At 47.2% G+C, this 144179-nt stretch overlaps 1 protein-coding gene and 1 non-coding gene across 2 annotated transcripts; one reads left to right on the forward strand and one right to left on the reverse strand.

The window, feature by feature from the left end:
- Positions 1 to 11221: 11221 nt before the first annotated feature.
- LOC119978912 lies at positions 11222 to 11418 on the reverse strand. Its single transcript, XR_005463598.1, has one exon. It is a non-coding gene; the product is annotated as a U2 spliceosomal RNA (small nuclear RNA).
- Positions 11419 to 29398: 17980 nt separating this feature from the next.
- On the forward strand, positions 29399 to 90192 carry pdik1l (PDLIM1 interacting kinase 1 like). The gene is made up of 3 exons (XM_038798751.1): positions 29399 to 29703; positions 33171 to 33907; positions 89892 to 90192. The coding sequence occupies exons 1-3, from the start codon at positions 29419 to 29421 to the stop codon at positions 89893 to 89895; spliced, it is 1026 nt and encodes a 341-aa protein (XP_038654679.1). The 5' UTR covers positions 29399 to 29418; the 3' UTR covers positions 89896 to 90192.
- The last annotated feature ends 53987 nt before the right edge of the window (positions 90193 to 144179 follow it).

Raw genomic sequence — 144179 nt, forward strand, 5'->3', positions numbered from 1 at the left:
CTCTTCCAAAATAGCTCCGTACACCACTGACACTACCCCCTTCTCCAGTCCCCTTGTCGTCAGCACCTCCTCCAGCAATGTGGAGGCCGGTTCCTCCGGAAAGCTCTGTATCTCCATCCTGGCAAAATCTCGAACCTGCATGTATCTAAACATTTCTCCCTGCTCCAGCCCATACTTCACTTCCAGCTCCCTCAATCCTGCAAACCGACCCCTAAGAAACAAATCTTTTAGTGTCTTAATCCCCTTCTCTTCCCATTTCCAGAAACTTCCATCCCACTTCCCTGGCTCAAATCTGTTATTTCCCCCGAATCGGCATTTCCCTTGACCTGCCCCCAACCCGAAGTGTTGGCAAAACTGCCTCCAGATTTACCGGACTCCCTGAGCATTTTCCTGGAGCTATCTGGACAGGCTCTGTTGCTAGTGCTTTCAGTCCCAAACCCCTGCACAAACTCTCCTCCATTCTGACCCACTCGGAATCAACCCCTTTGACCCAGCTCCGCACGTTCTCCACATTCGCTGCCCAGTAGTAGTACATCAGGTTCGGGAGACCCAAACCCCCTGCCTGCCTTCCCCTCTGTAGCAGCACCTTTCTCACTCTGGCCACCTTCCCTCCCCTTATGAACGAGGTAATCCTTCCCTCAATCTCCCTGAAAAAAGCCTTTGGGAGGAAAATCGGTAGGCATTGAAAAATAAACAGAAATCGCAGCAACACATTCATTTTAACCGCCTGCACCTGACCCGCCAGTGACAGAGGGAGACCATCCCACCCTGCCAGATCGGCTTTCACTCTTCCCACCAAACTAGTGATGTTGTACCTACGAGGCCTCCACCACTCCTGGGCAACCTGCACCCCAGATACCTAAAGTGAGTCCCTGCCCTACGGAATGGCAGCCCACCCCCGGCCGAGACACCACAAAATACTCACTCTTGTCCAAGTTCAGCTTGTACCCTGAGAGAGACCCAAATACTCGCAGTACCTCCAATATTCCTCCTATCGACGCACTCCGTTCCGACACATAACAGCAGCAAGTCGTCAGCATATAAGGACGTCCTGTGCTCTATTCCCCCACCCCCCTGCACTATTCCTTTCCATGCTTCTGAACTTCTTAATGCGATGGCCAATGGCTCAATCGTAAGTGCAAACAGCAGGGGGGACATGGGACATCCCTGCCTCTTTCCACGGTGGAAAGAAAAGTATTTCGAGCTGATGTTGTTTGGGCGGACACTCGCCTTCGCCTCCTTATATAATAGCTTTACCCAGTTTACAAATCTTGATCCAATCCCAAACCGCTCCAGAACTGCCATTGGGTACCCCATTCTACCCGGTCAAACGCCTTCTCGGCGTCCAATGCCACAACCACCTCTGTTTCCTTCCCTTCCGCCGGTGCTGTGACAACGTTCAAAACCCTCCTAATGTTCGAAAACAGCTGCCTCCCTTTCACGAACCCTGCCTGATCCTCACCTATCAACTTTGGGAGGCACTCCTCCAGCCTACCAGTCAGTACCTTCGCCAATACTTTTGCGTTCACATTCAGAACTGATATGGGCCTATACAACCCACACTCTGTCGGATCCTGATCTTTTTTTAGCAACAGTGAAATGGATGCCTGCCCCAAGGTTTGTGGCAGCTCCCCTTTCCCTATTGCGTCTTCAAACAACCCCACCATCAGGGGTGCCACCTTATCCTTGAATTTTTTATAATATTCCACCGGAAACCTATCTGGTCCTGCCACCTTTCCCGACTGCATCCTCCCAATCGCATCCTTTACCTCCTGCGCCACTATTGCTCCTTTTAATGTAGCCCTGTCCCCTCCTCGAGCCTCAGGTACTCCAACCCATCCAGAAATTCCTGCATCTCACTGTCTTCCCCGGGTGGCTCGTACAACCTCTCCTAAAACTCAAAAACCTTGTTAATCAGCTCCGGCGCCGCCACCACCAACTTCTCTGCCCTATCCCTTACCTGAAGAGTTTCCCTTGCCGCTGCCTCCCTCCGGAGCTGACCTGCTAACATATCTCCATGTTCATAAACTGCACCCCTTGATCGTCTCAGTTGGCGCACTGCCTTCCTGGTGGTCAGTCGGTCGAAGCACACCTGTAGTTCCTTCCGCTTTTCCAGCTTCGCTGGGTCCCCATCTTCTGCATAACTCCTATCTACCTCCAACATCTCATCTATGCTCCAACTTCTTTGTCCACCCTGGCCTTAAACAAAATTATCTCACCCTCCCCACCGCCTTTAGAGCCTCCCAGACAACTGCCTTCGACACCTCACCCGTACAGTTGAAACCTATATATTCTTCAATTACCTTTTCAATTTTGTCACGGAACCCTTGATTCCCCCAAAAGTCCCACATCTAATTTCCACCCCGGCCTCTGCGCTACCCCCTTCTCCAGTACCATATCCACCCAATGTGGAAATTGATCTGACGTTGAAATTGCTGAGTATTCCGACCCCTTGACTCCAGCCAGCAAAGCCTTTCCCACCACAAGAAAGTCTATCTGTGATTATACCTTATGGACTGCTGAGAAAAACGAGTTCTCCCGTTCCCTTGGGTGCAGGAACCTCAAAGGGTCCACCCCTCCCATTTCCACCATTAGCCCAGCCAGCGCCTTCGCACCTCCCCCTGATCTGCCACCACTTTCTCCATCTGGAAGCGTATCCTTTTGCTGACCAACACCGCTACCCCTCGAGCCCTTCCATCAAATACAGAATGAAACACTTGGCTAACCAGTCCTTTTTAAGTCTCACCTGGTCCTTCACCCTCAAGTGAGTCTCCTGCAGCATTGCCACATCAGCTTTCAAACTTTTAAGATGCGCAACCACTCTTGACTGGACCTCCTAGCCCTCTCACATCCCACGTGACTATCCTGACTGGGTTCTCTCACCACCCCCTCACCTTTCTTATCCACCATCATCATACCACTGGGCCCTGCCCCATAAGCCTGACCCACCCCTGTCCATTGTTAACATCGAACCCCTTCTCTTCCTTCCCCCCCCCCCCCCCCCCCTCCCAAGAACTCCCCGCTCGCCTCGTAGGCCCATTGAAGCCTGCTATCCAGGCTCCAACGTCCGCAGCCCTCCTCTCGCCTCACCTCAGTTCACTAGCTGACTTTAGTTAGTTATCGTGGGTGGCTCCCCCCGCCAAGATACTGTATATCGTCCCCTTCCAGCCAGTCCCAGAGAAAGAAAAAATAACCAAAACCATCAGCCCAACCCATACAATTCACTAACATAACGTTTAACCGTCGCAACACAGAAGACCAATCAACTCACCATTAACTTGAACTCTGTAACAATGCAAAGAAAAGTTAATTACAATACATCAGTAAAAAGGAAGTTGCAGCATTTATACATTTTCCAACTTCTCAAACACAGTCCACAGTCTCTCTTCCAGTTCCACTCCCACGTCTGTCCCAAGCCTTCTGCCCTCACTAACTCCTCAGCCGCCTCCGCTGTCTCAAAATAAAAGTCTTTGGCGTTATATGTTGCCCTCAACTTTGCAGGGTACACCATACCAAATTGCACCCCTTGTACAATGTCGCCTTCACTCGCCCCAAACGCCGCTCATCTTTTTGCCAACTCCACCGTCAAGTCCTAGTAGATCTGAACTGCAGTACCATCCCACAGCACCTCGCCCTTCTGCTTCGCCCAGCTTAATACCTTCTCCTTCATGCAGAACTTATGGAAACAATTAATTACTGCTCTTGGCTCGTTCACTTTGGGCTTCGACTTTAATGACCAATGAGCTCGGTCTAGTTCGTACCGGGAGGGGTTCTCGCCCTCCCCCATCAGCTCCGCCAACTTCTTAGTGAAGTATTGTGTTGGCCTTGGGCCCTCTGTCCCTTCTGACAAGCCCACAATTCTCAAATTGTGCCGCTTTGAGCGGATCTCCAAGTCTTCGAGCTTTGCTTGGAGTCCTCTATTGACCTTCACCACCCTCTGCACCTCGTCCCCCATCAAGGTGACCTGATCGCTGTGTTGTGACACGGCCTCCTCCACTTCCTTCATCCTCTCGTCTTGCTCTCTCTCCTTGGCCGATGCCTTTGCCACCGCCACCCTCACCGGGGCGATTGCCTCCTCCACCAATTACTTCAATGCGACCACTGTCTCCTTCCTCAGGGCGTCAATGTGCCTCGCGAACTGCTTTTCCAGCTCCACCGCCATCACCTCTGTCATCTTCTCCACTGTAAGTCGTGCGGCACCCCCTTGTGGTTTGGCTTCCGCCATCCTGTCAGCACTTTTGCTCGTCCACTCATTCAGCGGCGAACCCGCGTTTCCTCCTTTCTTTGGTGCTCTTCGCATCCTTTAGGGGCTTGTTTTTTCTTTCTTTTCTCTTCTCTCCCCTTCCACCCTCCCGTCCTTCATCAATCTGAATTATTCTTTCTTTTTGAAAAAAACAATTTTCCTTCCTTCACACAAAAAAAAGGGGAGGAAAAATAACTTTCACCAAACTTTTTCAAACCTCCTTTCTTTCTCCTCTACATTTCCCCCAGAGCTCCCCTGGGACCGGACTTCAGCCTTCTTTCTTCATTCTAAGTGGGAGCCATCCGATGTGGGACACCCCACTTACATCGTGCCCTGCTGCCTCGGCCTCCTTTTTAGCTCCGCCCCCGCTGCTCCGACCTCCGCCACACTGGGCCCAGTGCCTCGGCTGCCGTTGCCCAACACCCGCGCGGAGTTCTTCGCCGGTTTTTAAACTGGCCCCGCTAGCTGCCCGTGACTGCCCCAAAGGCCGATGATAGTCGGGGGGGGGGGTGGAGTGATGACTCAGGGAAAATCCCCGAAATCGCCGCAAACTGTGGCCACCGGCGGGAGCTCTTCTTACTGCGGCCGCCCTGCTCGCCCATGCCACCGGAAGTCGTCCTCCAAACACGTGTTGCCGCCACTGTTGCCACACCCTCAGGGCTGCCACTACTACCGGGCTTGTGAAGTACTGAGCTGGTGAGAACAGCAGAAGTGCTGTTAACGTAGCCCTCAAACTCGTGCCCTTGCAGGATGCCGTCTCCACTCACTCTCACACCGACCCCTCACCCCACTACCCACTTCCTGACCATCGATATATTCGCTGCCCAGAAATAGTTAATCAGGTTTGGAAGAGCCAGCCCCCACGCCCCGCTCCAGCAGCACCTTGCTCACCCGTGGGGTTTTACCGGCCCAAATAAATCCCGAAATTACCGGATTAATCTTCAAAAAAACATTTTGGGGATAATGATTGGGAGACGATGAAAAACAAACAGCAACTTCAGGAGGACTGTCATTTTCAGTCTGTACCCTCCCTGCCAGAGATAGTGAGAGCACGTCCCACCTCTGGAAGTCTCCCTTCATCTGTTCGCATACCCAGATTCAATTTGTGGAGCTGATCCCATTCCCATGCGACCTGGATACCCAAGTACCTAAAGCTCCCTCCCACCACCTTGAATGGCATCTCCTCCAATCTCCTCTCCTGCCCCTTGCCTGGATCGCAAAAAACTCACTTTTGCCCATGTTCAATTTGTACCTCAAGAACCGGCCAAATTCCTCTAGTATCCCCATAATCCCTCCTATTTCTCGTCTGGTATATATTATATATTATCGTCTGCATAGGGCGAGACCCTATGCTCCACCCCCCATCGTATTATCCCCTGCCAGACCTTTGAAGCTCGCAGCACCATTGCCAAAGGCTCTATGGCCAGGGTAAATCAGCAGTTGGGAGATTGGACTCATCCCCGGGTAATGCCTAAAATCCTTCAAACTCGCCCGATTTGGGTGCACGTTTGCCACCGTTGCCTGATAAAGCAACCAGACCCATTCCACAAATCCCTGTCCAAACCCGAACCATCCCAGGACCTCCCATAAGTACCCCCACTCCACCGATCAAAGACCTTCTCTGCAGCCATAGCCACCACCTCATCCTCGCACTCCTCTGTAGGCATTATAACGTTCAAGAGCCTCCTAATATTAGTCGCCAGGTGCCGCCCCTTAAGCCCCGTCTGATCTTCCCCTATTACCCGTGAGAGACAATCCTCGATCCGTGTGGCCAGGATCTTTGCCAGCAGTTGGCATCCACATTCAATAAGGAGATTGGTCTATATGATCCCACAATTTACCATGTCCTTGTCCTGCTTCAAAATGAGAGCTTGACGCCTGTAACGTCTGGGGAGCACTCCCAGCTCCTTTGCTTCGTTAAAGGCCCTTGCCAACAGCAGCCCCAGCACCCCGAAAAACTTCTTACAAAATTCCACCGGGTATCCGTCTGGTCCTGGGGCCTTATCCAATTCCATTGCCTTCAGTCTCTCTATTACCTGCCTCAAGCCCAATTGGGGCCCCCAGGTCCTCTACCAGCTCCCCATCCACCTTCGGAAACTCCAGCCCTCTCAAACATTGCCTCATCCCCATTTCTCCGGCTGGGGGTTCCGACCGATTTGTACAGATTGCTGTAAAAATCTCAACACTCCATTCACCCCCGTCGGATCCAAGCCATCCCTCCTCCAACTCCAACATGTTGCTCGCTTTTGCTCCGTACTTGTGCACCGCCCCTCTCACCCTCTTCAGCTGTCCCACCACCTTGCCCGTGAATAGGAGACCAAATTCCAATTGTAGCCTCTGGCGTTCCTTCAAAAGCCCTTTCTCTGGGGTCTCTGCGTATCTCCTGTCCACCTGTAGGATTTCTCCCACCAGCCCCTCTATCTCCACCCGCTCCGCCGCCTTGTGTGCCCGACTAGAAATAAATTTCTCCCTGATAACTGCCTTCAGTGCCTCCCAGACCGTACTTGCCGACACCTCCCCTGTATCATTGAGCTTTATATACCCCCGGATGGCTTCCCTCACCCACTCACGCACCTCCTCTTCCACTAACAGGGGGCTGGGCCCTGCCTTTGCTCACTCGCATAGTGAACAATGCGGGGTGTGGTCCAACACCATTATTGCTGAACATTTCAGCATATATCACCTCTGCCAGCAGCGTTTTATCCAGCACAAAGAAATCTATTCGGGAGTACACCTTGTGCACATGGGAGTAGAATGAAAATTCCCCTCCCCCGCCCCCGATCCACCTCTATATTCCCCATCTTGAATGGCATCTGCCTATTGACCCAAATTCTCTCTCCCCCCCCCCCCCCCCCCCCCCCCCCCTCATATTAAAGTCCAACCTGGAGTGGAATACTTGCCCAACCCATCCCTTCCTCAACCTGATCTGGTCGCCCACCTTCAGGTGTGTCTCTTGCACCATGGCCACATCCGCCTTCAGTCGCCTCAAATGTTCAAAAACACACGCCCTCTCGACTGGCCCATTCAAACCTTGAACATTCCATGTGACCAGCCTGGTCAAGGGGCACCCTGCCCCCCCCCCCCCCCCCCCCCCCCCCCCCTTGCCGATCAGCTGTAGCCTCTCTTGGGCCAGCCTCCGGTCTGTGTTCCGCACCTCTCTTGGCCTGCCCTTGGGCGCCCACCATCATCAACCCTCCTCCTCTATTTTAAAGACCCCACCCCTGTCAGCAATACTACCCTCCCCCGTCCCTTTGCTAACCTTCAGCTCGCCCCCCACTGTGCTTCCGTGAACTAGCCCGCCCAGATAGCTAACACCTAGCATCTTAACCCTGCACCGATTTTCCTCCCTCCCTACTCAAACATTAGTGAAAACAGTCAATAGGGAAGGAAAAAAGAAACCAACCCCTCCCATCCCCTAACAAACAACAAAAAAGAAAAAACAACTGAAGCCAAAAAGAATTGGCCCCAAATGAAAGTTTTTACAGCAGCATCACAACTCCTCCACCAGAGTTCAAGGCCCACCTTCTCCTGCCAGTCCATTATCTCTCATAAACCCCGCTGCCTCCTAAGATCCAAAATACAGCTCCTGGCCCCCATAAATCACCCACAGGCGCAGCAGGTACAATAGTCCAAGCTTCACCCCCTTGTAGAGGGCTACCGTGACCTTATTAAACCTCTCCCTCTTCTTGGCTAGCTCTGCACGCAGGTCCTGGTACACCCAAATCTCACTGCCATCCCAGGCACAGCGCTTCGTCTGCCTGGCCCACCTCATGATTTGCTTCTTACCAAGGAACCAGTGCAGTCGCACCACCATCGCATTTGGCAGCTCATTCCCCTGGGGCCTCCTCTGTTATACGTTTAGCTGCTGTTGTATAAAGAGTCAAAGGTTCTGCTCCTTTTCCACAAAACACCTTTAATTTACTTCAACAGACACTACACAAAACTCTAACATCATACCACCTCACCCCTGAAGCCCCCTTTACATATCAGTGTCAATTATTGGATACTTAACATAAATGAGACAACTAATTGGAATGTCTCTTAACCCATTACTTATCCTCATCAACGTTCTGTGCGCTCGGTCCACCTCCAACGGCCGGTCAACCACACCTTCAAGCAGCTTCTAGAGCATATTCGCCATCTTCGTGCCAGCATTGGCTCACTCGCACCCCAAGGGCAGACCCACGATCCGAATATTCTGCCTGCGTGACCGGGTTTCCAAGTCCTCCTACCTTCTCCTCCAACCGTTTCTGGTGGTCCCACATTAGCCCTATCTCCGCTGCCATCAAGGCAAACAGTTCATAGTGTTTTTCCCCATTAGCTCTTCTCAACTTCTGGATTGCCTGACCCTGAGCTGCCAGCCTCGTCTCCACGCGGTCAACCACCGCCTTGATCAAGTCCATCACCATGGCCAGGTCCTCCAGACTTTCCTTTCGTTGCTGGGTGAACTTCTCATTTAAGAAGCTCCCCAACTGTTCTGTTGACCATTGAGCTGACAGGGCTGTTCCCTGCCCCTCTGCGATCTCCACGTTGTGCCTGCTTTCATTCACTGACTTATTTCTCCTTTTTCGGGCATTTCTGGTCCTCGGTTCCATAAACTCCTACACTCTTTTCCATCTCACCTCTACTTGAAAATAGGGGAAAAGCCCAAAAAAGACTGCCACGAGTGGGAGCTACCAAATGTGCGACCATTCGCTCCATGGCTGCCGCCGGAAGTTGTTAAGTCTGTTGTTGACATGAAAAATAACTTTCATATTTGACTATTGAAATATGAAGGTTTAGAAGAGGATTGATGGTTGCTCTGTGCAGATCACTATGATCACGTATTGTGTGCGATAGTTTGCTGCAGTAGTATTTAGAATCCCTACAGTGTGGAAAGAGACTATTCGGCCCATTGAGTCTGCACTGACTTTTTTTTGTAAGAGCACTCCACCCAAGTCTACCTCCCCCCTTATCCCAATAACCCCATAATCTAATCTACACATCCCTGGACACTTAAGGGGCAATTTATCATGGCCACTCCACCTAACCTGCACATCTTTGGACATGGGGAGAACATGCAAACTCCAAATTGAACCCGGGTCCCTGAGAAGCAGCAGTGCTGGCCACTGTGCTGCCACTTTGGCAGCATTGACTTCAGCTGCCTTTAACTAAGCTCTGGAATTTCTTCCCTAAATCTCTTTGCCTTTCTTCCCCTCTCTCCTCCCTTAAGACGCTCCTTGAAACCAACTTCCGCCAAGCTTATGGTCACCAGTTCCAATTTCTCCTTTGTGGCTCCGTGTCAGATCTGTCTGATTGCTTCTTTTTAAACATTTGGTATGGTTTGCTACATTACAGGTGTTGGGTTAGGCAAGTTTGTTGTTTCATGATGCTTCATGCCAAGTGGTTTCATGTGTGCCACTTGCAGCAGAGGTGAAACTGCTTTTGTTTTTTTAAATTTAGAGTACCCAATTATTATTTTTTCCCCAATTAAGAGGCAATTTAGCGTGGCCAATCCACCTAACCAGCACATTTTTGGGTTGTGAGGGTGAAACCCACGCAGACATGGGGAGAATGTGCAAACTCCACACAGGCAGTGACCCAGATTTGAGAAACTGCTTTTGTTAATCAGTGAAGACCGCAACATGTTTGGCCGCGCACGACTTGCATATATATAGTACCTTAGTAAAAAGCCCCATGATTCTTCACAGAAGCGTCATTGAAACAAGCCTGACAAAAGTAAATAAAGCTTAGTCAAGGTTTTAAAGCTCTTAATGAGAGGTATCCAAAGATGTGCAGGTCAAGTGAGGTTTAGGGATGGGACTCTGGTATGGTGCTCCATCAGAAGATCGGGGCAGGCTCGATGGGCCAAATGACCTTTGCACTGTAGGAGGTCTATGATTTGAGGTAGAAGGAGATACAGCCAGCAATAGTGGGGAAAAGGAGGGTCATATCTATCTGAAATGAGCAAGCGATATTCATCTACCCAACTGGAGAACTATGTGTGTGGAGGAAAATTGTACTCTGCACCTCCTAGTGCCCTGACTAAGCATTGCTAATATTGTAGAGACAGGCTTTAATAATCTTTATTGTCACAAGTAACACTGCAATGAAGTTACTGTGAAAAGCCCCTAGTCGCCACATTCCCGCGCCTGTTCGGGTACAGAGGGAACTTGACTCAATTTAAACCTGTAATTGCTAATGGATATGTAGTATTTAGCATGAAAATGTTTATAGATAAACTGGTTGGGCAAATAGTTTTCCACATGCTACATTTGTTTGGGATAGTGATTTGTTAAAAGCATTTCAGTAAATATTCACACGTTGTGTTGAAATTACTGCATCCACGTGAAGTCACCATGGTGGGCTGTAGCTGTTTTGATCAGTAGCTTAACTGGCCAATTTTCTCATGTGAGCAGGTAAGGAAATTAGGCTTGATGAGTCTAGCTGTATCCTTTGTGCTTGGACGTGGGGAAAATAGCCAATCTGTTATTGGGGGTTAGTGGGCTGTACTTCATTTTCACTCTATCTCACAAGGATAAGACAATTTGAAATTATTTATCATGTGGAGTTGCCGGTGCTGGACTAGGGTGGGCACAGTAAGAAGTCTCTCAACAGCAGGTTAAAGTCCAACAGGTTTATTTTAAATCACAAGCTTTCGGAGTACTTTTCCTTCACCTGATGAAGGAGCTTGTGATTTCAAAGCCTGTTGGATTTTGTGTTGTGAGACTTACTGAAATTATTTACACAGTACCCCATTCACATCATGGCTGATCTCAACGTGGCCTTAACTCCACTGTCCTGTCCATGTCCATGTTTACAATTAAGGGGCAATTTAATGTGGCCAATCCACCTACCCTGCGCATCTTTGGTTTGTGGGTGCAAAACCCACGCAAACACTGAGAATGTGCAAACTCCACATGGACAGTGATCCAGAGCCAGATCGAACCTGGGAGTGCTAACGACTGCACCACCATGCTTTGACCCAGTATTTTTTTTACTTTTTCTGAGTTACAAAGCCAGGGCTCAAGTGTGGTCAGGGGCGAACCCCTAATCCAGCTCCTTGCCTGCTCCAAAAACCAATTCAATTCAAATTGAATCCAATTCATGGTCCCCACAAGAGAGACATACCAGATCTGAGCCAAAAGGTTGAGCAGATACTACACTTGATCTTAGCCAAAAGGCTGAGAAGCGATTGACCCAGTATTATAATCTCACTGGAGTTCACCGGTCCACCTTTTGAAAAATAAATTAAGGTTTAATTCTGGCACATAAGAACATAAGAACATAAGAACTAGGAGCAGGAGTAGGCCATCTGGCCCCTCGAGCCTGCTCCGCCATTCAATTAGATCATGGCTGATCTTTTGTGGACTCAGCTCCGCTTTCCGGCCCGAACACCATAACCCTTAATCCCTTTATTCTTCAAAAAACTATCTATCTTTACCTTAAAAACATGTAATGAAGGAGCCTCAACTGCTTCACTGGGCAAGGAATTCCATAGATTCACAACCCTTTGGGTGAAGAAGTTCCTCCTAAACTCAGTCCTAAATCTACTTCCCCTTATTTTGAGGCTATGCCCCCTAGTTCTGCTGTCACCCGCCAGTGGAAACAACCTGCCCGCATCTATCCTATCTATTCCCTTCATAATTTTAAATGTTTCTATAAGATCCCCCCTCATCCTTCTAAATTCCAACGAGTACAGTCCCAGTCTACTCAACCTCTCCTCATAATCCAACCCCTTCAGCTCTGGGATTAACCTAGTGAATCTCCTCTGCACACCCTCCAGTGCCAGTACGTCCTTTCTCAAGTAAGGAGACCAAAACTGAACACAATACTCCAGGTGTGGCCGCACTAACACCTTATACAATTGCAACATAACCTCCCTAGTCTTAAACTCCATCCCTCTAGCAATGAAGGACAAAATTCCATTTGCCTTCTTAATCACCTGTTGCACTTGTAAACCAACCTTCTGTGACTCATGCACTAGCACACCCAAGGCTCTCTGAACAGCGGCATGCTTTAATATTTTATCGTTTAAATAATAATCCCGTTTGCTGTTATTCCTACCAAAATGGATAACCTCACATTTGTCAACATTGTATTCCATAAAGGAATGTATTCCTTGTAAAGCATTGTATTCCATAAAGAACATGCAGGATTACAACATGTAGTTTCTGTGAGTTTTCATTATTATGGTCCTTGCATTATGCTATTGTGTGACTAGTCAATGAGCACAGTAAGAAGTCTTAAACACCAGGTTAAAGTCCTACAGGTTTGTTTCAAATCACATAGCTTTTGGAGCACAGCTCCTTCCTCATTCACCTGTGTTAAGGAGCTGTGCTCCAAAAGATAGTGATTCGAAACAAACCTGTTAGACTATGGGTGGCGCTGCGGTAGCACAGTTGCTTCACAGCTCCAGGGTCCCAGATTCGATTCCCGGCTTGGGTCACTGTCTGTGCAGAGTCTGCACATCCTCCCCATGTCTGCGTGAGTTTCCTCTAGGTGCTCTGATTTCCTCCCACAGCCCAAAGATGTGTAGGTTAGGTGGATTAGCCATGTTAAATTGTCCTTGGTCTCCCAAAAAAAAAAGTTAGGTGGGGTTACAGGAATAAGAGTAGAAGTGTGGGGTTCAAAAGGGTGCTCTTTCCAAGGGTCGGCACAGACTTGATAGGCCGAATGGCCTCCTGCACTGTAAATTCTATGGCAAATGGTGTTCCATCAAATAAATATATTCAGAGAATGCTCTGTTCACTCAGATTAAACATGTTTGGAAAATAGTAAACTGACCAGGTACTATTTAATAACCTGATGTTGTTAGACTTCTTGCTGTGCTCACCCCAGTCCAATGCCGGCATCTCTACATCATTGTTAATTAAAAGTATAGAAGATTTCGAGACTTCCGGTGTGCATCATGGAGTGCGTGATCACACAGAGGCAGCTCCTGCCTAAGGTTGCAGAAATGAGCTCTTTTTTGGGCAGCACGGGTTGGAATTTCGATGAAAAGGCGTGGGTGAATGTTCAAGGAGTATTTTCCCCCAGGAATAGGATGTTTCTTGGTTATCAGACCCTCGGAAACAGTGCAAGATTTGTCTGAACAGCAGCAAACAAAAGCCTCTGCAAGCATGCTAGCGGGGGAAGGGCCAGCTTATAGATCTCAAGCTGACCTGAGGGCCTTCATGAAAGCTGAATTCTAGCAGCAGAGGGAGAACTGTGAAAAGATCTTACCAAGGCTATTGAAGAAGCGGAGACTGACTTCTGGTAGCGGTGATGCGGAGCTAAGCCGCACGTTCAGTGGCTCCCACTATTTTCGGATTTTGGGGCTCTTTTAAGGGCTCGTAGTGGTGCTGTTTGGACTTTTCCCCGTGTGGGAACACTCCTTCTCAGATTCTCCACCGGTGGATGGCCTGGACTAGGAGTGGAGCGGTCAGAAAATCGGCTTTGCAGTTGCGGCTAGCTCTCGCTACTTAAGGACTTTTGGGCCGATTTGAGGGCCCCAAACGGTGCTGTCTCGACGAATCCCGGTGGGGGAAGGTGTCTAGAGGAGCATTCCCCATAATTTATGGTGCTCACCCGGAGTGGGGCAAAGGAAAAAGCTGCAGCAGCTTCCCAAGAAAAGCGGGGGAAGAAGGACAAAATGGCGGCCGGCGGAACACCCGAGGACTGATGGAAGTGGGCGCAGGAGCAGCAGGCCTCTCTTCTGCGCTGTTTTGCGGAGCTGAAGGCTGAGTTGCTGGACTCCCTGAATGTGACTACCAACAAGCTGCTTGGAGCTCAGGCGGCCCAGGAGGTGTCTATCCGGGAGTTGCAGCAGCAGGCCGCTGAGCGGGAGGAGGAGGCCGTGGTCCTCGTGGGGAAAGTGGAGTTGCACGAGGCACTTCGCAAAAAGTGGCAAGACCGCTTGGAGGAGCTGGACGTTCGCACGAGGCGAAATAATTTGAGGATCCTGGGCCTGGCGGAGGGGCTGGAAGGGTCGGATCTCCTGTCGTACGTGACCACGATGTTGAGCTCGTTGATGGGAGCGGGGTCCTTCCATTTGCCCCTGGAGCTTGAGGGAGCTCAGAGTGCTGGCCAGGAGGCTTAAGGCAAATGAACCCCCGCGGGCGGTGCTGGTGCGGTTCCACCAATTCAGTGACCGGGAGTGTGTGCTGCGCTGGGCCAAGAAAGAGAGGAGCAGCAAGTGGGAGAATTCGGTAGTGCGAATCTACCAGGACTGGAGTGCGGAGGTGGCAAAGCGGAGGGCCGGGTTCAACCGGACGAAGGCGGTGCTGCATGCCAAGCAGGTCCGATTTGGAATGCTGCAGCCTGCGCGTCTGTGGGTGACATATAAGGACCGGCACCACTACTTCGAGTCCCCGGAGGAGGCGTGGGCCTTTGTACAGGCGGAGAAGCTGGACTCGAACTAGGATCTGGGGACACACTATGGCCGTTGCTGTTTTCGCTGTTGCTGTTCTTCAATTTTGACACGTTTTTTTATGCTGCTTTTCTTTTTGCTCTGTTTCCGGGTGGGTTTGTCTGTTGGGTATGGATGTGGGGAACGTTGGGGGTCTGTTGGATGTGGGGAACGTTGGGGGTCTGTTGGGTGTGGGGTATGTGGGGAACGTTGGGGGTATGTGCATTATATGTTCTCTTCTGTACGGGGCCGGGGGTTGGGGTGAAACTGGATTTTGAGGAGCTGCGTCAGAAGGGTGGGATGTGACAGTGTGAAAGCGCGGGCTTTCCTCTGGTTGTCCGCGTTGCGGGGCAGGGGGGGCGGAGCTGGAGGTGGGGACGTGGCCTCTACTGGTTTTCTTTCCTGCGCTGAAGTGGTGCCAAGGAGGTGTGGCAGGGGGAAGACCCCATGCCGGGAGGAGATGGGTTTTGGCAGGAGCTGCCGGGTTAGCAGAAGTCAGCTGACTCACGGAAGTACCATGGAGGGTGCGTCACGGCTAGGAGGGGTCCTAGCCTGGGGGGGTGGGGGGGGATACCGGTTTGCTGCTGGAATGGCCAGGAAGGAGCTGGCGTGGGCCGGGGGGGTAGAGGAGAGGCGTTATCGCCATGGGGAACGGGTCAGGTGGGGCGAGCTGGCCTGGGGCGAGCATTCGATAAGCTATGGCTAACCGGCGGGGGAGAGGGGCAGGTTGCCCTCTGATTCGGCTGATTACCTGGAACGTGAGGGGGCTGAATGGGCCGGTTAAGAGAACTAGGGTATTTTCTCATCTGAAGGCGGACGTGGCTATGCTCCAGGAGACCCACTTGAAGGTGGCGGACCAGGTTCGTCTGAGGAAGGGGTGGGTGGGGCAGGTTTTTCACTCCGGATTGGACGCGAAGAACCGGGGGGTGGCGATCCTGGTGGGGAAGAGGGTGGCGTTCGAGGCGGCTGAGGTGGTGTCGGACAAGGAGGGCAGATATATTATGGTGAAGGGTAGGCTGCAGGGAGAGAAGGTGGTGCTGGTTAATGTATATGCCCCGAATTGGGATGATGCCGGCTTCATGAGGCGCTTGTTGGGCCGCATTCCGGACCTGGAGGCAGGGGGCCTGATCATGGGGGGGAGACTTTTTAACACAGTGCTGGATCCCCCACTGGACCGGTCCAGTTCAAGGACGGGTAGGAGACCGGCAGCGGCCAGAGTGCTGAGGGGGTTTATGGACCAGATGGGAGGGGTGGATCCCTGGAGGTTTGGGAGGCAGAAAGCGCGGGAGTATTCCTTTTTCTCCCATGTCCATAGGGTCTATTCCCGAATAGATTTTTTTCATCCGGAGCAGGGGATTGATCCCGAAGGTGCAGGATGCAGAGTATTCGGCCATAGCGATTTCAGACCATGCTCCGCACTGGGTTGATCTGGAGATGGGGGAGGCGTGGGACCAGCGCCCGCTCTGGCGCCTGGATGTGGGGCTGCTGGCTGATGAGGTGTGTAGGAGGGTCTGGGGAAGTATTGAGGGGTATCTTGATACCAACGATACGGGGGAGGTCCGGGTGGGGATGGTCTGGGAGGCTCTGAAAGCCGTGATCTGGGGGGAGCTGATCTCCATCCGGGCCCATAGGGAAAGGAGAGGGAGAGACTGGTGGGGGAGCTCCTGGATGTGGACAGGAGATACGTGGAGGCACCGGAGGAGGGGTTGCTGGGGGAACGGCGTAGTTTGCAGGCCAAATTTGACTTGTTGACCACCAGAAAGGCGGAGACACAGTGGAGGAGGTCGCAGGGCACGGTATATGAGTATGGGGAGAAGGCGAGCAGGATGTTGGCGCATCAGCTCCGCAGGCGAGATGCGGCTAGGGAAATTGGTGGAGTGACGGATAGGGGTGGGAATGTAGTGCAGAAGGGGACAGAAGTAAATGGGGTCTTTAGGGACTTCTACGAGGAACTGTACCGGTCAGAACCTCCGATGGGGAGAGGGGGGATGGAGAGCTTCATGAACAGGCTATGGTTCCCAAGGGTTCAAGAGGAGCTGGTAGAGGGGCTGGGGGCGCCGATAGAGTTGGAGGAGCTAGTCAGGGGGATTGGACAAATGCAGTCAGGTAAGGCGCCGGGGCTGGATGGGTTCCCGGTGGAATTTTATAAAAAGTATGTGGATCTGGTGGGCCCCCTGTTGGTGCGAGCTTTCAATGAGGCATTGGGGGGGGGGGGCTTTGCCCCCGACGATGTTGCGGGCACTGATCTCTCTGATCCTAAAGCGGGATAAGGACTCCTTGCAGTGTGGATCATACAGGCCTATCTCGCTCCTCAATGTTGACGCTAAGTTGCTGGCGAAGATCCTGGCCACCAGGATAGAGGACTGTGTGCCAGGGGTGATACACGAGGATCAGACAGGATTTGTCAAGGGAGGCAGCTCAACACGAATGTGCGGAGACTGCTAAATGTTATTATGATGCCGGCAGTGGAGGGGGAGGCGGAGATAGTGGTGGCGCTGGATGCGGAGAAAGCGCTTGATAGAGTTGAGTGGGGGTACCTGTGGGAGGTGCTGGAGCGGTTTGGATTCGGGGAGGGATTCATCAAATGGGTGAGGCTGCTCTACGCGGCTCCGATGGCAAGTGTAGTTACCAATGAAAGGGGATCGGAGTACTTTAGGCTCTACTGTGGGACCAGGCAGGGGTGCCCCCTGTCCCCCTTGCTCTTTGCACTGGCGATTGAACCTTTGGCTATGGCGTTGAGGGAGTCAGGGAGATGGAGGGGTCTGGTGCGGGGTGGGGAGGAACATCGTGTATCGCTGTATGCGGACGACCTGCTGTTGTATGTGGCGGATCCAGAAGGGGGAATGCCGGGGGTGATGGAGCTGCTAGCGGAATTTGGGGGCTTCTCGGGCTGTAAGTTAAATTTAGGCAAGAGTGAGGTATTTGTAGTACACCCGGGTGATCAGGAGGAGGGAATTGGGAGGCTCCCGTGAGGGCAGTGAAGAGTTTCAGATACCTGGGGGTGCAGGTGGCCAGGAGTTGGGGGACTCTCCATAAGCTTAATTTTACCAGGCTGGTGGAACAGATGGAGGAGGAATTTAAAAGGTGGGACATGGTGCCGCTATCGTTGGCGGGTAGAGTGCAGTCCGTCAAAATGACAGTTCTCCCAAGGTTCTTGTTCCTTTTTCAGTGTTTGCCCATCTTTATCCCTAGGGCCTTTTTTAGAAGGGTTACTAGAGCATCATGAGCTTTGTTTGGGCGCATGGGACCACGAGGGTGAAGAGGGTCTTCTTGGAGTGGGGTAGAGATGGGGGGGGGAGCTGGCGTTACCCAATCTCTCGGGGTATTATTGGGCGGCCAATGTGTCGATGGTGCGCAAGTGGGTAATGGAGGGGGAGGGGGCAGCATGGAAACGGATGGAGAGGGCGTCCTGTGGAGATACAAGCCTGGGGGCCCTGGTAACGGCGCCGTGGCCGCTCCCCCCTACGAGGTATACCACGAGTCCGGTGGTGGCGGCTACCCTCAAGATTTGGGGGCAGTGGAGGCGACATAGGGGAGAAGTGGGGGGCTCGATGGAGGCTCCTTTAAGGGGGAACCATAGGTTCGTCCCGGGGAACATTGTTCCTGAGTGAGCTAAACCAGGGGCTGGTTTAGCTCACTCGGCTAAATCGCTGGCTTTTACAGCAGACCAAGCAGGCCAGCAGCACGGTTCGATTCCCGTACCAGCCTCCCCGGACAGGCGCCGGAATGTGGCGACTAGGGGCTTTTCACAGTAACTTCATTGAAGCCTACTCGTGACAATAAGCGATTTTCATTTAATTTCATTTCACTTTCATTGATGGGGGATTTCAGGGTTGGTACAGAGCGGGCATCAGACAGCTGAGGGACCTGTTTATTGATGGGAGGTTTGCGAGCCTGGGGGTGTTGGAGGAGAAATTTGGGCTCCCCCGGGGAACATGTTCAGGTAGCTGCAGGTAAAGGCATTTGCTAGGCGGCAGGTGGAGGGATTCCCTTCGCTTCCCACGAGGGGGGTGAACGACAGGGTGCTTTCGGGGGTCTGGGTCGGAGAGGGGAAGATATCTGATATCTACAAGGTTATGCAGGAGGCGGAGGAGGCGTCAGTAGAGGAGCTGAAAGCTAAGTGGGAGGGGGAACTGGGGGAACAGATCGAAGACGGGACATGGGCTGATGCCCTGGAGAGGGTTAATTCTTCCTCCTCGTGTGCGCAGCTTAGCCCCATCCAATTCAAGGTGCTGCACCGGGCCCACATGACTGGGACGAGGATGAGTAGGTTCTTTGGGGGTGAAGACAGGTGTGTCAGGTGCTCGGGGAGTCCAGCGAACCATGCCCATATGTTCTGGGCATGCCCGGCGCTGGAGGAGTTCTGGAAGGGGGTGGCGAGGACGGTGTCGAGGGTGGTGGGATCCAGGGTCAAGCCAGGATGGGGACTCGCGATTTTTGGGGTTGGGGTGGAGCCGGGAGTGCAGGAGGCGAAAGAGGCCAGTGTGCTGGCCTTTGCGTCCCTAGTAGCCCGGCGAAGGATCTTGCTACAATGGAAGGATGCGAGGCCCCCAAGCGTGGAGACCTGGATCAATGACATGGTGGGTTTCATTAAGCTAGAGAAGGTCAAATTCGCCTTGAGGGTCGGTACAAGGGTTCTTTAGGCGGTGGCAACCTTTTCTCGACTTTCTGGCTCAACGATAGGGTACGGGGACAGTAGCAGCAGCAACCCGGGGGGGAAGGGAGGGAAAAGGTGGGGGAGGGGGGAGGGGCGGACGATGACTGTTTGTTTATTTAATTTAAATTTATTTTTAAGTTCTTTTGTTGTTCATTGGGGTTGGGGGGGCGGGGGATGGGATACATGCGTCAATACGGTCTGGGGGTGGTACAGTTATGGGTTATTTTGTTGCATTTCATTGTTTGTCGTTATGTTTTATATTTTCTGTAAAAAATTCCAATAAAAATTATATTTATTAAAAAAAAGTATAGAAGATTTCTGTTTGTAAGCACTATGCACATTGCCAGTGCAAGAAACAAATGATATTGGACCCAAGAGCATACGCAAAATTTATAATGAACGGCATGCCATCTTTCAGAATATTTTGCAGCACAGCTGCAGGCCATTTGATCCAATAGATCCATACCAGTGTTTGTGCTCCATAGTGATCACTATTCTAACCTATCTCAGCATAGCCTTCTATTTCTTTCGCTATCACACTTGCCTAGATTCCCCTTAAAAAAAAATGCATGACTGTTAAATGTGTCAACTACCCACTTGTGGTAGCAAGTTCCAAATTATAACTACACACTTTGGGTAAAGATAAAAACAAATTACTTTGGGTACTGGAATCTGAAACTAAAACAAAGTACTGGATAACCTCATCAGACCTGACAGCATTTGTGGAGAGAGAAAGGAACTATTGTTTCTTCTGAATTCCTTTTATTGGATTTATTGATGACTGCATTTATGGCCTCTAACTTCGGGTCTCACCTGCAAGTGGAAACATCTCTACCTCTCCTATCAGACCCTTTCTACCTTAAATACTACTGGGTCACCTCTCGTTATTTTTCACCTACCCTAGATTCTGAAAAAAAAATGAACCCCATTGTTTATTTGTAAATGGCCTTATTAACCTTGTGTGATGTCTTTATCTTATCTAAGCTAAAACAAGGAATTTAGGAAACACTTGAGACTGGGTGTTAAAGTTGTGACAAGGGTTTGCCTGTTCAGATGTGGATTCACCAGCTTGTGTTCCTGCTCATTTCATTGGAAACCTTTTTTTTGTTGCTGTTTGTTTTGGCACAGGAGTTGTTGTTTGACCAATTGGATGATCCGAATGCCATGTATGCTTAATCACTTGATTAATTTAAATCTAATCGTGTAATTCTATACCCTCATTTTGGCTATTTACCTGAAAGGATCCTGGCATCATCTTAGTCCTAGATGATAATGACAGACTAGTGCATCAGCCCCAAGAATTTCAGAACTTAATCATTCTCTTTTTGTTTTGTACTGTTTTTTTGATTGAACAGTCGATGAGCAGAAAGTTCAGGATTCAGTGATGTCAAAATATCTTCAATCATCTGTACATTATTCTGAAAGACCTTTTATCTCTGCAGCAAAAGTAGTTCTGACAATGATGAATTGTGCAAGATATAATTTACTTGAAGATTAGGAAAGGTATTGCAAGCCTAATTACCGAGGAGGGAATCTTATTGATGAGACATTTGAGCCATGTTGAATGTGAAGCAACCAAGATCTTTTAGCTTCGGTAATTCATACAGTCAGACATTTGAGACAGCAACAGAAAAAAAACGATTGCCAACTAAATATGGCTCTCTTTTATCTCCTCCCTTTTCTCTCAATCTCTTCTCCTCCCTCTTTTTCTCTATCTCCTCTCTATCTCTCCTCCCTCTTCTTCTTCCTCTCTCCTCTCTCTCTCAAAATCTCTTCTCCCTCTCTCCTCTCTCTCTAAATCTCTTCTCTCTCTCTCTCTCTCTCTCTCTCTCAAAATCTCTTCTCTCCTCTCTCTCTCTCTCTCTCTCTCAAAATCTCTTCTCCCCTCTCTCTCTCTCTCTCTCTCAAAATCTCTTCTCCCTCTCTCTCTCTCTCACTCAAAATCTCTTCTCCCCCCCCCTCCTGTCTCTGTCTTGCGTCTGCACTGGCCTTTGGCAAGAGTACCCTACCTAAGCCCAACCTAACTGTTTGGACACTAAGGGGCAATTTAACATAACCATTCCACCTAACATCCACATCTTTGGACTGTGGGAGGAAACCCATGCAGACACTGGGAGAGAAAGTGCAAGAGCTTGCACTTTCAAGGCCGGAATTGAACCCAGGACCCTGCTAACCACTGTGCCGCCGTGCTACTCATGCTGTTTGGCATGCCAAGTGGTCCTGCGTTGTAGCTTCACCAGCATAACACTTAATTTTAAGGTATGCCCAATGTTTATCCTGACGTACTCTCCTGCAGTTTTCACTGAACCAGGGTTGAGTCCCTGCTTTAGTGGTAGAGTGGGGATATGCCAGCCTGTGGGGTTGCCGATTGCAATGAGGCGATTGTTGGAGAAACTGCAAAGAACAGGGTTGGAGATTTTTAAACATTTAGAGTATCCAATTCTTTTTTTTTTCCAATTAAAGGACAATTTATCATGGGCAATTCACCTACCCTGCACATCTTTGGGTTGTGGGGATGGGGCCCAAGCAGAGACTGGGAGAATGTGTGCAACTACAGATGGACAGTGACCCAGGGCTGGGGTCAAACTCGGGTACTCAGTGACGTGAGCACCCGACAGCAACGAGCCAGTTAGAATCATAGAATCCCTACCCTACAGGAGGCTTTTCAGCCTATCAAGTCTGCACCGATCCTACTCCACCCAAGCTCGGTCCCCTGCCCTTAACCTTTTTTAAAAATGAATTTAGGGTACCCAATTCATTTTTCCAATTAAGGGGCAATGTAATGTGGCCGATTGACCTGCCCTGCACTTCTTTGGCTGTGGGGTCAAAACCCACGCAAACACGGGAGAATGTGCAAACTCCACACACTGACCCACAGCCGGGATCGAACCTGGGGCCTCGGTGCCGTGAGGCATGAATGCTAACCACTGTGCCACCGTGCTGCCCTTGACCCCTTAACCTAACATAGGCTTCTTTCTTTGGACACTAAGGGGTAAGTTAGCATACCAATCCATCTAACCACATCTTTTGGCTTGTGGGAGGAAACCCATGTAGACACGGGGAGAAAGTGCAAACGCCACACTCCGGTGACCCAAGGCTGAAATTGAACCCGGGCTCCTGGTGTTGTGAGGCAGCAGTGCTATATATTGAGCTACCTCAGCTTTTTCAGTCACACAGTATACCAGTTACCGTCAGTGTTTACTGAATACTGTAAGTAGTGTGCGTATGCTGTAGTTTACTTTCTAAATCTAAGGTACTTGATTATAAGACATTTTTGCAGTTCCTCATAACTTGCAAATGTTTGGCTTCAAGAAACTGCAGTAATCCAAAGTGCTCTTCAGAGTTCCCATCTGAACCTTGAACTCCCAACTTGAACAAATTTCAGTAAAATGACTGCTTGGGACTATCTAGCTACATTCGAGAACTTTAATCAAAAAATTTTTTAAATCCGCATTTATGTGCAGGATTTGACATTCCGCAAGTATAAAATTAACGTTTCAAGGTTTGGATGCCTAGAAATAATCATGAAATTAGTATGTTGTTCTAAACCCCCAGTTACAACTTGTTTGACATGACATCATTGTTTAAAAACCCTTGGAAAAAATTAGCTTGAGTGGAGGCTCTCATCAATACCATTCATTTCCGTGACTGCACTTTAGGTGGGTGAGGTCTCGACAATACACCATCTGGAGAAGCATAGAATCACTGACAGCTTCTGGCTTTCTGTGCATGTGCAGACTCAAATGTTTCAGTTAAATAATGGCTACCACTGAAACGTCCAGACCAATGTTTGGACTTGTATGATTATAAGTCATTAGAGGTTTTGGGTGAGTGGACAATTGGCATTACTGTGGATACTGGAATCTGAAACTAAAACAGAAATTACCAGACAATCTCAAGCAGGCCTGACAGATCTGTGGAGAGAAAAGGGAGCTCATGTTTCTAGTCTGGATGGCTCTTTGTCATCGAGACTCGAAACGTTAGCTCCCTTTTTTTCTCCATGAATGTGGTGAGCAGTTGGGATATAGTTTGTTAATAAAATGCTGATAGTTGCATATTTAATGGTGAAAACTAATTCAAGTTTTTCTAGATAACATGGCTAAATTTGAGCCAGGTTGCTGGTCATAATGATGTGATGTCATACTAGACTGAAATGCAGCTAGAGGCTGTACATAATTAGCAGCACCACTTTTGGTATTTTGATGTTTTGCTGCAGTACTGCAATAGCCTATACACCAAAAGCTGATGAAGTGTGATTGTAAGGACTTCAACGTCCATTTAAATATAATAACATTGATATATACGCTGCAGCAGTAAAACCTATTATACATTATTTTAAGTTTATCTTTTACTTGAGTGGGTGCTAAAAGGTAAGGTGTAGGCATGATATTGAATGTTTCTGTCATCTTTAGGATAATTTGCTTACTGTAAGAAGAATAAGGTAAAATGATTTCTACAATTATGCATCAAAAGTTGGGGATTAGGAGAAGCTGTGTTCAGCTTCTGTATACTCGACCGTGTAATGTTGGACAGGTTTTCAAATCCTATTTCTCACTTTTTGTGGTTAGCATGTGACATTACCATTTTTTGTGTCATAAGTTTAGAGTAACCAATTCTTTTTTCCAATTTGGGGGCAATTTAGCGTGGCCAATTCACCTATCCTGCACATCTTTGGGTTGTTGGGGTGAGACCCTCGCAGACACTGGGAGAATGTGCAAACTCCACACGGACAGTAACCCAGAGTGAGGATCGAACCTGAGACCTCGGCGCCATGAGGCAACAGGGCTAATCCACTGCGCCACCGGCTGCTGTACATTACCACTTTTTTAATTTCAAAAAAGTACTAATTGGGAGTCTCCAATCAAAAGTGGGAGTGTGCAAATAATTGAACAGCAATCATAAGGGACAGAATTGATAATTCGTCCTATCCCAAATGCCGTTTTTGATAACTACCTTCTATTTTCTGATGTCTTGTTATTTGTGGCTTTAAAACCCTGCATTTAAATGAAATGAAAATTGCTTATTGTCACGAGTAGGCTTCAAATGAAGTTACTGTGAAAAGCCCCTAGTCGCCACATTCCGGCGCCTGTTCGGGGAGGCTGTTACGGGAATTGAACCGTGCTGCTGGCTTGCCTTGGTCTGCTTTCAAAGCCAGCGATTAGCCCTGTGAGCTAAACAGCCCCAGGTCAGCACAGTGGTGCAGTGGTTAGCACTGTTGCCTATGGCACTGAGGACTGGGGTTCGATCCTAGCCCTGGGTCATTGTCTGTGTGCAGTATGCATATTCTCCCTGTTTCTGTGTGGGTTTCACCCTCAAAACCCAAAGGTGTGCAGGCTAAGTGGATTGGCCACACTAAATTGTCCCTTGGACAAAAATAATTGGGTACTAACCTGCATTTCCGTGAAAAAGATTGGAACTTGGCTATTTAAACAATTTGTCTTGGGCAGTTCTCCACCTTGGGAGATGATGGCTTGCAATTTTGCAGACAAATGTGCTCAACACCACCTGTGTGGTTTAGGAACACCACCTGTGTGGTTTAGGAACACCACCTGTGTGGTTTAGGAACACCACCTGTGTGGTTTAGGAGTCCCATTCTGGCAATGCAGTCTGATTTTCTACAGATTAAAACACTGGGCAATGGAGGTTTAGTTGGCCATTTCCTCTGGGTCCTCTTAGCTAGTTAAGTTTTCTGTTCCTTCTTGCCTTTTCCAGTGAGAGCCCCCCCCAAAAAAAAAGTCAGGCTCCAAAGGTTGTGACCATTAGCAACTGTCTCCCAGTTGTCTGTGTTGATATCCACCATCTTCATATGCAGCTGGCCTGTAGTGGCAATGTGTACGTCCAGCAGATTATGATCCAGTAGCCATATAAGAAAAGTTCTTTGGCTATATATGATCTGACACCCATCAGATGAATGTGGCTGAGCCAAAACAGATACCGTGATTGAAGTAGTATGCTGCTTCAGGACTGCTTGGTGACATAACTCTCTATTACAGAGTTGCCAGGTTGGAGACTGACCTTGCCCCCAAAAGGAGCCAAAAAGTATTTTTAATTAATAACTTCTATGAAGGCCAACATCAATTTATGTATACTGAATTTCTCAAATACAAAAGCCATATTTGCAAACATATACTTTTTGTTTCTCTGCGGCTTGTCTTCACTAACTCTATTGTCTTCCTAACTTTGCTCATCATTTGACTGGCTGGCATATCAAAATTCATGGGAGTCACATCCATGTGCTCTGTACTGGCCAATTGAGATCTATTCTTTTGTCAATGTTTGATTATAAACTGCTGAAAGGCGATTAGCAGGTCATGTTCTGCTTGTAGATACTGTGAAATTTGAGGGCCTATTCAGGCAATTTGAATTTGCAACTTCATTTTCCAAGTCACGTGCTAAGCTTCTCTGTTTGCATATTTATTTTTGGGCATTTGCCGAAACTGTAGTGTCCTTCAATTTTTAATGTCCTTCTCTGTTATCTTGAATTCTCCAGCTGCTGCACAATTATTTGTCTGCTCTGCAATCTCAACAACTTTAAATCATAACTGTTTATCTGCTGTTCCTTCTTGATACCATGTTGCCATATTAGAGATTGGGATTGGCAGGAATGCAGCACACACCAGTGAGGGGGTTAACGTAGGCATTGTGGCCTTGTTTTTGTGTGGGGGAATAGCCTATCAATCTATTGTGTATATATTACTTGTGTGGATCAGCACAATGGATTTTAAAAGTGGATAGATATGCATTACAGTGAACTTGTAAACATCTGAAACTGAATTCAACAGCATAGGGGCTCAAAAGGTTTTGCGATCATTTGATAAGATGATTTGTTGCAATATTTCCCACTTAGAATTTTAAAGCAAAGTATATTTCTTAATTTACGCTATTTTCATGAATTGCAGAAGTGTTCTTCTTTCTCAAGACATGGGGAGCAGATAGGGAGAAATTATTTCTGCTGGTTGCAGCTGACCAGGGCTAGTGAGTGTGGTCTTAAAAAAGAACCAGACCTTTCAGGGACAAAAATAGGAAACCATTCTCAACGCAAAGAAAGAAACTTGCAACCCGCTTCCGTCACCAGTAATTAGTGCTGGATACATTGTTGTTAGGATAGGGGCAAAGGCAGGAGTTAGTTCACAGATCAGCATCGATCGCATTGAATGGCAGAATAGACTTGAGGAGTGAAATGGCCTATTGTTCTACGTTCCTATCTGGATTCATTGATCGCCACACTGCACCAGAATGTACAGATTCTGCATAGCTCCTTATTTTAGCATCTTTCTTACAAATCCTGTAGCAGGATTATGGGGAAAGGGCCAGAGAATGGCACAGTTATAATGCTAGTTCAAGGAGCCAGTGCGCAGACAATGGGCCATAACAATTCTGGTATTTTAAAATCAGAAAACATGTGTGCCTGCTGGCTTAGTGGTATTTTCTTTTATAAATTTGGAGTACCCAATTCATTTTTTCTAATTTAAAGGACAATTTAGTGTGTCCGATCCACTTGGCCTGCATACCTTAGGGTTGTGGGGGCAAACCCCACGCAATCACATGGCGAATGTGCAAACTCCACGCACACTGACCCAGAACCAGGATCGAACCTGGGACCTCGGTGTCATGAAGCAGCAGAGCTAACCACTGCACCACCGTGCTGCCTGGCTTAGTGATATTTTAATATAAACATCTATTTGTGTACAGCAGCTACCTAATTTGAATCAAAAATCCTGTTGTTCATTGCACAAATATGAACTATACAAATGCAACCAATTGTACAGAATTTTGTATGCCATGTTCTGGTATAACCATTGCATGTAATACGTTTATTCTTTTCTGGTCTGTTTGCAAATTAACATTGGTTAGCAGAAGTCTGCAGATGGAAAATAGAAGCTTGGAATATTTTTCTGGTTGCAGCAAGAGGGAAGATGCATTAGTTCTGATTCACAAGGCAAGAGTATTTTTCCATGTGATGAACATGGTGGTAATTTGAGCAGCTATAATGCATAATGCAAGTATGTAAATTTTTAAAAGCTGTAAATCTGTCACTATAGTCCCAGAGGACCATAGGCTGAGAGAGAGCTGACTGGTGGTGATTTAACCTGAGGGTTACCTGGATTTATACCAAAGGAATTTGTATTCTCTCCCAACCCTCTGTACCAGATGTTTTCAAACTAAAGTAAAAGTAATTGTCTTGGTTCTGGAATCTTGGTGTTGCCTTTGGTCAGTATTGTGTAAGTGAGGTCTGATTCCTGCAGCTATTTTGGCTGCAAGAGACATCATAATGTGCCATATGTTTACAGACTATTGCACCTCTGTCAATCTAGTACAATGTTTTCAAACTTTTCCCTGGAACCCACTTTTGCAAACTGCTTGACCTCCGTGACCCATGCTGACTGACCTTTGCGACAAATGCCGCCATGTTCGCTTATCTTTAATGCGAATGGGGAGCCTGCTTGGTCCTCATGATGTCGCTCCGATCAGGTTCACAGGAGGGGAGGGCAATGTGCATATCAATGTGCCATCTTCATCTTTGTGAGAATGGAAAATTCAACCTCTCATGTAGGTCATCATGGAGGGCAACAACAACAAAATGGCTGTTTTACTCAGCACTGGATACTCTGGGGAGATGCTGCTCCAGAATACTGACAGCCTCATGCACTATTAGTGTGTATTTAATTTGCTATCACGGCTCAGGTATAGCATCATTCAGAGTCAGCTGTAAGTTAATTAGTGACTCTGGGGTCTCGGCCTCGTGAGGAATTTTTCACCAACCACTTCACTTTCAAAATCTGAAACTTCTCCTCTCATTTGCCAGTACTTTCCTGCATATGACACACATGGGCTTGTGCTTATTTGCATTGGCACAATTGACAAAACCATACCTCAAGAAATCATCTTTACTCTGCTTTCTGGTGTTCTGTGGAGAGCTAACTCTGGCATTGCTCTGTACTGCTGTACAGATTTAATATCTCATTGGATGCAATACATTAGGCTTTGGTGATTTAATTCATCCAAACTTTTGGAAATATTGCAGTATTCAACAATAATAATGCAGCATTAACTCTATGGATGGGAGAATTAGATTTTTGATATTTCTGATTCTTGTGAGCCATTGCATTTGAGTTTTTTTTTCTCAACCTCAGGAATGATTAAAGCTTTAGTCTTTTCATAAAATCTAATATTAAAAACTGCAAAGTCTGGACATCTGAAAGCAAAGTAGTACAAGTACACTAACCGGCATGTCATCAGCTTTAAAGTGACAGGTTATGGCATGTAGAGTTACATATCTGATATGTCATAACCTTTTTTTCTCTTTGCTAAAAGCAGGTTTATTACTGCTGAAGTACTTACAATTTTTTTAAGTAGGTGAATAAATTCCAGATTTTTACTCCAAGTTCTATTCTATTTAAATGTTTTGAAGTAGGGGTAGTACAGTGGTTAGAAGTGTGCAATTTGCACATTCTCCCCACAACAAAAAGATTGCCATGCTAAATTTAAATATTTTTAAGTAATGAACAATGGTGCAGTTTGCCCATCAAAACGTCAGCACAGACGTGATGGGCTCAAAGGCACTATGCTTTATGCACTTGGAAGCCTGGGGTGCTGGAGAGCGCGAACGTACAGACGTATTGTAACCTAAAAATGCAGGCTTTGGTTATGATAGTATACAAGTTGAAGCTGGTTCATAAACCTTTCTAACTGTACTGGATAGTGCACACTTTATTTGAAAATATGTTTTAATATTTGGGTGTTGGTAACTAATTGGCATCTTCTCACTACTGCTTTAGTTTAAAAACGCACTGATATGAAGTATGTAAACATCAGAGATGATGCCTCTTGTTACTTGAAATATTCCAAAACTAGATATATAACATTCATCAAATATGATTACTTTAGGTGTTTTTCTGTAGATTCATTCCCTGGAGATTCAATTTCTATTGACCAGCTGTATATAGTGCTCGGCCTTGGTTTATTTTATTACTGTACCTAACAAAATTAAGTTCAAAGTTATATTACTGATAGTGTATATTAGAATTTGACAACGATTAGAGTAATCACAAAGATGTAAAATTCATAGCATACTGATGGAATATTCTATGAAGCAGAATTTTATACTTTTTTTTTTCTTTTCCTGCAGTTTTTAAAAAGGTATTGTCCATGGCGAGTAGGGAGCCAAAGTACCACTTGGTGCGTGAATTGGGACGTGGCAGTTACGGTGTAGTATATGAAGCGGTGATAAGAAAGACTGGAGCACGGGTAGCAGTGAAAAAGATTCGGTGCCATGCACCTGAGAATGTGGAACTGGCTTTGCGAGAGTTCTGGGCATTAAGCAGTATCAAGAGCCTTCATCCTAATGTGATCCATCTTGAGGAGTGCATCCTGCAGAAAGATGGCATGCTGCAAAAGATGACCCATGGATCATCCTCTTCCCATTACTTAAAGGTAAACATTTAGCTTTTTGTTCCAACAGACTAGGTAGGTGCACTCTTTTTAACATGAGCGTGGAAATAAAAGTCAAAAAGGGAGTTTTTGTAAAAATGGCTGTCGACAGTGCTCAAAATCATAGTTTAGGCACAATCCCATAGTTTAGGCACAATCCCATAGTTTAGGCACAGTGTCATGGGTGTAAGTAATCTTTGACTCTGATCTATAACATTTTGCATTTAATATAATGAGAGACAGTCACCACAAAAGTTGAATTGCAGGCAGTCTCTAAATGTCCCAATGATGTTTTAAAACTATCTAGTCTAGTTAATATAGTTTAGTGATGGCTGTTTTGCCTGCTTTGAGGTAATCTGGATACCCCAGTTTATTTTTTATTTTGCACTTTAATAGTGGAAGATGTTCATGCTACAGAATAGAACATCATGTCAGCATAGAACTTCTAAGTCATGGGTAAGATGCAGATTATGTCCTTGCCAACATTGCATTTTTAGCTCAACTGGCATAGCTTTTTTTTTGGTGGGGGGTTTAATCTATCCTTTATTGTGACTCTGAAGTGAAGTTGCTGATTCAGTCAAGTGATGGCCAGTTTTGATGTGAATATATGCTCAAATGTTTGGCTTCATTGTAACCGTTTTATTGAAGCATTGAAACATTGATACTTGATATGCACTGATATTTTGTGACCCCTTAGTAATTTTATGAATGTGGTAGATTAATCTTAATTGGAAAACCTGGCTATAAAAAATACTTGGCTAATAGGGTTGGAGAGAATGCTTTCATGACTAACTGAATTTCTCCATAACATTATTTGGTGAATAAGCAGTGAGATGAGCAAGGACGTTTTGGGGTATAGGAACTTCGGAGAAGAAGTAGGCCATTCAACCCATCAAGCCTGCTCCACAATTCAATATGACCATGCTGATGGGGCATCCCCATGCCTTTTACCCACACTATCCCTGTAACCCTTTTATGTTATTATTATTTCAAAAAATAATTTCCAATCGGGGGTAATTTAGTGTGGCCAATCCACCTACGCTGTAAATCTTTGGAGTGGGGGGGAAGAGAGAGAGACCCTTGCAGGCACGGGGAGAATGTGCAAACTCACAGACCGTGATCTGCGGCCGGGATCAAACCCAAGACCTCAGTGCCATGAGGCTGCAGTGCTAACCACTGCACCACCGTTACCTCCTTTTGAGATAAGGGGATCAAAACTGTGCACACTACTCCAGGTGTGCCCTGACCAAGATTCTGTACAATTGAAGCAAGACTTCACTCACATCAAATTGTGGTAAATTACAGTTCATTAGCCTTCCTAATAGCATACTGCAGCTGCATGTTAGCCATCAGTGACTTATGGAGATAAATACCCAAGTCCATTTGTACATCTGCACTTTCTAATTTCTTGCCATTTCGTGAAAAACTCTGTACCAAAAGTGGATTACTTTATATTTTTCAACACTGCATTCCGTCTGCCATGTTTTAGTTGCTGGTTTGGGCGATATATATTCTGCCTCTACCTTTGTTTAGCTTTTGAGGTAGTCACTTGTAGATGTCCACTTCACGTACTGAATGAGACACAAAATATTGCTGTCAATGTTTTTTTTTTGTTTAAATCCCAATTTTTTTTTTCCAAAGGGCCACTTTATCGTGGCCAATTCACCTACCCTGCACGTTTCTTTGGGTTATGGGGGGTGAGACCCATGCAGACATGGGGACAATGTGCAAACTCCACACAGACAGTGATCTGAGGCTGGGATTGAACCCGGGCTCTCAGAGCTGTGCAACAGCAGTGCTAACGCCATTGCGCCACCGTGCTATATTGCTGTCAATTTTAAGTAAAAAGTTTGTATCCCTATAAAATGTAGCCTGGCCGATTTTTAAAAATCAATTTGGAATAATCAGCATGAAAATGCTGGATAAACTAGGTCTGACGGGCGCAATCTTCCCAAATGGGCAAGCGTGTTTTAACTGCATGTTTCTTGGTGCTGAGAAACACATGGCTATTCAATGCAACTTGCTTTGAATAAGGGGCCTAAACGGGCAACGGGTAGCCAAGGCTGCGCACAGCCCCATTTTTTTTTTACAATTGGGAGCTCCGCTCGCTGTAGCTCGCTACAACTCCCCTTGTAGCGAGAGGTCAGGACTCTATTTTTAAATGGCACCCTGAAAAACGTCCTCCCCTGCCAGAGAACGCAACATGGAAGGGTCAGGCAAGCCCAGCCCAATTGTGTGAAGAAAATGCCAGCTTGGCAGTGCCAAGCTGGTACCCTGGCAGTGCCAAGCTGGCACCCAAGTAGCAGTGCCAGGGCGCCACCTTGCCCAAAGGGCATGTAGCTGGGGACTTTGATCCCCTTGGAGATTCCCACCAGTACTGTTTTGTGTGGTCCCCATTTGTGGGGATCTGTACCAAATGGTGCTCGCCCGAGTTCCCCGAGGCGAAGGGATTGAATCCCCAAGCCTGCAGTAATGTGGGAATTTGCACATAGAGTAAGGTTTACTGCCTCGTTCTAATATGCAGATTTGCCAAAAACTGGGTGGGTTTCCACTTGCAGCATCGCGGGATTGTGTCGAATCTCGTGAGGTGTTGCGAGCCGGGTAGATCTCTGGAGTGGGGTTTCCTGGCTTTCACCGGCCGCGCTGCGCTGTGGCGAGCTACTTTTCCAGTGCAGCTTGATTGGACGATCGCGCCCAACATTTCTGAAGTTTATCCAGCATTTTCTATTTTTATTTCCTATTTCTGGCATCAACATGAGGGGTGGGGCTGGGGGTGGCGGTGGCAGCGTTCTTGGTTCTGGAGACCTAGCCACTTTCTTGAGATGAATTCGCATCACATCAGTCTGGGTTTTATTTGATGCTGCACTACATCCTGACTAGTCTGATCACTGCACTATATATAAAATATGACTTTTTGTGAATCTTGAAGGTTAACATTTTGGATGGGTTTTGGGTTTCAAATTTTGCTCCATAGAGCTAAGATAGTTGTTAACTTGGTGAAAATATATTAATTTTAAAACTTCTCTTTAGCTAGTGGATTACTGTTTGGACACGGCAAGCTTCAATGAATGTAATACATGCATGCGTAACTTTGACTAAATCCGATACTGCAGGGGCAGCACGGTGGCCTAGTGGTTAGCACAACCGCCTCACGGCGCTGAGGTCCCAGGTTCGATCCCGGCTCTGGGTCACTGTCCGTGTCGAGTTTGCACATTCTCCCCGTGTCTGCGTGGGTTTCGCCCCCACAACCCAAAAGATGTGCAGGCTAGGTGGATTGGCCACGCTAAATTGCCCCTTAATTGGAAAAAATAATTGGGTGATCTAAATTTATATTTAAAAAAAAAAAAATCCGATACTGCAGCATTCTAAGATAGTAATGTTTAAATCTGAAAAAAATGGTGGCTCTTCAACTAAAAAAAGTTGCGAATGTTTAACAGCACCAAAATGTTATTTGTATTTCTTTTTTATAGTTGGTGGAAACTTCACTGAAAGGGGAACTCAGCTTTGATTCTAGACGCTCATACTATCTCTGGCTTGTAATGGATTTCTGTGATGGTGGTGACATGAATGAATATCTGCTATCGAGAAAACCCAACCGTCGGACCAACACTAGTTTCATGCTGCAGCTGAGTAGTGCCTTGGCTTTTCTGCACAAAAACCAAATTGTGCACAGGGACCTGAAGCCAGATAATATATTAATTACCGAGACCGGATCGGAAGCTGGGGGAGCGGGTCCTGTTCTAAAGGTTGCAGACTTTGGTCTGAGTAAAGTCTGCTCTGGGCTGGGAGCAGACCAAAAGGAACCAGTTAATGTGAACAGATGCTGGCTTTCTACAGCTTGTGGGTCCGATTTTTACATGGCACCAGAAGTTTGGGAAGGCCATTATACAGCTAAAGCAGACATCTTTGCACTGGGAGTCATCATTTGGGCCATGTTGGAAAGGATTACTTTCATAGATTCGCAGACTAAGAAAGAACTTTTGGGAAGCTACGTGCGTCAGGGGACGGTGATTGTGCCTCTCGGTGAGGCACTGTTGGAAAACCCCAAGATGGAACTTAATATTCCTGTTAAGAAAAAGTCCATGAATGCAGGAATGAGACAGCTAATTAAGGAAATGCTCGCAGCAAATCCACAAGACAGGCCTGATGCTTTTGAACTAGAACTGAGGATATGTAAAATAACATGCAGAGAGTGCAGCCGGACTGCGTAAGTCTATGTGTGCGTGTGAAAGTACGAAATGTTATACAGGGCTGGCTCTGACCAATTTTGAGGCTTGCCAAAGACGAGCCATTTTTTTTTGTGCCACCCTTGTTTCCCAAGTGTAAATTTAAAAATCACTAGCTCAAAATTTAACCTGCAGTTCCAAGGTGCTGCTGTTTATTGGTGCCCACATCCTCACTTGGAAACCAACTCCACTACTGTTGCTTAACCAGATCCCAGTTGACAAATTTTGAGCCTTTTATCCTGTAGCTTGCATATCCCTTATTGAATGTGTGACTAGTTAAACATATAATTTGTATTGAAGGGTATAATCTGGTGTATGGTTCTGATGGCATGCCATTTCGTAGAGTTTGTTTAATCGTCAAGCATCCATTGATTACTTTTTTCACAAGTTCACATTTTCTTCCTCCCTCCTTGCCAACCCCTGTCCCAAAGGTACTCTTGACCTAATATGTTTTATTGATTTCTTCCTCACTCTTCCACACCCCAATCTTTTAGAAACAGCCACCTGAGTTACCACAACTTCTTCTTTTTGTTGGAATTGCCAGCCAATTAACTTTACCACAATTTATGGCCACTAATGCAACTTTATATGTTATCATGAGTAATGCTTTGGCAGGGAACAGAATGTTGGTACGTTCATAACTGACCCTGATTGAGAAGTCCACCAAATTTAATCTTGTATTGAGCTGTGTTCTGACTCTGTTTTAGTTAAGATATGTAACTTTGAAATTGGATGGTAACAGTAAAATATGTAAACAAATGTAGCTTAAAGATGGTGCCTGAACTTTGTGTGACCCTTGAGTGACTTGAGTATACACAGTATATAAAATTATTTAAAATATTTCTTCTTTCCCAACACCCCATATGTTCATTCTTAGAAATTAGTTTGAAGAGCTTTAAATGTTGCTTTTCCCTGTGGATGTGGTTATTGAAATTGACATTCTAATTCTGTAGAGTAGAGGCCAGTAGTGACACTTCGTCCTTTTGGACGTATAAATGAAACTCCTGCCCTCTTCTTTCAATTTATTGAGGAAATTATTAACGGGGAAATTAACCTGTGAAATTTTCACCTGCTTGAACATGGAGAAATTTTTAAACTTAATTCAATGAGATCAGGCAGTTTAGAAAGTTGATTTTTAGGTAGATTGGTTTTACTTCAGCTGTATTTTAAATTTGAGGCATTCTTTACTTTGACATGTTTGACTTTATTTGGATTAACATAACTTGGTGAGGATGGCGAAGAGTGTTATAGATGGGTAATTCTTGTTCCTTTTTGAAGATGAAATTTAGAATGGATTGTGAGGATAAAAGGTGTTTTGTAGGTCTACTACTCAGTTACTGCCTTTTTGACTACTGTTATTGCCATGTTCAAGAATATTGCACATCTAAATTCCTATGGTCAAATGGAAGCTATTTACAAAAAGAAAATGTGGAAGTGGTAGAAATGTAATGCAAAATCTGCAAAATGTAGGAAAACTTGTTTTTAAAACATTCAAGGCACTACCTTGTTAAGTGGGTTATCGTTCTACTGAAAACAAGAACATGTATTAAACTATATGTAAACTTTACTGTGAAATTGTAAAATTGTGTAATTTATTTTAAATGTAATATGTAAAATTAAAACTATATGAAAACCTATTTCTGTATTTATTAACTTGTATAATCTTTATTATTGTCACAAGTAGGCTTACATTAACACTGCAATGAAGTTATGCTAATATGTACAGCTTGTTGGTACAAGGTAATTTTGGGGGGCAGGCAGTTTGAATAGGAGGTTGGTTTCAAAATGTTGCTTATCAGCTGTTGTCAGCTTATTCATGGTATCTACAATTGCTAATGATTGGGGAAGGAACACCGGATATTGTGTTGTCCAATTTGCCAGAGTATGTCTATCAATTTCTAGTAATACATTAGTTATCAGCAATATATAAATTTTAAAATATTTTTAATATCAAGCACTTTACATCTTTTTGCCTAATTAAAACATATTGCTGTCATTTCAAGGGATTTGAATTCTCCAAGAGATGGTGAGAATTGTTAAATTAAAGGGAGCTCTACTCATATGGGGAGGCAGGTGATAAGCTACTGTTTGGCTGCTAAAGCGATTGCACACAAGTAGCTGTTTGGAGCTTTCTTGACCAGTCCACCTCAGTTGCAAAAATGAACTGGTGCAACATGCAAATTGGAATTAACTAAGTTTGATCCTGACCTGTTCAGAATTAGTTGATCCATTTGTAACAGTGTTGTGATTTGGGAAGGAGGTAGAGATGCCCCTCATGAAGAAGTGTTATTTCTTATGCTTAATCCATAGTTCAATTGGGTTCATGTGTCACACATGGGCCCATTTTTTGATTCTGTTGGATAGTATAATTATTTTTCTGTGAAGGGTTTTTAGTTGAATTCCATCTTTATTTGAGCATGGCTATTTGAGTATTTGCAGAATGTATCCCATAGTACGGTGCTGTGGTTGCACTTTTATCCTTTTTCTCTTTGGAGCTATTTTACCTTGGGCGGGCGTTGACAGCAAGAGCCTCTCATGGGATTTTTCACTGACCAGAAGCAACCCTAATTCTTCAGTTTTTGTAATCTGCATTTTGATCACTGGAACTTCATCCTGGTTTCTCAATTTAAATATTCCATGCCTTTTGAAGATGGCAGCACATCGATTGTTTAATACTCCTAAATTTGTTTTTGAGGCCAAGATAGTTTGTGCTAACACCCACCTGCATACTAGCAATTGAGTCTTGTGAAACTAGCCATGAGCAAAGTTTCTTAGGAGGCCATTGAATGTCAAAGGGAAAATGATTGGCTGCTCGCTTGTTTGAGATGGGTCATTGCCTGACACTGCATGACAGATGTTACTTGCCAGAATGTTGTCCCAAGTCTTGCTGCATACACTGTTTCAGTATGTAAAATTACAGCTGATTAGTACAATAACTATGAGAGTGCAAGAGAACGCATACATGTGCACAAGAGTTCCTGGGGCGGCAGTTGCCAGCATCATGAAAAATGTGCAGAACTGAGATTGGAATTGAGTTGTTAAGAATGATAAATGCTTTGAATTCATCCTGTGATAGTGGTTCACTGATTCTTGAAGTTCCTGAATTAGCTTTGTGCTGTTGGCTTGCTGGTAGTGATTTTGGCAACTGATATTGCCCACTCCAAACTGATGTTCTGACATTGAACACATTGCGTTATAATTGATCATTGAACACATTGTGTTATAATTGATCATCATGTGTGATTCAGGTAGTGTTCATGCTGATGTACTTTATGGAAAAAGACAATTTTGAAATCTGTATTGATACTCTATAATTTCATATATCCATAGATCTTGAACAAAGCACTATTTAGTCTCCAAAAGAGCACCGTGCTTGGAGGTTGACCTCTAGGACCTAGCTTGTGAACATATGGGCGGTGCGGTGGCAAGCACTGCTGCCTCAAGTGCCAGCGACCTGGGTTCATTTCCAGCCTTGGGTGACTGTCCGTGTGGAGTTTGTATATTCTCCACATGTCTACATGGGTTTTCTGTGGGTATTCTGGTTTCTGCCCACAGTCCAAAAATGTGCAGGTTAGGTGGCCTTGATAAATTGTCCCTTGGTGTCCAAAAAGATGTGTAGGTTAGATTAAGGGGTAAATGGGATAGGGCAGGGGAGTGAGCTTGGGTGAGATTAAGGGGTAAATGGGATAGGGCAGGGGACTGAACTTGGGTGAAGTACTCTTTTTCAGAGGGTTGGTGCAGACTTGATGGACTGAATGGCCTGCACTGTAGGGATTTTATGAATAAACTTAAGTATAATATTCCTGGGGGGGGGGGGGGGCACGGTGGCGCAGTGGTTAGTGCTGCTGCCTCATGGTGCAGAGGTCCCAGGTTTGATCCTGGCTCTGGGTCACTATCCGTGTGAAGTTTACACATTCTCCTGTGTCTGTGTGGGTGTTGTGTCCCCTCTCTCTCTCTCCTCCTCTCCCCCCCACCCCTTCCAACCCAAAGATTTGCAGGTTAGGTGGATTGGCCATGTCAAATTGCCCCTCATTTGGGGAAAAAATGAATTGGGTACTCTAAAATTTAAAAAAAAGTAATATTCCTTCTTTGTAGTGCCTTCATGTATTCCAGAAGAAAGTTTGAGCACAACAGTCTTCAATTGATCTATTCCTACCTCTTTATGGTTTATTTTCTGCCTTTGAATTAATTTGGGGCAATTGGATTGCTTATTCTGATAGGGGACTACAAAATTTCAGTAGAACAGCATTTGTAGGTTAAATTGTAAGTGGTAATCTCAGTTTGATGTAATTTTCATGATGCTTGCAACTGTACCTCTAGGACCTCTTGTGTTCACTCGCATGTCTCGTGGGCTGTACTCGGAGCCCTGATCAGCCACATGTGGCCCTGGGCTGCAGGTTGCCAACCAATGGTCTTAGAAGGACAAGAGCAGCAAACACATAGGAGTGCTGCCACCTGAAATTTCTCCTCCAAGCCACTCGTCATCCTGACTTGGAAATGTATTGCCGGTTCTTCGCTGTTGCTGGGAACACCGTGTAACAACTGTGAAGGCACCTCACAACCAGCACTCGAGGGCAATTACAGATTGGCAATAAATGATGGCCTAGCCAGCAATGCCCACATCTGTAAATGAATGAAAGATACTTGATCAGCATTTCTACCTGGGTATAAGGTCCATGTGAGGATTTATGCATGAAGTTTCTACATCTGCCATGGTTTGTGTAGATGCTGCATCAGGCGATTAAAACTAGAGATATTCTTTGGGTCTTCTGTTTTGAATGTCTTTCCTCTATGGCCCATTTTGGATGGAAATCGGACTGTTTGCAACCTTGTCAATTAATTTGAAAGACTAAGACTTGCATATGTATGGTCTCTTTCACAATATAAGGATATCCCCCAAAACATTTTGCAATTAATGAACATCGTTCTGAAATATAGTCACTTTTGTAATGCCTAAGATGACATATAGCTTTAGGAAGTATGTATTTTTTTTTCCTGTCCCGATAAAACCAAAGTGGGATGGGGATTACCCTGATACGGGCTAATTGGTTTCCTGATTATGACATCTTGGGTTACAACAAATGCCCATATGACCTGGAATTGTCATGGGGATGAACAGCTGAACAGCAGCAGTTAAATGAAAAGCTAATTGCAGTGGGTTGGATCGGCTCGTGTTTCCTTTTTGGCAGTTGAGAACTTGCTGAAATTCATGTAAAGTGGATTTGGTAAAGTTCTCCCAGAGTGGAACCATTTTTTGTTTGGCAATCTTGTAATAGATTTATTGAAGCAGGTCTCTTGAGAATAAAGCGGAGATGGTGTGTGTTATACAGTTGGAGAACAGGGTGCTGAAGACAGTAAGGACAAGGGATTATGGGTTGGATGGACCAGACCTCCTGCTGCTGCTGCTTCAGTGTTGCTAGAGTCCACCACAATATTTTAATGGATTGGAGAAGGGGGTCACTGGGATTCTGTGCCATCAGGATCGTTGTGACTATTTGTCAGTGGTATGTCCACGATAGAATGCAGCTGTTGGTTAATACAACTCTATGACCATGAGTTGGAAGTGAGATCCGACATAGTGAATTTTTGAGTTGGAAAAACTTGAGATTGCGTGTAATTCCACATTTGTCTGGAAAGTAATGCAAATTATTATAACCACACCAATGGCTCCGAAGTGGAGATGGTCGATAGCTTTAAGTTCCTGGGGGTAACCGTCCCAACAGTCTGTCCTAGTCCACTCACGTAGATGCAACAGTCAAAAGTCCAACAATGTCTCTACTTCCTATGGAAGCAAAAAAAATTTGGCATGTTTGCATCGACTGTCTCAAACGTGTACAGATGTGCGATAGAGAGCACCCTATCCGGCTGCATCACAGCTTGGTATGGCAACTGCTCGGTCCAAGATGGCAAGAAACTGCAGAGTGTGGTGAACTCAGTCCAATGCATCACACAAGATTGCCACCCTCACATTGATTCTGTATACACCTCCCGCTGCTTCAGGAGGCAGACAGAATTATCAGAGAACCCTCCTACCCAGGCATTGCCTTCTTCCAGACCCCATCAGGCAGATGGTACAGAAGTCTGAAGACCTGCACATCCAGGCATAGGAACGGCTTCTTCCTCACAGCTACAAGACTCCTCAACAACTCCCCCTCTGACTAATCTGTTCCCTTTAAGTACACTTCACGATGCCCTGTGCTGCTCTTGCTCATGTATTTGCTTTGTTTGGCTCCTTATTCCATGCTGTAACCAATCACTTTGTTGATGTACCATTTGCCAATGTACCCTGTTGATGATTCTTTTTGTCTACTATGTATGTACTGTGTTCATTCCCTTGGCTGCAGCAAAATACTTTGCACTGTACTTTGGTACATGTGACAATGTGACAATAAATCCATCAATCAATCAAAAACTGCCACTCTTGAGCATGCCCAGAACATGTGGGTGTGGTTGGCCGGGCCTCTGGCACCGTTCATTCGTGTTCCTGTCAGGTGTGCTCAGCACACCACTTTCAGCATGAGGGTTAGCCTTGCATACGAGGAGGCAGAGTTGGTCCTGCTCGGGTGCTTTGCTCCAGTGTCCCCACTCTATTTTCATCCCGAGCTTGTCCTCCCTCCCATTTTGCATCTAGTGGGGAGTGTGTCCTTTCTAATAGCTGTCCATACCGGTCACTGCATTTTCCCCTCCTCAGATTGTCTGTCTGTCTGGGTCCAGGAGCTCCTCTAACATTGTGTATCTCGGATATGCTGTCATCTTCTTGCGGTGGAAGTTCTTAACCTGTAGACGTTGGGGTTTGTTTCTGCAATCTATGGTTGCTGCAGATGGTGGACATTTCAGTCTAGAGGGTGGATACCACCATTGGCCTTGTTGAGTGTTTCGTTGGTGGGAATGGGAGCGTTGCCATGGTGAGGACCCGGAGGGTTGTCCCTGTATAGGAGCTATCCTCCATTCTCACCCATTCCCTATCTGGTTCTTTCACCCATTCCCTCACACTTTCTTTCCACTGTGGCTGCCCAGTGATAGTGTAGGGTTGGGAGGACCAGGTCCCACAATGTTTTGCACACACGCCATAATCTTATCTTATCGAGTTGAAGAAGGCCTTCGGGATGTAGATTGGTGTGGGCCTGAACAGGAAGAGGAACCTTGGCAGTACGTTCATCTTGATCGTCTGTACCCTCCCCACTAGTGTTGCTCGGTATGCTTTCCCTAAATTTGCTCTGTTTTAATTACCTTTGCTCAAGAGTCCTAGAACAGTACAGCACAGAACAGGCCCTTCGGCCCTCAATGTTGTGCCGAGCAATGATCACCCTACTCAAACCCACATATCCACCCTATACCCGTAACCCAACAACTCCCCCCTTTAACCTTACTATTAGGACACTACGGGTAATTTAGCATGGCCAATCCACCTAACCCGCACATCTTTGGACTGTGGGAGGAAACCGGAGCACCCGGAGGAAACCCACGCACACACAGGGAGGATGTGCAGACTCCGCACAGACAGTGACCCAGCCGGGAATCGAACCTGGGACCCTGGAGCTGTGAAGCATTTATGCTAACCACCATGCTACCGTGCTGCCCTCTTTCTGTCGCCAGGTATCTTTCTGATACCACCGCAAGGTTCAAAGCCGAGTACTGAACAATGACTCTATACACCAGTTAGTAAGTTTGAAATCGATGCACATTTATTTACACACAGTCAATTATTACTCATGTACAAACTCTACTCACTAAGCTACAACTACTACTAAAAGCCTATACTTGGCTTCGGGCGCCCACTCAGTCAGAGGAACAATGGCCGTTGTCAGGTTCTGATGCTGCTGGCTTTGAACTGCTATAGAATAGTAGCTAGGAGCACCTATCTCGTAGCGTGTGTTAATCTTAGACTTACTTGGCTGGTGCTTGGTGGGCCTCTCGTCGCTGAGAGCCAAAGGCCAAGGTGAAGATGGAGAAATAAGAGTTCTTAAGAGAAGGCTCTGACCTTGGGGACTCTGTTTTATAGCCCCCAGGGTTTCGCGCCCTTCTGGGTGGACCCTGGACTCGGTCCCAATTAATTGGACCATGTCCCAATCGTTTGTATCGATTCTCTCCAATAACAGGGCTGGCTCTAGGTAACCGTTGGCCTGCCTTTTGTTTTAGTCTCCACTGGCGCCGGGGAGTCTGTCCTGGCACCGATTGTTTCAATGTTTATTTTTGTCCCCGAAGATAGCTCATTACTATGCTAATGGCTTGTAGTTTCAGTTCTGTCTGGGCTCTGCAAGTTCCAATCCACAGGAAACCTTGCACTTGCTTGTTTTTCTAGTGCTGTCCATTTTGCCCTGCACTCTTTGCGAGTATCCATTTTGGAATCGGGATGTGGCCACTTCAGGTGGCTACACTAGGGAGAGTGGGAGTATATTTGAATGGTAGGCCCTCCAGCTCTGTCCTCCCCCTCTCTGTTTCACAGAGAATTCTTCACTCTTGCTCAAGTTGAGTTTGTAGCCCCTCCGGTTGAGTTTGTAGCCCACGAAGGATCCAAACTCTCAGGAGCTTTGCGATTCCCTCTGCTGCTTTGTGGGTACGAGATGTAGAGGAGCAGGTCATCTGCGTAGAGTGAGGCTTTGTCCCCTGTTCGGATTCTCTTCCAGCTTGCTGCTCTGAGGGTGATTGCCAGTGGTTTGTATGCCGCGGCGAACAAGAATGGGGATAGTGGACATCCCTGCCTTGTGCCTCTGTGGAGCTGGAAGTATTCGGAGCTGGTGGCGTTGGTCTGAATGCTCGCCTTGGCGGTGTTGTATAGTAGTTTCACCCATGATGTGAACCCTGTCCCTAGCCCAAAAACTGCTTCAGTACCTCCAATGAGGTACTTCCACTGGACTCTTGAAGGCCTTCTCTGCAGGGAGACTATCATATCTGGTGTTCTCCTCCCTGGGTGAGGTCATTATCATGTTCAGCAGTTGTCTGATGTTTGCTGCTGGCTGTTTACCTGTATAACCAAAAAAACGCCCACCTGGTCCTCTGTGACAACCTCTGCTACGCAGTTCTCCAGCCGCTTAGCTAGGAATTTTGCAAGCTTTTTTCGTGTCCACATTGAGCAGTGAAATGGGTTTATATGATCCACATTCCATTGGGTCTTTGTCTTTTTTTGGGTATCAATGATGTAGTGGCTTGTGTTAGTGTTGGAGGCATGGTGCCCCTCATGCGAGCTGAGAACATCTGCAGCTGCGGGGTGTGGTAAATAACTGTTACACCTGTATTAGGTGATGTAAGGTAGGACCTGTACTACAGGTTTGTCGGTAGCCCCTGCCTGCTGGCTCCGCCCAGTAGGCGAAGCGTGCCCTCTATTCAACAGCTATTTCGCCAGCTGCTGTGGGAGGCCACACATCTTACTGCAATAAAGCCACAGTTGTATCCAACCTTGGTCTTTGTACAATTGATCGTGCATCAATTTATTGCAGTAAGATTTTCTAAAAGATGGACCTCCGAATCAAACCAGATTGCCTGCAGCTGGATTTGTACTCGAGCGACGCCAAAAAAGGACTTTAATCACTGGCTAGCTTGCTTCGAGGCCTATATCAACTCAGCGACCACCCCTCCGACGGAGGCTCAGAAGATACAGATCCTGTACTCAAGGTTGTGCTCCAACGTGTTTCTACTGATCTAGGACGCCCCGAACTATGCAGACATGGCGCTCCTCAAAGAAAACTACGCACAGAAAACAAACACACTCTTCGCCAGGCACGTACTCGCTCTCAACTCCCTGGTGAGTCCATAGAAGACTTCTGGCGGGCCCTAATCCCACTCGTCCGGCACTGTGACTGTCAGGCCGTTATGGCCACTGAACATTCCAACCTTCTTATGTGCGATGCGTTTGTAACGGGGATTGGGTCGGACCTCATACACCAAAGACTGCTGGAAGGGGCCACGCTCGACCTAGCTGAGACTAAAAAGGTAGCACACTCCATGACGGTTGTCTCACCTAATGCTCAGGCCTACCTCCTCCGGCTGCGCGGGCTATCCCTCGTGGACCCCACAGACGGCTGCCCCAGCCGGGGCTTGACACAGCCAGGACGCCTGTGCAACACGCCAACCCGCGCACCCCTGGGGTCCCCGATGTTACTTCTGCGGCAAGCAGAAGCACCCCCGCCAACGCTGCCAGCCCGCCCTGCCATTTGCAAGGCTTGCGGCAAAAAGGGGCACTTCGCTGCGGTGTGCCAGACCCCCACAATCGCTGCTATCGTCCCCTCCCACCTGACCTACACACAATGGGCGCTGCCATCTTCACCTCCCCGACCACACGCAGCCAACGGGCGCCGCAATCTTCACCTCCCGGGGCTGCAAGCGGCTAGTGGGTGCTGCCATCTCCTCCCTCTTTCTCTCTCTCTCTCCCCCCCCCCCTCCAGTCCACCACGTGCGGCTCATGGGCGCTGCCATTTTGTCCCCCGCAGGATCTTCAGGGGCCGCCATCTTGTCTTCCCGACGGGGTATGCACACCGCTAGCATTCCTGGGCCCCCCACGCGCTCCATCTTCTGACGCCAATGACGACTGACCGCAGCTCGCCTCAGTAACGATCGACCAGCCTCGTCCGCACAACTTGGCCACCGCTTCGACCAGTGTGAGAATCAACGGTCACGTGACCTCTTGCCTTCTGGACTACGGGAGCACCGAAAGCTTCATCCACCCGGATAGGGTAAGGCGCTGCTCCCTCGTGTTCCACCCCGCCAATCAAAGAATCTCCCTGGCCTCCGGATCCCATTCCGTCGCGATCCGGGGGTTCTGTACGGTCACTCTCACGGTCCAGGGCGTAGAATTCAGCGGCCCGAATTCAGATGGTCCGAATGGTCGACTGGTACTGTTTGCGGGCCACCTTCCCGTACCTAGACAACGGCACCATCTGCGGCCGCAATCAGCAGGGCCACGACGCCAACCTTGCCAAATTCCTCCACACCGCCACTCTCCTCAACCTCGCCTACAATAAGAGGTGCGTATTCAGCACAACCCGCTTAGCCATCCTCGACTATGTGGTCCAGAACGGAGTTCTGGGGCCCGATCCCGACCGCATGCGCCCCCTCATGGAGCTTCCCCTCTCCCACTGCCCCAAGGCCCTCACATGCTGCCTGGGGTTCTTCTCCTATTACGCCCAGTGGGTCCCAAACTTTGCGGACAAGGCCCGCCCACTCATTCAGTCCATCCACTTTCCCCTTCGGCCGAGGTACAAGAGGCCCAAGCTATTGTTGAAGCTGTGCGGCATGGGAGGCATTACCTGGCCGGCAGGAGATTCACTCTCCTCACTGACCAACAGTCAGCCTTCATGTTTAACAACATGCAGCGGGGTAAGATCAAAAACGATAAAATCTTGCGGTGGAGAATCAAGCTCTCCACAGAAAATTACGAGATTTTGTATCGCCCCAGCAAACTCGACGAGCCCCCAGACGCCCTATCCCGAGGTACATGTGCCAGCGCACAAGTAGACCGACTCCGGGCCCTACACAAAAGCCGTTGTTACCCGGGGGTCACACGATTGTACCATCTTGTCAAGGCTCGCAATCTGCCCTACTCCGTCGAGGAAGCACGGACAGTCACCAGGGACCGCCAGGTCTTTGCGGAGTGCAAGCTGCACTTCTACCGGCCGGACCGTGCGTGCCTGGTGAAGGCCACCCGCCCCTTTGAACGCCTCCGCCTGGATTTCAAAGGGCCCCTCCCCTCCACCAACCGAAACACATATATTCTCAGTGTGGTCGATGATTACTCCAGATTCCCCTTCGCCATCCCATGCCCCGAGATGACGTCTGCCACCATCATCAAAGCCCTAAACACAAGTCTTCGCTCTGTTCGGTTTCCCTGTGTACATCCACAGTGACAGGGGATCCTCATTCATGAGTGATGAGCTGCGTCAGTTCCTGTTCAGCAGGGGTATCGCCTCCAGCAGGACAACCAGCTATAATCCCCGGGAAAACGGGCAGGTAGAGAGGGAGAATGGGACGATATGGAGGGCCGGCCAACTGTCCCTACGGTCCAGGAACCTCCCAGCCTCTCGCTGGCAGGAGGTCCTCCCTGATGCACTACACTCCATCCGGTCACTACTGTGCACCGCTACGAATAACACACCCCATGAACGTCTTTTTGCCTTCCCCAGGAAGTCCACATGCGAGGTGTCGCTCCCGAATTGGCTCACAGCTCCAGGACCGGTCCTGCTCCGTAGGCACGTCCAACTCCACAAGGCGGACCTGTTGGTGGAAAGAGTGCACTTGCTCCATGCCAACCTCCAGTATGCCTATGTGGCGTATCCCAACAGCCGCCAAGGTACTGTCTCCCTTGGGGACCTGGCACCAGCAGGTTCCACCTATCCACACTTCTCCAGCCCGGCGCCACCCTCCCCTCCCCCGGCTTCCCAACATTAACCCCATCAGGACCATCCCTCCTTCCCCTGCCCATACCAGAGGATGAAGAGGATTTCGGAACACTCCCGGAGTCATCCAACATCAGGCCAGCATCGATATCGCCGCCACCGCTACGTCGCTCCCAGCGGAACATCAAGGCACCAGACCGGTTGAATCTCTAACTAGCACCGGACTTTCAAAGGACATTTTCTTTTCTTTTCCCTGATAAAACACTGTACATAAATTCACTACTGTATATAGTTCTCCACCACCCCCGCCGGACTCATTTTTAACAGGGGGTGAATGTGGTAAACCACTGTTACACCTGTATTAGGTGATGTAAGGTAGGACCTGTACTACAAGTTCGCCGGTAGCTTCTGCCTGCTGGCTCTGCCCAGTAGGAGGAGTATAAATATGCGTGTCCTCTATTCAGCAGCCATTTCGCCAGCTGCTGTGGGACGCCACACATCTTACTGCAGTAAAGCCGCAGTTGTATCCAACCTTAGTCTTTGTACAATTGGTCGTGCATCATGGGGCCAGTGCAGTTGTGCATTTTTTTTTTGTTGATGTCAATGTGGTTCCGGCACCATCCCCGCCTTCATGGAGTTGATGCTCTCCATTACCTCTTCCAGCCCCCTCTGTCTGTTGCCCCAATGACTGGCATATCCAGTCCATCAAGGAACTGTTTCATCCCAGAGTCTCCGTTGGGGGCTCGGAGGTGTACAGCCCTAGTAGAAGGCCTTGAATGCTTCGTTGACATTGGTTCAGCTACCAGTCTGCCTCTGCTATCCTTCCTGTGCTATATTGCTCTTAGCTGCATGCTTTCTCAGCTGGTGAACCAGCAGGCAGCTAACCTTGAATCAGTGTTCGTAGAAGGTCCCCATGTCTTGCGGAGTTGGTGCACTGCCTTCCTGGTGGATAGAAAGTTCAAGTCCATTTGTAGCTTTTTCCTCTGCCAGATGCTCTACGGTCGAGGCCTCACTGTACCTTCTGGCGACTTCCAGAATGGAGACATCAGTTGTTGCCTCGCCACCCTTTCTCCCCTGTCCCTGGTGCCTTTTATGGGCGATAATTTCTCCTCTAATCGCAGTCTTCAGTGCCTCCCAGAACATGGAAGGTGAGACTTCCTGTTTTGATTGTAAGTAACGTACTCGCCTAGGTCACTCTGGAAAGTGACCCAGAGGCAGGCTGGGTACAGCACTACACACTTCACCCTTTGCACTGTATGTTCTACGTTCTTCTTGAGGCCGTCTTGACCTGATTAAACCCGGCCCTCCTCTTTGCTAGCTCTGCGTCCAGGTCCTCGTACACCTGAAGCTCATTTCCTCATCTGCCTCACCCACTCATCTGCCTCACCCACTGAACAATCATCTTTTTGTCCAAGAAGCGGTACAATTGCTCGTGGCGGCTCACCCACCTGTGGCCTTCTCATCAGTGCCCTGTATGCTCGGTAGACCTCCAGAGGTCGGTCAAAGACTCCCTGGCCTATGGGTGGCACATTGGTTAGCATTGCTGCCTACGGCGCTGAGGACCCGGGTTCAAATCCCGGCCCTGGGTCACTGTCCGTGTGCACGTTTGCACGTGTCTGCATGGGTTTCACCCCCACAACCCAAAGATGTGCAGGTTAGGTGGATTGGCCACGTCAGATTGCCCTTAATTGGAAAAAAATAATTGGGTATTCTAAATTTTTATTTAAAAAAAAAAAAAGACCCCTTGGCCTCTGCTCTTACAATGCCTTTAGGCATCTGCACAATCCGCAAGTTTTGTCTTCTGGAGCAATTCTCCAGGTCCACCACCTTCTCCTTCAGCCTCTTTTGGGTCTCCTGCATCGCCACCAACGAGGCGACCTGCTCCTTGAGCTCCCCCACTGCTCCACGTTCTGGATAGCCTGGCCCTAGGACTCCAGCCTCTCCTTTGCATGATCAAACTCTGCTGTGAGCAGCTCTATCATCCACCAGTCACACCAGAGGAGTCACACTTTCTCCTGACACTGTATGCCTTTTTCCATCCAAACGTCCACCCTTCGAATGGGGAAAGGACCAAAAACAATCCACCTTGAATGGGGGCTACCAAATATGCGGCCGCTCACTCCATGGCTGCCACCAGAAGATTCGCTTTTCAGAAATGTTAAAGACTAATTCTACTTGGTTGCTAACACAAATCAGACCTGCTTTATGACTGTTTGTTAGTGTTGAAATAAAGCCTCCTTAAAGTGATCCAAGGTAACCTACTTTGTAAAGGTTTATTCTTGAAATTACTGCATCCTCCATATCATGTTTCCCAATCAACCAGAGCAACTCTGCCCCTTTTTGAAAAGATATCATAAATAATGTTCTTGGGAATTCTGAAAAGGCCTTGCCAGCCCTCCACAATTGTCCTGGAGTCCATGGGAATTAATCTTGACGGCACTGGTTCAAAATTGTCAAATGGAAACGGAAGCAGAAATGGGAGATTGTGTAATAAAGCTGTGAAGAATGCACCCAATCAGAGTTAACTTCACTATCTGGCATAGGTATCTCCAGTTCAATGGCATTCATCCCTCATTAAATTATATGCCCTACTTATAGAACAGGGAGCAGGCCCATATATCTATTTGTACATTAGTGGGACCTGGAGATGTGACAATTTGTCATCTGACCAGATAGTGATCTTGTGTCTCTCCAATCTCCTTAGTTGAATTAACACTGGCTTAAGTGAGGCTTGGTTCAAATTGGTAAACTGCTTTATTCAATACTCTAGTTCAAAAATATTAATAGCTGTGAAGCTCTGATTAATTTGAGGATGTGAAAGGTGTTTTAAAAAAGGATATGTTATTTGTTTCCTTCCGTCCCTCCCTGGATGCAGGGGATGGTTACAAATGGCAAGTATACCACACAATGTATCAATCCCTGTTGGTGATTTTTAAAGTATATTTTTAGAGTTTATCAATTTTTACAAAACGCAACAAACTTTCAAAAACAAACTGGTATACAATTACTTCTGCATACATAATCTGGGGCTGGTTTAGCACAGGGCTAAAAAGCTGGCTTTTGAAGCAGACCAAGGCAGGCCAACAGCACGGTTCAATTCCTGTAACAGCCCCCCCACCCCCCCCCCCCCCCCCCCCCCGAAACCGGCGCTGGAATGTGGCGACTAGGGGGCTTTTCACAGTAACTTCATTTGTGACAATAAGCGGTTTTCATTTCATTTCATAACCCATAATATCCTTACATTTAGAAGGAGGCCATTCAGCCCACTTGAATCTGCACTGACCCTCTGAAAGAGAACTTCATCAAGGTCCACTCCCCCACCCTATTCCCGTAACCCCACCTATATGTCACATCTTGGTGTCCTAACATGTGTATCTTTGGACTGTGGGAGGAAACTAGAGCACCTGGAGGAAACCCCAGGCCAGAATCTAATTTGGCCGGGGGGGGGCCGGGGCGGGTGGGGGCGGGGCGGGGCAGGGGGGAGAAAAGAGGGGATACGGAAATGTAAACACGGTAAAATGAAGTAATAAGATGCTCACCTTTTTACGTATAGTGTATTCAAGGCGAAAACCTTTGGAGCAACAAGTTGGATAGAGCGGATCCAAAAGTTTGAGATAGGCGTCCTACGTTTTTCTGTGTATTAGATTTAAAACGAAGTACAGAAGTTGGGGACTCCATAGGGGCACATGCCATAATTTTGTGCCAACTTTGAATCAAAATTGTCACTTATCTAGTGGAGGATATTCTGCCATGCCACGAAAGTTTGGATATTATACAACCTCTTTTCATTAACGTCAATCATTCTATCCATGAGCCCCAGAATTAGGAGTTATGGAATCAAATACCAAGGCTGTACCAAACATCCAGACAAGCTCTTTAACCCCACTAATACTGGTAGGATTGAAACTAGCTGGCACTTTGCGCACATTGAGAGCTCGGTTTGATATGCAGACAGTGCAATATTTTGAACAGAATCTCCTTTTATTCTATTGTATACCAAAGTTTTATTGGTGCATTCCCATATCCTACCCAAGGTCTCATCAATATTGACTGCCAAGATTTTCTCCCAAGACTGTGGCGTTCCGAATAGACTCACACACGATTTAGAACACCATTGCTAATTAACTGTTTACCGTCTGCAGAAATCAGGATTTATTTTTCACCAGGGACATCAAAACATCAAGAAGCAGAATTATAGGAGGCCTACACTTGGCGGACCCAGCCTTGAAGTCCATGTAGAATACAGGGCCTATAAAGGATTCACTGACTGGCTTGCTTCAATATAGAGCCAAATAGAGGAGGGGTCCTCTCTGGCCCAATCCCGTATAAACCTAATTGGTATATTTTATTGTTCGGCACCCACGCTCCTTCCTTGGAGATTGGGAGCTGCAACTTGGCCAACTTCAAGTGAGGTTTATTTTTCTTCCATGTAAATGAACTAATCATCCCATTCATTTCCTTTCGGACACTAGCAGACAACACGATTGGCAGTATCTGCAAACGACACAGTAACCTTCTATAGGCAACATATTCATCTTAATACAATCCTATACAACCATGATATCAGCAGGGAGGACCAGTAGCTCAGGTCCCACCTAATAACCGCAATTAACTGGGAATTTTGCCCCATACAATTACTTACGAGAGGGTAACTACACCACCCACAAGTAAACCTTGAAGACCACCAAATGGGAAATTAGCAATGGGGAGAATCTTCCTCTTAGCCCACTCCCTGCATAGCCTCAGAATTTGTAAAATTGATTTGTAACCTGAGAAAATACTAAATCTATCCACAACATCAATAGCAGGAACCGAAATGTTTGGCTGGGATACAAACAGCAGTGCATCATCCGCATAAAACATGATTTTAAGCTGCTTCCTTCCACTATGTAGCCCACATTCGACGGATCCAGTCTAATTTTCTTTGTCGCCGGCTTCGTAGTTTTTGCAAACTAACCGGTATAAGTCCCTCGCTGGAGGCTAAAATTCTCAGACCTAACCTCTAATTCGTTAGCACTGCCGCCAAAGGACTTTGATGAAGTACCTGTATCCACTTAACATATTCCCCATCCAACCCAAATCTCTGCAGTATAAAACAAGTAATTCCATTAAACCAGGTCAAGAGCTTTCTCCGCGTCAAAGTAAATCACTACCCCATCTAACGCTGGTTTTTGAAAGACCTGAATACATTTAATATTCTCCTGACATTGTTACAAGAGTTCTGGCCTTTTATGAGCCCAGATGATCAGTGAAAGAATTCCCTCCAAGCGCTGCCCCAACACTTTAGGCAACAATTTCAAATCTACATTCAGCAGCAAGATTGACCTATAGGCGGGCAGCACGGTGGCACAGTGGTTAGCATTGCTGCCTACGGCGCTGAGGACCCTGGTTCGAATCCCGGCCCTGGATCACTGTCCGTGAGGAGTTTGCACATTCTCCCCGTGTCTGCGTGGGTTTCACCCCCACAACCCAAAAGATGTGCAGGATAGGTGGATTGGCCACGCTAAATTGCCCCTTAATTGGAAAAAATAATTGGGTACTCTAAATTTATTTTTAAAAAGATTGACCTATAGGATGCGCACACTTAGGATTCTTGCCTGTCTTTAAAATCAAGGAAATATTCGTTTCTCTGCGTGTCGGTGGCAACAGACCTGTTGTGAATGAATGCTTCTACATGCCAATCAATGGCTCCATTAGCAAGTCCTTAAATTCCTTTTAAAGTTCACCAGGCCCTGGGGCCTTACCAGGTTGGAGCTCCCTCATGGCCAAAGCCACTACCACTTCAGAGATATAAGGACTCAGGACCAACTTTTGGTCCTCGGAGATTTTTGTGAGCTTAATGGAAGAGAAGAAGTGTCAATGTAGCCCGAGTCTGGTCCGTTTTTTGTAACTGTATAACGACCTTTAAACGCTTTGTTGATATCCTCTATTAATCATTCTGTTCCCCTTGAAGGGATATCCTTGGAGTCGGTCTTCTTCCTCGTCAAAAAGGCTAAGTATCGACTCTGTTCCCGAACTCCAACAACTTTTGTTTCGCAAACATTAAACTCCTCAGCCTGTTGAGTCAATAAGGAAGCGAGCACTACATGAACTGCATTAAGCTCCCTCTGTAACGAGCAGTTAGGTTTTCTACCATACTCCCTCTGCCTCAGCCAATTTAACCTCCATCCGGCCCTGTCGCGCCAGCATTTTATGCCGTTGATTGGCTGTATATGAAATAACTAGCCCCCTAGCATAAGCCTTACATGTTTTCCACAAGATAGTGGGGCTCACATCAGAGAGGAAATTGACTAAGTAAAAGAACTCCAATTCTTTCTTAAAGTACGTAGTAAAGGATTTATCCCTGAGTAAAGACAAGTCAAAAGTGCCATGATCTAGATGGGGAAGGATGGAATGGGAAAGACACCATGTAAAATCTCAAGGAAATAGGAGCATGGTTGGAGATCACAGTATTACCTTGGAGGCCACCAAGTGCAGGATTTTTTCTGGCATGAAGAAGTAGTCAATTCTAGTATGACATCGGTGAGGAGCAGAAAAAAGTGAATTCTTAAAGGGGGAGGCGGTGGCTTTGTGGGTATTGTCACTGGACTAGTAAACCAGAAACCCAGGGTAATGCTCTATGGACCTGGCTTCGAATCCCGCTACTGTAGATGGTGAAATTTAAATTAATAAAAATCTGAAATTAAAAGTCTAATGATGACCGTGAAACCATTGCCGATTGTCGGAAAAACCCATCTGGTTCACTAATGTCCTTTAAGGAAATCTGCCGTGCTTACCTGGTGTGGCCTACATGTGACTCCAGACCCACAGCAATTGGGAATGGCCTGTAAATGCTGGCTCAGCCAGAGATGCCCAAGTCCCATGAATGAATTAAAATAAAAAACATCTCCTCACAAACCAACCCTAGAGCCCTTGCCTATTGCGTGGAAGGATTTCTGGTTACTGGGAGTTTGTCCACCAAAGTTAAGGTGACAATTGAAGACCCTACCAACGAAGGAATTAGCTGACGTCAGCTCTACAAAGTCCATGAAGAGTTTATGAACAAAATCCGGGGAATGATTTTTTGGGCAGTGCACTTAATTATTGCAACAGATTCTCCATATACAAGTCCCTTAACAATCTCATCTATCCCCTTGCCCTTCACACAGTTCTTTACCTTGAAGGAACATTTTTATTGACTAAAATGGCTATGCCCCTACTACTGGTCACGGAGGAGGCAAAAAACACCAGCCTAACTAAGTCCGATATCAACCTTAACTACTCCCTGTATGAGTTTCCTACAAAATCTATCTATGCTTGCTCTTAAGGACAGACGGGGGGGGGGGGGTTCTCTGTTCCCCGACGTAGATTTTGTAATCGGCGATTGGGCGGAGAATCCCTTTTTAGGATTAAATCGGTGGGGGCGCCTGTTTTTGGATGCACCCCTCCAAAATGGCGTAATCGAGGAGAACAGCATACACCGTTGGGGCGGCTTCAGAACATTACCTGAAGGCTCTCCGGATTCTCCGCACCCGATGGGCTGAATTTCCAACCGCGCAGTTGACTCATGGTCTCAGCTGTCGGGAACCAGGCGTGGTGGCTGCTGACTGTATCCAGCGCTGCCGACAGTCGGGTGGGAGCCGTGCTACTGGTTGGGGGGAGTAGTGGTGGGTGTCCAAGGGGGCACTATCTGGCAGGTTGGGTCTGCGTGCAGCTGGCGGAATGTTGTACGGCGCGACTGCTGCAGGTTGTACTGTGCGCATGCGTGGCTCATCCGGTAATTCTGCAGGCATTTATGTCGGAAAGGCCGTGTGTTTATGTGGCGCGGCTGCTAGCCCCTCACCAGTCAGAGGAACGGTGCTGGGGCCTCGCCAATTCTTCCCACGTAGAACTCCACGGATCCTATGGACATAGCCCCAAAATCGGAGAATTCAGCCCAGGATTCTTTTCTTTTTTAAAATATTTTTATTCAAGGCATTTAAATATATACAAAATGTCAGAAGAGCAACACATCAACCTAATAAACAACCGCTGCCCTCCTGGCACTGACCTGAGCGAGAGCCACCAAATGTGTGACCACTCACTCCACGGCCACTACCAGAAGTCACGAGTTTTACATTTTTTTTTTGTTAAAATTTTGAGTATCCAATTTTTTCCAATCAAGGGGCAATTTAGTGTGGCCAATCCACTACCCTTCACATCTTTTCGGTTGTGGGGGGGGGGGGGGGGGGGTGAAACCCATGCAAACATGGGGAGAATGCCCACACGGAGTGTAACCCAGAGCTGGGATCGAACCTGGGACATCGGCACCATGAGGCAGTAGTGCTAACCACTGTGCCACCATGCTGTCCGGATTTTTCACTTTTAATAGGACGATGCACGGCGGCGCAGTGGTTAGCACTACTGCCTGATGGTTATTGTCCGTGTGGAGTTTGCACATTCTCCCAGTGTCTGGGTGGGTCTCACCCCCATGATTCAAAGATGTGCAGGATAGGTGGATTGGCCATGCTAAATTGCCCCTTAATTGATTTTAAAAATGAATTGGGTACTTGAAATTTAATTTTAAAAATTAGGACGACACACATTCCAGGAGCACAATTTTAGATTAGCTACTGCTATTGCTCAATCAGCCAGAAGAAATATGGGATAGGATTTTTGCACCATGTTCGGGTATAACTAAATCATATGTCCCCCATTTCTAGTCGTACTGGAGGCACCAGCGACTCCATATAACATATTTTTCTCAAATAAGGTACCTGTCTGTTCACCATTGCAGGATCCAGTCAACAATTCTGTTATCCCAATATGAAAACAATAGAAAAATGGTGCGACCGTTTTTAAGGATTGTTTTCCAAGGATTGTTTTCCGATTGTGCGACTGTTTTCCAAGGATTGAATGCAGCCCTCAGCAGAGGAAGTTACATTTTGGACATTCAGGATTTTTTCCTCCATTTCATTGATCCTTTTATTAGTATTCTGCAACTCGGTCTCATAAACATTAACATTCTGTGCAGAATGTTAAAAATAGCTCTAAGGGGATTTTCTTCAATCCCTGGGAGGGCCTGTAAGGCTATAAGGCTAACCCTACGGCCATACCATTATTACAGTCAGCAGATATTCTCCTCGGAAAAGAGGTGGAAGGATAAGCCAGAGTAAGAATGGGAGCTAAATGCCGCTCCTGCATTTTGACCCCACCCATGAAGACCTAAAGCTCTCGCCCACTTACTGGTAATGGTGTCACTTATATCAATCATAATTGAAGGATATGAAAAAAACTATATTACCATCATAAACGTACAGATAAGAAAATATCTATCCTGCAGCCCACATACCATATCACTTACACAGCGCACTGCTTAGCTGGAAGGAGCATGCTTAGGAGGAACTTCTTCACCCAAAGTGTTGTGAATCTATGGAATTCCCTGCCCAGTGAAGCATTTGAGGCTCCTTCATTAAATGTTTTCAAGATAAAGATAGATAGTTTTTTGAGGAATAAAGGGTTATGGTGTTCGGGCGGGAAAGTGGAGCTGAGTCCACAAAAGATCAGCCACGATCTAATTGAATGGCGGAGCAGTCTCGAAGGGCCAGATGGCCTACTCCTGCTCCTAGTTCTTATGTAAATCTTGGAAGAAAGAGACCCTTGCCCCTTGTGGATCCAGATCCCACCACACCTTGCTGCCTCCAGTACTTTCTCGTGATCCATGAAGTAATGAAAACAAATAATTACAGGCTGGGATCATTGGTTGTCCCTGGGCCTCAAAGACAGGATACAATATGCCCTTTCCGACTTGATATGCCTAGCCTTCACATCCAACTTATGAAGGTGTGGTAGCCAGCTCTCAAAAAACTTAATAGGCATCTTCCCTCCACTCCTGGACAATTTTCTTCCGGACTTGGTTCTCCAGATCCTCCAGGATTTCTGACATAACGTGTAGCTTGTTTTCCAAGGATTGAATGCAGCCCTCAGCAGAGGAAGTTACATTTTTGACATTCAGGATTTTTTCCTCCATTTCATTGATCCTTTTATTAGTATTCTGCAACTCGGTCTCATGAACATTAACATTCTGTGCAGCAAGCCAGGGTTTGTCGTCTATAACTCTAAAGATGGACGCAGTCATCATCTGCAGTACCTTCCAGTGCGCCGAGTCAAAAGCCCACTCTTGCATTCCCAAGATAAATTTGTAAAATGCACTAAGATGTTATGATTTGATCTCTTTTGTTTAAAAGAAAGGAGGAACCTGTACTTGCGGTCAAGAGAAGGACCTGTGACTTAATTCCTGATGAGCAATATTCTCATTGTATTTGTGACTCATATGCTGCCGTGCCTAACTTGAAATGTTATCGGTAAGATCTTAACTCAATTTCATGTTCTATATATCTGTACTATCTTGTATTTAATATACCCTTTCTGTATCTCCATTTTGTCACACCTGTGCTACAACTGTAACAGTAGGTTACCATTAATTGATCGGTATATACTTACCACCATACTTACTTTTTCAGACCTCCCAATTTAAGGTGGCGCTGCTGCTTCTCAAAGGTTAATTCCCTAGCTTTGCCCTAGGTGGTACTTGAAGGTAGGCTTTATTTTTTAAAATGTTGCTTCTAAATGTAATTTAAAGTTTACTTAGCAGCTGCTTCCAACAAGTATCTAATCCAGCTCAGTTTTGATAACTTCAACTGGAGGGATTTTTGAGGAAAGCTAAGATGTACCAGCTGTGCCAATGAATAAAAAATAAGCAAAGCCACACGTCATTCAAAGTCCTTTCTTTTTAGAAGAAAGTTAACTGAAAGTTCAAAAATCCAGAACTAATTTGGGTGAAATAAGAGAGCATAATCAGCATCAATAACTAAAGGTGATATGACATTGGTAAGAAGGAGAGAAAGTAGACAAGATCTTAAAATATTCATGAAAGAAAAAGGATATTGACATGTCCCTGCATATTTTAAACTTCTTGTCAAAACTTCATATTTTTAAAAAACACAAAAAGAGATGGACCACCTGATTCTCCAGTGGAGGGAAACACTCCTCTGTCTCCAGGCGGAACAAAAGGAACTTTCCAAATTGATGTTGGCTCAATTACTTTTTCTGAAACTAATTCAAAAGTGTAATTTCAAATTGAATGGGTCTTTCAGATACAAATATGTTAGTTGCCTCAAACTCCCAAGATGTGAAAGTCATCAACCTAGCCATCCACCTCATTTGGAGTAGGACTCTGAGCTTGAAACAGGTCACATGGTGAGACACCGCTTTTAAAATAGCAAAAAGCTGTTGGAGGGGGGGGGGACAAAAACCATCAGACTGCCATTGAAGCAGCTGCATCAGCCAAGCAGCAAAGGTGATAAGCAACCATACCTTGTAGGTGGGTGAAGAGCTCTCCCCAACCGGCAAGTTCATCCGAGAAATAATCTCCTCAAAAGTTGACTACAAGAAGCTTCACTGCCTGCAGATCCCCTCTATGACAAGACTTTCACTTCAACCAAAGCATTCATTCATCTAAGAAACTGCAGGCCTGCTAGAAAAGAGAGACTGAGACTTATATTGTTTCATTCCCTCATTTGTATCTATTTTTGTGCAAGTGATGGTCTGTGTGAGTTGAGTGAGAGAGATAGCACAGTTCAACCGTCCCAAGGTAAGTGTGTGATAATAAATAGCCATTATTTTTAAATTTTCAAAAAGCTTGCTGCTCCAATTATTTAAATTCGGATACTTTCTAAAGGTAAGAAAATACATACCCCTCATACAAAACACACTAATTATGGGCAGTAAGAAAACACACTTTCTGCCCGTGACAATATGAATATCCAGAGAAAGACTAAGAATTGAGAGGAAATTGACATTTTGGCCTTCCTAATTTAAGAAGGCTATTAAACTAAATTATTAGAGTATAAATGAGGGAATGAAAGAACCAAAGAGGCAGAATTGTGAGGAGGCATTGGCTAACCTGAGACTTGCCTTCATTGAAAGGAGGAGACTAAAGGATTGGATTGGATTGGATTTGTTTATTGTCACGTGTACCGAGGTACAGTGAAAAGTATTTTTCTGCAAGCAGCTCAACAGATCATTCAGTACATGGAAGAAAAGGGAATTAAACAAAATTCAAGAAAATACATAATAGGGCAACACAAGATATACAATGTAACTACATCAGCATTGGCATCGGATGAAGCATACAGGATGTAGTGTTAATGAGGTCAGTCAATAAGAGGGTCATTTAGGAGTCTGGTGACAGTGGGGAAGAAGCTGTTTTTGAGTCTGTTCGTGCGTGTTCTCAGACTTCTGTATCTCCTGCCCGGTGGAAGAAGTTGGAAAAGTGAGTAAGCCGGGTGGAAGGGATCCTTGATTATGCTGCCCGCTTTCCCCAGGCAGCGGGAGGTGTAGATGGAGTCCATGGATGCTTTAATGGAAGTATTTAGGATGAGTGGAGAGGCTTGAAATGCTTTTACTATGTTAAAGGTCGTGATGTGGACATGCCAGCGTTGGACTGGGGTGAGCACAGTAAGAAGTCTTACAACAACAGGTTAAAGTCCAACAGGTTTGTTTTAAACACTAGCTTTCGGAGCACTGCCCCTTCCTCAGGTGTATGAAGAGGTCTGTGCCGGTACCGGCGGGGGGGGGGGGGGGGGGGGGGGGGGCTCTTCATTCACCTGAGGAAGGAGCAGTGCTCCGAAAGCTAGTGTTTGAAACAAACCTGTTGGACTTTAACCTGGTGTTGTAAGACTTCTTACTATGTTAAAGGTGTTCTAAATAAATTAAAATTATGTAGAATTTACAGCACAGAGCAGCAGGCTAACTCCATCCAGTTGATTTATTCTTATGAGGCACATTATTGTTCTCTCACTGTATTTCTTCATTTCTTCTCACTCTATCTGCATATTCTTTATTTCTCCTTCATAAACCTATTCAGCCACATCTTTTAATTTCTTGTGCATTCCCTGTGGATTTATTAGTGACTTACATTTATGGCTCCTTGTTTTGGACTTGCCCACAAGTAGGAGCATGTACACTACCTCTACCGTATCAAACCCTTTTATAATTTTGAAGACATATACTGGGTCGCACCTCAACCTTCTCTGAAAAGACTCCTAACCTGTCCAGTAAAAACTTAACCTCTGTCATAGCACCTTCACCAATCTATCTGTGACCTTTTTGTAATACCGAGACCAAAATGGAGCACAGTTTTCAAGTTCTTCAATGTGAATTCGGAAAATTATTTTTGCCTGTAAAATGAAAAGGCATTTTATTTGTTAACAGTTTCAAATTCGGATGACAAAAGAAAATGTAGTCATAATTTTTGCTCAAAAGCTTAAAAAATGAGAAGTCTACTACCTGCAAAGGCGATGGAATACGAAACTTATAATCCTGAAAATGATTTTCTGATCATTAGATGTAGGAATAAGTAAATTTAAAAATTAATTCTTAGGTGGCTGGAAGAATTGGGGTTTATTTCTGTCCCTGTTTACTCGAGAAGGTAGCCTATAATAGGCTGCTTTCTTCAACCACTGTGTGTCAATTTTGATACAACTGAGTGGGAAGGTAAGATACTTCAGAGGACAATTAAGAGTTACCATGTTCACGTCAGACTGGAGTCACATATGTAAAAGAACTTGCAGCAATGAAGCGCCTTTCATGATCGTGAGATGGTGCAAAGCACTTCACAGCTAATGAAGTACCTTTTGGTTTTTAAAGTGTAGTCAGTTGCATGGGTAAGGATGGCAAGTTTCTTTTCTTCAAAGGATGTTAGTGGACCTGTTGGATTTAGTGATAGTTATTTTTTTCGAACCAGCTATGTATTTTTAAAAACTGAATCCAGATTCTTTCAATTTGCCGTCATAGGATTTGAATTCAGATTTTTATTTTAATTTTAAGAGTATCCAATTCTTCTTTTTTCCAATTAAGGGGCAATTTAGCATGGCCAATTCTCCTCCCCTGCACATCTTTTTGTTGTGGGGATTGACACGGGGAGAATGTGCAAAATCCACATGGGCAGCGACCTGGGGTCGGGATCGAGCCCTGATCCTCAGTGTTATGAGACAGCAGTGTTAACCATCGCAATTCAGATTTGTGGATTTCTTGCTTTTTAAAAAATTTTTTACGGGATGTGGGCGTCGCTAGCTAGGCCAGCATTTATTCCCCTTCCCTAGTTGCCCAGACTTTCACAGTAACTTCATTGCAGTGTTAACATAAGCCTACTTGTGACAATAATTTTTTTATTTTTTTTAATAAATTTAGATTTACCCAATTATTTTTTACAATTAAGGGGCAATTTAGCGTGGCCAATCCACCTACTCTGCACATTTTTGGGTTGTGGGGGCGAAACCCACGCAGACACGGGGAGAATGTGCAAACTCCACACGGACAGTGACCCAGAGCCGGGATCGAACCTGGGACCTCAGCGCCGTGAGGCGGTTGTGCTAACCACTAGGCCACCGTGCTGCCCCTACTTGTGACAATAATAAAGATTATCATTATTATTATTATAAGGTGGTGGTAAATTGCCTTTTTGAGCCACTGCAATCCCTGAGGTGTTGGTACACCCACAGTGCTGTTTAGGAGGGAGTTCCAGGATTTTGGTCCAGCGACAGTGAAGCAATGGCGATATATTTCCAAGTCAGGGTGGTACGTGACTTAGAGGAGAACCTCCAGGTGGTTGGTTCCCAGGTATCTGCTGCTCTTGTCCTTCTAGATGTTCGTGGGCATGGGTTTGGAAGGTGTTGCCGAAGGAACCTTGGTGAGTTACTGCAGTGCATCTTGTAGATGCTAAACATGGCCACCACTGTTCACCGGTGGTGGAGGGATTGAATGTTTGTGGAAGGAGGAGCAATCATGCGGGCTGCTTTGTCCAGGATGGTGTTGAGCTTCTTGATTGTTTTTGGAGCTGCATTTCATCCAGGCAAGTGGAGAGTATTCCAATAATAATAATCTTTATTGTCACAAGTAGGCTTACATTAACACTGCAATGAAGTTACTGTGAAAAGCCCCTCGTCGCCACATTCTGACACCTGTTCAGGTACACAGGGAGAATTCAGAATGTCCAAACTACCTAACAGCACTTCTTTCGGAACTTGAGAGGGAACCGGAGCACCCAGAGCATCTTTAACCTGTCGCTACTCCGCTCCAAGGTCCCCACCTGCTTGAAGAAGACATAATCATACCGGTGCAAAGAAGAACCAGGCAACGGACCTCAATGACTTCCGTCCGGTGGCCCTGACTTCAGTCGTAATGAAGTGCTTCGAGAGGTTGGCCATGAAGCACATCACCTTCATACTCCCAGAATGCCTTGATCCACTGCAATTCGCATACTTCCGCAACCGGTCCACAGCAGACGCTATCTCCCAGGCCCTACTTTCATCCCTAGAGCATCTCGACAACAAGGACTCCTACATCAGACTCCTATTTATTGATTACAGCTCCGCCTTCAACAACATAATCCCAGCCAAGCACATATCAAAGCTCCAAAACGTAGGACTTGACTCCTCACTCTGCAACTGGATCCACGACTTTCTGACCCACAGACCACAATCAGTAAGAATAAACAACAACACCTCCTCCACAGTAGTCCTTAATACTGGGGCCCCGCAAGGCTGCGTACTTAGCCCCGTACGATACTCCCTGTGCACACACGACTGCATGGTAAAATTTGGTTCCAACTCCATCTACAAGTTTGTTGATGACACGACCATACTGGGCCGGATCTTGAATAACAATGAGTCAGAATACAGGAGGGAGATTGAGACTCTAGTGGAATGGTGCAGCGACAACAATCTATCCCTCAATGCCAGCAAAACTAAAGAGCTGGTCATTGACTTCAGGAAGCAAAGTACTGTACACACCCCAGTCTGAGAACACGCACAAACTGACTGAAAAACGGCTTCTTCCCCGCTGTTACCAGACTCCTAAATGACCCTCTTATGGACTGACCTCATTAACAGCACACCCCTGTATGCTTCACCCGATGCCGGTGTTATGTAGTTACATTATGTACCTTGTGTTGCCTTATTACGTATTTTCTTTTATTTCCTTTTCTTTTCATGTACTTAATGATCTATTGAGCTTCTCGCAGAAAAATATTTTTCACTGTACCTTAGTACACGTGACAATAAACAAAATCCAAATCCACTCGGTCGAAACCCACATAGACACTGGGAGAATGTGCACACTCTGCACAGATAGTGGCCCAACCCGGTTATCGGACCTGGGTCTCTGGCGCTGTGAACCAACAGTGCTATCCACTGCGCTACCATACTGCCCATTATGCTTTTGACTTGTGGCTTGCAGATGGTGGGCAGGCTTTGGCGGGGGGGGGGGGGGGGTCTTGCTCCAGCCCACTTGATAGCTCGTTCAGTGACATTACACTGTACCTTGATGTTGAGAAAATAGACTAATGGTATACTGTTCTTGTAAATTATTCCTATGTAATATGTTATAACCAGGCAATGAGGAAATTAATAACTCCCCTCTTTTTGCCCTTTTCTAATTTGACCACAAGTTTTTTTCCAAAAGGTTACACTTTTTCAGTGAATACATAACTGTTTACGCAGTGATCATAAAATAACCAAGAGGACAGATTTTCTTGAGTGTACGAAAGAAAGGTTAGCTTTATTATTCTTAAACTAATGGTGGCACGGTGGCGTAGTGGTTAGCATTGCTGCCTCATGGCGCAGGTTATTGTCTGTGTGGAGTTTGCACTTTCTCCCAGTGTTTGCACTTTCTCCCATTGTTTGCGTGGTTTTCTTCCGGGTGCTCCGGTTTCCTCCCACAGTCCAAAGGTGTGCAGGTTAGGTGGATTGGCCATGCTAAATCGCCCTTAAAGTCCAAAAGTTTAGGCTGCTCTTTCAGAGGATTGGTGCAGACTCAATGGGCCAAATTGCCTCCTTCTGCACTGAAGGGATTCTATGTTCAATGGTCTCTATGCTGCCATTTTAAAGATGTTGTTGGTTAATTGAGCTGGTTTTTCTTCGGGAGACTGTAGTCCTGGATGGGATTCTTTTAAGAAATTTCTGTCTGCAGTGAGCAAAAACAAGGCTTAAAGCTGACCAGGTGGGTTGGAGTGAAAAGGCAGCAAGAGCAACCGCCAGTTAGGTCTTCTCCCCTGTTATAACCCCAAAGGAGGTCCCGGGATTAGGACTTCCCAAAATATGACATGCCCCTTTTAAGGTGGGCAGGCGTTCCCTTTAAGGGGGCAGGGTTTCCCTTTACAAGGGGAGCCACAGTTGTATAAAACCCTGGCCTAGCTGCAGATCAGGGAAGGAGACCCTTTGAGGAGTATTGTAATCATATTGAGATAAACCTTGGTCTGTAATTTTTACTTTCATCTATGCATTCTGCCTATCACAGATTCTACATTCCCTAAGCTACTGATCCTCAGTTCTGCCGGGGGGAAAAGTGCTTACAACATACAATGGGTCAGCCTATCCTGCCTTCCATCTCCAACTAACAGAGGATACAAACAATAGAGATTGCCCATGTATTCCAAAGGTGATTTGATTAGTTCAGGTCCAGAAGCCAATTTAACCAGGGTCCCATTGTCGAAGCAATTAGTCTTGATGGCCCATCTCTAACAGCTGAATACCTCAAGTGATTGCCAGACATGCCTTGCTAATGAGACAGGAGATGCAAGTCCTTTGCACTTCCCATAAAGGCCCTCATTGCTTTTATTGGTTTTTGTATACTGACTCCATTCCCATAAAGTGAAATATGGAATCTAATGCAAATTGAGGTTAGTCTCCTCAGGCTGGGAGTTCAAATCACTTTAGTCTGTGTTTTTAAAAAGCCTCAATTAAAAATAATTATTTGGTATAAAGCACATAGTCAAGACAAATGGCTCAGCAAGTTTTGGACATAAATGTTGAATTTTCCTACTGCGACTTGACAGAGAACATACAGTGCAGAAGGAGACCATTAGGCCCATCAAGTCTGCACCGACCCACTTAAGTCCTCACTTCCACCCTATCCCCATAACCCAATGACCCCTCTTAACCTTTTTGGTTACTAAGGGCAATTTATCATGGCGCAATAAAGAGGGCTAAAAGGGGTCATGAAATATCTTTGGCTAACAGGGTTAAGGAAAATCCCAAAGCCTTTTATTTGTATATAAGGAGCAAGAGGGTAACTAGAGAAAGGATTGGACCACTCAAAGTCAAGAGGGAATTTATGCGTGGAGTCAGAGGAAATGGGTGAGATTCTAAATTAGTACTTTGCGTCGGTATTCACCAAGGAGAGGGACATGACGGATGTTGAGGCGAGGGATGGATGTTGAAATACTCTAGGTCAAGTCGTCATACGGAAGGGGGAAGTTTTGGGTATTCTAAAAGACATTAAGGTGGACAAGTCCCCAGGACCGGATGGGATCTATCCCAGGTTACTGAGGGAAGCGAGGGTCGAAATAGCTGGGGCCTTAACAGATATCTTTGCAGCATCCTTGAGCACGGGTGAGGTCCCGGAGGACTGGAGAATTGCTAATGTTGTCCCTTTGCTTAAGAAGGGTAGCAGGAATAATCCAGGGAATTATAGACCTGTGAGCTTGACGTCAGTGGAAGGCAAACTATTGGAGAAGATACTGAGGGATAGGATCTATTCACATTTGGAAGAAAATAGACTTATCAGTGATAGGCAGCATGGTTTTGTGCAGGGAAGGTCATGTCTTACAAACCTAATAGAATTCTTTGAGGAAGTGACAAAGTTAATTGATGAGGGAAGGGCTGTAGATGTCATATACATGGACTTTAGTAAGGCGTTTGATAAAGTTTCCCATGGCAGGTTGATGGAAAAAGTGAAGTCGTATGGGGTTCAGGGTGTACTAGCTAGATGGATAAAAAACTGGCTGGGCAACAGGAGACAGAGAGTAGTGGTGGAAGGGAGTCTCTCAAAATGGAGAAGGGTGACTAGTGATGTTCCACAGGGACCCGTGCTCGGACCACTGTTGTTTGTGATATACATAAATGATCTGGACGAAGGTATAGGTGGTCTGATGAGCAAGTTTGCAGATGATACTAAGATTGGTGGAGTTGCAGATAGCGAGGAGGACTGTCAGAGAATACAGCAAAATATAGATAGATTGGAGAGTTGGGCAGAGAAATGGCAGATGGAGTTCAATCCAGGCAAATGCGAGGTGATTCATTTTGGAAGATCTAATTCAAGAGCGGACTATATGGTCAATGGAAGAGTCCTGGGGAAAATTGATGGACAGAGAGATCTGGGAGTTCAGGTCCATTGTACCCTGAAGGTGGCAACAGAGGTTGATAGAGTGGTCAAGAAGGCATACAGCATGCTTGCCTTCATCGGACGGGGTATTGAGTACAAGAGTCGGCAGGTCATGTTACAGTTGTATAGGACTTTGGTTAGGCCACATTTGGAATACTGCGTGCAGTTCTGGTTGCCACATTACCAGAAGGATGTGGATGCTTTAGAGAGGGTGCAGAGGAGGTTCACTAGGATGTTGCCTGGTATGGAGGGTGCTAGCTATGAAGAAAGGTTGAGTAGATTAGGATTGTTTTCGTTGGAAAGACGGAGGTTGAGGGGGGTACCTGATTGAGGTCTACAAAATTATGAGAGGTATGGACAGGGTGGATAGCAACAAGCTTTTTCCAAGATTGGGGGTGTCAATTACAAGGAGTCACGATTTCAAGGTGAGAGGGGGAAAGTTTAAGGGAGATGTGCGTGGGAAGGTTTTTACGCAGAGGGTGGTGGGTGCCTGGAACGCTTTGCCAGAGGAGGTGGTAGAGGCGGGCACAATAGCATCATTTAAGATGCATCTAGACAGATATATGAACAGGCGGGGAACAGAGGGAAGTAGACCTTGGAAAATAGGGGACAGGTTTAGATAAAGGATCTGGATCGGCGCTGGCTGGGAGGGCCGGAGGGCCTGTTCCTATAATTTTCTTTGTTCTTTGTAATCCACCTAACCTGCACGTCTTTGGACTGCGGGAGGAAACCCACGCATACATGGGGAGAACGTACAGACTCCGCACAGACAGTGACCCAGTGGGGAATTGAACCTGGGACCCTAACGTTGTGAAGCCACAGTGCTTTACCGTGCTGCCCCATCTCAAATCTCTGAGGATTTGCAAACAACTTCAACACAGTGGATGAGGAGGAGTTCTAGAGGCCAATTCAATTGGATAAATGATTCTAAGGGAGAAAAGTGCAGTTCTATGTAGGAAATGCAGGGAAGGTAAATACTTGGATCGCTGCTTCAAAGAGCCAGAATAGGCAGCAATTGTCAAAGGCTTCTTCGACTACACCTTCCAAACCCACTACCTTGAACACCAAGAAGGACAAGGTGGCAGATGCATGGAAAAACCACCCGCTTGTAACTATGTTGCTTCATTGTGTTGAGTCAAAATCCCCAAACTCACTTCCTAACAGCACTGTGGGGTGTCCCTACATCACGTGGACGGCAGTGGTTCAAGAAGGCAGCTCACCAACACCTTCTCGAGGGCAACTTGGAATGGGCTATAAATGATGTCTAGCCAGCGATACCCACATCCCAGAAATGAATTTTTAAAAATTGGGCTGGCCATTAAATGCTGGCCTAGCCAGCAATGATATCATCCAGTGAAAGAATTTTTAAAAATACCTCTGTGCTTTATCATTCAACAATTCTATGCTCCACTGTGGAATTCTAGAGCTACTATCAATAGTCTAGTCGTCTTGGCACCTCCAGATCTTGACTAACATGGCGTGAATGTTCTGCAGTTTCAACATTCCAAATTAAATGTCACTCAAGCCTGCTCTAGATTAGGAAATTACAATAATAAAAGATAAAATTCTTAACAATAACCCCCATTGGGCTCAGTGGACTTGAAACTAAGTCTGGTTTTGGGTGGATTTAACAGAGTGCTGCTTGGCGGCTGCCAGTTTTTTGAACCTCGGGGAGGTTCTCTCCATTGAGGCCACGCTTTAGTCGATTTCCTGTACTGGCAAGCTGAGCCAGCAAGACCAGCTCCTTGCAGATTGGGCACCATTTTGACTGGCAGCCATGATCTCTTCCCACCCTCCCCTTCCCCCACCTCAACCTATTATTGGCCTTTGGAATTCCCCCTCACCCATTGTCTAATCGACAAAGCCTCCCCCCACCCCCCATGCAGGAGAGAGCAGGGTCCGCAGTGCCAACTGGGGCCAACATGTAGCCCGGTGGACGTGGTCGGACACAGGGGTATGTACCATGCTAACATGTCGGCCTTTCACCCCCTGCAGACAATGCATATAATAATAATCTTTATTATTGTCACAAGTAGGCTTACATTAACACTGCAGATGTTATTGTGAAAAGCCCCTAGTCACCACATTCCAGCGCCTGTTCAGGTACACAGAGAGAATTCAGAATTCTCAGCTGGTACCAGAATTAAACCCGCGCTGCTGGCCTTGTTCTCCATCACAAACTTGGAGCTCTGGCGGGATTCACCCGACTCACGGTGGCTGGATTGTGCCCATTCTTTTTCATCACATTGCCCTACCCATATCTAAAAGAGTGAAAGTCACCATTGGTAGTTGATCGGACTACTGTGTATATCTGTGGAATATCACATTAAATGTTTGTGCAGTTGGCAACCATGTTAATGTGACCTAGTTGGAACTGGTAAACTGTTTCTTTTAGTAATGGAATGTTCTTGTCAACAATATATTGAGTTCTGTTGACTCAGATAAATATTTAACAATTTGTAATCCTATAGTGTCTATTTGTTAATGAGTAACTAAAATAGTGGTTAGAGACAAAAGTATGTTTCATATCAGCAGGATGAGTTGCAAGGTAATTTTATGGCTAAAATCACTGACGATGAAGCAAGTTTTTTGTTTCAAAGCCCTGATCTGGTAGACAAGGAGACTTAACAAAAAGCAAATTAAATGCAAAGTTTTGATTAGGCAGGAAGTGGTTTATTGACTATACTGTCTGACAAAATATTCTCCTATAAAAACCAAAAATAAACAAACAAATGTTTGCACTGTGTAAAAGGTTAACTTGATATGATAACTGAAATTGTTTCAATTGGATAGTTGGATTTGAAGGATTCAATTAGATAGCCATGTTATATGGGCAGCATGGTAGCTCAGTGGGTAGCACTGTTGCTTCACAGCGCAAGGGTCGCAGGATCGATTCCCGGTTTGGGTCACTGTCTGTGCGGAGTCTGCACGTTCTCCATGGGTTTCCTCCAGCAGCTCTGGTTTCCTCCCACAAGTCCTGAAAGACGTGCTGTTTCGTAATTTGGACATTCTGAATTCTCTCTCTATGTACCCGAACAGGTGTGCGGAGTGTGGCGACGAGGGGATTTTCACAGTAACTTTATTGCAGTGTTAATGTAAGCCTACTTATGACAGTAAAGATTATTATAATGTGTCTATTAATGCCAAATTAACTAAATGTAACCTGCTCAGGTTAGCCTGTTTCAGCCCAGGATTACAAAAAAGAGGTGAGGGGTGGAGTTTTATTGATCAATAACACTACTGGTAAAGCAATTAATTCAAAGTCCTGTTTGAATGCATTTCAATGATTTGTTTTTGTTTAAATGAGCAGCTGAAGGCAGCATTTGAAGTGCACTCAAAGCACTTATCTCTATTGAGAGTTCACAGAGCAGGAACAATGATTCAGCAATACATCCACAGATATTGCGGTGGGGCAGGGATTGTGAGGGTGTGGCAACCAAACCCACAGGTCATAAATATAAAATTTACTAAACCTAGTAATGAATTTGGGAGATACTTCTTTATTCAGAATGACATACACCACAACAGGGACTTATCTGAATGGACAAATAGCAAGGGGAAATAGAGTAAGGGGGAACTAGATTAGTACACAAGGGAGAAAAGGGATAGAAGGATATATATAGGGTGAGAGGAGGCTTGTGTGGAACATAAATGCTGGCAGAGATCTGTTGGGTCAATTGGACTCTATACAGCAGTATGAAGTGTGGAATGTAGTACACAGCCTTAGACATTCTGGCTACACCAATCCCTGAAGGCAGTGGGTGATAACATTGGCTCCACCTCAATTTAATCAGCTCAAACCACAGCTCCCTGTTGCTAAAATAGTGAAACATTTGTAAACTGACGTTTGGGGATGGGTGGAGTTAATTAACCCAAAGCATTTTTGGCATTGCCTTTTCACTCCTCCTCAATCTCTCACACAGCCAATCACTATAACTTTTTTTAAACACGGTACTAATGCCCCTCCTTCAAAAAATAACAGTGCCATGTTTATGTTCTGTTGAACTGGTATGATCAACATTTATAAATGTCAGGCATGATCCCTGCATGGGTTAAAATGTTAACTATTTAAGTACTAATTGTTTTTTATGCAGATCAGACTCCACTTGTAGATTCAACATTAAAACAACTTGAATCTCACAAAGCCAGTTTTTGTATCTGAGAAAGGTTCCTGGCCAAGGTGCAAAGGATCTTAGCAAACAAAAGAAAAACTGAATTGCAGGCAGATAAATGGATGAGGGATATGAGAGATTGAATTCCTGTATGATCAGCGGGATTCTCCGTTTGCCGACGCCAAAATCGCGGCTGGCACCAATTTGATGTCAAATTGCGATTCTCTGTCACCTCGATAGCGGCGCCAATGCATTCCGGAACACAAGTTCAGACTTTTGAATGGACTTACCTCGTATTAAGTTGATCTTTTCTCTACACCCTAGCTATGATTTAGCACAGGGCTAAAGTGCTGGCTTTTAAAGCAGACCAAGGCAGGTCAGGAGCACGGTTCAATTCCCATACCAGCCGGAATGTGGCGACCAGGGGCTTTTCACAGTAACCTCATTTGAAGCCTACTTGTGACAAAAAGCAATTTTCATTTCATTTCATTACATTCTGTAGTCTCTCCTTCCTTCCCTATGTACGGTACGCGTTGTCTGTATAGCGTGCAAGAAACAATACTTTTCACTGTATACTAATACATGTGACAATAATAAATCAAATAAGTTCAGTAAACACCGTTTGTATATCATTAGCAGGCCCGACCCAGTATTCTCCGATGCCTCTGCAATTCTCCGGAGGAGGAGAGTTCCCGACGGCACAGTTCACTTGTGCTTTCAAAAATTCTGAAACCAGCATGCTGTGGTGGCTGCTGAGGGAGAGATAGAGGAGGTAGGGCATGGAGAGGAGCCACTGCGGGCTGCTGGGCTGGGCACTGGCTGGGGTGGGGGTCCCTGCCAGGACCGGGAGGGAACAGGCCGAGTGACTGGGATGCCCTCCCACCGTGGGACTGGGGCAGTGTCCAGGTACAGACTACCTTTATGGTGCCCATCTTGCTGCGCACACACTGACCACCCACCTTGGCCCCTAGTTCTGCAGAGTGACACCAGGCATATGGGCACCCCACCTCCTCTCCGTCTTGGACTGCGCCACATTACACTGTGACTGAGCCACCACCTTCTGGGTTTGTGTTACATCAGCCAGTGACTGGACCACCTCCCACTGTGTCTGCGTCACATTCGCCCAACGTTTGGGCAATGCCACCGACCTTCCCAGCCATGGCTTGCTGTGACTGGGCCATGCTCAGGAGCGTCGCTATGATTTCCAGAGGGCTCTGGGACATGGTTGACTGCACAGAATGCCCCAGGCCTTGGACATGCTGATCCATAGGCAAAGCCATTGCTCTCAATGCCTCCACCACATCAGATGCCTTGATTTATATTACAAGAACACTTGTAGCTAAAGCTATAAACGATTTATTAACATTAACTGTGGGTCAAATATATACAAGCGACAGATGGGTAACAGTACAAACATGCACAATCCACTATCTCCCAGATCCCTTGTCAGTCTGAGGTCACCTGACTCTAACATTCACTTATATACTAATGAGACTCCTTGTGGTCAGTCGGTGAATTATAACACAACCCGAGATCACTACATCCCCTTTCCTTTGAAGGAATACATTAATACGTTATCATCAGTATTTTAAAATATGAGATCATTAGCCTGTGAGTCTAACAGTATTAATTTTTTTCTTTAACATTTTTAAAACTGGTTTAACAAACATCTATATAATTAATAATTTAATCATCTTTATTATTGTCACAAATAGGCTTACATTAACACCGCAATGAAGTTACTTTGAAAAGCCCCTAGTCGCCATATTCCGGCGTCTGTTTGGGTACATTGAGGGAGAATTCAGAATGTCCAACTCACCTAACAAGGACGTCTTTCGGGACTTGTGGGAGGAAACCGGAGCACCCAGGGGAAACCCACGCAGACATGGGGAGAATGTGCACACTCTGCGCAGACAGTGACCCAAGTGGGAATCGAACCCTGGACCCTGGCGCTGTGAAACAATAGTGTTAACCATTGTGCTACTGTGCTGTCAAAATATAAGAACAGCAAGCATAGTATGTACAAATAGTCCAAATCTACAAATTGAGTCGATCGGGTTTTCTTCTGACTCTGGTTGTTACTGTCAAAGTTTGACCTTGCTGCTCAGAACTTGTAGGTTCAATGTTCTCCATGACATTCTCATGCTCAGGAACTGCTGAACTATCCGACACTGCAGCTGGCATTGATTCTGACATAGATCCGTCATCCATCACATTGTTGTGAAAGTCTTTTCTGGTTTATAAGAATGCGCAAACCAACCCCTGTATAACGATATCTTCTTCACACCAACCAATCCTCTGTCTGTACATTGTAGGAACGAGGTGCTACTTATTCAAGTACAATGGCTTTCCTCGACCAATTGCCTGAATCTTCTATTCTCACAATGTCATCACTACTCAGAGGTGGTAAAGTTCTCGACACTCTATCATAGAACTGCTTTTGTTTTGCTTTAATGTTTTGCATTTCCTGCAGTATCACTGCATTTTCCTCCCTTTTCCAAGTATGGAAGTGTGGTACACAACCTTCTATTCACGAGTAACTCTGCTGTTGATCTACCATGTGACATTGGTAATGTTTTGTAACGTGATTTTGCAAAATATGGATCAGATTGGCTGTCCATTGCTTTCTGTGATGATTGTTTTACAATATGTTCACTTTTTTTCATTAAGATCTTTGGGGTCCATGCCTATACGAGCATCACCATTTTTTGTTTCACACATACCATGGAATTTACCCCATCGGTAGGTTCTTTATCTACTTGATACGCGCGGTAGGGTAGAAATGAGATTGCGATGCATCTTCTGCAATTTCACTCCTGATAGTTTGTATCCGTGCTTTAGATAATGTGTCTTCAAATTGTATGTCATTGGGGTGAATGGTAGTGCACTAAAATCAGTGAACACATCGCTGAATTTGCTGATAATGTTCTCAGAATCATTGGAGTGTTGATCTAACCCTTTGTGGACACTATATACCAACTGCACTAGACCTAATTCTTCACAGGACTGATCACCTAATAATGAATCCATGCCCTCGGATACAATATAGAATGGGATGGAATAAGCTGTGTTCTTTATTTCTACACTCGGGTCACAAGCATCATAACATTTAATGCTTGAAACATAATTTCTCCGAGATATTTTGTGATTTGTTCTAATCTTCTGAATTTTTAGATTGTTTAAAATCAGTCATGCTGATTCAATTGGCTTTGGTACCAGTGTCTACCTTCAGTTGGACTACTGTACCTACCGTTCACTTCAAGTGGTAGCTGCAATTTGTTCTCGTCAACCTCATTTATTTTAAATGGAGCATCAGTTGGCATTTTTTTTAAGCGCTAGAGAATGTTTGATGTCTCCAAAGAATTGTTCTTTTCTGTTATTACTCCAACAAACAATGATGTTTCATCAGTGGAGACTGTGTCTTCCATTGTGCCAACTGATCTGGGATTGAGCTTAGAGTATCAATTCTGAGCAACGTGATTTTTTTTCCTTTGCATCTGGAACAAAACTGGTCAAAAGCTGGACACTGCCTTAATTTGTGCCTTTGACCACATCTTTTACACAGAAATACTTCGTCCTGATCTTTAACCTGTTGTGCGAGGAGCTGCAAGACCTTTCCTGCCTTTTTAAAAAAGTTTCCCGCCTTTTTAAAAATAGGGTGGCAACCGGAGTTCTTTCCTCCAAGAAGTCACCACCATTACTGAGAACCATTTTAGAATGCTGTGCTGCTAGCTCATGAGCATGACAAATCTCAACTGTTTTTCCAAAGACAGCTCCGATTCCCTCAGCAACCATTCCCTCAGCTTATTTTCATTCACACCAAACACAATTTGATCCCGAATCATGGAAGATTCCACCACAGAAAAATTTAGCTTTTAACTTTGAATCAGTGATGAAATCATCTATGGACTCTTTTGTCTTCTGTAGACGTGATCTGCATACATAGCGTTCATAAATTTTACTCTTTCTGGGGTGCAATGCTCATCAAATCTTCGAATTACTTTGTTTAAATTTTTACTATCTTCATCGTTTGCAAATTTAACATTTTAAACACAGCAATTGCTCCAGGCCCTGCTGCTATTCGGAGCATCGTTACCGTACGCAAATCTGATTGATCTCCTAAATTTACTGCAGTAAGAAACAGATTAAATTGTTGTTTAAACACATACCAGTTGCTGTTCACATTACCATGAAATCTGAGACTCTTTGGTGGCTTCAACGACTCCATGTAGTTCATTAGTGCAGTCTGAAAAATCTTCAAATCTCTGTGGACCTCGTGGCAGGCTTCACCAATTACATGATAAGTTTTTTTCTCAGCGTTTAATACCATCCAGTCCTGGTACCACGTAATATTCTTGTCGAATGGCCTGATTTATATTGCAAGAATACTTGTAGATAAAGCTATAAATTATTTATTAACATTAACTGTGGGTCAAATAGATACATGATAGACGAATAATAGTATGAACATAGAACATTACAGCGCAGCACAGGCCCTTCGGCCTTTGATGTTGTGCCGACCTATGAAACCGCTCTAAAGCCCATCTACACTATTCCCTTATCATCCATATGTTTATCCAATGACCATTTAAATGCCCTTAGTGTTGGCTAGTCCACTACTGTTACAGGCAGGGCATTCCACGCCCTTACTACTCTCTGAGTAAAGAACCTACCTCTGACAGCTGTCCTATATCTATCTCCTGAACATGCACAAACCACTCTATCTCTCTCCCAGCTCTCTAGTCAGTCTGAGGTCACCTGACTTTAACATTCACTTGTATACTAATGAGATTCCTAGTGGTCAGTGAATTACAGCACAATCATGATACTGTATCGCGATAGAGAATATTTCCTCTCAAAAGATCTATCCCTATGTATGTCCCCATTTCAAGTTTTTGAGTGCTTCAGATTTAAAACGCTCCATCTCCTCCACCACACCTCTGTTTTTGATGGTGCTGTTGTGCCAAGGAGAATGGAAGTTTTGTTGCCTAAGTCATTCATCCACTCTGTTGGCTTGTACTAATAGTTCACCATTTGAAAGTTGGATTGTATAAGGAAAGGCCATTCTGCCTGAGGTGAGATAGATCTTGATTTACATAGCTTAGTCAGCACAGGCACATGTTGCAAGATTAACTTTAAGCTTAGCTATTATACTTGTTACGACAAGATAGGAGGGAGGTAATACTACAATGGCACATATTCAAATACTTGTTTTTTTTGTATGGCAATTATAAATCTTTGTGAGGGATTTCACAATTGCAGCAGAGCTATTTTGTGTCAACTTTAGAAATATTTACACTCCAGAGTTTATAAAATCTTAAATGGTCCTGTATATTTTTTCAGAGAGGGCTTGGGAGCCTGAGTTTATACTGAGATATATACTGGCCTTTCACTTCTGGGGCAGCACGGTAGCACAAGTGGATAGCACTGTGGCTTCACAGCGCCAGGGTCCCAGGTTTGATTCCCCTCTGGGTCACTGCCTGCGGAGTCTGCACATTCTCCCCGTGTCTGCGTGGGTTTCCTCCAGGTGCTCCGGTTTCCTCCCACAGTCCAAAGACGTGCAGGTTAGGTGGGTTGGCCAGATAAATTGCCCTTCGTGATCAAAAAGGTTAGGAGGGGTTATTGGGTTACGGGGATAGGGTGGAAGTGAGGGCTTAAGTGGGTCGGTGCTGTCTCGGTGGGCCGAATGGCCTCCTTCTGCACTGTATGTTCTATGTTCTTTGTTCTTGAGATCTGGAATTTTGAAAGGCTGTTATGTGAATGGATTTGGGCAGTCTCACCTCAGTTCCTGGTAGATATAGGTTATCTGAACTTGATTCTGACAGACTAAATGGAGCACTGTTCCATTTTTATATGCTAACATCCCTGATATAAAAGAGCAGAAAACCCACCCAAAATATATTGGTGGACGGGTAGGGTGGTGGCATTGAGGGTGAGCGTGGGTGGGACTGGGGGGTTGCCAGGGAACACTTGGTACCCATGCACACTTCCTTTTAGGAGGGAGATGGTGGGGTTGGTTACCTTTCTCCTCTAACATTTTTATTTTTTACCTGGCACCTCTCCTATTCAGTACCTTCCCGCACATTTCTTGTTAGTGAAGGTGGCCTTTATTTCAAAGTGTTGATATTGCCTGCAGGGAATCACTAATTTACTGTGCTCCCGCCGTCATCATGTGGAACTTGCTTGAAGGATCCATTAGTTTTTTCCTGTCTGCCGATTTTGTATATTTGTAAAGTGTGGCACATCTCCTGGCATTGAATCAGTAGTAGTGAGAGGAAGACACAATTATTCAGAGTGTGGCAGAGAAAGGGTGGAAGTGTGAATTACAACACAAAATGGAGGAAGATATAAATGTGCAGGGTGAGTAAACACAAAATGCTGGAAGGGATACCTGGGCAGTGCCAAAACTCTTTTTTTTTCTCCTTCTCCTTCAATTTTTCTACTCCCTAGTATTTTCCTCACCTACCCAAATTCCGAACACCCCCCTCCCCTCCCACCATGCCTGGGACCTGACTTGAGCCTTGACACATGACATCTAGGTAGTTTGTGATGTGCTGGGGAAGTTTGTTATTTAAAATAAATATGGACATGGGTATAAATTTTTTTTGAAAAAACCAAAGAAAGTTCCCAGCAAGAGTTGAAAATATGGGTGGAGATGGGCTTAGAACCCCAGGTTGGATTAAGAATTGTAGATGACTTAGAGCAGCAGTGGGGAAGGTTCAACATCGGGATTGTAGATCAATTTAGTTATAGATTGGGTGACACTGTGGAAAACAATGTCACTTTGCCACAGCTGCACAGTACTGGGTACTATATCAGTGCTACCCAGTTTGATGTAAGTAAATTGAGTTTAATTTGTGATGGGCACAATGGAATTAGTGTGATGGAAGTAGATGCAATAGCATTGCATAAAATAAGTGTTACTTGGCAAGGGTTGCGGATGCTACGACTTCATATATTAATGCATCTCCTGTGGTTTTGCATATGATGAATTAGTGGTTAGAGGAGAACAGTGGAGTTAAACATTAGGAACATAGATTTATCAACATTGTGAGTGGCACTTGGATCTGAAAAGTGTGTGAAGAGGATCTGGGTCTTAAAGTGTTGGAACAGGGTCACAGCTGTCCCAATACTTTGAAGGGGTGGGGCTGGAGAGAAAGTTTGCTGATTGGATATACTGTATTGGGTTCCACATCCAAGTAGGGTGGCATGGTGCCACAGTGGGTTAGCACTGCTGCCTCACAGCACCAGGGACCCAGGTTCGATTCTGGCCTTGGGTGACTTGTGTGGAGCTTGCACTTTCTCCCCGTGTCTGCGTGGGTTTCCTCCGGGTGCTCCAGTTTCCTCCCACTGTACAAAAATGTGCAGGTTAGGTGGATTGACCATACTAATTTGCCCCTTGGTGTCTGGTGCAGATTAGATGGGTTGATCAATGTGCAGGGTTGCAGGCATAGGCCAGGGGAATGGGCCTGTGTGGGGTGCTGTTTTGGAAGGTCGGTGCAGCCTCTTTGGGCTGAATGGCCTCTTTCTGTACTGCAGAGATGCTATGATTCTATCGGGGAAGAAAGCCCCATTGGCTCAATGCCGGAGTTGGGTCTGAGGGTAGAGAGTAATGGCAAATGTGCCCATGGTTTGTGAGTACTTTGAGGGATTTTGGAGTGAAGTCCAGTAGATGAAGATGTGGATTTATAGGGAGTCAATACCTTTTCTGATCTTTTTGTGCATGGTGTATGAAATGATTTTAGTGGTCATGTATCACTCATTGTTGAGTCCTTTTGAGATCGTCTATCTTGGGATCTAGATAGACTTTTTGTAAGCACACTTTCAAAAGCATCATAAGTTTTAACTTGAAAATAGAGCATACTTTACAAAAGATGGAATAAGCACCCAAATAACAGCACTATACAGTTGACACCCTTTCATCTAACTTCAAAGTATCAAAAAATTAAACAAACTCTTAAGATCTAACCAATGCTTTCAAAATAGTGTGAAAAGAAATGATACTTGCTTTCCTTCAGTTGCTTACCACAGTTGGAAGCCTAATTAATCTAAAATGTTTCCTGACAATTCAAACCATTTTTTTTTCTTGCAGGATTTCAGTGATCAGTTCCTTCAGAGATTTTCAAATGACAGAATGTTAAATTATATATTCTTTGGAAAAAACTACCCGGATTTTGACTAACCCTCATATTTTAAAAGGAATAATATGCTAACAGATCTAATTACACTGCATTCATCTAATTTGAATTTATTCCTGTTACTGTTCAAACTTGTCGCGTTGTGTGGAAATAAACCTGATATAGGCAAACTGCGCTTTTCAGCTGCCTATGTGCTGTGATTGGGTTTAAAGGAACAACTGTTAAAGCCAGAAGTAGACAAAAATGTTCTTGTCAGGGAGAATGAACGATTAAAGTTTGGATTTGGCAAGATTGAGGGTTTAGGTAAGGACCTATGGGATGGGACATGACAAATACCCTTGCTTAGGGCAGCATGGTGGCGTAGTGGTTAGCATTGCTGCCTCATGGCGCCGAGGTCCCAGGTTCGATCCCGGCTCTGGGCCACTGTCCGTGTAGAGTTTGCACATTCTCCCCGTGTTTGCATTGGTTTCACCCCCACAACCCAAAGATGTGCAGGTTAGGTTAATTGGCCACGTTAAATTGCCCCTTAATTGGAAAAAAAGAATTGGGTACTCTAAATTTTTTTTTAAAAATAAATAAATACCCTTGCTTTTTTGGACCATAGTTTGACGGGCCTCATCCTAATCAAGTTCTTCCCTGTCAATTTCCTTACCCATCTACTACTGACAGGCACTCCAGGCTGCTGTCCTGATCACCCTGTCACTTTCTTGAGCATTCCTTGTACTGTTTGAAAACTGCCAACATCTAAAATTACTTGTGCAATTGCATACTTTTGAGTGTTGTAATGTAGGAAACATGGTTGCCAATTTGAACACAGCAAACACCCCAAACAGCAGCAATGTGATAATCACCAGATCATCTGTTTTAGTGATGTTGGTTGAGGAATAAATATTGGCGAGGACACTGGGGATAACTCTCTGGATTGTTTCGGAATTGTTCCATGGGACTGGAGGCAGACAGATCTCATCCAAAAAATTCTCCATAGGCTGACACCGGAATTGGGAAATGCAGTTGGGCGGAGAATGGGTTCTCACGCCGAAATCTAGGCGGGTGCCAGTTTCACGCCAAATAGCAATTCTCTGTTACCTTGACAGCGGCTTCAATGCGTTCCACTCCGCGCATGCAGTAAACGCCATTGATATTTCATTAGCGGGCCTGACCCGGTATCCTCCGGGGCCTCCACGATTCTCCACTGGGAGGAATTCCCGATGGCGAGTTTCACTTGTGCTTTTAAAAATCGACAAACAGGCGTTGTGGCTGATGATGGAGAGAGAGGACGTACAAGACGGAAAGATGCGACCGTGGGCTGCTGAGTTGGACACTGGCCGGGCTTTGGGGGGTGGGGGGGGATGAGACCCTGCAAGGGCCCAGGGTAGGGGGTGGTGACCAGGGAAGAGCCGTCGGGTTGAGTGACCCCCCCACCGTGTGACTGGGGCGGTGTCCAAGCACGGATCACCATTGCAACGGTCTGCAAGGCAGCCACCCCACTAACCACCCACCTTGGGCCTCGATTCCCCTGGTTCTGCTGAGTGACACCGGCTGTATGGGTGCCCCCATCCTCCACCATAACACATCCCCCCAATTTGGCACCATGCCCTTCAGCGAAAGGATAGCGCGGGCCATAGCAGAGTACACGGAGAACAACCAAAACGGGGAAGTCTCACTCTCCACGTTCTGGGATGCGCTTAAGGCCGTACAAAGAGGGGAAATCATTGCCTTCAAAGCGCAAAGAGATAGGGAGGAAAGGGTGGCTAGGCAGAAGCTGGTCGACTCCATTCTGGAGGTAGACCGTAAATACTCCGAGGCCCCGACCGTAGAGCTCCTGGCGGAGAAGAAAGAACTACAAAGGAACTTTGACCTGCTCTCCACCAGGAAAGCAGTGCACCAACTCCGCCAGGCGCGCGGGACCCTGTACGAACACGGAGACAAAGCCAGCTGCCTGTTGCACACCAGCTGAGAAAGCAGGCAGCCACCAGAGAAATTGCGCAAATCAGGGGTACCGGAGGCACGTTGGAAACAGAACCAGAGAGAGTTAACAAAACCTTCAAGGCCTTCTACCAAGAGCTGTACACCTCAGAGCCCCCAACGGGGAAGGCTGGGATGAACCGGTTCCTTGATGGACTGGACATACCAGTCGTGGGATAGGGCAGAAAACGGGACCTGGAAGCACCACTAGCACTGGGAGAGATCATGGACAGCATTAGCTCCATGCAGACGGGGAAGGTGCCGGGACCGGACGGATTCCCGGTGGACTTCTACAAAAAATTTGTAACAGTGCTGGCCCCGCACCTGCAGGAGATGTTCACAGACTCGCTAGCTATGGGCACACTGCCACCCACGTTAGCACAGGCCTCAATCTCGCTGATACCTAAGAAAGACAAAGACCCAACGGAATGTGGGTCATACAGACCCATCTCTCTGCTGAACGCAGACGCCAAAATCCTAGCCAAAAGGCTAGAAGACTATGTACCCGAAGTGGTCGCAGAGGACCAGACGGGCTTCGTCAAAGGTAGACAGCTTACCTCGAACATCAGGCACCTGCTGAACGTGATAATGACCCCCTCCGGGGAGAGAACACAAGAGGTGATCGTCTCCCTGGACGCAGAAAAGGCCTTTGACAGAGTCGAATGGAAATACCTCAGATGTACTGGAGCGGTTCGGGCTTGGAACAGGGTTCACCACTTGGGTAAAGCTCCTATACAACGCTCCCATGGCGAGCGTACGGACCAACAATACCAACTCCCAATACTTCCAGCTGCACAGGGGCACCAGACAAGGATGCCCACTGTCCCCGCTGCTGTTCGCATTAGCAATCGAACCGCTAGCAATCACGCTCAGGGCAGCAAAAAATTGGAGGGGGATCCGAAGGGGAGGCAGAGAGCACAGAGTCTCACTCTATGCAGATGACCTGCTCCTCTACATCTCGGACCCACAGAGCAGCATGGACGGAATCATTGCGCTCCTGAAAGAGTTTGGAGCCTTCTCGGGCTACAAACTCAACATGAGCAAAAGCGAGATCTTCCCAGTACACCTGCAAGGGGTTGGGGCAGCACTAAAGGGGCTGCCGTTTAAACAAGCCCGACACAAATTCCGCTACCTGGGGATCTAAATAGCCCATGGCTGGAAAGGGGTCCACAAATGGAACCTCACCAGTCTGACGGAGGAAGTAAAAAAGGACCTGCAAAGATGGAACACACTCCCGCTCTCCCTCGCGGGGAGAGTTCAGACGATCAAAATGAACGTACTGCCCAGGTTCCTCTTCCTGTTTAGATCTATTCCGATCTACATTCCCAAGGCCTATTTCAAAGCGCTGGACAAACTAATCATGGCGTTCGTATGGGGGGTAAAAATGCTAGGATCCCAAAGAAGGTCCTACAAAAAACAAAATCCAGGGGAGGGCTAGCCCTCCCAAATCTACAATTCTACCACTGGGCGGCAACAGCCGAGCGAGTAAGAGGATGGATCCAGGAGCCAGAGGCCGAGTGGGTGCGTGCGGAGGAGGCCTCCTGCATGGGGACCTCCCTCCGGGCCCTCGCCACGGCAGCACTCCCATCCCCACCCAAAAAACATTCCAGCAGCCCAGTGGTGACAGCCACCCTCCAATCCTGGAACCAACTGCGGCAGCAATTTGGCCTGACCAAAATGTCGGACAAGGCTCCCATCTGCAACAACCATAGGTTCACACCAGCACTGACTGACGCCACCTTCAAAAGGTGGAGGCAGGACGGAGGGACACTGACAGTCAGGGACCTATACACGGACGGCAGGATCGCAACACTGGACGAACTGACAGAAATTTCGGCTAGCCAGGGGTATGAGCTACGGTATCTGCAGCTCAAAAACTTCTTACGAAAGGAGACAAGGATGTACCCACAACCGCCACAACAGACACTACTGGAAGACGTACTGGACGCAAGTATTCTAGATAAAGGGAACTGTAGCGACATGTATGACCGACTGGTAGAAAGGGCTGACACCGTACTGGATGCAACTAGAAAGAAATGGGAGGATGACCTGGGGATTGAGATAGGGTGGGGACTCTGGAGCGAAGCACTGCATAGGGTCAACTCCACCTCCACGTGCGCAAGGCTCAGCCTGACGCAGCTAAAAGTGGTACATAGAGCCCACTTAACAAGAAACCGTATGAGTAAGTTCTTCCAGGAGGTGGAGGACAGATGTGAACGGTGCCAAAGAGGCCCGGCCAACCACGCCCACATGTTCTGGTCTTGCCCCAGACTTGTGGAGTACTGGACAGCCTTCTTCGAGGCTATGTCCAAAGTGGTAGGGGTGAGGGTGGAGCCATGCACGATAGTGGCGGTCTTCGGGGTTTCAGACCAGCCAGATCTATTCCTGGGGAGGAGGGCGGACGCCCTTGCCTTTGCCTCCCTGATCGCCCCCCCTAGAATCCTGTTTGGCTGGCGGTCAGCAGCACCACCCAGAGCTGCAGACTGGCTGTCCGACCTCTTGGAATCTCTCCAAATGGAGAAAATCAAATTCGCCATCCGAGGGTCAGACGACGGCTTCCACAGAACGTGGGAGCCATTCATGCAATTGTTCCGGGCCCTTTTTTGTGGCCAGCGAACAAGAGGAAGAATAGTCGGGTGGCCAGGAATCGGGGAGACATGGACGGGAATCGGGGGAAGGTAGCCGGGGGGGGAGGGCTACGGGTTCGTTATGGGGGTTTGTACTCATGGTTTTATGCTTATTTATTTTTCTTGTTAATTTATTGTTTTTGTATTGGAGGGGAGGGGTTACTGTTTTTCTCTGTTGTGATAAAATTTGTTGTTGAAAACTTGAATAAAAATTATTCCAAAAAAAAAGGAAGGACAAAGCCGCAAGTGACAGTCTGATGGCAAGCTAAGGTTCAAAACCAAATTGTAAATAAATGCCTATAAACATGTGCCTCGGCCATATTGGGGAATGTAAAATATGTAGGCCGGTTAAAGAGGCTGGACACAGTTGTTATTATGAAGATGCTTGCCTGTAAATATACATGTTAATTTTTGCGTATTTTTTTTTCTAATAATTTGTAATTTGTTGGATATAAAATATGAAAACGCAATAAAAAACATTTCCAAAAAAAACTTGTCACCATGCTCCGCCAGGGCAGCATGCAACCCATCCATGCGCAATGCCCACAGTAGTCCCTCCGGGGGGTGAGGGGGGGGGGGGGTGCAGATAGGGGCTACGGAGTGTACCACTGGCAAGGACAGCGCCAGCCGACAGTACCCCGGGAGCAGGGACAGAGGCCCCCACACTGCTGGGCATCGGCGCCAGGGATGCGGGGGATGGGGGACATGAAGGAGGGAGCAGGGACCGCAGTGCCAACCGAGGCCACCGTGTAGCCCGGTGGACCTGGTCGGACATGGGGGTATGTACCATACTAGCATGTCGGCCTTTCACCCCCTGCAGACAATGCATATAATAATAATCTTTATTATTGTCACAAGCGGGGGCAGCACGGTGGCCTAGTGGTTAGCACAACCGCCTCACGGCGCTGAGGTCCCAGGTTCGATCCCGGCTCTGGGTCACTGTCCGTGTGGAGTTTGCACATTCTCCCCGTGTCTGCGTGGGTTTCGCCCCCACAACCTAAAAATGTGCAGAGTAGGTGGATTGGCCACGCTAAATTGCCCCTTAATTGGAAAAAATAATTGGGTAATCTAAATTTATAAAAAAAAAAGAAGGATTATTGTCACAAGCAGGCTTACATTAACACTGCAATGCAGTTACTGTGAAAAGCCCCGAGTCGCCAAATTCCAGCGCCTGTTCGGGTACACTGAGGGAGAATTCAGAATGTCCTAACAGCACGTCTTTCGGGACTTGTGGGAAGAAACCGGAGCACCGGAGGAAATCCACACAGGGTGAACGTGCAGACTCCACACAGACAGTGGCTCAAGTCGGGAATCAAACCTGGGACCCTGGAGCTGTGAAGCAACAGTGCTACCCACTATGCTACTGTGCCTCCCTATTGAAATACAACCAGCAATGCTGGCCTTCCTGCTCGTCACCACAGCCCTGGGGGATGCACTGCGGCTGTACGTGCCGGAGCTGCTCGAGGAGGATGAATCTGCAGCAGCGGAGCATGCCCCAGAGGAACAGAAGGCAATCGCTGAGAATAGAGAGCTGGCCATTTTAACAGGCTGAAGAAGGAGGAGCAAAGGAACCGCTGCATGAGGCCTCGCGTGTACAGGCAGTGGCTGTCATTCAAGGACCTAACGGACCGGGCATGCCGTCAAAGACACCGGTTGACCAGGGGGACAGAGCCGCATATCTGCCAGATCATGGCACACCTGGCACGGTGGAGGAATGGGGGAGGCCACCTGCTCCTGGTGGTTGTCAAGGTGACGGTTGCCCTGAACGTCTACGCCATGGCTCCTTTCAGGTGTCGAGTGGGGACCTGTCAGGGATCTCAGTGCACGGGTGCATCCGCGCCGTAACGGTGGCCCTATGTGCCCAGTTGGCAAATTACATCCACTTCAAAGTTGACCGAGCCCACCCAGGATGCTATCACCGCTATCGCCGAGTACAGGGGATGATCGGGATGCATGTCGCCCGACGAGCACCTGTAAATGACAGGCCACTCTTCACAAACCAATGTTCGGCAGCTGGTGTGTGACCATTAGATGTGCATCATGCATGTCTGCGCCCGATACCCGGGCAGTGTGCACAACGCCTTAATCCTGGTACATTCAATGATTCCCAGCCTCTTTGAAGTGCACCCCCAGCTGGGTGATTGGTTCCTGGGCGACAGGGGTTACCCACTAGGGTCATGGCTGATGAATACTATCCGGAGGCCACAAACCGACGTGGAGACCCACTACAATGATGCCCATGCAGCGACTAAGGGCATGATTGAGCGGTGCTTTGGCCTCCTAAAGATGCAGTTAAGGTGCTTGGACTGCTTTGGGGGGGGCGGGGTCCTTCATGGTACTGGGAGAGTCGCCCGCATCATGGTGGCCTGCTGTGTCCTGAACATTGCGCAGAGGAGCGATGAGGAAGATGCGAGGGGAGGACGAGAGGTGCAGTGAGGAAGAAGCGGGGGGAGGGCGAGGATGGACAGGACATAGGCACAGGAGGCCGCACAATGTGTACGCCAGGGCCAATGCATGCAGGACGCTCTGATCGCCTCCAGTTTCACCGACGTTGGGGGGGGGCTGCACCTGCTGGGAGACTGGCAGTGGCACGGACAACGCCTCCCACCTGCACACCATCCCCCTCCTGCAACGCCCTTCACGATATACACCTGTCGCACTACTGGGTGTGGGCCCTGAGTTGGCAGTAAGAGTGGGTCTGGTCCATAGGCTGGAGGATGATGACAACTCTTTCCAATGAGCTCCGATGCTCATCTGACTCCTGCTCACGGTACCACACTTTCCACAATCCACTGGGTGATCCCTGCGTGCGAGCTGGCCATTCCATCACATGGTCCCATCAAATCCCCTGGGATAGGGGGGGTGAGGGCAGGGGGGGACACCACCGGAGTGGTGAGCGTTGGCTGAACTGCAGTCCCTAAGCCAAGCCCAACCCCAACATCTGCCAATTTCTTCCCGCACCCCCTCTGCGACCAGCCCAGAATATCCCACCCCCAACCCTCAGAGGATCAAGGCAGGTTGTAACATTGTGCACAGGTGTTTAATATGAAAACATATATATGCAGGTACGTGCCCTAGCCCCGAACACTAAACTGTGCCCGTCACCCGTGCCAGCTTAACTGATGTCTAATTTTGTGGCCTTGCGGGCTCTAATGCTACGTCTAGGTGGATCCACAGACGGCACATCAGGAGTGGAGGCGGCCTGCTGTGATTCCCGCCCTGCGCCTGGGTCCCCTTTGGCGGGCATCTTCTGGGGCAACCAAACGTAGAGGTCTGTGAATCCTGCCCCGGTATCAGCACCTAGTCTCAGGAACGGAGAATTCCACCGGATTCTTTGGTAGTTTTGCAGAGAAAATGCTGGCCTGGGATGTGTGTTCAAATCTCTGGAATGGGTCTTGCTGAGATGAAGCATTGTATATTCAGTTTTATAGGTTTTTCAAAGTTTGGGATAAATCAAAGACACTCATAACTCGTCACTCAGGATTAAGTGGACATTGCCTTGGGGTGAGCGGAACATGCACTTCTCCAGGTTGGGAACAATTCATTGTGGAAATGTCTGCGAACTATATTGGTGTCAGACAAGATTCCGCAGATAGCACTCTCTTGTGGGTGAAATGCTCATGAACTCCGGGGGCGGGGTTCTCCAAGCCTCCGTGCCAAAATCTCGCTTGGAGAATCACCACCAATCGGACGTGCGGTCGTCGTGGCGCTTGTCGGGGGCCATTGAAAGAGGCCTCCACAGCTATTCTCCAAGTGCAGCTGGCTGAGTTCCCGCCGGCATGGTTCTCTCATGGACTCAGTCCACAGTCGCACTTGTGGGGGACGGGGGAATCATTCACTGGAGGGGGAGGGGGGCCTCCAAGACTGCCAGGCTATCGATCGGGGGCCATCGATCCACGGGCGCGCATGAGCTGGGGGGTGGCCTATCTCCTTGGTGCCGGTCCGTGGTGTGGGTAGGCCATTTCATGCGGGACGGCCGACACCCCGCCGTGCGCATGCGTGGACCCCCAACCGGAAGTGCAGGGCCCCGTATTGGCAGCCGGAGCTGCGAGGAGCACTCCGGGGCCCTGCTAGCCCCCTCCAGGTAAGTGAATCGCTCCGGACTTTCTCAAGATAAGTCTGGGGTGAGTCGCGTGCGTTTTCTCGTGGGCATGGGGATATAGCCCCATTATTGGCGAATCCCTCTCCAGGTACTTGGGGCACATTGTCTAGGCTGACACTCCTGAGGATCATTGTATGGTTGAAAGTGCCATCTTTCAAATTAAACATTAAACTAAGGCCTTGTCTGCTCCATCAGATGGATGTAATAGATCCAATGACATAATTTCAAAGAAGAGCAGGGTGTTCTCCCCAATTTCTTGATCAATGTTTATCCCTCTACCAGCATCACAAACAGATTATCTGATGATTATCTCATGCTGTTTGGAAGTTTACTGACAGGTTCTTATAATACAACAGTGATTATAATTCAAAAGTACCTCACTGCGGCTCTGGGTCACTGGCCATCTGGAGTTTTCACATTCTCCCCGTGTTTGCGTGCGTCTCACCTCCACAAGATGTGCAGGGTATGTGGATTGGCCACGTTAAATTGCCCCTTAATTGGGAAAAAAAGGATTGAGTACTTTAAATTTATTTTGAAAGAAGTAACTCACTGGTTGTAAAGTGCTTTGAACATCTCAATGATATGAAAGTTAATACAGTAGTCCCCCGTTATAACGCGGGTGTTGGAGTCCAAGACAGCCACCCGCGTTACATCCGAACCGCGGATCATTTTATCATTCAAAACTCATACGAACAGTCATTTGGAATTTTAAACTATATAAACTTAAACTAAACGCATATAAACGTATCATCAGCAACAACACAGGGTAGAAGTGTGGAGGCAGGAATTCTGTAATTTGAGAAACAGGATTTGGACATCACACATTTTGAAGGAGTACAGAGAAAAAGCCTCGCAACACTGCGCCTGGAGGCGTACAGACTGTTCGAAGCGGAGCAGAGACCACAGGGCAAGTGATTGCAGATGTCAACATCCAAGCTTTAAAACTGAGCCCACTCCCCAATGCCCGTGAGTAAGGGTTCCCCTTCCTGAATGCAGCCCATCACTCTCGCTGCTGTCAGCAGGCTTGTTTGCTAAAAATAATCCGCTCCCCGACTGGAAACTTGAAGTTGCCCCAACTCCGTCCCAGTGCAAGTAAGTTGGGGTCCATAAGCACCCCCGTCGTATATCGCGAACCGCGGTATTGCGGGGCGTGGTATAATGGGGGACTACGTATCACGTACGGCACTCTTTCAGAGGTTGGACGGTGTTGGGGGGGGGGGGGGGGGGGGAATGGACTCTATGGTGACCATGGGCGGTCCTGGACTCCTTTTTTCTTTTTTTTCCTTTGTTTTTTGTTTCCACCGTGGGAGGGTTTGTTTTATTGGATGCATATATTGACAGGTGGGGTGTTGTTTGGGGTGGTGGGAGAATGGGATTGTTGCTATTGTTAAGGGGATTGATTTTGTATTTGTTACCGTTTACTGTTTGTGGGTGGGATGTAAATTCTGGAGGAAAATGTGAAAATGGAGAATAAAAATATTTATTTAAAAAAAAAAAGGGCAGCAGGGTAGCATGGTGGTTAGCATAAATGCTTCACAGCTCCAGGGTCCCAGGTTCGATTCCCGGCTGGGTCACTGTCTGTGTGGAGTCTGCACGTCCTCCCCCTGTGTGCGTGGGTTTCCTCCCACAGTCCAAAGATGTGCGGGTTAGGTGGATTGGCCATGCTAAATTGCCCGTAGTGTCCTAATAAAAGTAAGGTTAAGGGGGGGTTGGGTTATGGGTATAGGGTGGATATGTGGGTTTGAGTAGGGTGATCATGGCTCGGCACAACATTGAGGGCCGAAGGGCCTGTTCTGTGCTGTACTGTTCTATGTTCTATGTACTGTAGAAAGTTATTTTACATACACAGAATAGCGAGGAAATTCTAAAAACTACATGTTCAAATTTCTCCTAATGTGCTGGAGAAAATATTCCGTCAAAACCTAGACTTCTGGGTGGCACGGTGGCACAGTGGTTAGCACTGCTGTCTCATGGTGCTGAGGACCTGGGTTCGATCCCGGCCCTGGGTCACTGTCTGTGTGGAGTTTGCACATTCTCCTCGTGTCTGTGAGGGTCTCACCCCCACAACCCAAAGATGTGCAGGGTAGGTGGATTGGCAACGCTAAATTGCCCCTGAACTGGAAAAAAGAATTGGGTACTCTAAATATATTTTTAAAAACCTAGACTTCTGCGGTCTTAAAGTAAAGACGTTTAGGAAGATATGAAAATGACACCCAAACTGATCACTGGATAAATATAAAGTATTTAGTCTTCCATTTTATTTATATTCTTATTTTAGAGGTTAGAAATTTCAGATACTGAGGAAAGCTTTGTAGAGCTTTTCAAAATGTTTAGTCATTTAGTTGGTCCACTATAAGTAAACCTATTGATAGATTCCACTAAACAGTCAAACAGGGTTGCTTGTTTGCATTGCTGCAGCAAATCTTGTATATGGGACTCACACTGCTGCCATTGATGGTGGTGGACGGAGTGAATGTTTAAGGTGCTGTATATGGGGTGCTGATCATGTGGGCAGTTGGCATTTCCCATTGCAGCTTTAATTATTCCATGGGATGTGAGTGCAACTAGCAACGCCAATATTAATTTTTTCAACCCTAATTGCCCTTGAGAACTGCCACCTTGAACGCTGCAGTCCAGTACTGTTACAAAGTTCCAGGCTTTTGACCCAGTTGCAGTGTATGAAGGGTGATATTCGGGTTGGTGAGGCTTGGGGGTACCTTGTAGGTGGTGGTGTTCCAATGCGTCTGCTGCCCTTATCCTTCTAGACGGTAGAGGTGGCAGCTTTGGAAGGTGCTGTCAAAGGAGCCTTGGTGAGTTGCTGCAGCACAGCTTGTGTATTGGATATAGTACCTCCACTGTCAGTGGTAAGTGGAAGTGAATGTTTAAGGTGGTAAATATGAGATGCTGATCATGGGGACAGTTGACATTTCCCATTGTAGCTTTATGGTTGCTTACCCCGTTTATGATTCATAAGTTCCTGACTTCCAGTTTTAATTTGCTTTACTTTGAATCAATTCACAAAGTGTGATGAGTGAAATGTTTACATCGATTGTGCTTCACATGTTTGTCTGCACAATTCACTTTAGCTGATAGGATCACAGCTCGGCCCAAAACTGAAACAAGTCTCTTTATGAGGCTAAACCCTTCAACTTAAAATATTTTAATGACATTAAATCTGAATATAATCATGTTATTGTGAAGTATGTAATTTTCAGAACCTTCTTTTGGACACATTTCAGTTACTGAGGAAAATTGGTGAGAAATTGATTTTCAGAAAACATGATTATGGGGAAAAATATAACATTGCAACTGCATGATATTATTACAAACTTGCTTGTGACTAACACAATAACAGGCAAGTGTGAAAAGTTTAGCTGAAATTTGGATCAGACATGTTTGTATCAGTTATTTATGGAATGTGTATTTAACGCAAGGATTTTAATATCGGTATACTGGGGCATAATGTCTGTACCTTATGGAATTATAACTTAATATGTCTATGTATTGCAGGTAGAGACTATGTTGGCTGCTGCCCTCCTCTTAACCACCTCTCATCAATGCTACACCAATTGCAATCTTTCTTTCCCAGCCACATCAAGACTGATAACTTGTTAATTTTTGTAAACCAATTTTTTACACCAAAGCAAGAAACTTTTCTATTGATAACCACGTGGAAAGTCTACACTTCAATAGTCTATGTGTGAAGTATGTTCACTAAAGAATGGACCCAACAGCCCACTGCTGGGGACGAAGTCTCTCTAATTTAATGTCATTGTCATATTGCTTATGAATAAAGCCATCTTTAACCACACTGGCTAATTATTTACTCTGCTCTGTTAAGGTACTTTCTTTGTGCTGCTGTCTATGGGAGTCTCTGGTCCTGTGTAGTAGCACCTCACAATTCACAATGCTGGGATATAGAGGTCCGTAGCCTCTCAAATTGAATGGCTCATTGTCCATTTACAGCTCCTATCCCCTCCGTTATATGTGGATCTTGGCAGAATTGTTAGTTTACAGAATCAGAATGAAACATGACAAAAAAGGACCATTTGTTCCATTGTATCTTTGCTGACTCTTTGAAGCACTTTCCAATTAGATCCACTTTGCCCTTTCTCTTTCCCAATGCCCTGCAAATATTTCCCCTTCAACTATTTACAAATTCTCCTTTGAATCTACAATCTACTTGCCAATGCGATGTGACCATGCTTGAATTCCTGTGTCATTGCCTCCTTTTCATGGTCTTTGGCCAACAAAGGCAGCATAACATTTCAGAAAAAACGTTTTTAAAGGATCATAGGAACAGTAGGCCATTCAGCTCCTCAAGTGTATGCAGCCGTTTAATTAGATCATGGTTGATCTCTACCCATCCTGTCATGCATGTTCTTGCCTAACAACCTACCAAATCTCAAAGTTTTGAAATTTTCAGTTGACACCCTTGTGAAGTCCGCAGGGATGTTTTACTACTCCATGGAATTGGGTCCCAGAAGAAGACATCATGGGGTAGATATATGTCTTTTCTGAGTGTTGTGGAGTTTGGTGTGTGCGTCTGCAAGTCTATTGTGACGCTGCATCAATTCCTGTGAGGCTATAAATCTCTTGGCCAAACTTTTGGATGATGAAATTTAGGAACAAGACTTTTCTGAAGTAGATTACTTAACTTTTGATCACATTTACTGTAAACATTTCAAAATATTTCCCATTTTCTCCCCAAAATCAAATGTACAACAGAAAATTCTAGTCTCACTTTTAATTAAGATAGCTACCTCCTCAGTATTATTTTGCTATTGTCTTCCGCCTCTACTGACACCATCTTTTCTCCCTGGATAGAGTTACAGCTTCCCCAGTGGCAACTTTCTTGTTTCCCTTTGTGTTGTTACACATTCCCCAGTGCTTGCTGTTTCTATCACTGCCACCTGCTACACAGGAGCAATGGAACACATTTTCCTATTTCTCTCCACTGCTAAATAACAGTAACTTTTAATTGCAAGAAAGGGCGGGGAAGTTTACAATACAAATCATCAAAATGGTGTTGCTATATTTATCTGGTTATAAATATGCCCGTCAATATGGTCGCCTTCCTTAGTCCTAATTATGTTTGCTCTAGAGTCGCCAGGTAGCTTTCGATACCGCCACAAGGTTCAAACCCGAATACTGATCAAAGAACCAATGCACCAGTTAGTTAGTTCAAAGTCAATACTATTTATTTACACACACAGTAATATCTACTCATGCACAAAATACCACAAACTAAACTATCTCTAACGCTAACGCCTATACTTAACTTTGGGTGCCCACTCAGTCAGAGGAACAATGGCCGTTCGGATCTGAGGCTGTTGGGTTCGAAGAGATACAGGAGAACAGCTAAGGTCGTCCGTCTGACAGCGAGCGTTGACCTTGGACGTACTTGTTTCTGGTGCAGCTGGTGGACGGGTCTCTCCGCTTCTGGAGCCGAGTCCATGAGAGCGATTCTCTCTCGGTGGCTTCTTCTTATACCCGAAGGGGCTTCGTGCTCTTTTGGGAGGGCCTTAAACTTGGCCCCAATTAATTGGGCCACATCTTGATCACTGGTATTGATCTTGACCAATAAAGGGGTGGGTGCCCTGATGGCTGGGCGTGTCCTAGGTGGCCGTTGGCCTTGCTTTGTTTACGCTTTTGGTTTGGGGAACTGTCAGCGGGGTGTCTGGAGCTAGATCAGTTGCTTGAGTGTCTTTCCTTTGTTCCCAGAGATGGGCCATCAATATGTTAATTGACCTACAGTTTCAGTCTCGCCTGGGAGTTGCCTTCTCAATACGCATCCAGACTCTGTGCCTGCTTGCCTTCCTAACATTGTCTATATTTCCCTACAGTCATTGCAATCATCCATTTTGTATTCTGGAAGTGGCCATCCCAGATGGCTACAATGGCCACGAATCCCATCTCAGTTATTTAGACACCGTATTTCATGTCCCTTAAGGAGAACAAATGGAGAGCACAAGGTTGGATGATAAATGCTGCCCTTGCTCGTGACACATGGATCCTGAGAATTAATACATTTTTAAAAATAAAAATTATTCACTGCTGCACACTCCCTATTGATTCTCATTTTCCTTCGCTACCCACAGTCACCAATGCTGCTTCAGCTTTTTCTGTACACAGAAATTCTTGATTGCTACAATTAGTACCTCAAACAACTGATAGTTGCAGCCTCGTTGAATCTGCTCCTGCATGCCAATTATATTGTTAACTTTCCTTGTCCGTCATTAAACGTCCATATGGATACTTATGTCTTGTAGGGCAGCACGGTGGAACAGTGGTTAGCACTGCTGCCTCATCGCACCAAGAACCCGGGTTTGATCCTGGCCCCGGTTCACCGTCCGTGTGGAGTTTGCACATTCTTCCCGTGTCTGTCTCACCCCCACAACCCAAAAAGATGTGCAGGATAGGTGAATTGGCCACGTTAAATTGCCCTTAATGGGAAAAAGAGTATTGGGTACTCTAAATTTATTTTTAAAAAGATAAGCATGTTGTTTTGCACTATCATACAGTCTCCAGTGACTGCTGTTTTCTCTCGCTACTAACCACTACACATCCTAATGAACACTTTCTCCTCATTGTACCTAGTCAATCCTAAACAATGGTGCCTGATCTATTACATGGCTCCTAATAGTTGCGCTATCAACCCCCTCAGGAGACTAGCATTACTAAATGAAAACTCCTGGGATATGAACTGGAAGTTGTGAATTGGATTACTAATTGGCCAGAAAGAAGAAGGTGGGGGCATTTATGGTATTAGGGAAACATGACAAAAGGAACCAGAAATAATTTATTCCAAAAGAGTTTTAATCATGGAAGGAAATGTATTCATTGAGGAAAATAGTGTAATTAGAAAAGCTTAAAGGCAGAATTTTGTGTGTTCCCCAAGTGGATTTGGAGGTGAGGGTGTGAGCATAAAATTGCTTGGACAGTATTTCACCCAGGATCCAGTCTGCCCCAACCCAGACGCAATTTCACGGTTGGCCAGGCAAGTGTCTTGGGTGGGAAAGTCACCCTTTATAAATCCACCCTTTCACCTATGAAGGCCCTTAAATGCCTTTCCCTGCCCAGTCCTCAATTTTTAGGCTGGCAGTAACAATGTGAGTGAGGTGGAACACAGAGAAATAAACTTTCCTCCGTTTTGGGTGGGAACAGTAAGGATGCCGCCCTCCAAAAACCCCCTCAGATTTGGGATGCCCACCTCTTTGGGACCTTGGGAGCTCTGTCTCTTACACCCCCCCCCCCCCTCCCCCGCCCCCCACCCATGCAAGTCTCTTCCCATACCTCCCTTCATCAAATCCCATCAACATTTCTTTCCAATCTTTCCTCCCTCATGTCTATCCAGCTTCTCCTTAAATGCTTCTATGCAGTTTGTCCCAACTATTCCCTCATTCTCACCAGTCTCAAGGTAAAGGTTCTCCTAAATTGCCTATTGGATTTCTTAATGACTGTTCTATACTTATAGCCTCTTGTTTTGGTCTCGCCCACATTTTCAAGCTAAGCATCCTGCCACATGCGGGATCAGCCTGGTTTCCCTTTTCTCACATGTGTTTACTTTGGTTCAGTTCTGATCACTGACAATCAGCGTTCAAGGTGCGGCCTCAGGATGATGGCTACTGATTTAACAACAGAGCTCAGTATCCTGTTTGCTTTAACAGTTAACACTCGGTGCCAGTCTGTTTACCAGCCCAAACTGATCTGGTCAATGTGACACTTAAAATTTGAAAGGATTCAGGATGGCACGGTGGCACAGTAGTTAGCACTGCTGCTTCGAGGCTGACGATCCGGGTTTGATCCTGGCCCGGTTCACCGTCCGTGTGGAGTTTACACATTCTTCCTGTGTCTGTCTCACCCCCACAACCCAAAAAGATGTGCAGGGTAGGTGAATTGGCCACTCTAAATTGCCCTTAATGGGAAAAAAAGAATTGGGTACTCTAAATTTATTTTTTAAAAGATAAGCATGTTGTTTTGCACTATCATACAGTCTCCAGTGACTGCTGTTTTCTCTCACTACTAACCACTACACATCCTAATGAACACTCTCTCCTCATTGCACCTAATCAATCCTAAACAATGGTGCCTGATCTATTACATGGCTCCTAATAGTTGCGCTATAATCCCCCTCAGGAGACTAGCATGACTAAATGAAAACTGGGATATGAACTGGAAGTTGTGAATTGGATTACTAATTGGCCAGAAAGAAGAAAGTGGAGGGCATTTATTAGGGAAACATGAAAAAAGGAACCAGAAATAATTTATTCCAAAACAGTTCTAATCATGGAAGGAAATTTATTCATTGAGGAAAATAGTGTAATTAGAAAAGCTTAAAGGCAGAATTTTGTGCACTCCCCAAGTGGATTTGGAGGTGAAGGTGTGAGTATAAAATGTCTTGGACAGTATTTCACCTGGGATCCAGTCTGCCCCAACCCAGACACAATTTCACGGTTGGCTAGGCAAGTGTCTTGGGTGGGAAACCCACTCTTTATAAATCCACCCTTTCACCTATGAAGGCCCTTAAATGCCTTTTCCTGCCCAGTCCTCAATTTTTAGGCTGGCAGTAACAATGTGAGTGGGGTGGAACCACAGAGAAATAAACTTTCCACCATTTTGGGTGGGAACGGGAAGGATGCCGCCCTCCAAAAACCCCCTCAGATTTGGGATGCCCACCTCTTTGGCACCTTGGGAGCTCTGTCTCTTACCGCCCCCCCCCCCCCCCCCCCCCCACCCCATGCATGTCTCCTCCCATACCTCCCTTCATTAAATCCCATCAACATTTCCTTCCAAACCTTCCTCCCTCATGTCTATCCAGCTTCTCCTTAAATGCTTCTATGCAGTTTGTCCCAACTATTCCCTCATTCTCACCAGTCTCAAGGTAAAGGTTCTCCTAAATTGCCTATTGGATTTCTTTTTTGACTGTTCTATACTTATAGCCTCTTGTTTTGGTCTCGCCCACATTTTCAAGCTAAGCATCCTGCCACATGAGGGATCAGCCTGGTTTCCCTTTTCTCACATGTGTTTACTTTGGTTCAGTTCTGATCACTGACAATCAGCGTTCAAGGTGCGGCCTCAGGATGATGGCTACTGATTTAACAACAGAGCTCAGTATCCTGTTTGCTTTAACAGTTAACACTCGGTGCCAGTCTGTTTACCAGCCCAAACTGATCTGGTCAATGTGACACTAAAAAATTTGAAAGGATTCAGGATGGCACGGTGGCACAGTAGTTAGCACTGCTGCCTCGAGGCTGACGATCCGGGTTTGATCCTGGCCCGGTTCACTGTCCGTGTGGAGTTTACACATTCTTCCTGTGTCTGTCTCACCCCCACAACCCAAAAAGATGTGCAGGGTAGGTGAATTGGCCACTCTAAATTGCCCTTAATGGGAAAAAAAGAATTGGGTACTCTAAATTTATTTTTTAAAAGATAAGCATGTTGTTTTGCACTATCATACAGTCTCCAGTGACTGCTGTTTTCTCTCACTACTAACCACTACACATCCTAATGAACACTTTCTCCTCATTGCACCTAATCAATCCTAAACAATGGTGCCTGATCTATTACATGGCTCCTAATAGTTGCGCTATAATCCCCCTCAGGAGACTAGCATTACTAAATGAAAACTCTTGGGATATGAACTGGAAGTTGTGAATTGGATTACTAATTGGCCAGAAAGAAGAAGGTGGGGGCATTTATGGTATTAGGGAAACATGAAAAAAGGAACCAGAAATAATTTATTCCAAAAGAGTTTTAATCATGGAAGGAAATTTATTCATTGAGGAAAATAGTGTAATTAGAAAAGCTTAAAGGCAGAATTTTGTGTGTTCCCCAAGTGGATTTGGAGGTGAGTGTGTGAGCATAAAATTGCTTGGACAGTATTTCACCCGGGATCCAGTCTGCCCCAACCCAGACGCAATTTCACGGTTGGCCAGGCAAGTGTCTTGGGTGGGAAACCCACTCTTTATAAATCCACCCTTTCACCTATGAAGGCCCTTAAATGCCTTTTCCTGCCCAGTCCTCAATTTCTAGGCTGGCAGTAACAATGTGAGTGGGGTGGAACACAGAGAAATAAACTTTCCTCCATTTTGGGTGGGAATGGGAAGGATACCGCCCTCCAAAAACCCCCTCAGATTTGGGGTGCCCACCTCTTTGGGACCTTGGGAGCTCTGTCTCTTACCTCCCCCCTCCCCCCCCCCCCCCCCCCCCCCCCCCATGCAAGTCTCCTCCCATGCCTCCCTTCATCAAATCCCATCAACATTTCCTTCCAATCTTTCCTCCCTCATGTCTATCCAGCTTCTCCTTAAATGCTTCTATGCAGTTTGTCCCAACTATTCCCTCATTCTCACCAGTCTCAAGGTAAAGATTCTCCTAAATTGAGAAAGGAGCAGTGCTCCGAAAGCTAGTGTTTGAAACAAACATGTTGGACTTTAACCTGGTGTTGTAAGAAAACTCTTTAAACCTTTCAGGCTTGCTGGTGGGGGGTGTGTGTATGCCTGGACCTCGGAGTAGCGGAGAACGACTTGGTGGCAAGTACGTGGGCTCAGGATATCACCCTTGGGATCAGGATGCCTTAGCTGAAATCTCCATGCCTGCATTATTTAATTTAAACTCATCCCCTAGATGTAACTTACAGGCACCTGGTTGTTGAGATTGCTGACTGCTCACAGTATCCTGTGTATGCACTGAGGGCTTCTGGTCACGTAGAAACCCACCGATCCCACCCCTCTGAAAAGCCTCATATCCCAGCATCATCAAAGGGATGGGCGTGTCCATGCTCAATTGCTGATCCAACAGGTGTTGGCGGTCCTCAGTGCACTCCTCAGAAGTGCAGACCCACAGCAGGAGATTATCAGGCCTCACAGTGACAGCTAGCCCACCCCTGAGGATCAGTCGATGTCTCCAAGCCCTGCCTGCCCACCCCTCCCAGATCCCATCTGTTGTATCTGTCTAATTCAGATACTTTCGACCAGTTCATTTATTCAAAGGTTTGACCTAGGTGTCTTTAATAGTGAGGTGAACAAAGGACAAACTCGAGTATGAGTCCAACAATCTTTATTAAATAGAGTTAACCCGTAGATTAATCCACATAGATATCATAGAATTTACAGTGCTGATGGAGGCCATTCGGCCCATCGAATCCGCACCAGCTCTTAGAAAGAGCGCCCTACTTAAGCCCCCACCTCCACCCTATCCCTGTAACCCAGCAACCCCATCTAACCTAAGGGCAATTTATCATGGCCAATCCACCTAACCTGCACATCTTTGGACTGTGGGAGGAAACCGGAGCACCCAGAGGAAACCCACGCAGACACATGGAGAACGTGCAGACTCTGCACAAACAGTGACCCAAGCGGGAATCGAAACTGGGATCCTGGCACTGTTAAGCCATAGTGCTAACCACTATGCTACCGTGCTGCCCACATATATACATACAAGAAACACCAAAGATTCGGTTATACAACCTGCAAAGATGGTCTGGTTGAAGAAAAGGTCTTATTCCTGAGTCCCTCTGGTCCGTTGTCAGGAAGGTAGTTTCTTCCTTCCTTCTCTGGTCAGTCTTCGGATGGACAGGATCAGCTCCCGCATGGAGTCTTTGTACTCTATATGCTCCAGGTGTCTGTTTTCATCCCCTTTTCCTTCGAGCCGTTTTGCCACTTCCTTTGGCCTCCTGCCAATGAGGCCTCAGGAGGGTGTCTTACCACCCAATGGTCCCGTTGATAGGACTCCTGGGACTGCCCCATGTGTCCATTTTTAATAGTGCGGCCTGCACGTATACCTTGCCAAGTAAGTTAAGGCGGCAACTCATGGCTCAGGAGTATGGCTCAATCTCGGCTACAGACATAGACTAGTGCATAGCAATAGGGTGCGATGATAACTTGATGAGCGATTGACATGGCAAGACCAGACATGCCCAGGCAGCCTGTCTGAGTTCTGTATATTTGTACTCAGCCAAGTCTGAATTTCCAGCAGGCCATTTGCTGGAGCTGACTGTAGTTTAATTTAAAGTGCCCAATTCTTTAATTTAGGATATCCAATTTTACCAATGGTCACCACACATCCAACCTACGCCCTGCCAGGAAGCCTGACGAGCTTCCTGTCACAACCTCCACATAACACTGCACACCAGAATCTAGCATGGAGGCAACTGGCTGCACAATGTGACCGTCTCCACCACACAATCAGTTGCCACCCCACTGGCAGGATAGCACAAGGCCCATCCAGTGAGGAGATCCACAGTTGACCACACAAAGAGAAAGGAGCCACAGAGTCTATTGCTAATACTGGTTGTGACAACCACCGGTACCCCTGTTGGCAGCAAAGGGTGATGAACGGAGGAATTGCTGGAGTTTATACAGTGTTGTGATCTGTATATCTGCTAGTATGTAAAGGGCTAACAACTGTATCATAGTGTTAGACAACCACTAGATGGCAGCACTAGATTCATGTATATAAACTGAACTCAGAGGATCTTCCCGCATCTTCAATCCAGGAGTGACTAGACAGCAGAGTGTTAGAGAGATATAGCTTAGTTGGCACGTGTAGTTAAACATAGTTAATGCTTCTTCTGATCTACTTTATCATCAGTTATCGTTGTGAAGAGTGAACAATCTCATTAGTCTTTATATTCATTATTCATTAAATGTTATTTGCTTTATGGACTGGAGGGCTCCGTACCAGAGATGGTCGCAGAGGACCAAACGGGCTTGGTCAAGGGTAGACAGCTCACAGTGAACATCAGGCGGCTGCTGAATGTGATAATGACCCCCCCTCCGGGGAGAGAACACCAGAGGTGATCGTCTCCCTGGACGCAGAAAAGGCCTTCGACAGAGTCGAATGGAAATACCTCCTCGAGGTACTGGAACGGTTTGGGCTAGGAGCAGGGTTCACTGCCTGGGTGAGGCTCCTGTACAACGCTCCCAAAGCAAGTGTCCGAACTAACACCCCCAGCTCTGAATACATCCAGCGTCAGAGAGGAACAAGACAGGGCTGCCCCCTGTACCCACTCTTGTTCGCGCTAGTGATCGAACCCCTGGCGATAGCCCTGTGGGATGCGTAAAGCTGGAAGGGAATCTGAAAACGAGACAGATAGCACAGAGTCTCACTCTATGCAGATGACCTGCTCCTCTATGTCTCAAAGCCACAGGAGGGACTGAAGGCAATACTGCAAATACAGAAAGTTTGGAACCTTCTCGGGCTACAAACTTAACCTGGGCAAAAGCGATACATTCCCAGTGAACCCAAAAGGGAGAGTGACAGAGCTGAAGGGGCTCCCGTATAAAACGGCCCAGAACAGATTCCACTACCTGGGGATCCAGATAGCCAGAGACTGGACACAGATCCTCAAGTGGAACCTGACCAGCCTGGTGGAGGAAGTAAGAAAAGACCTTCAATGGTGGGGCTCACTCCCACTCTCCCTGGCGGGGAGAATGCCGACGATCAAGATGAACGTACTGCCAAGGTTCCTCTTCCTGTTTAGATCCATCCTGATCTTCATTCCCAAGGCCTTTTTCCAAAACATAGACAGGTTAATCATGGCGTTTGTATGGGGTGGGTAAGAACCCGAGAATTCCCAAACTGATGCTGCAAAGTGGGAAAGTCAGAGGGGGGCCAGGCTCTGCTGAACCTACAATACTACCACTGGGCAGCAACGGCAGTAATAGTGAGGGGATGGGTACAAGAACCCGACACAGATTGGGTACAAATGGAGGAGGCATCCTGTAAAGGAACGACCCTCTGGGCCCTGGCTACAGCAACACTCCCATCCCCCTCAATAAAGGTACACAACGAGCCCAGTGGTAGCGGCCACGCTGAGAATGTGGACCCAGTTGAGACAGCACTTCGGGATAACCAAAATGTCCCTTATGGGCCCCATCTGCGGCAATCACAGATTCCCCACAGCCATGCTAGATACCACCTTCAAAAGATGGAGGCGGGATGGGGGCACATTGACGGTCAGGGACTTCTACGTAGGGCGCAGATTGGCGACACTGGACGAACTGACGAGGAAGTGGAAACTATCAAGAGGACAGGAATTGAGACACCTCCAAATAAAGCACTTCCTCCGCAAAGAGACAGTAGGGTACCCCGGGGCCCCAGAAACCAAACTACTAGAGGACCCAATAGGCACAAGCAGCGATAAGGGGGGGGCAATGTGGGAAAATATATGGACAGCTACTGGACAGAGCTCGAACACCACTGGACGGGACCAGACAAAAATGGGAGGACGAACTGGGGACAGAGGTGGGATGGGGACTCTGGAGCGAAGCATTGAGCAGGGTGAACTCCACCTCCTCCTGCGCAGGGCTAAGCCTAATGCGGCTCAAAGTGGTGCACAGAGCGCACCTGACCAGAACCCGAATGAGCAGGTTCTTCCCGGAGGTGGAGGACAAATGTGAGCGGTGCCAGAGGGGCCCGGCCAACCACACCCACATGTTTTGGGCTTGCCCCAAAATTTCTGGGTTCTGGATAGCCTTCTCCGAGGCAATGTCCAAGGTTGTGGGGTGAGGGTGAAGCCATGACCAATAGTGGCAATCTTCGGGGTATCGGAGCAGCCAGAGCTACACACAGGGAAGGGGGCCAACGCCCTCGCTTTCGCTTCCCTAATCGCACGCCGGAGAATCCTGCTCGGCTGGCGATCGGCAGCACCACCCACAGCTGCAAACTGGCTCACTGACCTCTCGGAATTTCTCCACCTGGAGAAGATTAAGTACACCATCCGAGGGTCAGAGGAAGGCTTTCTGGATACTTGGGGGCAGTTTGTCAGCCTGTTCCAAAACCTGTTCGAGGCCTGCAACGAGGAGTAAGCCATGGGAAAAAAAAAGATGAAGAACCAAAGGACTGCGCAACCCCGGGTGGTGGGGGGGGGGGGGGGGGGGGGGGGAGGGGGGAGAAAAATGGGGCAATCACGAGAGAAGAGGAAGGTTGCTGAAACCAATGGGGGGGAGGGGAGGAGGAAGGAGAGGATATCATAGACCGATCCAGAGGGCAGCAAAATAGTTTGTCAAATGAAGGACAAAACAAACCTCTCTGCAAAATAAAGCATATTAGCGCGGGCACGAAAAATGTAATGTATATAAGTAACAACTGTTTATAAATATGAGAAAAGCCAATAAAAAGATTTTTTAAAAATGTTATTTGCTTTAAATTGAAGCCTGATAGTGTCATTGAACTACAACTATCATATAATTCTGGAAGTAAGCAAAGAGTAACGATGTATTACAATCACGTAATATAACATACGGGATGGTTTCCCTGACCAATATGTGAGGGACCAACTAGAGAGCAGTTCATCTTAGACTGGGTACTGTGTAATGAGAAGGGAATCAATCTGGCTGTGCGAGACCCCTTGGGGATGAGCGACCATAACATGATAGAATTCTTCATCAAGGTGGAGAGTGAAGTAGTTGATTCGGAGACTAGACTGCTGAATCTTAATAAAGAAAACTGAAGATATGAGGCGTGAGTTGGCCTTGATAGATTGGGGAGAGTTACTTAAAGGGATGACAGTGGATAGGCAATGGCAAACATTGTAATAACAAAGTAATAGGCAATACTCAAAAGGGTGAAGAGAAAGATTTTTTTATGCAGCGAGCTATTGGGATCTGGAATATGGACTGTGGAAAAGGGATGGAAACAGTGTCAGCAGTAACTTTTAAAAGGGAATTGATAAATACTAGATGGGGGAAATGCAGGGCTATGAGGAAAGAGCAAAAGAAATTAAAATAACTGGATATCTCTTTCAAAGAGCTGACATGTAAAATGGGCCAAATGCCTTCTTTCTCCGCTAGATGGCTCTTATAATTCTTGCTCACTTTTACCGATGCAGCTTTTTATTTTTAGATGTTTTAAATTGAATCAAAATTCTCAAACTCCAGTGGTGGGATTTGAATTTGCATTCTCATAGAATCCCTACAGTACAGAAGGAGGCCATTCAGCCCATCGAATCTGCACCAAACCTTCGGATGAGCACTCTACCCATTGTAGCCATCTGGGATGGCCACTTTCAGAACACAAAATGGATGCTCACAGAGACTCTAGGGAAATGTGGACAATATTAAGCAACAAGCAGGCACAGAGCCTGAATGTATATTTGGGAAGCAGTTACCAGACGGAATCAAAACTCCGGGTCCATTAGCATATTGATGGCCCATCTCCGAGGAACAAAGGACTAACACTCAGGTAGTTGATACTGTCGCAGACACCCTGGCGCCTGTACCCCAACAGAAAGACACAAACAAAGCAAGGCCAACGGCCACCTAAGACACGCCCAGCCATCAGGGCACCCACCCCTTTATTGGACAAGATCGATAACAATGATCGAGAAGCGGCCCAATTAATTGGGACCAAGTTTAAGGCCCGCCCAAAAGTGCTCGAAGCCCCTCCAAGTATAAGAAGGAACCCCCACGAGAGATTCGCTCTCTTGGACTTGGCTCTCAAGCGGAGTGACCCATCCACCGGCATCACCAGAAGCAAGTAAGTTTGAGGTCAATGCTCGCTACCAGATGGACGACCTTAGCTGTTCTCCTGTTACCTCTTCGAACTCAACAGCCTCAGATCCAAACAACGGCCATTGTTCCTCTGACTGAGTGGGCACCCGAAGTTAAGTATAGGCTTTAGCGTTAGAGATAGTTTAGTTTGTCGTATTTTGTGCATGAGTAGATATTACTGTGTGTGTAAATAAATAGTATTGACTTTGAACAAACTAACTGGTGTATTGGCTCTTTGATCGGTATTCGGTTTGAACCTTGTGGCGGTATTGAGAGATACCTGGCGACTCTGAAAGTAAACATAATTAGGATTAAGGAAGGTGACCATATTGACTGCTATATTTATAGCAAGTAAACAGAGCAACACCATGTCCACCCTGCCTTATCCTCATAACCTAACCTGCAAATCCCTGGACACTAAGGGGCAATTTAGCGTGGCCAATCCACCTAATGTGCACATATTTGGTCTTGTGGGAGGAAACCGGAGCACCCGGAGAAAATCCACACAGACCCGGGGAGAGCATGCAAACTCCACACAGACAGTGACCCCAAGGCCGTAATCGAACCCGGGTCCCTGGTGCTGTGAGGCAACAGTGCTAACCACTGTGCCATCGTGCCGCCCCAATCCTCTGGATTATTATCCCAGGTTTTTGGATTACATTTGTCTAGTAACATAACTGTTACACCACATAGTCCAGGTAAAACATGTTTTTTTTAAGCTCAAGGCTCACAGTAATTAAACTCCCCTGCTGCAGTTGTTTCAATGTTGCTACACCGTTTATATCGGGGTGCATAAGTACAGGTTTCCTCCCAGGCTGAAGTCTTTAATTACACGACCAGATGTCATGCACAAGGTGGTCGATGGTATGAGCTCTGAGACCCCACATCAGCCTGACCTTTTGCTATATTTAAGTATGCTTTTTATTGTGCGTTTCCATGCTGTTCACGTGCAAGGATTAAAGCAGAAAAATGTACAAGTGGAATTCCTGATGTGTGATGGGGATGGTGCTGTTACATAATTCAATTGTGCATGTATTTTTTTTGTGCAGTCAAATGCCTGTTCACCCTGTGGTAGTTACTGAGATTAGCAGATCTGACCCAGTTTAATAGAGCATAAGTAACTGAAACCGCACATCAGGAAAGAAAAGAAACCATCAATTATAAATGCTAGAGCTTTCAACTCCAAACAGTGTGCTTTTCACAGGTTAGATTGTGTTTATATTGAGTGTGATTGGGGATGAAATTTTCCGTGCCTTTCCAGTTATGTGACCCATCATCCTACTAAATCTTTACCTCTCATAAACGGGCTGACGCCTCTTGATTGGATTTTATAGAATAGACTCATAGAATGCTGGTGTCACTCCCCATTTCAAACTAATACTAATGAGATTTCAATCTATTATAGACACAGAAAATGCTGGAAAATCCTCAGCAGGTCGGGCAACATCTGTGGAGAGAGAGACAGAACAACGCGTAAATTGTAAATTATAACCGTTTCATCCATTTCTTGTACAGTGTAAAAATGCAAACTTTAATTAAAATATTTATTTTAAAAACCCTCTGCCTTCACACAGATGGTATCTGACCTGCTGGCTATTTTCAGCCTTTTCTGTTATTATTTCAGATTTGCGGTATCGGTGGTATTTTTGCTTTTATTCCAATCCCTCGAAGCTTCATTCTCCCTGCAACTTAGCTCACTCATGGCATCATCTTCCACTCCTGAATCTCTAAACTCCGTAAAGTTTTACTTCCGTCAACAATCCTTTTCTTAATCGGTTGTGTTTTAAAGTTTTCTGTTCTCTAACCACTACCTCTTCTTTCCTACTCTTTCTCACAAACTCAAAAATATCCATGATTCCTAGTTAGTTATTGGTCATAACAATATATTATTTCCACAAAACTGTAACTCGGTGTCAAACACACTGTGCCACAAGCCTGCATGGCTACAGTGTGGAGAATTTCATAGAAAATAGGAGAAGGAGGACCTTTGGCCTTTCGAGCCTGCTCCACAATTCATGATGATCATGGCTAAACATCCAACTCAGTAACCTCTTCCCGTTTTCCCCCCCATATCCTTTCATCCCTTTAGCCTCAAAAGCTATATCCAACGCACCTTGAAAACATAAAGGGGTGGGATTCTCCGCCCCCCAAAGCAGAGTTCCCGCTGCTGGTGGTGGAGAATCGCGCGTCAGGCAAAGAAAAGGATCTGCGCCCATTCCAATGCTCCAGGACCCCGCCGGTGAAAACGAGCTCATGACCCCACCGGTGGGAGGATGCAAATGGATTATTTGAACCTGTTTGCATCTGGTTAACGGGCTGTCCCCCTGATTCCCCTGGCCTCTCCATGATGCTTTGGCCCTCTCGACTGGGATTCAGATGGGCTTGGATTGGTGCACGTATTTTTAAGCATGGACCTCACAATGGGTTAAGGGGTAAGTATGTAACATAGGTACCCCAAAGTCCGTCGGAGGGTCCCCCTCCTCCACAACGTCCCCCATCAGACCACCCATCAAACCCCCCCCCCCTCAGAGACCCCTATCAGATACCCCCATATTACAGACCACACCGCCCCCCCCCATACCTGAGACACCCCCCAATATCAGAAACCAACCCCCCTCCCGCAATCAGTTATTTATGCCTAGAAGCTAATAAGCAGTCCTGGCAGAAACAGTGAAAAATCACTATGTTTACACTAAACTGCCCCTTACACCTGTTGCCTCAGACAGAAGTGTAGAAAGCAGCAGGTATTGATTCATAGAAAGCCAAAACATATCACAAGGCTTTGTTCTGCAAAGCTTCTATTCATTTTGAAAGAGAAATAGCTTTTAGTAGGCTGCAACTTACAGGCAGCCAGGTGTCTGGTTTATTCATTTTCATTTCCCTTCATGCTTGAATGCATCCCAAGTGCTCTGCTGCGAAGCTAACCACAATGTTTATCAAAATCTAGGATATAAGTGCTTTCACTTCCTCTTTTTCTCAGTAGAAAGCACTTAACATTTTTTGGTGTGGAAAGACCCTGTCAATCATAGCCAGATGCGCCCTCATAGAACATAGAACATAGAACAGTACAGCACAGAACAGGCCCTTCGGCCCTCAATGTTGTGCCGAGCCATGATCACCCCTCTCAAACCCAAGTATCCACCCTATACCCGTAACCCAACAACCCCCCCCTTAACCTTTCTTTTATTAGGACACTACGGGCAATTTAGCATGGCCAATCCACCTAACCCGCACATCTTTGGACTGTGGGAGGAAACCGGAGCACCCGGAGGAAACCCACGCACACAGGGGGAGGACGTGCAGACTCCACACAGACAGTGACCCAGCTGGGAATCGAACCTGGGACCCTGGAGCTGTGAAGCATTTATGCTAACCACCATGCTACCCTGCATGTGTGTGTGTTGTTGGGGGAGGGTAGTTAGGATGCTCCTACTTGTTAGCAGGGATGGCAGGATTTGCGTAGTGATGGGGACCAACCTCCGGACATCAGTATCGGGCCACCCACTCAAAATGGCGCCCCGAAAGCGGGATTCGGAACAGAATCCTGGGAGCTTCCCACCATGCATAAATCTGTTCGACAAGGGTGAATGAATCGCTCCTGGACACCCATCCCAGCGCCAGTGCAAACCTGGAGCGATTCCAGTCCTGCGGGAGAAGCAAGGGCTGGATTCTCAGATTGCCGACGGTGAAATAATTTTCGGCGATTGGCTGGATAATCTGTTTTGATGCCGAAATCGTTTTTCAGATGCTCTGCCCCCTCGAAAAAGGCATCATTGCTGAGTACATTGCCTGAGGCTCTCCCTTGATACTGTGCCCAACGCTGCCACAGTTGGGGGGTGGGGGTGGAGCCGTTCCGTTGGCTGGAGTAGATTCGGCGGGGGCTGGGGGGAACTGGTGGGGGGTGGCGAAAGGGGTTACAGGGGGGCACTATCTGGCAGACCGGGTCCGCGTGCGGCCGGCGCCATGTTGTACGGCACAACTGCAGCAGGTCGCCGCCGTGAGCATGCGCGGCCACGGATCCAGTAATTCTCCGTCCGTATCTGCAGGTAAAGCCGGGGGCTTTATGTGGCGCGGCTGCTACCACCCACCCAGATGGAGAATCGGCGCAGGGCCGGTGCCGACTTTCTGGTGGTAAGACTAGACTCATGCTCCGGGCATAGCATCAAAATCAGAGAATCCAGCTCATAGACTCCCAAACGGAGAAAACTGCCTTCATGTTTTTTTAAAAATTTAGAGTACCCAATTATTATTTTTTCAACTGAGGGGCAATTTAGCATGGCCAATCCAACTAACCTGCACATCTTTTGGGTTGTGGGGGTGAATCTGCCAAAATGTTTTGGCCTCAACTGCACTCTGTGTTGGAGAATTCCACAGGTTCGCCACTCTCTGTGTGACAAAACGTTTCCTCATCTCAGTTCTAAATAGTCTACCTCATATCCGCAGACTGTAACCCCCCTGGTTCTGGACTCCCCCACCGTCAGGAACATTTTTTGTTAGAAAATATTTTATTGAGGCATTTATAATTTAAACAATTTTAAACATCAAATTTCAACACAAACACAACAATATAACCAACAAACCCCCCCCCCCCATCTCTTCCATGCTTCCCCTTCCTCCCCCATCCCCCGCCCCACCTGCTGACAGCTTAATTTTTGTCGAAGAAGTCGATGAACGGCTGCCACCTCCAAGCAAACCCCTGCAACGAACCCCTCAAGGCAAATTTAATTTTTTCCGAGTCTGTGAAATCACGCCATGTCGCTAACTCATACCCCCGCCTTCGGGGGCTGAGTCCCTCCACCCTAGTAAGGTCCGTCACCAGGCCACCAGAGAGGCAAAGGCCAGGGTGTCGGCCTCTCTCACCCCTTGGGCCCTTGGGCTTTCTGACGCACCGAGGATTGCCTTCTCTGGACTCTGAACCCCCCTCACTTTTAAGATTTAAAAAAAAATAATTTAGAGTACCAAATACATTTTTTCCAATTAAGGAGCAATTTAGCACGGCCAATCCACCTAGCCTGCACATCTTTGGGTTATGGGGGTGAAACCCACACAAACATGGGGCGGGATTCTCCGACCCCCCTGCCGGGTCGGAGAATCCCCGGGGGGTGGCGTGAATCCTGCTCCGCTCTCCGTCGCCGGCTGCCATATTCTCCAACGCCGGTTTTTGGGCAGGGCGGGGATCACGCCGCGCTGGTTGGGGGCCGTTGGCAGCGGCCCACCGGCAATTCTTCGCGCCCTAATGGGCCGAAAGGCCATCCGTTTTCGGCCGGTCCCGCCAGCGTGAACTGGACGTGGTCCCACACGGCAGGACCTGGCTGGTAGGCCGGCTGGTGCGGTCCTCGTGGGGGAGGGTGCGGGGGGATCCGGTGGCCTGACCCGCGATCGGGGCCCACCGATCTGCAGGCGGGCCTGTGCCGTGGGGGTACTCCTTCCTTCCGCGCCGGCTTCTGTAGGGCTCCGCCATGACCGGCGCAGAGAAGACACTCCCTGCGCATGCGCAAAAATACGCCGGCCGTGTCTGTGCATGTGCGGAACCACGGCGGCGGTTCTGCGCATGCGCTAACTCGCGTCGGCCCTTCGGCACCAGTTGGCGCGGCGCCGACCCCTCCACCGCCGGCCTAGTCACAGGAGGTGTAGAGGATTCCGCAGCTTCCGGTTGGCCCGACGCCGGAGTGGTTCGCGCCGTCCTTGGCGCTGGCATCGGGACAATTCGCCGATTGTGGGAGAATCCCACCCAATGGAGAGAATGTGCAAACTCCACACAGACAGTGACCCAGAGCCGGGATTGAACCTCGGACCTCGGCGCAATGCTAACCACTATGCCACCATGCTGCCCTACTTTTAAGGCCTCAGTACATCCTGAAGTAGTCTGATGTCACCAGATTCGTCCACACGCTCGCCCCTGGTGCCTGGTATAGCAATCGGACCCAATCTACAAATCCCTGCCCAAACCCAACCGCCTCAGGACCTCCCATAAGTATTCCCACTCCACCTGATCAAAGGCCTTCTCTGCGTCCATGGCCACCACCTTAACCTCGCACCCCTCTGGAGCCATCATGATTACATTAAGCAACCTCCTAATGTTGGTCGCCAAGTGCCGTCCCTTAATGAACCCCATCTGTTCCTCCCATATTACCCCTGGGATGCAGTCCTCGATCCTTGTGGCCAGGATCTTCGCCAATAATTTGGCATCCATATTTAACAGGGAGATCGGCCTATACGACCCACAATTCTCCGGATCCTTATCCCATTTTAAAATGAGGGAGATCGATGCCTGTGACAATGTCGGGGGGAATACTCCCCAACTCCTTTGCTTCATTGAACGCCCTTAGCAACAGCGGCCCCAGCACCCCTGAAAACGTCTTATAGAATTCCACCGGGTACCCATCTAATCCCAGGGCCTTACCCGATTGTATCGCCTCCAACCCCTATAACATTTCTACAAGTCCAATTGGGGCCCCGAAGCCCTCCACCAGGTTGAAGCCATCAACCTTTGGGAACTCCAACCATTCCCAGAAACCTCCTCATTCCCTCCTCCCCGGCCGGGGGTCCCGACTTGTACAATTAGCTATAAAACCCCTTAAACATATCTCCATTCACCCCCACAGGGTCCAAGACCGTGTTCCTTTCTGTGTCCTTCACTTTCCCAATCTCTCTCGCCGCCTCCTGCTTCCTCAACTGGTGGGCTAACAATCTACTCGCTTTCTCCCCATACTCATATACCTCCACTTTCACCCTTCGCAACTGCCCGACCCCTTTACCCGTGGATAACAACCCAAATTCCGTTTGCAGCCTCTGGTGTTCCTTTCACCAACCTTCCTCCAGGACCTCTGCTTATCTCCTGTCCACCTGCAGGATTTACTCCACCAGCCTTTCTATCTCCACCCGCTCCGCCTTTTCCCTGTGTGCCTGAATCGAAATAAACTCCCCCCTGACCACTGCTATCAATGCCTCCTGAACCGTACCTCCAAAACTTCCCCCATGTCATTAATCTCAACATACCCCACGGGTGGCCTTCCTCACCCACTCACACACCTCTTCCTCCGCTAACAGTCTCACATCCAGTCTCCATTGCGGGCGCTGCCCCCCCCCCCCCCCCCTCCCCCCCCCGCCGCCTTGCTCACTCATAAATCCACCCAGTGCGGTGGCATGGTCTGACACCACTATTGCCGAATATTCGACATCCACCACGAAAAAAAATCTATTCGGAAGTGCACCTTGTGCATGTGGGAGTAAAACAAACATTATTTTGTCCCGGCATCCCAAATCTCCACGGATCCAACCCCCCCATGTGCTCCATGAATCCCCGAAGCTCCTTAGCTGTAGCTGACACACTCACTGACCTAGAGCTCGATTGGTCCAGTCTCAGATCCAGGACCGTACTAAAATCCCCGCCCATAATCAGCCGATGAGAGTCCCGTGGCAGGATTCTTCGGAAACTGGCGGGATGGGCAACTCCGGCGCGAAGGAGTAGCGTGAATCACACCGTCACCGGCCGTCCCGAAGGTGTGGAATCCTCTGTACTTTCAGGGGTAAGGCCGGCCATGGAGTGGTTTGCGCTGCGCCGGCCGGCACGGAAGGAGCTTGGTGCCACGCCAACTGGCGCCGAAGGACCGCTGCTGGCCGGTGCAGGTTGGCGCATGCGCGGGAGCGCCATCCCACTGCATGCGCAGGGGGGGTTCATCTCCACGCAGGCTATCGCGGACTGTTACACCGGCCGGCGCGGAGGAACATAAGAACATAAGAACATAAGAAATAGGAGCAGGAGTAGGCCATCTGGCCCCTCGAGCCTGCTCCGCCATTCAATGAGATCATGGCTGATCTTTTGTGGACTCAGCTCCACTTTCCGGCCCGAACACCATAACCCTTAATCCCTTTATTCTTCAAAAAACTATCTATCTTTACCTTAAAAACATGTAATGAAGGAGCCTCAACTGCTTCACTGGGCAAGGAATTCCATAGATTCACAACCCTTTGGGTGAAGAAGTTCCTCCTAAACTCAGTTCTAAATCTACTTCCCCTTATTTTGAGGCTATGCCCCCTAGTTCTGCTGTCACCCGCCAGTGGAAACAACCTGCCCGCATCTATCCTATCTCTTCCCTTCATAATTTTAAATGTTTCTATAAGATCCCCCCTCATCCTTCTAAATTCCAACGAGTACAGTCCCAGTCTACTCAACCTCTCCTCATAATCCAACCCCTTCAGCTCTGGGATTAACCTAGTGAATCTCCTCTGCACACCCTCCAGCGCCAGTACGTCCTTTCTCAAGTAAGGAGACCAAAACTGAACACAATACTCCAGGTGTGGCCGCACTAACACCTTATACAATTGCAACATAACCTCCCTAGTCTTAAACTCCATCCCTCTAGCAATGAAGGACAAAATTCCATTTGCCTTCTTAATCACCTGTTGCACTTGTAAACCAACCTTCTGTGACTCATGCACTAGCACACCCAAGTCTCTCTGAACAGCGGCATGCTTTAATATTTTATCGTTTAAATAATAATCCCGTTTGCTGTTATTCCTACCAAAATGGATAACCTCACATTTGTCAACATTGTATTCCATCTGCCAGACCCGAGCCCATTCACTTAACCTATCCAAATCCCTCTGCAGACTTCCAGTATCCTCTGCACTTTTCGCTTTACCACTCATCTTAGTGTCATCTGCAAACTTGGACACATTGCCCTTGGTCCCCAATTCCAAATCATCAATGTAAATTGTGAACAATTGTGGGCCCAACACGGATCCCTGAGGGACACCACTAGCTACTGATTGCCAACCAGAGAAACACCCATTTATCCCAACTCTTTGCTTTCTATTAATTAACCAATCCTCTATCCATGCTACTACTTTACCCTTAATGCCATGCATCTTTATCTTATGCAGCAACCTTTTGTGTGGCACCTTGTCAAAGGCTTTCTGGAAATCCAGATATACCACATCCATCGGCTCCCCGTTATCTACTGCACTGGTAATGTCCTCAAAAAATTCCACTAAATTAGTTAGGCACGACCTGCCTTTTACGAACCCATGCTGCGTCTGCCCAATGGGACAATTTCTATCCAGATGCCTCGCAATTTCTTCCTTGATGATAGATTCCAGCATCTTCCCTATTACCGAAGTTAAACTCACTGGCCTATAATTTCCTGCTTTCTGCCTACCTCCTTTTTTAGAGGAATAGAGCGCTCCCACGGCACAAGCCCGCCCGCGGATCGGTGGGCTCCGATCGCAGGCCAGGCCACCATGGGGGCACCCCCGGGGCCAGATACCCCCGCATCGCCCCGAAGCCGCCCGTGGAACCAGGTCCCGCTGGTCAGTACCTGTTGTAACATACGCCGGCGGGACCGGCCGAAAACGGGCAGCCACTCGGCCCATCGCAGGCCGGAGAATCACGGGGGGGGGGGGGGGGGGGGGGGGGGATGTGCCGCTGCCAACGGCCGCTGACCAGTGTGGTGCGATTCCCGCCCCCGCCAAATCCCCGGCGCCGGAGAATTTGGCAGCCGGCAGGGGTGGGATTCATGCCGCCGCCCGTCGATTCTCCGACCCAGCGAGGGGTCAGAGAATCCCACCCAAAATCTGGACTCTCCCCCAGCACCCACCTCATAACTTCCATGTCTTTAGAAGAATCTTTAGAACAGTACAGCACAGAACAGGCCCTTCGGCCCTCGATGTTGTGCCGAGCAATGATCACCCTACTCAAGCCCACGTATCCGCCCTATACCAGTAACCCAACAACCCCCATTAACCTTATATATTATTTAGGACACTAAGGGCAATTTAGCCTGGCCAATCCACCTAACCCGCACATCTTTGGACTGTGGGAGGAAACCGGAGCACCCGGAGGAAACCCACGCACACACGGGGAGGACGTGCAGACTCCGCACAGACAGTGACCCAGCCGGGAATCGAACCTGGGACCCTGGAGCTGTGAAGCATTGATGCTAACCACCATGCTACCATGCTGTCATCCCAGTTCAGGGCATAGATGTTGACTAACACCACCAAAACCCCCTCCAATTTCCCGCTTACCATAATGTACCTCACCCAGAATCTGCCAGTATATTTCCCACCTCAAACGCCACCCACCTTTCGGACAAAATCTCCACTCCCCTCATCTTAAAATCCAGTTCTGAATGAAACACTTGCCCAACCCAACCCTTCCTCAGCCAAATCCGGTCCCCCACCTTCAGGTGCGTCTCCTGTAACCTGGCCACATCCGCCTTTAATCGTTTTAAGTGTGCGAACACATGGGCCCTCTTGACTGGCCCATTCAATCCTTGCATGTTCCACGTGACTAGCCTGGTCGGGGGGGTATCCTGACCCCCCCCCCCCCTCGCCCTGCCGATCAACCACAGCCCCCTCAGGCCAGCCTCCAGTCTGTGTCCCGCACCTCCCCAGGCCCACCTTCGGGCGCCCACTGTCATCGATCCTCCACGCCTTATAGTTTAAATACCCTTCCCCTCTCATCAGTACTCCACCTCCCCAAGAGCCCCCAGCAACACCCCCTGCCTCCAACCCCCCACTGACCTTCCACTCAACCCCCATTGCACTTCCGTGAACTGGCCCGCCCAGCTCGCCTGGCGGCCCCCACCCATGGCGCCTAGCATCCTACCCCCCACTGATTCCCCCCACCCCCCCCGCCCCTGGCTTGAACATTAGTGCAAACAAACCAAAAACAACCCCTCCCCAACCCAAACAAAGAGACCACCCCCCCCCCCCATCTCTTACCAAAGGACAAAAAGCAAATCTAAAGCCTAAAAAGAAACAAATGGCCCCAAACATAAGTTAGCAACAACATCATAACAGCACCTCCACCAAAGTTCAAAGTCCACCTTCTCCTGCCAGTCCATTGTCATGATAAATTCTATCGCCTCCTCCGCCGATACAAAGTACAATTCCCGGCCTTCATAGGTCACCCACAGACGTGCCGGGTACAGTAGACAAAACTTCACCCCCTTCTTGTAGAGGGTCGCCTTGACCTTGTTGAAGCTTGATCTTCTCTTGGCCAACTCTGCACCCAGGTCATGGTACACTCAAATTTCACTGCCTTCCCAGGGTCGGCGCCTTGTCTGCCTGACACACCTCATAATTTGCTCCTTGTCTTGGAACTGGTGCAGCTCCACCACCATTGCCCTCGGTGGCTCTCTCCCCTGGAGCTTCCTCATTAGCGCCCTGTGCGCTCGATCCACCTTCGGCGGCCATCAAAACACACCATCTCCGAGTAGCTTCTCCACATACATGCCAGCATCAGCTCTTTCACTCCCCTCCAGCAGGCCCACGAACCTTATATTCTGCCTGTTGACTGGTTTTCTAGGTTCTAGACCTTCTCCTGAAGCTGCCTCTGCTGATCGAGCATCAGCCCCATCTCCGCTGCCATCGAGGCAAACTGCTCCTCATGCTCCCCCACCACCTCGCCATCTTCTGGATTGCATGACCCTGGCCGCCATCTTCGTTTCCACGTGGTCAACCACCGCCTTGATCGAATCCACTGCCCGAGCCAGGTCCTCCTGACACTCCTTGGGTGAATTTGTCGTTTAGGAAGCTCATCAGCTGGTCCGTCGACCACTGAGCCGGCATTTACAGTGCAGGAGGCCATTGGGCCCATCGAATCTGCACCGGCACTTGGAAAGTGCACCTTACTTAAGCCCACACCTCCACCCTATCCCTGTGACCTAGTAACCCCACCTTATTATTTTGATGCCCTGCAGGGCATTAAATTAGCTGATCTTTTTTAGAGGAATCTCTGGAGTAAAACTCTAGCGTTCTTACGCCGGCGTGGAGACGTAGTTCCATTTTGGGAGAACCCAGCCCCTTGACCTTTAATGAAATTCACTCTGCTTCCGTTTGTGATGAGCTGAAACGTTTGACTGAATGATCCCTGGGCATTTTACAATACTTCATGTCATAGCTGACAATGCTAGTTGCTTCATTTCTCCATTGTCAGTAACACTTGGCATTGATGTTGTGAATGTTAATGCAGGTTTTACCTGTGTTTTATTTCCTTTAACCTTCAGGCACAATACAGCTCCTGTCACATTCATCTGTGAGATCAGAAATAAGGGCATTCTATAGAAGCTGCTACTTTCTTCCTTTGCTGTTCTATTTACCATTGAAAACAAGAGCAATATTGAAACATTCTCCACTTTCCTGAGAAATATACGATCTGTCACTGCAATGATAAAAGAAAAATATTGAGGTAGAAATTGCACCCATTCCATGGATTTAAATAGGGCCATGAACACAGTTTTAGAAACTGACATCCCCCAGAACAGCTGAAAAATGCCCTCCCCAAAACTGGATTGGATAATTTCTCAGGTTTCTGGGCGGGTGACTAAAGGAGTGGTTAGACCTCCTTGGAGATGGTAACGATGACAACTTTCATTTACACAGCTCCTTTAACATAGCAAAATAATCCAAGGCACTTTATAGGTGTGTTGGCAGACAATATTTGGCACTGAGCCACATTAGGAGATATTAGGACTGGTAATCCAAAAAGCTTGGTTAAATCTGTATGTCCAAGGAACATAAAAGAGGAGAAAATGCAGGGAGGAGAGATTTATGAAGGGTACACTGGAGTTTAAAATGAAAAACAAAATTTGTGTCAATATGGCCTGAAGAATCTAGGGCGGGATTCTCTGATCCTGAGGCTAAGTGTTAACGCCGTCGTAAACTGCGTTGCTTTTCACGATGGCGTCAACATGCCCCTGGGAGCAACGATTCTGACCCCTACAGGAGGCCAGCATGGCACTGGAGTGACCCACGCCGTTCCAGCTGCCAATACCGGCGTCAGGTGGGTGCCGCGGGTCTGCGCACGCGGGGTGGCTTCCTCGTCCATGCCGGCCCTGACGCAACATGACGTCGGGCTAAAGGGGCTTGCACGGAGCAAAAGAGACCCCCGGCCCAAGAGGCCGGCCCGCCGATCGGTAGGCCCTGATCGCGGGCCAGGCCACAGCGGAGACACCCCCCCCGGCCCGGGGTCGGACCCCCCTCCCCCCCCCCAACCTGGCCGCCCCAGATGGATGCACGCCGAGGTCCTGCCGGGTAAGACTACACATGGACGGCGCCGGCAGGACTCGGATTTTGTTTACGGTCGCTCGGCCCATCCCAGACGGAAAATCGCCGGGAGGGGTCGTGTATAGCGCCCCCAACCGGCGCCACGCTTACCACGCCAGTGCCAATGGCGCTGAATGTTTGCTCTCCGGAAAATCGGCGGACCGGCGTCGGGGGGGGGGGGGGGGGGGGTTACACGATTTTGCCCCCGGTCCGCCGATTCTCCGGCCCAGCCTGGGCTGAGAGAATCCCGCCCCTTGCGTTTAGAATTTCTAGCATGGAATGGGAAAGGTTGTTCTACCAACCAAATCCATTACTTGCAGAAATCTTTACATTATTCCATCACAGACCTTTTCCTTAGTAATAGGATTGAAAAGCCTGTTGGTGAAGGCTAAAACAGAGACAAAGAACTTTTCTTCATTCAGATATATTGCCTTGTTCAGTCTCACAGCTCTCCTTCCACTCCATTCAGTGTCCCAGCTATCTCCTATTTATACCTGGCAATTAAGACAATTAATATCCATTACATGTTTCTGTTAGCTGTAGCAATGTAATAGAGTACCCAATTTATTTTTCCCCAATTAAGGGGCAATTTAGTGTGGCCAATCCACCCACCCTGCGCATCTTTGGGTTGTGGGGGTGAGACCCATGCAGGCACGGGGAGAATGTGCAAACTTCACACGGACAGTGACCATGGCCAGGATCGAACCCGGGTCCACGGCGCCGTGAGGCAGCAGTGCTAACCACTGTGCACCGTACAGGTCAAATCTAACTGAATGATAGATCAGGCTCATGTGGCTGAATGGTCTGACTAAGATCACGGACAGGTTAGCTGCCTGTCACACAGGAGGAGTTCATTCGGCCCAATGTTCCTGGGTGAAGCTTTCCAATTAACCCCACTCCCTTGTTTTTTCCCCATAGCCCTGTCACCTTTGTTTGCCTTCAAGTATTTATCCAATTCTCCTTTGAAAGTCACGATTGAATCTGTTTCCTCCAGCTTTTCAGGACATGCATTCCAGATTGTAATAACTTGCTGTGTACAAAATTTTTCTTCAAGTTGCCAATCATCTTAAATCTGTGTCCTCTTCTTACTGACTGTCACTCAAAGCAGTTTTCTTATTTACCCTGTAAAAACCTCCATCACAAAGCAATATTCGGGCCTCGGCTGATAAGTGACAAGCAACAGTAGCACAAAACAAATGTCAGATAATGGCACCTCCAACAAGAGGGAATTTAACCACCTCCCCTTGATATTGAACAGCATTACCATTGTTTTTTTTATATCTTTTTATTGCCATTTTCAAAATTTCTAAACAGTTATGTACATTGTTAGCTGTGTTTATTTTCTGTATTATACAGAAAGGTTTGTCTTGTCCTTCCCTTAATTTCCCCTATTTACATTCTGCCTTCCTCTGGCTCGGCATGTGGTCCCTCCTGCCCCCCCAGCCTGCCCCTCAATGCCCTCCCCCCCCACCCCCCTTGTGTCCCGCTGGTCGGATTTTTGGGGGGCACGTTTCCCTCCCACCTCCTCTTCACTTCCTCCCTCCCCTTCTTTTCTTCCCCTGTCAACTTTGGCTGTGTTTCCCCTGTGATTGGTGGGGGGGTCCCCCTCCCTCCCACGTTGTCCCTTTTGTGTCCCTCCAGCCTTTTCTCCTCTTCCCCTCCCTCCCCTCGGGTTGCACGTTCCTATGTTCCCCCCCCCCCCCCCACCCCCACCCCCCCCCACCCCCCCCCCCCCCACCAACGTCTTTATTTTTTCTTTTTCCTCTCCCTTTTCCTTCAAACTTTCCAGTTTCCCCATCTTTGTTGCTGACCTCAAACAGGTTCTACAACAGGTCGGCCAACTGCCCCCATGCACTTAGGAAGCCATCCTCCGACCCTCAGATGGCCTGCTTAATCTTCTCCAGGTGGAGAAATTCCGAGAGGTCAGCGAGCCAGTCTGCAGCTGTGGGTGGTGCGGCCGATCGCCAGCCGAGCAGGATTCTCCGGCGTGTGATTAGGGAAGTGAAAGCTAGGGAGTCGGCCCGCTTCCCCTTGTGCAGCTCTGGCTGCTCTGATGCCCCGAAGATTGCCATATTTGGGCATGGCTTCACCCTCACCCCCACAACCTTGGACATTGCCTCGGAGAAGGCTGTCCAGAACCCGGCAAGTTTGGGGCACACCCAGAACATGTGGGTGTGGTTGGCCGGGCCCCTCTGGCACCGCTCACATTTATCCTCCACTTCCGGGAAGAACCTGCTCCTAAGGGTTCTGGTCAGGTGCGCTCTGTGCACCACTTTGAGCTGCATTAGATTGGGCCTTACGTAGAAGGATGTAGAGTTGCCCCTGCTCAGTGCTTCGCTCCAGAGTCCACACCCCACTTCTGTCCCTAGTTCATCCTCCCATTTCCGTCTGGTCTTGTCCAGTGGTGTTCGGGCTCTGTCCAGTAGCTTTCCATACATTTTCCCCCGAAGAGTCCCCCTTCTTTTCTGTCTGTGTTTATCAGGTCCTCTAATAGTGTAGTCTCTGAGCCCCGGGGTACCTTACTGTCTCTTTGTAGAGGAAGTGCTTTATTTGCAGGTGTCTCATTTCCTATCCTGTCGGCAGTTCCCAGTCCTTGTCCAGTGTCGCTAGTCTGTGCCCTACGTAAAAGTCCCTAACTGTCAGTGTGCCCCATCCAGTCTCCATTTCCCGAAGGTGGCGTCTAGCATGGCTGGGGGGAAATTTGTGATTGCTGCAGATGGGAGCCATAGGGGCCACCCTAGTTAGCCCGAGGTGTTGCCTTATTTGTCCCACGTTTTCAGTGTGGGCGCTACCACTGGGATTGATGTGTATTTTGCCGAGGGGGATGGGAGTGCTGCTGACCTCCTCCATCTATCCCATTCTGAGTTGGGTTTGTGCACTTATCCCATCACTCTTTCCACTTAGCCATCACCGGAAGTCATTATATCAAATTTTTTATCAAACATCAGCGAGGCTTCGGCTGGTTTATGGTGTTCAATTCCAGGTTGGATGTGGGGGGGCCTTGGTGTGGGAGCAGAAGAAAGAAGTGTATGGTACCAGAGATGAGGGCCTTTGTTTATTTGGAGAGATGCCATTCCAGCTTTTTGCGGCCCGCAGGGCTATCGCCAGGGGTTTGATTGCTAGCGCGAACAAGAGCGGGGTCAATGGACATCCTTGCCTTGTGCCTCTTAGTAGCTGGAAGTATTCAGAGCTGGTGGTGTTGGTTTGAATGCTCACCTTGGGAGTGTTGTACAGGAGACTCACCCAGGTGGTGAATCCTGCTCCGAACCCAAACAACATTACCATTGTTGTAACGCCCATCATCAATATCCTGGGGCACCATTGGCCATAACTTTAATTGAACCAGCCCTATAAACATATGGCTACAGGAGGAAGTCAGAGGCTAGGAATTCTGCAACCAGTAAAGCCTCCCCACTATCTACAAGGCACAAGTCAGAAGTGTGATGGAATGTTTTATATTTACTTACTTTGATGAGTGCAGCTCCAACCACACTTAGGAAGCTCAACACGATCCAGGACAAAGCAACCCGATTGATTGGCACCCTATCCATCACCTTTCACATTCACTCCCTCCATCACTGATGCACAGTAGCAGCTGCATGTACCATGTACAAAATGCATCACAGCAACTTGTCACGGCTCCTTCGATAGCACCTTCCAAATCTGTGACCTCTACCATCGGAAGTCAAGGCAGCAGATGCATGGGAACACCACCACTTGCAAGCTCCACTCCAAGTCACATACCCTTTCCTGATTGGAAATATATTGCCATTCCTCACCTTCACTGGGTGAAAATCCCGGAATTCCTTCCCTAACAGCACTGCGGTTGTACACACAATATGGATGGCAATAGCACAATATAGCAGCTCATTGCCACCTTCTGAAGGAGGATAATGGGTGGGTAGTAAATGCTGGCCTTTCCACTGATGTCCACATTTCATGAATAAATGAAAACCCCTCTTAACTTTCTCTCTGCTCTGTGGAGAATAATCCTAACTTTACCACTCTCTCCAAATAAACAAAGGCCCTCATCTCTGGTACCATAAACTTCTTTCTTCTGCTCCCACACCAAGGCCCCCCACATCCAACCTGGAATTGAACACCATAAACCAGCCAAAGCCTCGCTGATGTTTGATAAAAAAATTTGTATAATGACTTCCGGTGATGGCTAAGTGCTGATCGGCCGTACAGGGTAGCTCCTACACAAAGGTTTTGGATTGCGCCCTTTTTAGCCCGTTTAATGGGTGCTTGGTCAGAAAATTTACAATAAGGGTGGAAAGTGATTTCTCCTTTGAGGTGCTATGGTGGCAGATTACTGTACACGATAACAGTCGGTTAAGGCAATGGTGGAAATGGAAGGTTTACGTTGTGCAGATACAGAGAATATGGCGGAAGAGGGGACGTCATCGTCGTTGTCCACCCCATTTTCAGTGGAGCAACTGATGGGACTGATCATAGGGGAACTACAGGAACATCGACACGAGATGCCGGAAGATTGGTCAAAGGCGATCGAAGGAGCAGTTGCTCCTCTTTGCGGTGCCATGGAGCGGATGGAGAAGAGTCATGAGTCACAAGGGGTGATGATTGGAGAGGTGGACCGGGTGGTCCCCCAACACAGTGACTGAATTGTGGAGCTATGACAGAGGTGGCATTGTCGGGTGCTGCATGCATGGAACTGAAAACCAGGGTGGACGACCAAGAGAATCAGTCCAGGTTGAAAGATCTACGGAGGAGGTGGAGGTAACGAATGCCATGGACTACATTTCTAAGATGTTCACTTAGTTGGTGGATGAGGGGATCCATCAAAAGACCCCAGAGGTGGACCGTGCAGACTGATCGCTAAGGCAAAGGGTGCTCTTTCAGAGGGTTGGTGCAGACTTGATGGGCGGAATGGCCTCCTACTGTATTGTAGTGATTTTCATCGAGCCAAGGCGATACTTTTTTGTTACAAGGTTCAGTTTGGCGTATTGTAACTGGCCACACTTTGGGTGATATTTAAGGGGGTGGAACATTGCTAAGGGGAGCCACCAAAGGCGGTTATAGTGAAGATACACTGATTCCAGGTGAAGGAACAGATCCTGAGATGGGCGAGGATGACGAAAGATTGTACATGGGAAGGCCAGCGGATCTGAATATATCAGGACATTGGAGCCAACCTGACCAAACCATCTTGCTGGCTTCAATTGCTGGTGGCACGGTGGCACAGTGGTTAGTACTGCTGCTTCACAGCACTAAGGGACCCGGGTTAAACTCCAGCCCGGGGTCACTGACTGTGTGGAGTTTGTACGTTCTCCCTGTGTCTGCATGGGTTTCCTCTGGGTGCTCTGGTTTCCTCCACAGTCCACAAAAGTCAGGTGGATTGGCCATACTAAATTGTTCCTCAGTGTCCAAAAAGGTTAGGTGGGGTTACTGGTTTACAGGGATAGGCTGGGTGGTGTGGGCCCAGGTAGGGTACTCTTTCAGAGGGTCGATGTGGACGTGATGGGCCGAATTACCTGCTTTTGCATTGTAGTGATTCAAATTGGGCCAAGGCGATACTTTTTTGTAACAAGGTTCAGTTTGGGGTGTTGTATCTGGCCACACTTTGGGTGATATTTAAGAGAAGGAACATTATTTCACATTGCCTGAAGAGGCACACAGTTTTATTAAGGAAGATGGGTTAGAGGAGGGTTGACTGGAGAACGTTGTTTGGATATTTAGAGTCTTTTTGAAATGTTTGTATAAATCAAATTCTCGTTCTATTCCTACACGTTGACCACTTTTAGGGGTTTAAATTTTTTAAATATTTGCACTTTGGTATCAATGTTTTGTTATATTTCCACATGTTTGCCTTGTTCTTGGTGTGTTAAAATGGTTGGGGGGGGGGGGTTGGAGTCTTAGGTGTCTTGCTCCTATAGGTTGGGGGAGTCTCGAGGCCGGGACCCCTCATAAAGGTTGGAGGTGGACAGGGGGCGAGGGGGAATGGGCAGTTTGGGCGATATGGGCGGGCAGTTTTGTTTCGATCTTCATGTGAGAGTTACCAGGCTGGCAAATATGCTGGTGAATGGAAGCAACGTTAGGGCGGGTGTGTCATGGATAGCGAGATTCCTGGGGGGGGGGGGGGGGGGAGGAAAGAGAAGGGTGGGAGAGAACGGGGGGGAAGGAGGGAGGAAGGGGTGGGATGCTGGTGACACAGGTGTGGTTTATATCTTATTGAGCAAGGACAGGACAGGGTGAAATGGGCAGTCATTTGTGTGGGCTCGGTGAAAAGGCCGGTGGGGGGGGGGGGGGGGCGCGCAAAGTCCCCGGTGAGAATAGTGACCTGGAATGGACGGGGTGTAAAACAAGTAGTGAAAAGTTCCAAGATATTCGTGCATTTGAATATCTTGAGGGCAGAGGTGGTATTTCTCCAGGAGACACTGTTGTGTTATGTACTCTGGGATAACACAGGCTGCAACTGGATGCAGCTTTAACCAAAAGATACTCCAGACCTTGAAGTTAGTTCAATCTGATTCATTGAACCAGTAGCACAGTTAGCACAGTTCTCTATGAATTCGACTCTCTGCTAACCTAAGTGTGGTTACTTTGTCTGACTGAACCAGACTAGCTCTTAGCCACGTGCTGGAGGTGTGATACTGTACATACACCTTGACTCACTCTGTAGATGTTCATCAGTGGAAAGAGGCAGAGTGTGAGTGCCTCGTGCCTTTTATAGTGAGATACCACCTCTGAGTGTCCTGCCTGCTCATTGGTCATGTCCTGTTCTCTGTGTTCATTAGCTGCCTATCTGTATATCATTATCTACATGTCTACATATCATGACAGACATATTTGCTGTTTAAAGACCAGGTTAGGCTGTGAAGGAGATGGCAGATATTCCATTTGGGATTTGACTTTTCGAGGGGGGCGCTTTCGATTTAGAAAGAGGGTGTAATTTGTGCTGGCCAGGGAGGTACGTGATCCGGGAGGTCAGGTTGTATGGTTAGTGGGATCTTAGAGGGGGCTCCGGTGGTGCTGGTAAGCCTTTATGAGCTAAATTGGAAAGATGCGGAATTTGTTAAGTGGGTGGTGGCTGGCATTCCGGACCTGGTCTTACACAAATTGATCATTGATGGTGGCTTTAACTGTGTGATGGATCCTCGACTGGCAAAGAACATTAGTTAAGTCAGGAATGGTGAAGGAGGTCGGGGTGATTATGGACCAGATGGGGAGGACAGGGAGGGGGAGCTGCTGGATAGTGAGGGTGGAATATGAGATGATTGTGGTCTCGGACCACGCGCCACATTTGGTGGATATAAGGTTGAGAGTAGGAAAGTCTCAGTGAGTCTTGTGGAGGATGGACTCGCCATTACTGGCAGATGTAAGATTGTGCGGAAAGATGCTTTTGGTCATGAAGGAGTACATAAAGTTCGATCAGAAAGGGGCGGTCTCACCCGCCATGTTCTGGGAGGCATTGAAGTGGTGGTATGGGGGAAAGTGATCGTATTTAAAGTGCATAGGGACAAATTGGAGAGGCCAGAGAGGCAGCGATTGATTGATACAATTAGGGAGGTAGATCGGCGGTACTCTGTGGCCCTTACCAGGAAACTCTTGGCGAAGTAGAAGAAGCTGCAAGGGGAAGTTGATTTGTTGATGACAGGGAAGGCAGTGGGCCAGCTTTGTAGAGCAAGGGGTGTTTTGTCTGAGTATGTGAAGAACGCGACAGACTGCCACAAGGCAGATAGTATAAGTGAAGGAAGAGGGAGGGGAACTGGAGACGATGCTGGAGCATGTTAATAAAGTGTTTGAGTCATTCTATAAGAGGTTATACAGGTCTGAACCCCTGGGGGACGGGGGTGAAATGGGACTGTTTTTTGAGGGATTGGTTTTCCTGGAGGTTGACAGGGAGAAGCGGCAGAGACTGGAGGCTCCGCTGAGGTTACAGGAGGTGATGGAGGCAATTGTCGCAATACAGTCAGGTATGGCGCCGGGCCCGCATGGTTTCCTGGTTGATTTTTATAAATGCCTTGCGATGGAGTTGGCCCCACATCTCCTGGAGATGTTTTCTGACTCCTTAGTACAAGGGGAGTTACTGGCCACACTGATTCAGGCATCTATTTTGTTAATCCCCAAAAAAGAAAAGGACCCGGTGGAGCGTTTAAAAAAAAAAAATTTACGGGATGTGGGCGTCGCTGGTTAGGCCAACATTTATTGCCCATCCCTCGTTGCCCTTTAGAAGGTGGTGTTGAGTTGTCTTCTTGAACAGCTGGAGCCCTTGAGGTGTAGGTACACACACTGTGCTGGTAGGGAGGGAGTTCCAGGATGTTGTGGGTCGTACAGGTGCATCTCCTTTTTAAATACAGACTTGAACCTTCTGGCTGAGGTAGTAGCCTGACGGCTTGAGGGGTGTGTTCCAGACGTGGTGTCGGAGGATCAGACTGATTTTGTGAAGGGGAGGTGTTGTGTTATGCTGCTTCGGATAACACAGGCTGCTACTTGATGCAGTTTTAAATAAAGGATGCTCCAGACTCTGAAATTAGTTCAACGTGTTTATTGAACTATTAACACAGTTCTCAAATGAGTTCGCCTCTCTGCTAATCTAATTGTAGTAACTCAGCCTAACTGTACCAGCTTGCTCTAAGCCACGTGCTGGGGTGTGAGGCTACTGATCAACCCTGTCTAACTCTCTAGATGTCTGTCTGTGGAAAGAGGCAGGTTGTGAGTGTCTCATCCCTTTTATAGTGTTTATGTCATGCCCCCTTGTGGTGATGCCACCTCTGAGTGTCCTGACTGCCCATTGGTTGTTTCCTATTTTGAGTGTTCATTGGTTGCATGTGTTATGGGTCAGGGTTTAGAGAACCCCAAAGTGTATCATGGAGTTCACCTGACCCACAACTTTTAATAGGTTGTGGTATGGGGAGCACATGGCCCACTCTACAGGTGTGGTACAGCAGAAATGGAAAAGTATTTTTTAAAAACAAAACAATGTTTATTCTATGAACTCAAATTAACCTTTTTAAAACAAACCGTGAATATCTTAGCAACCATCAATTCAAATACAACCCCCAAAGAATACAACACTAAGTAACCTGTATGCTGTCCTTTTACATCAAAAGACTTAACAAACCTTTAACCAGAAGCACATCAGGGTTTACATTCAATACTGAAAACATTTACATTTCTGAATTCACCAAATGATCAAGAGATACTCCTTCATGGCAGAGAGCAACAGTACATCTGCTTTTTCTGACTTCAGCTGCAACACACTGAAAAACGAAACCAAAAAGACAGACACACCCAAGCTTTTCTTTTTTTTTTTTTCTTTTTTTTTTTAAAATTTAGATTAGCCAATTATTTTTTCCAATTAAGGGGCAATTTAGCGTGGCCAATCCACCTACTCTGCACATTTTTGGGTTGTGGGGGCGAAACCCACGCAGACACGGGGAGAATGTGCAAACTCCACACGGACAGTGGCCCAGAGCCGGGATCGAACCTGGGACCTCGGCGCCGTGAGGCGGTTGTGCTAACCACTAGGCCACCGTGCTGCCCATACCCAAGCTTTTCTTAAAGTGAAACTAAAAAGCAGAACCAGAGCTCAGCTCCATCTACACTCTGACATCACTGCAGTAACATGAACAGCTAACCATTTCTTAAAGCGACTGTCTCATGACACATGTTTGCATATCATGACAGGAGGCAGCTAACTAGTAATAGTAGTCCATTGAATATTGTTATGAAGCCATCTAAGGGCAGAGTTCCAGAGGTAGTGGTGGCTATGGATGCGGAGAAGGCATTTGATAGGGTAGAGTGGAGGTATTTGCTGGTGGTGTTGGATAGGTTCGGATTTGGGGCAACATTTATCTCATGGGTGGGGTTATTGTTTGTGACCCCCACAGCTAGTTTTAGGATGAATGCAGTTAGCTTGGGGTATTTCTGTCTATATAGGGCCACATGGTACGGCTGCCACTTACCCCGCTTCGGTTCGTATTAGCGATAGAGCCTTAGGCTATTGCACTCTGGGCTTCTGTGGAGTGCTCAGGTATGAGAGTGAGTAGGGAGCACAGAGTTTCACTGTATGTCGATGACTTATTATTGTATACATTAAATCCGCTGGGGTGTATGGATAAGATTATGAGTATATTGGAGAAAATTGGCATCTTCTTGGGCTACAAATTGAATATTACCAAAAGTGAAGTATTTCTGTTAAATTCATTGGGGAGAGGGACAGATTTGAGTGCCTTTCCATTCAAGTTGGCCAGAAATAGATTCAAGTGCTTAGGTATTCAGGTGGCTGAGGGCTGGGCCACGATGTATAGGGATGCATAAGGAGGTGAAAGAGGTGGGATGTCCTTCTGCTTTCATTAGCTAAGCAGGTGCAGACGGTCAAGATGACAGTAGAGAACAACCACGTGACATTGCTACCTCAGGGAGTGAGGAGATCGTCGTCATAGTGGATAGTCACATTTGTAGTAGCTCTTAGATAAGTTTTTTGCTCATGTTCCAGTCCCTCCCGATATTCCTGCGAAGGCGTTCTTCTGTAAGATGGGTAGAATAATTTTGGACTTTCTATGGGCTGGTAAGACATCGTGGGTTTGGAGGGTGTTTTTCCAAAGGACGTGGCGGATGGGGGCTGGCACTCACTAATTTTCTGTATTATTATTGGGCGGTGAATGCAGAGAAGGTTCGGCATTGGTGGGTGTTACGTTCTGGTGCTTGGCCCGTAGGAATCATGCTCTGGAGAACGTCTAGTTCTTGACTAGTTAAATGTTTATTGTTACAACTACTTACCTGGGTTAGATAACCATAAGAATATTATCAAAATCTACTACCACCATAAATTATCTAAGAGCTACTACAAATGTGACTATCCACTATGGTGACGATCTCCTCACTCCCTGAGGTAACAATGTCACGTGGTTGTTCTCTACTGTCACCTGCTAGTTGGAGGTCATATATATTACTATTTACATGACTGTTTATGCATGTCATCAGAGTGGGGAGGGGGAGAGGCGGAGTGTGTACAGGTGGAGCAGGCATCGTGTATGGAGGTTAGCTTGCGAGCTTTGACTGTTGCCCCGCTCTCATTTGTCCCCGGGTAGTATACGGGAAGTCCAGTGGTGGTGTCTTCCTCAAAGATCTGGAGCCAGTTTAGATGGCATTTTGGTTTGGGGAACAGGTCAGTGCTGGTCCCTGTTTGTCGAAATCATTGGTTTGCCTGGCACGGTTGGATATAACATATAAGCAGTGGCAATGGGGGGACAGGGATGTGTGAAGGGTCTGCTCTTAGAAGGTAGGTTTGCGAGCTTTGACGAGTTGTGGGAGAAGCACGACTTGCTGGAGTGGGGGTGGAATTTAGATAACTACAGTTGTGAGAGTTCATGTGGAAGGAGATGTCCTCGTTCTCTCGATTTGCAGATCACGACTTGCTTGATAGGCTGCTCTTGCCAGATGAGTTGGGGGATAGAATTATGGACATCTATGGATGGCTGGTGGACACAGGGGTTGCACCGATTGAGGAGATCAAGCGGATGTGGGAGGGAGAGCTGGGTATTGAATTGCGATAGGAATGTGGAGTGAAATTGTGCGCCGGGTCGATGCTACATCGTCATGTGCTAGGATGAGTTTGATACAGTTCAAGGTGGTGAATAGGGCCCATATGGCATGGGTGCGAATGAGTGGGTTCTTCGCAGGGGTGTGAGAGGTGTAGAGGGGGACCCGCTAACCATATCCATATGTTCTGGTCATGTCTGTGGTTGGGCCTTTGTCACATTGGTTGAGGGTGGCAGCCAGAGCGACGTCTCTTGCATCACTCTCGACCTGGAAGGGGAGCGTCTCGTCGACTGCGTGCATCACGGCCTTGGAGATGTTGTGCTTGATACGGTTGAAGGCCTGGTGAGCCTCGGCCGTCAGAGGAAAAACAGTGGATTGAATTAGTGGGCGGACCTTGTCCGAATAGTTTGGGACCCACTGGGCGTAATACGAAAAGAACCCCAGGCATCGTTTGAGGGCCTTGGGGCAGTGGGGGAAGGGGAGTTCCATGAGGGGGTGCATGCGATCGGGGTCGGGCCCCAGAACTCCATTCTGGACCACATAGCCGAGGATGGCTAAGCGGTTCGTGCTGTACACGCACTTCTCCTTGTTGTACGTGAGGTTGAGGAGAGTGGCGGTGTGGAGAAATTTGGCAAGGTTGGCGTCATGGTCCTGCTGATCGTGGCCGCAGATGGTGACATTGTCCAGGTATGGGAAAAAGGCCCGCAATCCATTGCGTGATGCGACCGTAAGTGAGAGCGCTAGTTGTTTGGTCGCCGCGAGGTCGAGCGTGGCCCCTTCTAAGAGGTGCTGGCGGATGCAGTCAGACCCTATACCCGTAACAAATGCATCCCGCACCCTCCATGCCTCTGAAATTCAGCACTCCTCCGTCGAAAAAGAGGTCCAAGCCATCGTTGAAGCTGTGCGGCATTGGAGGCATTACCTCACCGGCAGGAGATTCACTCTCCTCGCTGACCAACAGTCGGTAGCCTTCATGTTTAACAACACACAGCGAGGCAAGATCAAAAACGATAAAATCTTGAGGTGGAGGATCGAGCTCTCCACCTACAACTACGAGATTTTGTATCGCCCCGGTAAGCTCAACGACCCCCCCGATGCCCTATCCCGAGGTACATGTGCCAGTGCACAAGTGGATCGACTCCGGACCCTGCACGACAATCTCTGTCACCCAGGGGTTACATGTTTTTACCATTTCATCAAGGCCCCCAACCTGCCCTACTCCATCGAGGAAGTCAGGGCAATCACCAGAGACTGCAGGTCTGCGCGGAGTGTAAACCGCACTTCACCGCCAGACCATGCGTGCCTGGTGAAGGCCTCAGCGTGGACTTCAAAGGGCCCCTCCCCTCCACCGACCGCAACACGTACTTTCTCAGTGTGGTCGATGAATATTCCCGATTCCCCTTTGCCGTCCCATGCCCCGATATGACGTCTGCCACCGTCATCAAATCCCTCAATACCATCTTCGCTCTGTTCGGCTTCCCCGCCTACGTCCACAGCGACCGGGGATCTTCATTCATGAGCGATGAACTTCACCAGTACCTGCTCAACAGGGGCATTGCCTCGAGCAGGGCGACCACCAGCAAATTCGAGTGTTCCGTGGCCGAAACGGCCTGGCAGTCACAGTCTCTAACTAGGGCACGCAGGACACGCCAGAAATCTCCCACCGACTCACCGGGAAGTTGGTGCCGCGTGGAGAGGAGGTGCCTAGATTTTGTTAATCCGCTGAGCGTAGCTTTCCTTCAGTAGCGCCATGGCCTCTGCATAGGTTGGCGTGTCCTGGACGAGTGGAAAGATGTTGGAGCTCAGCCGCGTGTAACGGATCTGGAACTTCTGTGCTTCGGGGATTGTGTCTGGCACAGACCTGATGTACGCTTCAAAACAGACTAGCCAATGTTCGAAGTCCTTTTTGGCGTTGTCTGCTTGAGGATGCAGCTGCAGGCGATCCGGCTTGATGCGGAGGTCCATCTCTGGAAAAACTCGGTGTAATAAATTGATGCACCATCAATTACGCAAAGACGAGAGTAGGATGTAATCGAGGCTTTATTACACTGAGTGGTGTGGCCTCCTACAGCAGCTGACAAAATGGCTGCTGTACGGGGAGCACATCATATTTATACTCCGCCTACTGGGCGGAGCCAGCAGGCAGGGATCTACCCCCGTACCTGTAGTACAGGGGCCTTTGTTGCTCATTGTGCTCTCTCTTTAATTGCTCTGTTTTAATAACCTTTGCTCTAGAGTCGCCAGGTATCTTTCTGATACCACCAAAGGGTTTACAGCCAAGTACTGATCAATAACTCAATACACCAGTTAGTAAGTTTGAAATCAATACACATTTATTATACTCACAGTCAATCACTAATCATGAATAAACTATACTTACTAAACTATCACTACTACTAAAAGCCTATACTTAGCTTCGAATGGCCCACCAGGTCAGAGGAACAATGGCCTTTGTCCGGTCTGAATCTGTTGGCTTCGAACTGGTACAGAATAGTAGCTAGGAGCGCCTATCTCGTAGCGTTCGTTGACTGGAGATTTACTTGGTTGGTGCAGCTGCTAGGCAGGTCTCTCCTCGCTGAGAGCCAAGGCCAAGAGTCCTTTCGAGAGCTGCCAAGAGAGCGAACTGAACTTGGGGACTCTACTTTATAGTCCCCAGGGGTTTCGCGCCCTTTTAGGCGGACCCCGGACTTGGTCCCAATTAATTGGACCATGTCCCAATCGTTCTTATCGATTTTCTCAAATACCGGAGTTGTCACGGTGGCCTAGTGGTTAGCACAACCGCCTCACGGCGCTGAGGTCCCAGGTTCGATCCCGGCTCTGGGTCACTATCCGTGTGGAGTTTGCATATTCTCCCCGTGTCTGCGTGGGTTTCGCCCCCACAATCCAAAAAATGTGTAGAGTAGGTGGATTGGCCACACTAAATTGCCCCTTAATTGGAAAAAATAATTGGGTAATCTAAATTTAAAAAAAAAAATAAAAAAAATACCGGAGTTGTTCCCTGATCGTTGGGTGGGCCCTAGGTGGTCGTTGGCCTGCCTTTGTCGTACCTCCCGCTGGCGCCAGGGAGTCTGTGTTGGTCTCGATTGTTTTAATGTTGCTTTTTGTCCCTGGAGATAGCCCATTAATATGTTAATGGCTATTGGTTTCAGTTCTGTCTGGGTTCTGCAAATCTTAATACACAGGAAACCTTGCACCTGCTTGTGTTCTCTGGTGTTATTCAATTTTCCCTACACTCCTTGCGAGTGTCCATTTTGAAATCGGGACGTGGCCATCCCAGGTGGCTACACCTTACCGTAAAGCACCTATACAACCTATATATACAATATATACATCAGTGGTGACTACCACAAGGTCATATGATAAAACCTCCATTTACTCACAGTTGGCAACCCTATTGACTTAAAGAACAAAGAAAAGTACAGCACAGGAACAGGCCCTTCGGCCCTCCAAGCCTGCGCCGTCCATGCTGCCTGTCTAAACTAAACTCTTCGACACTTCCGGGATCCGTATCCCTCTATTCCCACCCTATTCATGTATTTGTCAAGATGCCCCTGAAACGTCACTATCGTTCCTGCTTCCACCACCTGCTCCGGCAGCGAGTTGCAGGCACCCACTACCCTCTGTGTAAAAAACTTGCCTCGTACATCTCCTCTAAACCTTCTCTAGTCTTTCATGAATCTAGATCTCTCTCTCTCTCTTGAAAAGGTTATAGTTGCTTGGGGCCAATGGGAGCTTTAAATACCGAGACTGATAGGTTTTCGTTAAACATATAATCAAGGGATATGGAGTTAAAATGGGTAACTGAGGTGCAAATCAGCCATGATCTAATTGAATGACTAAGTAGGCTGGAGGGGCTGAATGGCCTACTCTTGTTCCCACATTCCAATGGCACCATCTTCCTACAGTGTCTCTCCTCTGTGGTCCAGATGAATGTACAGTGCTTACCGAACTACTTTGAGCAGAATTATCTGTAGCATTGCTTTCTTTATTTGCCTCTATATCGTTACTGCAGTAGTTCCATAAGGATCTACCCTTCCCCCCCACCATTTAAATGTTTCTACTTGGTGACATCATCCAGAGGCATAGGGTCAGATTCTGCATGTACCTTGGGATCACCAAGGGCAACCTTACGACTACATCTCCTGACCATTGGAACATAAAAGGAGGCCCTCAATTCTGTTCCACCATGTAGGGAGACCATGGCTGATCTCACCATGGTCAGGCCGTAACGTATGACATTCTTGTTTTGGAATAGCCACAATTTCCTCCAGTTAATCATTCGGAAGGCCAAAGTGACTACCTCACTCTGTTAAAGATGGAAGTTGTTGTTGTTGTTATGGTCATCCAGTGCTTAGACAGAGCAAATAGAGAGAAATGGAATGGGCTGCCTTATGGTTGTGAATGTCCTCCCGCCTGATATTCCCAAATTCATTGTGGCCAAACCAGAGCCTCACATCAATCTTGATTCCATAGCCCAGATTCTCAGCTGCTGCGAGACAATATCTGTTTCAAACAGCAGATGGCGCCAAAACAAGTTGGAATGGAGAGGTCCAACCTGTCTCTCGGGTCATTGTGCCCTCTGGAGTCAAAGGTTTGAAGGGCAATTATAGTTCCAGTTTAAAAGATTATCCCTTGATGCAAGCTCTAAATTGCCTTTTGAAAAAATTCTTTTCAAGAAGTAAATCTAATCTGACATCGACTTCTGTGTATTGCAAACGTATTGGCACAGTTTGTCCCAAATTTCAATGTTGCCTGCAGCCTCGGCAAGCTCATTCAAAACTCTGCTGCTTGTGTCATAACTCAAATCAAGTCCTGTTCACCCATCACCCCCTGTACACACTGACCTACACTGGGCTACCCACCTGGCAATGCCTCCATTTTAAAAGCTGAAGGCACAGTTATATATGATGATAAATGGCCACGCTTAAGAAACCAGAATTGGAAGAGCACAAGGCTCTCAAAGGATTGTTTACGGCTGGGGGGAATTTTGGAGACAAGGGGAGGAGAAAGGCTTGGTGAGCTTAGGAGCAAGGATGAAAATTTTTCAAAAGTACCCCATGAGTGATGTACATTAGTGAATTCAAACTGGAGAGACACTTCATGATTGGGAGGCCAGTGGCAGCTTTTATTGTGAAAGAAATAATGCCGAACATTAAACCTGCAGGGGGTGATTCTCCGAGCCCCCCCCCCCCCCCCCCCGCACGTCACGATGCCCCGATGCCGGTGTGCGATTCTCCGAAGTGCGGAGAATCGGCGCCATTTGGTGCGTCGCCGGCCGCGGGCCGCTGGAATCGGCGGGGCCACCAATTCTCCGGCCTGAATGGGCCGAGCGGCTGCGCCGACACGACAGAGTCCCTCCGGCATCGTTCACCCCTGGTTGCTACCGGCGGGAACTCTACGGGAACAGTCGGGTGGCGGCCTGGGGGGGGGGGGGCTCCTTCACCGGGGGGGGGGGCCTCCGATAGGGTCTGGCCCATGATCGGGGCCCACCATTCAGCGGGCCAGCTTCTGCCCCCCCCCCCCCCCCCCCCCCCCCCGGGGCTACTTCCTGGCGCAGCCGGCCCCTGAACACCAACACCATGTTGATCGGGGCCGGCGCACTAAAGAAGTCCCCCTCGCATGCGCAGGTTGGTGCGGCCCAGCTGCGCATGAGTGGGTGGGCGCCGCGTAAGGAGGCTGGTGCAGCGTGAACCGCTCCAACGCTGTGCTGGCCCCCTGTGGGGGCCAGAATCTGCCGTACCCACGCCCTGTTCACGCCGTCGTGAAACGCGACGGCGCGAACACTTGGGCCCAATATTGGAGAATCGTCCCCGAAATTCCTGAATTTGCTCAGCAAATTTTGGTGCAAGTATTGTGCTCTTTAATTTGCAACATAAAGGGGTTTGCACTAACCATAAAACACTCACTTCTCATAACCATGTCCCTGTCTCTTTGAGACTGCAATTCAATAATGGTTAATGCTAAATAAGGTAGATAAGGTCAAATAGGAGTTAGGCTGAGACTACCTGAACTAATTGCATGAAGAACACTTACAGCCGAGCCAGAGACTTTCATTTGATTGATTGAGATTAAATTTGGTCCCAGGTGAATGGACAACATCAAGTCCCTCCATTTTGTGACCTTAATAGCACCTCATTAGTCAGTGTCACAGCTGATTTTACAGTTATTACATCACTACAGGCCAGTGTTGCTTAAAGGTAGGTACAAATAAAGACATTTTTAAACCTACAAACTTTAATTTACAAAGAAAGAATTGTATTTATATAGCACCTTTCATAACCTCAGGATTTTCCAAATTGTTTCACAGCCAATGAATTACCTTTTGAAGTCACTGTCATCATATAAGAATGTCAGCAGCTGAATTATGCACAGCAAGCTCCGTATCAGCAATGTAATAATCACCAGAAAGAAACACAGAAACAATAGGAGCAGAAGGAGACCGTTCAGCCCTTTGTGCCTGCTCTGCCATTCATTATGATCATGGTTGATCATCGAACTCAATAGCCTAATCCCCCTTTCCCCCTGATCCTTTGATCCCCTTCGCCCTAAATACTACATCTAACTGCTTCTTGAAACCATACAATGGGCACAATTCTCCGCTGCCCACGCCGGGTGGGAGAATCGCGGGAGGGCCGGGCGACTCACGACATGCCCCCCTGCCCCCCCCCCGCGATTCCCCCCCCCAGCCCCCCCCCCCCCCCCCCCCCCAGCCGCCCCCCCCCCCCCCCCCCCCCCCCGGGCTCGGATGAATTGCCGCTCGCTGTTTTTCACGTCAACCGGCGATTCTCCGGCCCGAATGGGCCGAGCGGCCTGCCGTTCCCGACCGGTTCACGACGGCGGCAACCACACCTGGTCGCTTCATCCATTTCCTGTGGTAACGAATTCCATAGGCTCACCACTCTCTGAGTGAGGAGATTTCTCCATGTTTCTGTCCTAAATGGTCTACCCCGTATCCTCAGGCTGTGATCACTGGTTCTGGACACACCCACCATCGGGAACATCCTTCCTACATCTACCCTGTCCAGTCCTGTTAGAATTTTATAGGTTTAATGAGATCATACCCTAATTCTTCTGAATTCCAGCAAATACAATCCTAACCGATTCAATCGCTCCTCGTACGTCAGGAATTAATCTGGTAAACCTTCGCTGCACTCCCTCTATAGCTAGGACACTCTTTCTCAGAAAAGGAGACCAAAACTGCACACAATATTTCAGGTGTGGCCTCGCCAACAAGGCCCTGTATAATTGCAGCAAAGCATCCCAGTTCTTGTACTCGAATCCTCTCGCAATGAAGACCAGCATACCATTTGCCTTCGTTACCGTCTGCTGCATCTGCATGCTTGTCTTCAGTGACTGATAGACGAGGATACCCAGTCTCGATGCACATTCCCCTCTCCTAATTTATGGCCATTCAGATAATAGTCTGCCTTCTTGTTTTTGCTACCAAAGTGGATAACCTTGCATTTATCCAAATTATACTGCACCTGACATTCATTTGCCCACTCACTCAACTTTTCCACATCACATTGAAGGATCTCTGCATCCTCCTCACAGCTCACCCTCCCAACCAACTTGGTGTCATCTGCAAATTTGGAGATATGCCATTTTATTTCCTCATCCAAATCATTAATATATATTGTGAATAGCTGGGGTCCCAGCACCAATCACTGCGGTACCCCACTAGTCACTGCCTACCAATTTGAAAAAGACCCATTAATTCCTGCTCTTTGTTTCCTGTCTGCCAACCAGTTTTCTATTCATCTCAATACACTACTCCCAATTCCATGCGCTTTAATTTTACACGGTAACCTTTTATGTGGGACTTTGTCAAAAGCCTTCTGAAAGTTCAAATAAACTACATCCATTGGCTCCCCTTCATCAATTCTACTTGTTACATCCTCAAAGAGTTCCAGTAGATTTGTCAAGCATCATTTCCCTTTCATAAATCCATGCTGACTGTCCGATCCTGCCACTGGTTTCTCAATGCTCTGCTATAAAATCTTTGATAATTGATTGAAGAATTTTCCCCAGTACCGATGTTAGGCTTACTGGTCTATAATTCCCTATTTCTTCTCTACCTCCTTTTTTAAATAGTGGAGTTATATTAGCCACCCTCCAATCTGCATGAACTATTCTGTTCATGGGCTGGTTCAGGGGCTGTTTAGCTCACAGGGCTAATCGCTGGCTTTGAAAGCAGACCAAGGCAAGCCAGCAGCACGGTTCGATTCCTGTAACAACCTCCCTGAACAGGCGGCGGAATGTGGCGACTAGGGGCTTTTCACAGTAACTTCATTTGAAGCCTACTCATGACAATAAGCCATTTTCATATTCCGCAGACTATAGAATCCTGGAAGATGACCACCAATGCATCCACTATTTCTAGAGCCACCTCCTTTAGTACCCTGGGATGCAGATTATCAGGCTCTGGGGATTTATCCCCAGAACTCAGCACTCCCTCTACTGCAATGGGAATGCCAGCCTGGATTATGTGCTGAAGTCTCCAGAGTGGGTCTTGACTCCTGAACGTTTTGACTTAGAAGTGAGAGTGATGAACAGTGCGAACACTTATAAAAAATAATCATAGAATCATTCTCTTACCTTTACTCCTAAGATTGACCCCTTCCTTCCTTACAGGCTCACTTTATCTTATTTGGTCTCACTTTCTCCCAGAGTTGAAACTGCAGATCTTACCTCCCTCAGGCTGCCCATTCCATGCTCTATCACTCTTTGCTTTTGCACATTTCAGCCTTGCTGTGAGTCTTCAACTTGATCCTTCACCTGGGATTTACAATGAAATAGCCATCATCACCCCTACCTTGCTCCTGACAACACGATTGTGGCATTGGCACAGACAGATTATGATGTCACTGCCTTTATCCCCATGGAAACACAAACATGTTACAAAGTGTGTCCAATCAGAAATAGGAAACGTTTCAGATAAATATCATAGCGCTACAATTGATAAATAGTAAAATGTATTTAAATATAATTGTATATTTGTTTTATTTGGTGAGAATTAAATCAGCTTCAGATCTGAGAAATGTAATACTGTACCAGTAACATAAATACAAGTCAGAGGTTGGGAATTTTAAAAAATGTATTTTATTCCAAACATATTGAAAAGTACAAAAACATAAATAAATGGAAGAACATTCTCCACATCTCACAGTTCACCAGTTTGCACAAGTTTTTCCCCCTTTTCACCCCTTCCCCTCCCCCTCCCCTCCCTCCTTGCCCCACCCTCTGCGATGAACAATTCCTCAAACATGGTCATGAATAGTGCCCATGTCTCAAAACCCTCGCTGATCCCCTCAGTTCAAACTTAATCTTCTCCAGCTAGAAGAAGTCATATAAATCCCCCAGACAGGCCCCCACCCACGGCGTTGTCGACCGTCATTCCAGCAGAATCCTTCACTGGTCAACTAGAGGTGAAGGCCACAACGTCGACCTTGCTCTCCTCCATCAGCTCCGGCATTTCTGACACACCAAAAATAACCACCACAGGGTCCGGCCCGGCCTTTACCCCCACAATCTTTGATAATGTCCCAAACACTCCCTCCCAGTATCTCTCCAACTTCTCAACCCTAGAACATATGCGCGTGATTCACTGGTCCTCGCCCACACTTCTCACACTCGTCTGCCAAGCCCTGGAAGAACCCACTCATCCTTGCCTGAGTCATATGCACCCCGTGCACCACCTTAAACTGAATCAAACTAATCCTCGCACACGAGGAGGTCAAATTCACCCGACGCATTGCCTCACTCCACACTCCCCATCCTATTCCCCTCCCCAGCTCCTCCTCCCATTTCTCCTTAATCCTCACCACCTGTGCTTCCCCCTGCTCCCCCAGCCACCTGTATATATCCCCAATCCTGCCCTCCCCTTCCACACGTGGAGCAGCAATCATTCTAATAGGGTACACTCTGGCATCTTGGGAACCCTCTCCATTCCTTCCACACAAAGTCCCTCACTTGCATATACCTGAATTTACTTCCCTTCGGAAGCTCTACCCTCTCCCCTAGCTCTCGAAGATTTGTAAACTTCTCCTCCAGCCCCACCCACTCCATCTCCTATACATGCCATCCGTCTCCCCCGGCTTAAACCCGTGGTGTTAGCACTGACATTCCCTCCGTCCTAAAGTGCCTCCTCAACTGTTTCCACGCCCTAATTGTGGACTGTATCACCGGGCTCACCATGTACCTCCTCTGCGCCAACGGTAGCATCATCATCACCATGGCCCTCAGGCTGGACCCCCGACAGGACTCCTCCTCCATCCTAACCCACTCTAACCCCTCTCCTTCTCACCACCGCCTCACCTTCGCATTCACCGCCCAGTAGTAGTGCAACAGATTCAGTAATGCCAGCCCCCCTTTCTGCCTCTGGCTCTGTAGCAGGGCCCTAGGTACTTTCCCAGCCAATGTAAACTCCAAAATCGCTGCATCCAGTTTCTGCAAAAAGGCCTTCGGAATAAAGTTCGGGAGAGTCTGGAATACAAACAGGAAACTTGGTAGAACGCTTATTTCTACCACCTGGACCCTTCCCACCAGTGTCAGGTGTAACATATCCCATCTTCTAAAGTCCTCTCTTTCCTCTACCAACTTTGTTAGGTTCTATTTGATAAATGACACCCACTGCCCTGTCACCTGAACTCCCAAATATCTAAACCTATCCCGAGCAACACACCCAAATTGGCTCCATGATCCGCCTCATTCACTGAAACACCTCACTCTTTCCGGCATGCAGCTTATAGCCTCAGAAGGCCCCGAACCTCGCTAGTATGTCCATACTTCGCCCCATACTCTCCGATGGGTCTGACACGACAACAGCAGGTCGTCTGCATACAGTAATACCCGGTGTTCCCTAGTCCCCTCACATTCCCCTGCCACACTACTGACCCCCTATGGGCCATCGCCAAGTTCTCTACCACCAGCGCAAACAGCAGCGGTGATAACGGACACCCCTGCCTTGTTCCCCTGTGCAACCTGAAACTCTGTGAACTCATCTCATTTGTCCCTATGCTCGCTACCATGCAGCAGACTCATCCATGCTGCAAACTTCAGCCCAAACCTAAACCTTCCCAGAACCTCAAACAGGTACCGCTATTCCACCCGGTCGAAAGCCTTCTCCACGTCCACACAGACCACCAGCTCCGGTACCTGCCCCTTCAACGGGGTCATGATCACAGTTAATAACCGCCTAGTGTTACTGGAAAGTCTTCTGCCCTTCAGGAAACACATTTGGTCCTCTGCAGACACCCCCAGAACGCATCCTTCCATCCTCCCGCCACTAACTTAACCAACACTTTCACATCCGTGTTTAACAATGCTATATGATCCAAACTCTATCAGGGCCTTATCCCCAATTGGCCAACCCCTGTGGCCACCTCTCACACCTCACTTCTGTTCACCAGTATTACCTGCAAGCGCGCCAGTTCCTGCCTGAAGGCCCCTCCTATCCACCCTTCCAACCCTCCCCCCACCTTCTCCTCCTTGGTCTGTGCAAACTTCTCCCTCTGGATCCCACCTTCCCCCACACAAACAAAGTCACACCCTGAACCGAAGGTCACCTCCTTGAAAAAAGAAAAACACCATAAAGGGAGGGGTGATGGGCGGGCGATGGGGTCAGTTGCCCCCTTACAAACTTATTGGCGCTTAGCAAACAATCACAATGACAAAATCACCCCACCTGAGAAGAAACATCCCCCACAATACCCGTACCTTCCGATCTCTGTTGTTCCAGCTCCTCCGTCTCCCATCAGCATTCAGTTCTCCTCCAGTTTATGGTCTCCAGAAAGTCATTGGCCCCCTCTGGGGTTTCGAATTAGTACTCCCACCCTTCAAAGGTCACCCATAGTTTCATCGGGTACACCACCCCAAACCTGATCTGCCTTCAGTATAGAACCGCTTTGGCCTTGTTGAACCCGATTTGCCTGTTCGCCAGCTCCGCTCCAATGTCCTGATAGATTTGGATACTGTCCCCCTCCCATTCGCAGTTCCGCTTCTCCCTGGCCCACTGCAGGATCATCTCCTCCACAAACTTATGGTGCATCACAATCACCGCCCGTGGCGGCTCCCCAGCTCCTGCCTCCACCTCCGGGGCCTTGTCCAGCACCCCCTCCGCCACCAGCCCCGCCAGGATCCTTGAGATGTAACTCATGGCACTCGTGCCTTCCACATCCTCAGGCAAGCCAACGATCCTTCTGGAACTATTCTGCTGCTCCTCTACCTTTGCCCTTAGCGACTTGCAAAAGTCCCTTTGGAGCCCCACCACCGCCTCCAATGCCACCATCCGACCACTGTGATCGGACATCCCCTTCTCCATCTCCCAGATCTCCCTGAGCCTCCAGGCACTTCTTGACTCTACATTGATCCTTTCAAGGGAGCTACCTCTCCCTCGATGGTCTTTGACCAATCTTCCTGCATCTCCTCTCGTTGCTGGCGGAACTCCTCTCTGATGAACACCATCAACTGCTCCATCTGGGGTTTTCCAACTTGCGACACCCCTTCCCCCACCGCCATCATTCCAATTGGTACAGTGCCACAGGTCTCTTCCAGTTCTTCGGCCAGGTCTTTAACATTTTTCTGCAAGGTCTGATAATCAGCTGGCATGCCACCCCCTGGGGAAAATTCTCCTCCACACCTTCAGCTCCACTTTACCGTCCAAAATCCCCTGCTTTTGGGTAAAAAGAGCTGAAACTAACGCCAACGAGCCAGAGCTGCATTGTGTGCGCCCACTCACTCCATGGTCGCCACCGGAAGTCGTCAGAGGCTGGCAGTTCTGTGGCAAGTAACTCACTCTCTGACTCCTCAAAGTCTCTGCAACACTTTAAAGCCAAAAGTAAATAGTATGATGGAATGCTCTTCACCTGCTTGAATGAGTGCAGCTACAATACTTACTTAGGAGAAATCAGGCAGCTTGATTGGCACACCATCCACCACGAAACATTCACTCACCCCTCGGATGCCACAAGAGCTGCAGTGTGTACCATCTGCAGGAGGCACTGCTACAGCTCGCCAAGGCTCCAGAGACAGCACCTTCCAAACCCATGACCTAAAAGAACAAGGGCCAGCAGATGCATGGAAACACTAATAATTCAAAGTTCCCGTTCAAGTCTCTAATCATTCTGACTTGAAACTATATCATCATTCCTTCACTGTCACTGGGTCAAAATTCTGAAAGTTCTTCCCTAGCAACACTGTGGAAGCACCTTCACCAGATGGTTTACAATGGTTCAAGTCGACAGCTCACTGCCATATTCTGAAGGGCCAATTAGGAATGGGCTTGGCCCATATCCTGAAAATGAATTCAGATAAAATAATTAGTACAATTAAAATTTTATAACATTGAAAGGTTAGAACAGTGACTGTTACTGTCACAGAGTCTGCAATCACATCATCTGAGTGTGACAGGCAATCTCAACATTTTATTTTAAAAGGTTAAATCCATTTTGTTGTGTTACCAATTATTGTTTTTTCTTAGTTATTCTCCTCCATTTCTGTGTTTCTCTGTTATTCTTCTATGGCTTTGCTATCTTTACATTTCTCTCTCTTATTTCCCATCTCTGTGTTACTCGGTTACCTTCTATCTCTGTGTTTCTGTCACCCTCTATCTCTCTTATCCACTATCTCTGTGTTATTCTGTTACCCCTACCTGTGTTATTCTGTTATCCTCTATCGTAGTAAAAGGGTCTGTCATAGAAAATGTTAGCATATGACTGGGCACAATATTAGTTATTATTTACTAGGGGGCATAGGTTTAAGGTGCAAGGGGCAAAATTTAGAGGAGATGTAAGAGGCAAGTTTTTTACACAGAGGGTAGTGGGTGCCTGGAAATCGCTGCTGGAGGAGGCGGTGGTAACAAAGACGATAGTGACATTTAAGGGGCATCTTAACACATACATGAATAGGATGGGAATAGAGGGATATGGACCCTGGAAGTGTAGAAGATTTTAGTTCAGACGGGCAGCATGGTTGGCACAGGCTTGGAAGGCCAAAGGGCCTGTTCCTGTGCTGTACTTTTCTTTGTTCTTTGTTCTACTTATATGATTGCTTCAGGTCGGACAAAAAGACAGAACCTGGACAGATTAACACGCTGCTTTATTTGGTGGGCCCAATAGTCAAAGATATAATAGGTAGGCAAGGAATCGGTGAATGCTCAGCAAAATTTAACAAAGTTTTAAAATTATTTGGCATATACTTTAATTTGAGCAGCAACAAGATCCTTAAAAGCTTGAGGTTTAACAAATTTGTCCAACAGTCAGGAGAACCTGTTGGCTTCATTTATGAGCTGTACAGAATGGCTGAAGGCTGTGACAACGGGGACCTGAAATCAGAGCTAATCAGGGGCAGAATTGTTGTCAGAGTGGCAGACGATGCCCTCTCAAACATGCTTCAAGCTAAGGAAGAATTGACCCTTGAAAAGGCCATTCCGATTGTCAGGCACTCTGAAACCAATAAAAGAACAAAAGAAAGCCATGGTACAGAGAACCTGCACTGTCCAACATTTACAACAGCAGAGGAGCAGGGACACTCCAGGCCAAGGAAAACAATAACCTAACTGACCATCAAAGAGTGGATGACCATGCCAGTGCTGTGGTTCCATGGGTGTGATCAATGACTGGCAATCTCAGCACAGTTTTTCAGTTGAATCACATCGGACATTTTGGAAAACTATGCAAAGCAAACACATCCTGACGAATAGATGATCCCAAGACAGTTCATGAGGTCGGGGTACCCCACCAAGAGGAAACATAACCATGCTTCTTAGGTCAGGTCAAAGATCAGGGATTTTAATTCTGGAACGGGAATATCTCAGTTAATGGCCATCTTTAAATTGGACACGGGAGCCAGTGTTACTGTCCTCTCAGACAAGGAATGGTGGCTGAGAGACCTCTGATTATGAACATCAGACAAATCATTTTATGTCCCTGGAGGATTCTGCCTTGCAGTTATCGCCATAATTCTGGAACCATCAAGTTACGATGGCAATACATCTTTGAAATCATGTACGTCATCCATAACCAGTCTTTTCCTCTTTTGAGAAGAGATGCTTGTGGTGCCCTAAACCTTCTTAAAATGGCTGGAGATGTCAAATCAACCTTTGTCACCAATTACACAGAACTGCAAGTTCCCTGGAGCCCCAACTGAAAAGATTATGTCGACGGGGACTTCAGCTCTGCAATGTCTTCACTCTTTTCAGAGCCCCTTTGTCAACTTTTATTGCAGGTGTCAGAAGCTCCTCGTGGGTCAGGCCAGGCAATTCACTTATTGGTTACCACGACACCTAGAGTGGAAGACAGCCAAGAGATAACCCAGCAGGAAGAAGAGCCTCAACCTCAGGCTCCGATATCTGTTGGTAAGACACCTCAAGACACCACGACACAGACACTGCGTCCTCCGAGGTGTAGAACCGTTAACCAGACAATGCTGGAACAGAGAAATAATCATCAACTGTCAATATTACATTTGACAGCCACATCCAAATCATTGATACATATTGTTAGTAACATCTTCAACAAACTCCAACAAATTCATCAAACCTGATTTCCGATGGGTAAATCCATGCTAACTAGGCCCAATTAGATCATGATTGTCCAAGTGTCTATTTATCACATCCTTTATAATAGATTCCAGCATTTCCCCTACCACTGATATAAGGCTAACAGGTCTGTGGTTCTTGCTTTGTCTCCCCCTCCCTTCTTAAATAGTAGGGTGACATTTGTTACTTTCCAATCTTCAGGAACCATTCCGGAATCTATGACATTTTGGAAGGTGATCACCAACGCATCCACCAAATCTACAGCAACCTCTCTCAACACTCTGGGATGCATAATATCAGGTCGTGGGGAGTTAGCAACTTTCAGTCCCATTAATTCTTCCAATGTCACCTTCTTACTTATACTAATTTCTTTCAACTCCCCATTCTCATTAGTCTCTTGGATCTCTATATCTGGAAGATTTGCTGTATCTCCATTAGTGAAAACAGCCACAAGATAATCATTTAGCTTCTCTGCCATTTCTCTATTCCCCATTATGAATTCTCCAGACTCTACCTGGAATGGATCCACATTTGTCTGGGCCAAATGTTTCCTTGTTCCGTACCTGTAGAATGCTTTTTTGTCTGTTTTTATGTTTTTTGCTACATTGCGTTCATATTCTATTCTCTCTTTCTTTATTAATTTCTTGGCCTTCCTTTGATATATTCTAACAATTTGCCAATCCTTCGGTTTACTACTATTTCTGGCAACTGTAAAAGCCTTTTCTTTCAATCTTGTACAATTCTTCCTTTGCCAGCCACGATTGACTGACCTTTTGTCGGATTTTGGGTCCTATAGGAATGTATAGGTGCTGTACGCTATGTAAGAGTTCTATGAAGATTATCCATTGCCCACACGCAGTCATCCCTTTTAATGTATTTTCGCAATTTACCTCAGCCAATTTGTCCCTCATGCCTTCATAATTTCCTTTGTTCAGCTTTAACACCCTGGCTTCAGGTCGGACTTCCTCACTTTCAAACATAATGTAAAATTCTATCAATTGTGATCCCTCATCCCTAAAGATTATTTTACAATTAGATTATTTTTTAAAAATAAATTTAGAGTGCCCAATTTTTTTTTCAATTCAGGGGCCAATCCACCTACCCTGCACATCTTTTTGGGTTGTGGGGGTGAGACCCACACCAACACGCGGAGAATGTACAAACTCTACATGGACACCGACCTTGGGCCGGGATCGAACCCAGGCC

Source organism: Scyliorhinus canicula, chromosome 1, assembly GCF_902713615.1.
Source record: "Scyliorhinus canicula chromosome 1, sScyCan1.1, whole genome shotgun sequence".
Classification (NCBI taxonomy): Eukaryota; Metazoa; Chordata; class Chondrichthyes; order Carcharhiniformes; family Scyliorhinidae; genus Scyliorhinus; species Scyliorhinus canicula.

Excerpts from the sequence above, each read along its gene's own strand:
- pdik1l (XM_038798751.1), top strand. The coding sequence starts at position 29,419 with ATGGCGAGTAGGGAGCCAAAGTACCACTTGGTGCGTGAATTGGGACGT. Across the intron at positions 29,704-33,170 it reads CCTCTTCCCATTACTTAAAG|TTGGTGGAAACTTCACTGAA; the intron begins GTAAACATTTAG and ends TCTTTTTTATAG.